Genomic DNA, 101,825 nt, shown 5'->3' with positions numbered 1-101,825 from the left:
GCAAGTTCATCTGCATTTTCATTGCCTATGAATCCCTCGTGCCCTGGCATCCATACCAGTTGCACTCTGTTTTGCCTTCCAAACTGGTTCAGAGCTTGGACACCATTGTATACCAGTCTAGAGTCCACTAGAGTCTATTACTAAACGACGTGATATAGGTATAGGTACCGGATGAAAACTCTTTACTTAAGTTATATTTAAGAAAATATCTTTGAAGAATCTGTTACGCTAACGACATCCTCTATTAAGTAAGAAATACGTTTCGCAAGTAAATACAGAATTTTGAGATTTTACTCTTGGGTTTATTAGTTGTCAAGCGGACCCCAGGCCCCTATGAGCCGTGGCAAAATGCCGGGATAACGCGAGGAAGAAGAAGACTCTTGGGTTTATGATAACATGTTTCTTCAGTTACAATATCATCACCACACTAGCTGATAAAGACTCTCTTGATTGTTCCAAAGCTGATAAGATAGTTGCATTTTATTCACATGTGAGACAAAATAATCAAATGCAAATTTTGAGTTGTTTTCTTATGTTTGCTGGTAAAATTGACTTTTAAATGATGATTTTGAATGATAAAGATTTTATAACATTCATTTTGAATCGAATCGCTTTGATTTTGTTTGATATTTTACAGTTAGTATTTTCCTCGTGTTGGTGTGGTGAAAACCTCGCTACGCTCAAGATTCCATTTTTCGAACCACGAGCGTAGGGAGTCTTTTTGTCTGTAATTTTATTAAAGACGTGATATTGGTGAAATGGACTCTATATTGGCAGTGATATTTCACAGTGTATACCTAACAATTCATCCGGTATATCACGTCGGTTAGTAATATCCTCAAAACTCCTTATTAATGCTGCATTAAATAACAATGCCCAAGATTGTCCGTCATTTAGGGCCTATCTCGCCACATATTTTACACATATCTAGTTCACTTTATTTATAGCCGAACACATTTTCACTGAAGACATTTCTATTTATACCGAATACCAGTTTTTACTTGGAACAAATCAAAACCAATATTACTATCATACTACTATTCAGGTTCCGTAGGCGGTATCAAAATACCTGTTAATATCGTTTTAAAACCTCATTATATCATTCATCATGGAACGCAAACTACAAAATTACTTCTGACTGGTAAGAAGGGGAACGGAATTTTATGGTTCGCGGGGAACGATATAACACCGGTTACGGTTACTGTCGGCTTTCGGAGACTCTCAGTTAACCTCGTTGTCATATTGTGAAAGAGATTTTCTACCTATCTTACTTCGACATTTTCAATTTAATCGGTTAATTTAGTTCCACAAAAACGAAAGGCGAACGCATATCAACGGTATCTCAATAGAACAGTTTTTTAACTGGTAACCGAAACGAAATCCTTTTCGTTCCCGGGTTTATGAACGAAACCGGTTTGAAAAATAAAACGGTTTCCGAGCCCTGCTACTATTATTATAAATTATTAAATTATACTAAAAATATCATTTTTGTACTCTACAACTTCATCTGACGCTTGTTGTTCTGTACGCAGTTATTTAGTCAACGGTGAATTTAAACAGAAGTAAAATTAAATTCATGTTTCCATGTGTTTCAGTCATCAGTCCCATACAAATTGTGCGTCAAATTAAAGTTAATTTAATACACTATTTTGCCTCATTTAAAACTTTTTTGTAATGTACAAGATATTTTGTAAAAACTCAATTTAAAAAAAAAAGTATCACAAAAAAATAAGAAAATTTACAATATTTCTTTAATTACTAATTAACGGTTGACTTTATCGATATAATATATGAACATGATTTTAAGCTCACATTTAGAGCTTTTGTTTAAAAAAAATTGCAATGAAATCGGACGAATACTTCTCGAGTTACGGTTGATTTTTTAAACTCAATATCCGCCATCTTGGATTGGCGGCCATTTTTGTTAGCTACCATTTTGAGATGGCAATCATGGTTTTTTAACATCATAATAAGCCTATCTAACTACTGTGAAAAGGAAACTTGGTACCCCCAATTTATACCATTTTCAAAAATTTGACCAGCTGGCCCATGGACTAAATATTGGGCCAGCGATGTATGGCGTCAGTAAAGCAGCTGCCACACTATTCTCTTTTGATGAGCTGAAATCGAAATTTAGTTGAAACCCTGTGTAATCCTTCCATTTACCTACAATAAAGTTTATTCAGAATCAATAAGGATAATATTAGGTATAAGTGGTTAGCATAAATGCATATTTTCAAACGGTGCAGAACTATTAAAGCTATTATAATTATCATTGAAATTAATTTACTTTTTCAGCAATTAAAACACAATGGGTATCTAAATAGCCTGCATAATTAATTAATTAAAACTCTGCCCTTGTATGATCACTATTTATGAAAGAGTTAATAATAGCTTTACAATATGTTATTGCGACAATGTTGTATCGAATGAACTGCGTCTAAATATTAACCGCACGCGGTCAGCGGCGCTGCCGTCTATTCGTTCGGTATTCCGTTTCCTAACCGATGCTCGTAACATGATCATGATCACAAACAGGCGGCGCGATTCGGGAAATGAATTAGAGATTAACTAGATACAATATAGTAAAGATATGTGACGTCCCACGTCACATATCTGCACTATTTCATATCTAGTGAATCTCTAAATCATTTCCCGAATCGCGGCGCCAGTCGCCATAAGGTACCTTTTGCAGTGGAACGTCACATATCTTTACTATTTCATATCTAGTGAGTCTCTAATTCGTTTCCCGAATCGAGCCGAGGGAGTTGATATCATACATTTAATTTAATACATTTAATTTGGTGTTGTAAGATCGTTGCATGTGTTTTAATCGCCCATAAGAATCATTGTTTATTAGTACATAACGATACAAGTGCGAAAAGTAGGAAATTCGTAACGAGCGCCGATAAATTGAAATACGACCGATGGGAGTGTTTTAAATCGACACGATTTGCGAATTACCGTTTCACACATCTATTGTACAACGATTAACAGTACATATGGTCCTTTATTTTTTACATAGGCACGTACCTATTGTCCTTAATACCGCCCTAAAGCGGTAAAGTAGCACCATATGTACTGTAAAATATAATTGATACTGAAAACGGTCGCTACTGGTAATAAAAATGCTAGTAGGTAGCGCCGTAAACTTTATAAGTATCAATTTCTTGCAAGTAGCCGTAATAAATTGATTAAGTCATAAATTAATCACCCGTTTACGGCATTCCTGCATATTATCAGCGTTCGAAAGGCCAGTATTAATGCTGCACGATCGTCGTGCATAACTTATTTAATTGTTTAAAATCAGATTCTATAATTATTGTACCTATTCTACCACCCACTCTACCGCAAAGGTCCGGCATAAAGGGTCTATCAACGGATTGCAATCATTTCATTAAGACTACCTACTTCACGGTTCACGGTTGTCTCTGTCTTAAACTCGTAGGTTCGAGAAGGATAGCTATACTAATCTCATGCCATTGTTTTTCTGTGGGTAGTCGAGCCGGGTTATGTGGTCGTGATCCATACCACAGCGGTCACGGAAGCGGGATAATATAAAGATAACTATTTTCATACACGGAAAGGTTTACTTTGTTATTTTCAAGGCGGCCGGTAACTTATTGAAATGCTTGATTTGAGTTCAGAGGTTAGTCACCCGCACATAATCGACCGTGACATCGAGACCAATTCATTTTCGCGTCGGTCTTTGTTGACTGGTCGTATTTTAGATAATCTCATTACGCACCAGGATTTGAATTCGATTTGTGTTCATGATTGATTGACTACATGCGTATGTCATTATAGTTACCACCCGTGGTAGGTACTTTTGTCAAATTCTAATAATTGTAATTCATGTCCGTGTTTTTGATCAGTATTTATGATTAGAATACATTTAAATATATAGTTTTTTTTGGAAACAGTGCCTACGGTAACAAAAATAAAATTGATAATTTTTAAGAAAAAAAAACCGACTTCTATGGGGCCCGGTGAAAGATTATGGTAGATGGTGCACTATGTAGAAAAGGAGGTAAAACCAGTACTTTCTAGTAGCATTTCGTTTCCGTAAGGGACGTAGTTCTAGCCTAACCTAACCCACTTCTCTGATAGCAGTTCGGTTCTGTGAGGATCGCAGTTCGAACCTAATCAAACCCACTTTTCTAGTAGCATTTCGTTTCTGTAAGACTCGCAGTTCTAACCAAACCTAACCCACTTTTGTTCGGTTCTGTGAGGATCGCAGTTCAAACCTAACCTAACCCACTTAACGGCGCATGCGGGTGCGGTGTACGGGAGTTTGAGCGGGAGGGGTTTGGCATCATCATACCCACATTTTATGGTAGGTAATCATAGTGGTTTATTTAGTTTAGGTATCATAGTGGTTTTCCGGGTCAAGGTCCGGGTCTCTGAGTCAGAGTCCGGGTCCGAGTCCCGGTCCGAGTCCGGGTCCGGGTCCGGGTCCGAGTCCGGATCCGAGTCCGGGTCCGAGTCCGAGTCCGGGTCCGAACCGGATCCGGATATGAGTCCGGGTCCCAGTCCAAGTCAAAATCGAAATTCGAAATCACCAAACATGTACTATGCGTCGTTGAAGAGTTCTGTTCTGATCATCATCAGCAGTTCCACTTCATTAAATGCGACAGTTTTTAATGTAAATGCTTGATTTTATGATGAAAATACAAAAAATTCTATACGTATGCCTTTAAGATTTGAGGAGTTCCCTCGATTCCTTATGGATCCCATCATCAGAACTCGAGCTTGACAGAAATGTGGCTTAAAAACTAAACTTGCTTAACAAACATAACGAAGAGGACAAATCGCCAAACGAGAACTATGCGTCGTTGAAGAGTTCCGTTCTGATCATCATCAGCAGTTCCACTTCATCAAATGCGACAGTTTTTAATGAAAATGCTTGATTTTCTGATGAAAATACAAAAATCTCTATACGCATGCCTTTAAAATTTGAGGAGTTCCCTCGATTTCTCATGGATCCCATCATCAGAACTCAAGCTTGACAAAATTGTGGCTTAAAAACTTAACTTGCTTAACAAACATAACGAAGAGGACAAATCGCCAAAGGTGAACTATGCGTCGTTGAAGAGTTCCGTTCTGATCATCATCAGCAGTTCCACTTCATCAAATGTCACGTTTTTGAATGTATATGCTTAATTTGTTGATAAAAACACAAAAATCACCATATGTATGCCTTTAAGATTTGAGGAGTTCCGTCGATTCCTCATGGATCTCATCATCAGAACTGGATTTTGACAAAAACGGGACCAATTTGTATGCATATACATACAATCAAAAAAATAATTTTCAAAATCGGTTTAGTAATGACGGAGATATGGAGTAACAAACATAAAAAATAAAAAAAATAAAAATAAAAAACATACAACCGAATTGATAACCTCCTCCTTTGGGATTTGGAAGTCGGTTAATAACTTACTAAGAGTGGCGAATGGCATTTGAATGAATAGGGTGAGTTGTGACAAGACTGTCTGTTTTGTTGATTATTAGTAGGCACTATTTATACGAAATCTATGGTCAAAGTTGATCGGTTTTTACAGGCCCGTCCTGTACACTTCAATATGTTTTTGACGACCGGTCTGGCCTAGCAATGTACAAATTGCAGAACATTCCCAAAAAGCGGAAACGTTCTCGAGAATGTTCTCAGAACATTCCTGCAACATGGAAATTATTGTTTAAACAAGAGAATATACTTGAAATAAAGTTTAAATAGGCATAACTTAAAACTAAATGTTATTATGCATATATTATTGTCTATTACAGTTAGCTATTTTGTTGATGTGATAAATTTACGAATAAGTTGCTTAAATTCTCACTGTATATCAGAGAACATTTCGACTTTCGACAATATTTTCCAAAATTTTTTTTTTGGTTCATTAGAATCTAGAGGCCTCTATCTCCCGCCATGCCAAATCTCAGCGCGCTCCGACCAACCTAAAAAAAAAATAAAAAAAAGTCGGCCATTTTGTTTTTTTTTTAATGCAGATTGTTTTGTCTCGGGGCCCTCTATGACATTTGGTCGAGCACCCCCTACCTATCACGCACCGTCTAAAAGTTGCCATACAAAATAAAAGTGGCCAGTTTTCCCGCAATTGTAGCGTTTTTCCAAAAAAAAATGTTTCATAAGTATCTAGGGGACCCCGAGATTCCGTGACCAAAATTTCAGCCCGCTAGGACAAAATTAAAAAAGTTTTAAAAAAAGTCGGCCATATTGAAAAAAAATGGCGGCGTCAAAAACTGCCAGGGTCCCTCTATGAAATTTGGTCGAGCACCCCCCACCTAAGTCTGACCGTTTGGCTGGGCCGTCATACATTTTTCTGACCGGAAGCGGACGACCAAAAGTCGGAATTTTATGGGGGTAAGGACTACACCTAAACTATCGTGAATACTCATGGTATAAACTACGATAAATAAATAAATTCTCGTTCTCGAGAACATTCTCAGAAGTTACCGAGAATTTCTCATGTGGAAAGTTTCGCAACTTTGGAAAGTTCTCGTGCGTGCATTGCTAGTCTGGCCTAGTGGGTAGTGACCCTGCCTGCGAAGCCGATGGTCCTGGGTTCGAATCCCAGTAAGGGCATTTATTTGTATGATGATACAGATATTTGTTCCTGAGTCATGGGTGTTTTCTATGTATTTAAGTATTTGTATATTATATATATATATTGTTGTCTGAGTACCCACAACACAAGCCTTCTTGAGCTTACTGTGGGACTTAGTCAATCTGTGTAAGAATGTCCTATAATATTTATTTATTTATTTATATGTTCTTTCTTACCTTCTTAAGTAGTTTAGAAGCGAGAGTAAAGTCAATAGTAGTATTTACTGCATAGATATAAACTATGGATGAGCGCATGCATATGAATTGCCCGTTGCGATCTTCATGTCAGCAAAAAAGCGCCATCTGTTACACACTGCGTACAACTACGTGAGCTCGACTCTCGCGATAACTTTGTACGGGCGTACAAGGCTTGTTAAGTTTATTCGCGGTTTATATCAGAAGAGCGTCGATTAAGTTTATGGTTAATCAAAATTATTTGTTGTATTTGTTGGCGTTGTTTGATATCCGTGTCGTCGACACTGACGCTCCTTCTTACCTCTCAAGACCCGTGACATCTGTACTAAAATCAGCTGAAGACGAAAAACAGAGAAAATATTCCACGGCCTGTGAAATGCGACATGCAACTTTCACACCACTTGTAACATCTGTTGACAGCGTCTATGCACCCCAAATGTCCTCCGTTATAAAACATATGGCAGAAACCATATCTCAACGTTGGAACCGATCTCTAAGTACTGTACTGGGCTGGCTGAGATGCAGGATCAGTAACGCCGTTATACGTGCCACCACCATGTGCATCCGAGGCACACGCCACCGGTTTAAGTCCCCCGCCTGGTGGCTTGGGTTCGACGACGGTGCCGCCCTTCCACACATCGACTGAAACCCCTTTTCTACCCTACCTACATATGTCTTAACCTAACCCTTTGCCTATGTATTACTTATGATTCTCGTAATAAATGCTTTAGTTAACATATTTATTGTATTAAAATGGGCGAACTTATCCTTATAAGTTTCCGTTCTTCTACGTTATTTCGTGATGTCATTATCGTCTCAGGTGGCAATGCAATATTTTAAACATTCGCGCAGTGCGGTGTGCCGCCCTGTGTAAGCCGGCTCTGTCAAGGTCGACAAGTTGGCCGAGCTACTAGCTACAGCAGTACAGTTCGATAAGTACCTCCCGAGCTTTCGCGAGTAAAATGCGGCGAACAACTATTTCTGTTAGTTTCTTGCTTGCAAAACAGGTAGAGTAAAAAAGAAGGAAACAGCAATACAAACTAACTATTTTGGCTCAGTGATCCAAAGAGAATCTTGGCCTCCGAAACGAGAGCGTGCCACCTGTCCACAAATATGATGCAAAAATATAAGTAGGTAATGGAAAGTATTAAATACAGCGATGTGAATTAATCGGTGTTTGAAAATGCGCGCTTTGTTTCTAGCGCTCACCTGTTAATTTTTTTTGAGTTTTACCTACAGTTAATTAAAAACTTTAACCTGACAAGAATTAATATACTAGGTACCTAAGTCAACGAATAAAACAATAACAAATACTTGATCTTGTTATTTCGAATGTTTTTAATAATTATGTAAAAAACGGGAACAAACTCTGTAAGACAGACAATAGGTACTTTAATTTCGGTAATTATATCCGGTAGGTAATCAACTAATCATATTTAAGTAAATTTACCTATACAAATCACGCAGTATGCATTTCTACTTCATAATAACTTCCAAAGAGAAATGACGTCCTTACAAGGTTAATGCATTAGCGCTATGACGTACGAGCGAACATTAGTTGCTCGTGAGAATGAAATAAAATTATCGTTTAAAATTGGTTTTAAGCAATAAATAAACCTAATTGGAAATTACTTACCGATGATATGAGATCCCATTTTTTTTCTTATACTTCCTATAATGGTTTTTGCACCCTTTTACAACGCAATAAGGCATTTTTGTGTTATGCTGCGTGACAACTTTCTACTGCGCAATTCGCCACACGACTGAGCGCCGGGGTGTGATAAATGCAAATATCACACCCATGTAGCGGCCCCCTTTTTAGTGCTCGTTAGCCGCGTCCTTACGAAGTAATATATATGTCCATGATTTACTGTATATTATTGTACTAAACCCTCCAAACGTACCTCGGAACGAGTTGTGCCTACCGAAGCCTAAAGTTTCAGATAAGCAAGTTCACAGTTACCTTATCATAAATCAAGTCGTGGGAAATATAATTGCTATCTATACACAGCTTTATAGCTACATAGCTATATGTGCAATCTGCAAAAGGTTATAACTGCTATAAGTATTATTTAATAAACCCGTATTAATCATGGGAGTGTATTTGCATCTGAATAAATATAGGATGCCAAGTATTGGACTATTGTTGGCACTAGTAAGTAGGTAATAAAGGTAGCAAAACAATTTTATAAAACCTAAATAGCTTATACGTAAATAAATACAAGTTGTACAGTATGGGGAAATATACAGTGTGGAAAGATAAGTCGGGCCCTGGAGGGAAACTACCTTAAATCCTTAAGCTGGCTCATTTTAGTTAAAGGAGACATTCCTTTATTTAAAAAAAGGAACAAAACTGTATTCAAAGATTTTCTAAAATTCGCTTGCCTAGCCCGGGACTCGAACCAACTAAAAATTTCAAAAAATTAAACTTGCAATTTTATTCTAATAGTCGATACAGTTAATGTTAATGATAACATTTCTCCAAGAAACATTAGATCTTACACTCGTCTGTCGTACAAAATATCCATAAAATCGGATATTTAGATACTCAAGATTTTTTTAGACAAGCCAATTTGAAGAAAAAAAAGAAAAATCTTTGAATGCAGTTTTGTTTCTTTTTAAAAATAAAGGAATGTCTCCTTTAAGTAAAATGAGCCAGCTTAAGGATTTAAGGTAGTTTCCCTCCAGGGCCCGACTTATCTTTCCACCCTGTATATGTTAATCTGTTTTAAGAGTCACGAGGCCGGCGTTTTAAAGCTTGAATGAAGAATCAACTCAACAATCTAACCAGGCCAATTTTGGCAATACCGAAGTTCTTTTTTAAAACCGTTCAGAAGTCACAACGTCGATTTAAAAAATGATAATATAAAGTATGTACATAATACATACTTTACTAGGGATTAGAATAGAATAGAATAGAATAGAATAGAATAGAATAGAAATACATTTATTTATGACAAACAAACACAGATGACAAAAACATGTTGACAAATATACAATGTATAACATTTAGTGAAAAATGCCATAAAAGGGTCACAACTCAGCATGTTGCTGGCAAAGCCAGTGCTGATTAAGATTTTGACTTTTTCATTCTTTACTTTTTTGTACTTATGTAGGTACTTATATTTACATTCCCCGTACTGACCTAAGTATTCATTGACATGGTTAATATATACAATTACGATATACGATAATTTAATTTTAATTACCTACACATAGAATTCGGGTTCTAGAAATACAATTATTTTTTAGAAGCTACTATGTATATCAATTTCCGTAATAAAACATATTGCTCTATAGTCGCACCAATAAAAGTCTGCAGCGGATTTGATAGCCCACGCAGCGTAAGTGTTATTTATACGTCATAATTTCATAGAAGTTTGACGTTTAAAATGACACTTGCACTGCGTGGGCTATCAAAATCGCTGCAGACTTTTTACGGTCTGACTCTATCTTAAAATACACATCCTGTATCTTGTGTTCAATATTGCTGCCGAGTAAATGGTAAATAAAGTGATATAATTTGGTAAAGTACCTATTTATGAATACAATCACATTATCGAAGTTTAAGTATCTGTTTTCCGTTAAATCATAATAAAACTTATACAGAATTTAATTTATATCAAACAACCTAAAACTGCTGTAATAATAATTAAAATTATGTAGATAACTAATAAACTTTAACTCGTGATTGGCATTTTAACTACTCTGTGATTTTAATGTTAAATTCACCTTGCTTAAAATACAATGTTTGTTTCATAAACTATAAATTTAATTAAGTTTCAAAATTGCTGGTTAAACTTAATGAAGTTGTTGTAAAAGGCTGTGCATATTAAGAAATGCTCTAGTCTAATTAGTTGCGTGTAGTCGCGAGTATCTATTAAAACAAGCCGAGATAGGGTATCTATCAAGCATGGGCGTAAAATCTGGACCAGGATTACTTAACGACCTAGAAATGTAAACTTTCGACACAAGGTAAACTTTCAAGACGTTTTGTAGCGATAAGCGTTTTGTAGATAAGCTGTGTGGGCCTTACAAACCGTAGGACATTGGCGTCGGTTTGAATCCAGGGCCCGTAGCCAAATTACATTCGCTCCGTATCGATTCGATCTCTACGTTCGCGAGCGACTGGTCGATAATGTTTATAATAACCTAGCCAAGAGGCAATCTTTTTAGTTATCGCATATTCGACGGGCCAAGTCGATAAAAATTAATTTTAGTCTGTGGTTCTCGTTCAAAACCGTCAAGAAACGTCATCTGTCAGCTGTCAAGAGTGTCAAGTGAACAGCGAATCTAATTTTGGAGAAAATAATTGTTTTATCGGTAAGCAAATGAAATATTTTGGCATTTGTTTAACTTAGTTAATTACAATTTCGTGATAAAATAACTCTATATAGTGTAATATTTGAAGAGTGCGTTGTTAATTGCATATAATTTTGACCTAAGTTTAACAATTTCAGACAGCCGTCGTCACCGCAGCCCCAATCAAGGCGGCGGCGCAGCCAGAGCGGGCAAGAGCGGGCTCCGCGGGCTCTTCTTCCACGCTGAGAAGTCCTCGCCAAGTTGGCACGAACAGTCAAAGCTGCCGCTGCAATGACGCCTTCATGGCAGTTACCAGTGCTAAGGACGTGCACTGCTGGCTTACTTGACCAGAAGAGACAATGTAAACAAGTAATGATTCAAACCGTGAAGTGAAATTGTGAACAGGTTTGCCCGAATCAGTGTAACCTCAGTGAACTCATTTACTTCATAGACTTCAAACATTTTCGAAATTAACAAAAGTCAAGCGAACATTGAATACATAGATGTTATGCATTAGATAAGATAAAAGCTGCCTGTGAAACCAAAACTAATAAATCATATTATTACTTAATATTATTTTTTAATTACCTACCATCTTTGCTTTGAATGGAAATTTGGGAAGGGAATCTCACCCGCTAAGCTACTGGCTATTCATATTTAACCTTTTGTATGCTCCTGTCAACAATTTGTAATTTATATATCAATCATAATTAAATAAAATAAAATAAATAAATAAATATTGGGGACATCTTACACAGATCAACCTAGCCCCAAACTAAGCAAAGCTTGTACTATGGGTGCTAGGCAACGACACATACTAATATAGATAAATACATACTTATATACATAGAAAACACCCATGACTCAGGAACAAATATTAGTGTTCACCACACAAATAAATGCCCTTACTGGGATTCGAACCCAGGACCATCGGCTTAGCAAGCAGGGTCACTACCCACTAGGTCAGACCGGTCGTCAAAATTAATGCATTTTTTAAAGTTGAATATAGGTAAGTACATGGGAGCAGATCTGCTCCTAAGCATACCAAAGGTTAAGGTGGTAACCACCATAAATAAATGAAACAATGATTGGGTTAAAAAGTTAATTTATTTTATTGGAAATCTATTAATGAAAGATACAGCAGGTATTTTTTGCCGGCAGCATGAAATCAGTAGCCAAGCATTCTTGTTTGTACATATATTATGTAGTGTTTTAAAATAGTAAAACAACACTCAATATATTTTTGTGGTTGTACATGTGTCATAGTTTCTTCCCTTGACCCTGGCTTTGGAGCACCATAAATATGTCAAGGCTGCAATGAATATCCAAGTCACCTGAAACAAAATGAATGCTTAGTTTTTCAAAAAACTCTGTAACATTTGGTTATAATATTTATCTATTCTCTACCAGTCATATGACAAAAAAAACTAAATGTTTTGTGTAAGTACATATATTTTTATATAGTGTGTAGGTACAGTCAGCTGCACAGAAAAGGTACCACCGCTACATAGAAGTTTGTATGCAGGAGTGGTACCATTTCTCTGCAGCTGACTGTACCTGCGCCTGCCAAAAGAAGTCATATACAATATGTTTCATAATATGAAAAAGTTTCATTAATATGGTTGATAATTTATATGCATAACAACAGCCGGTCTGGCCTAGTGGGTAGTGACTAGTGACCCTGCCGGTTAATCTGATATTAATCCTGAGTTTGAATCCCCGGTAAGGAAATTTGTTTGTGTAATGAGCACAGATATTTTGTACCTGAGTCATGGGTGTTGTCTATGTATTTAAGTATAGTTTGTCAAAGGACTGTCTCATTTCAAACAAAGACAGAGAGAATCATACTAGCTTTGTCATATACTAGTACTAGCACCCAAAAGTATGAGTATAGTTTTCCTGGTTCCTGGTCCTGGTGGAGTATAGTTTACACATTCAATTCACTTTCCTATTGAGAAACAAGTGCTTGCCTGTGTGCATATGGGTACCAAATTTAATCTACACCGTTCATCGGTTTATATTTGAAGACGTAACAGGAACACATAAGAAGTTATTTTAGCATCAATTAAATATTTTATATACTTATTAGGTATGTGGGGATAAGTTATTGGCTCACTCTTACCTTTGTAGGGACGTTGTTTCGTGTTGCATTTGTGGGTGCATAATCCATTTTTCCATGACACTGTCAATATAGATAGGTAGATATTCAGCGCCTCGGTCACATTGGATCCTTTGGGTGAAATGCTGCGTACGGCCCACTATCCTTTGATCTGACCCCGTAGCATAAAGCCACCAGCCACCAGCTAAGGGCAGTCCTTTCCTAAGCAGTTTCAATAGGCGATTTTTCAGACGGCGCCTGCGTCTAAGCGAGACTTCCGCGTTGTTCGCCGCCCACAATAATGTTAAAGTATGCTTTTTACTACAAATTCTAATTTACAAACACTATTATACGGCATTTTCTTGTGCTTCGATAAGTTATCTGCAAGGGGATAGCTCTCGCTACTTATCGACACCTAGGAGGCGATAACGATTCGATTTCGCATGTCAAAAGTGTCACTCGGCTAGGCAATGTATGACAGATATCGAATTCCAGTAACGAAAGTTTTGCGTTTCGTTACAACATTGCAACTTGGCTAACATTTTTGTATTCGTTAATATTTTTCGACAAACTCATCTACGGTACCTGTCATTCCCATACATTTTTTATCGATTCGTTAGCGATATCTTTTTTCGAAATGCGTTTTGGCTAGGCCCCCAGGGCCGCCTTATGGTAACATTCCATTTCTAACCGCAGCTGCACTACCAGTACTGAACGCGTCGCTGATGTCATTGTCAATTTCCTTAGTAAAATGAATAGTAGCTGCAGCAGCCGTCGTTGGAAATGGACTATCACCTTTATAATACATATTTAAATTCGTCGGTTTGAATCTAGGGCTATAACCGCAAAAATCGAAGTTCGTCAATTGCGGGCATTTTTCTTCGTCACTCTAATTACCTACGTCTTAATGAGAGTAAAAGAGAAAGTCCCCGCAATTTGCGCATTTCGGTTTTCGCGGTAGGCTTCCTAGCTCTTACAGTCAGCAGAGATTAAGAGCAAGAAGTGTAGATAATGCAGACTCACCCACTTATTTAGCTACTGATTGGTTTAACTCCTCCTCCTCAGTCGTTCACTCTTGACAGAGTGGTCGTGGTTGTATGATGAGACGTATCTATTGTGGATAACGCAGCCCTCGCAATGTGATTGGTTTAACTACCAAAGTGTTATTGGGAACTTACGTTGACAATCACAGATTTAATTACCTATAGAGGATATTCACAATTTTCACCCAGGTATTGCACTTGCATATAATAAGTACGTCAAGAAAAGATAATTTGTCTCAGTTTCGAATTACTGCGGACCATTTTAATGTGTTTAGCACAGTCGCATTAACTAATAGGGCCTTAGATAGGCGCCTAGAGGAAATATTTCGTTCGACATTGAGATCAAAGAGTTTAGAGAGCATTAAGGATGACTCACGCTAGACCGGGCCGTGCCGGGTAGAGGCGTCCGACATGTCACTTTCTATGAGGGCTGCTCGGTGATCACGTGGTGCTTTCCATAGAAAACGAACCACTGGAAGCTCCGGCCCCTCCCCGGCCCGGTCTAACGTGAGTCAATCTTTACGGTAAGTAGTTGATTATGAAAGTAAGGCAACAAAACTAGGTATTTTAATTAGATGCAACTGTCGGTTGGAGAATATCATTGAGTACCTACTTGTCGTAAATAGCTATTAGGGTCATGCATGTGTTAGATTAGTCTTTACGTTTAGGTTGCTATTTTTACTTTTGTATATCATGTTTTACTTTGTGCTCGTATATTATGTTCAATGAATTGCGTGGAATGTTTTATATCTAGTTATAAGTCTAGGATTCATGCTCCTTTCATACGTGCTTAATATTGTATCTATTTATAAGTCTAGGATTCGTGCTCCTTTCATACGTGCTTATAATTAACGAGATTGGCAGAAATAAATAAAACTCACTCTGCATATAATATCCACTAGTTCAGAGATACATATCGCCCGGCCATTCCTATATAAACCCGAGCCATTTGTAGGATATTGACTTCGCTCCGCGCCGCCGTCGTGACCGCACGCATACTTCGTACTGCGAAGCCGTGTGTGTCACGAATAACATCTTGGCGGCCCCCAACACCTGAGCACCTGGGCCCCCTACACCTGAGCACCATCGACGCAGCGGACTCACCTCCCAACCCGATGCCTGCCACCTTTACTGCGAGCACCATCGACGCAGCGGACTCACCTCCCAACCCGATGGCTCCTCCTTCAAATACAAGCACCATCGACGCAGCGGACTCACCTCCCGATCCCGATGGCGCCTACATCTACAGACACCACCGCCGTGGCGGGCCACCACACCCGCGCGGCCGTGAACTCTACTACTCTACAGCTTCAGACACCATCGCCGTTCGGACCAGATGCGCCGCTCGCCCTTGACCACACACCTCTAGCACCTCAGCCGGAGCGGGCCACACCACCCGCACGACTACAACTTCAGACACCATCGCCGTAGCGGACCTAACCGCCCGCACGACCTTGATCGACCACCACAGCTCCATCTCCTGCAGCACCAGCGCGTCTGCCAGCAACATGGACGCACAGAAACTCACCTCACAATAGAAGCACTGTCATCCATAAAATGATGACGTTTGACCTCCCCACGAGGTGGGGAGCGACCCGATACAGCCGTCACAGCCGGAAGGCGGATACGGCCACGCATACCTCCTGCGAGGTATCGCATGACATACTACGAGCCATTTGTAGCATATTCAGAGAACTCAGAGAGCTTAACTCTATCACTTGCCTGAACACTCTCCAGTAATTAAAATCAGACATATGTGTTTTTATTTCACACAACACATATACCGGTAAATGGAGGTATAGCGGACTTCGAGACAGCACAGCGGCCAGCGCGTTCCATCGGCGAGTTTCTACGCTTCACCCAACGAACCCCTTCACTAAAAGTTACAGTCTACACTCCACAGTTTGGTCCTTTTGAAGCCGGATGAAGATAGAAAAACGTACGCGCTGAGTTTCAAGCGACATAGCTTAACTCAGACATCAAGAAAGAAACACGTACGCGCTGAGTTTGAAGCGACATTGCTTAACTCAGACGGCAAGAAAGAAACAAGTACGCGCTGAGTTTTAAGCGAACGTTGCTTGACTCAGACGGCAAGACAGAATAAAGAACGCGCTGGGCCTAGAGGTTCGCTTCGGTTCAGACCCAACCCCAATACCTTTCCGTAACCCATTTACCGGCTTGCCGGTCGGACCGTGCAGCGTCGTAGGTCGTCCTCCGCTCACGTGTCCTGGCAACTTTCGTTGCATGTGTCACATGGTTGATACCCACACACTGCTTTCGAACGTTCTAGGCATAGCACTTTGCCATTGCGGGAGATTCAGTGCCACGAGGGATCCACGCTACGCTTAGGGCACTGACGTTGCGCTCAGTAACGGTCAGTCATAGATATAGGCAGGTCAAGTTAGGGACCCCCGCGTGTGTTAAGTGAAGTGAAGTGGTTCCAGCCAGAAAGATGTCCGAAAAGGAAGCAAGGAGCCTACGACCACGCACCAAGGGCCCGCCTGCGCCCGCAGCCAACATGGACACCCCTACCCCCTCGTCCGGTAAGACTACGTCCGGCGAGACAAATACGTGGAGCAAGGGCACCAGTGGCAACCCGAATACTACCGGTGGAAACGAGTCGGTACACTCGGAAACGTTAAATGCCACGGTAGTAAATCGTAGTAGATTCGGTACGCTAGTGAATAAAGACATCGATGCGCCGCCATCGCCGTCGCGGGCGCCGTCTAATCGCGATTCACATAGGAGTCGCAAATCGGTTAGGGAACGCGATAATCAATTGGCCGTGCTAATGGCCGAGCTCGAGGTTCGTAAAGCCCGTCTAGCCGTTGCTAAGACAGAGTCCGACACTGCAAATGTACGGCTGCAGATTGCGCAATTGAAGGCGCAGTCTGTCGGCAGCAGTGACGCGACCGTCGAAGCTACTAAGACAAAGTCCGACACTGCAAATTTACGGCTGCAGGTTGCGCAACTGAAGGCGCAGTCTGTCGGCAGCAGTGACGCGACCGTCGAAGAACGGACTAGAAGTTGGGTAGAACGACAAGCTAGGTTACAGCACGAGATCGCAAAGGAAAACGTTAAAATCCCGCCGCCGAAAGAGACCGCGCAAACGCAACCGCCGCCGCGTGCAGCCGTCGATCGGGCTAGCAGACCACCCCCGCGCATTGTAGAGGTACCGCACGGTACCTACGCGCCAATGTACCATAAACCGCCGGAATTACCTGCATTCGGCGGAGATATCACCGAGTGGATATCATTTAGGGCAGAGTTCGAAGATACGTCGCCCATGTTTAGTGCCGTCAATAACGTCAGTCGGATTAGGCGCGCACTTAAGGGCGAAGCTCGGACGGCCGTAAAATCAATAATGTACACGGTTCAGGATCCGTACGAGATAATGGAAGCGCTGGAACGGCAGTTCGGCGACCCTGAGGAGATTGTTCTTACGGAAATTCATAACGTTAAACGCATGCCGCGTTTATCCGAAGACAATTCGAATATAACCTCATTCGCCGCGCATGTAGCGAATGCCGTCGCCACCATTAAATCCTTGCGTCAAGAGAAATACTTGCACGCGCCTGAGCTCGTGAATAAAATCGTGGATAAATTGAATCTGATAGTGCGCTATGAATGGGCCAAATACAGGCAGTCTAACGTAGAATCACCCGGGTTAGTTGCGATTTCCGAGTTTCTTAACGAAATTAGCACTGCGGCCAAGCGCATAAACCGACATAAGCCGTCTAACAGGTCACGGAATGCAGTGAACGCGGTTTCCTCTGTGCGCGAACCGAGCAGATCGAGCCAAGCTCTCTCTGGGTCTCGCGCCCCCGCGTTCTACCGTGACACGTCTGATGAATCGCGGAGTTCAGGGAGTGCGGTTTCCTGTGTGCGCGAACCTAGAAGATCGAGCCAAGCTCTCTCTGGGTCTCGCGCCCCCGCATTCTACCGTGATACGTCTAGTGGATCGCGAAGTGAACGAAGCGCGGTTTCCTCTGTGCGCGGGCCCAGTCGATCGAGCAGCGCTCTCACTGGGTCCCGCGCCCCCGCGTCCTTTCGCGACTATAGTTCGGATTCGGAGTCAGATTCCCGCGAATCATACACACGTGATACGAGAAATAGATCGCGTTCTAATAAATCAACTATAGCTCAAGTAAAGCACCGCGATGGTAATTTAAAAAAAAAGCCAGCGTCAACCAGAGCTCAGCCTAGGCAGCAGACATCGTCTGTCTCTGTCTCGCGCGATGCGTGCGCCATATGTAAGAACGGCAAAGAACACAAAGTTAGTGAGTGTTTGAAATTTCTAGCCGCGACTATATCTAAGCGATGGGACTTGGCAAAGGGTGCTAAATTGTGCTGTAGATGTTTAGGCGCGAGTCACCCTAAGCCTTATGGGTGCCAATATGTCGCGTGTGGCATGAATCAGTGCGAAGCCGGACATAATAAACTATTACACGGTCGAAACGCGGCCGCGTCCGCGAGCGGTAATAGAGTCCCGGCAGCACCTGCAGTACTCGATGTTAGACTGCCGCAGACGTGTCACAAAGTCATGCCTGTAGAGGTGTCGGAACCGTTAGGTACCGTCCAAACCCTCGCGCCACTTGACGAAGGCGCGACAATGACTTTGACGCTACACGAAACTGCGGACAGAATCGCGCCCGCGGTACAATTGGTTGGGCACGCAAAGCCTAATACCGCGGACGACGAGGCCTTACAACTTGTGAAACGGCATTCTGAGGTAGAATCATTAGGCGTTTCGCAGAAGTTACCTAGGGCCGACCCCCACCAACGTGCGCTAGATTTACTAGAAGCCACCTGCGAAAAGATACCGGGGGAGCAAAGGTATCGCTCGGGCTTACTTTGGCGGTCAAATGACGAGAAACTCCCCAATAACCAAGCGCAAGCATTGCAACGGCCGTACAGTCTAGAACGAAAGCTAGACCACGATGCGAAACTTAAAGCCGAATATGCAAAGTGTATGTTGCTTGACAAAGGTTACGCGGAGAAAATAGACTCGCCACCGCCCCCCGAGGCACCCCGGACGTGGCCTCTGGCGCATTTCCCAACTTTTCACCCGCAACGCGGCAAAATGCGATTAGTTTGGGACACGGCCGCCACAGCTTGCGAACGTTCGCTTAACAGCGCGCTGTTGGCTGGCCCCGACCTGTTAAAGTCACTTTTTGGCGTATTAATGCGCTTCCGCGAAAGTAAAATCGCGGTGTTAGCCGACGTCAAACAGATGTTTTTACAGATCGAAATAATAGAGCAAGATCGCGATATGTTGCGTTTCGTTTGGCGGACAGGGATCGATTGGGACAGGCCTATATCCGTCTCACTCGCACCCGCGTGGCGATCGTTCATTAATAATGTACGGTTAGTTCGCGCCACCGCTGGTAGTCTGGTTGCCGCCGAGGTTTTCAAAGCCGTATTGCTCGCTAAGAAAACGTGAAGAGACTGCATGAGGGTGACGTAGTCATCATTGCGGACAGCTCCATGCCACGAGGAACGTGGCCCAGAGGCGTAATCGCCCAGCTATTTCCTGGCCCAGATGGTCATGTGAGAGTGGCCATTGTTCGCACACGCGCAGGTGACGTCCGCCGCCCAGTTTCTAGACTCATCCCCATTTACTCCGCGCATGAAGACGGTGTTAACACACGTGGGGGAGACTGTCGTAAATAGCTAAAATATAGTTTTAGTTTTAGTTTTAAGAGCTCAGTGCGCCTCTCGCGCACTTGACGCTCCAGTCAAATAAAGAGTCAAGGGTACCAGCTGCCCAACTCAAAATATCCAAGTAAAAAAAAAAAAAAACTTGCCTGAACACTCTCCAGTAATTAAAATCAGACATATGTGTTTTTATTTCACACAACACATATACCGGTAAATGGAGGTATAGCGGACTTCGAGACAGCACAGCGGCCAGCGCGTTCCATCGGCGAGTTTCTACGCTTCACCCAACGAACCCCTTCACTAAAAGTTACAGTCTACACTCCACACTACTTAAAATAAGTACGAGTAATTTAGACGTGATTAAATTGTTAGTCCGTGAAGTAGATCCCGATATTGAAAATAATATGCAGGCTGTGTATTTTAAGAAAGAGCAATGAGCAAAAATCTGCAATTATATAGGAGATACACCAAACATTATTACCCGACATTAGTGGGAAAAATCTTTTAATACTTACAGATATTGATATCTTAGCTTCTAAAAAATCTCTAAAGTGTCATTCTTTGGAACTTGCTAACTATGTAAACAAACCGCCATATTGAAATTGTCTCTGTATGATGGATTTACTAGTGTTTCCTTCGTAGGCCACGTCTACGCCTCGGCTAGTCTGTGGCCATGAGTAAGCCCATTCATAATAAAAAAAAAAAAAGAGTTTTGTTTACATAGTTAGCAAGTTCCATAGAATGACACTTTACGATTGTATCTCTCTCTACATATATAAAATAAGTACGAGTAAATTAGACGTGATGAAATTAATAGTCCGTCAAGTAAATCCCGATATTCCCGATATCAATCGAATCATTTACTCAACTGAGATTTTGTTTGTTGTTGAATAACATCGAGTCATGATTGATCGAGTCGATGCAACTATGTATCGATATGATAACTAGAGCAGTGAAGTACCTTAGACTCGATTAAAACGCTGTCATAGGCGTTGCATTTGTAAGAGCTGAATTTTAATAAACTTTCGCAACACTCCTTGAAGTACTATCTGCGAATCTAGGTGTTTCTTAATATGGAACTACATATTTACATTTTGACCGTTTATTATTTGCTCCTTCAATATATTTATACCACTTCTTACAAAAAAGTGTTTCTAACACTTACAAATAGGTTGATATACCTACAGTATTCTGACAAACTAATTCACAAAAGCTGGCTCTGTACAGCTGTTCAGAGCTCTGAAAATCTGAATGCCTGCGAAAAATAATGACCGTTCAAAGTTGTCGTAGGTAATAGATCTTTTGAATCAACCTGTAAATATTCTGACGTCACCAAATCGGACACTAAATATAGAACATATTTTAACTTTTTATCAGTATCTTTAATGACTTCATTGTACATTAAAATAATAATAAATAAACAAGGTACAAGTCTTAAACAAGACTAAAAGTAAAGCTTATTTATTAATGCGAGATCTAGTAATGGTGGTGCTGAGAAGAGTACACGTGGTGACTAGGTCCAGAGTTCTCCACGACTGCGTTGAATCTGCAAAAAAAGGCATATTTTTTTACCTGGATAGCACAAAGGTGCGGTCCGTCCGATAATAAGCACATACCGATATCCACGTACCTTACCTACGGAGTTTCGAAAACCTTACGATCGGGAACACATACTTAGTACAGAGTTTATTTATGTACCTTAAAACCCTAGACCTTAAAACTCAATTGTTCTCGTTATCAAACTCGTTCGGAACGGGTTTGTTATTAAACCACCTGATCTGGCAGCCGACGACGCAGGGGTCGCGTGAGGTCATTACTCATACGGTAGACACCGGAACGTGCGCGGTACCGGTTTGACCACCATATGATAACATGTAAACATGTGCTAAAGTTACGACCGTATTACGTACAAAGCTTCCTGGGAAAGCAATGTCAAATATAACCAGCAACTCGTTAAATGGTCATATTTACGCAATTTGGGGAAAGTTGCAATGTCATCAACTCGTGCTGGACATTACGTAGAATTTAATGACTAAGCAGAGGTTAAAGTGCGAGGCTCAAATGAACGCAGCCGTAACAAAACAATGCGTCTTATTGTTGAGATGCCCTTGCTGGTCAAGTAGTTAATGATAGTAATCGCAACATTTTCAATACCCATGTCTGAGGTTGGGAAAAGATTACTAATCATGAGGTCGAATTGTTCTAATTATACTACTGTACAAACTGACCGCATTCTTTAAAAGTACCCAAGGACGTAACCGGGAAAAACGCAAAGTGAGAAAAAGAGGAGGAGTGAGAGATTCTTACCCATTGTGGTCGTCAGCGGTGTAGGTAACCTTGCGGACGGAGCCATCAGGCTGCAGCAGGGAGTATCCGCCCTTCACGACGTCGCCGTCGCGGATCTCGTGCTGAGACTTGTGATCACCGGTGTGGGGATCCTCAACGGAGTAAGAGTACTGGTATTTGGGGTGAGCCTATAAAAAATGCGTCTCTTATATGAACAGTACGGGATAATAAACTTCAAGTAAATGTATTTTATTTCTGTTATTCGGAATTCTTACATATGTGTCATGTCCGTCGTGGTGGGAAGTATAACCGTGATGAGCAATGGGGGCGATATGAGCATGGGACAGAGGAGCCGCATGGGTCAAGGGGGCAATATGAGCGATGGTTGAATCATGTGAAAAGGGTGCAGCATGAGCAATGGGAGCGGCGTGGATCAGGGGAGTGGTATGGAGCAGGGGAGAGGCACCGTAGTGGGCACCCTGTGCGAGGGGAGTAGCGTAGTGACCACCATGGGAGTACTCCTCATGAGCAATAGGGGCGTAGTGTGCTTCAGGAGCGTAGTGGGTATGGTGGACTACGTTGTGCTGGGAAGATACTGAATATCCATGATCGTGGCCGAGCCCATGGCCTAGTCCCAGAAGACCAGCCTGAGCGGCCGCCACCACGGCACTCAGAGCTAAAATCTGAAATAGATAAACAGGTTAAACGGTGTCCAACTACAAATAAATTGCGCGAAACCTTTGAGTCCCTAGGCTGGTATTTACTTTAAAATTATTAACTTTAGCACTTTCAAAGACAAAATCTGGTTTGGGTAAAGTTAGTAATTCAGAGCAGCCTTATTGCTTTACTCTTATCTCAAATTAGGTATCATTAAATTCTATTTACTGAGCTATTTCAAGCAAAGCATGAGCTAAGCCTGTATTAACCGCAACGATTAACTTGTGACCGCTTAACCCTACTTAGGTAAGTAGCTTATGGATATAGGCGACTCACTTTGGTGAACATGTTTTTTTGGATAGAGATGCGTGACTGACATACATTTGATAAGCAGCAGTGGTTTTTATAAGATGTGGTGTTAAGCCGGTGGGGCGTGAGCTCTCAGTGCGTCCCCAGAGCGCAAGGTCGTCGCTTTGTTTTTCGCTCTCACATTACCTACATACTATCAACCGAATGATCATTACTTAACGAAAATACGCCCAACCAAGATAGTAGGCAACCTGAGGAAAACGTTGTAACTTTCGTGAGCTTTAGACGTAGTTACTTCGTTCTTATTTTCAACGTTGCCTTGTTATTGTAGGTCAATGAGGTCTCAGAAGCATGCGCGATCATTCGATGTTTGCTTCTGATATTCTTAGGTGGACGCCGCGTGGTGTGAATAGCCAATTGTTACATATATCTACAGATAAAGACATTGTTGTGTTATCATTTAAATTGTAGGTAAATATTAAATTTAAATATTTGTATGTGACAATAATATAATTAGGTACTAATGAGATAGATTTTCTTTCATGGAGGTTACTTAATCGTAACCAAGATAAGTGGTGTCAAGTACAAGAATTAAGAATTACTTTGTGCTTTTAAACTTTTGTAAATCAGTATGTGCGAGTGTATTGAGTCTGTTACACATAACCTCACCGCGTCTCGGCAGTTCTGTTAACTACATAGCAGTTTGTTTTGAAAAACTGTGTGTTTTGTCTAAAATATAATTTAACTAAATATTATAATATGTGCCTGTTCTTCCTTTCCATTGATATCTGTCGATCATCAAAAACGGCAATAAACAAGCATTGAATTTTACCATAGTATTAAAAAATAAACATTATTTCAAGGGGAATATTATTTAGAGCCTTCTGGATGTATAGGTACATATAAATGTAGAGTTAGGCCAACAAAAGTCTGCAATGATTTTTATATCATGCGCAGTGCAAGTGTTATTTAGTACTTATACGTCATAATTGTGTATGTACTTATATTTTAGAATTACCTATTATTATCATGTACAAAAAATCAGTCGGTTCCCTAACATCAATATCCACTTTTCTATACAACTTAGTATGGCAACTTGGGTACTTAAGGTACCTACGACTGTTAATACATGTATATTTTTTGACATAGTATAATTTATAACGTTTTGTGTAGTATTTGGCATAGATTTATGTCATATACTCTTTTTAAAGTCAGAATAAACTAGAATCTTTAAGTTTCTCAACAATCGTCGTTATCGACTGTCACAGTAGCTACGAGTAAAGCTATAAGTAAAACACAAATTACTGAGCACCCTGTTTTAAAAAAAAAATTAGTTTCTTTGCATTTCTTTACCTACTTTGCATACCTATCTATCATATATCTGCTCTAGTTATATTAAATGTGTTAACACTTGTGATATATTGTAAAATTTACGTCATGATAAAATTGCGCGATACTTAAAAATGCGTGGGGTCACAGCTCTGCCTAATTATAATGTATTTAATTACCTCGCTTAATCTCCATTACAGGCCAGGTAAAATGAAATTATATAGGTGCTTACCTTTCCTTATATATTACTTAGGTAAATTAAGGACCAGGTCCCTGTTTCACCACTGTGTCAATTGTCACTCTGACAATGACAGCTCTCAGTATACTTATTGCTTATTGACCCGGAAATATACAGAAAATTGAGAAGTGTTTGGTGTCAATTATTATCGTGGTGAAATAGGTGCCAGATCGTCGGTCCCCAGTGCTCTATCCGACTAGTTAATAGAGCGGCATTTGAGCTTAGACCCTGTCACAGGTCACAGACGGAGCGATAATATATATTAAATACCGTAAGATACCGAAACATATCTTATAGTATAGATAAGCACCACACACGATAACGTTACAAAAATATATATCGCTGTCTGTCTAGCACCCACATTGTGCTATATATGTGCACAAAATATATCGTAATATATCGAGCTATAATATAGCAAGGTACTAAGGTCTTAAGATGCCTTATTTATAAGATATTGTAATATACCAAAATATATACATATTAGATATATTAACTCACATTATAGACGGGTCTAACGCGAATTATATTCAATTACCTTGATTTGAACGGAGAGACATCCAGAGGTCAACAGACAACCAGCGTTTCTACCATATGTGAAAGGAATAATGGACAAAATTGGAGCAGTACTTAACAAATTCTCCATCAAGACTGTATACAAGCCGTTATTCAAAGTATCAGATCTGTTGCGAAGTCCAAAAGATGTCATTCCGTACCAAAATCCGGGCGTTTACAAAATAGACTGTAGCTGCGGAAGTGTGTACATTGGACAAACTAAACGGAGCGTGCAAGAGAGGGTGAAAGAGCACATAGCGGCAGTTAAAAATCGCCAATTACACAAATCCGCAATCGCCGAACATCTTCTTACATCTGGCACAAATCACTGGATTGAGTTGCATAGACCAAAAGTTGTCTCCACTGAACGCCATTATTATCCTCGAGTTGTGCGAGAAGCAATTGAAATCAAGAAACACCCCAGGAATTTTAATAGGGAGGATGGTTTCAACTTATCGCCAACTTGGGAACCAGTGATACAGAAGTTAAAGCCAAAGGATCTATCTTCGGACGGGTGCGTGGATATTGTGAGTGTTTCGTGTCGGACTATTGACAATAATTAACATTATGTGTGGTGGGTGGTTTGAAAATGTGATGTCTACCCCAAACTTTTCCATACACTTTTCGTCGGGTAGATGCACAAATCTCTGTTTTGACATTTTGCTGGGACATCAGTCAGCCGCGACCATCACGACCAGTGAAACCTGTGTCGAAACGTCGGTAAATCAAGGTAATTGAATATAATTCGCGTTAGACCCGTCTATAATGTGAGTTAATATGTATTCAAAACGCGAAAGTTTAAAATATTATATATTAGATATAGCTTCGTGTATGGACTGTGTCAAATATTTAGTACGTATTGGTATACTAGCTGTGCCCGCGGCTCCGCCCGCGTGGAATTCGGTTTGTGTCAGTAAGCTGCTAAATATATAAAAAAAACTGGTCAAGTGCAAGTAGGACTCGCGTTTCAAGGGTTCCGTACATCACACAATTTTCAACATTTTTTTTTGTACGTGAAACGTGACGTGAGTGAAACGTCTTGTAAAACCCGAATGGGTCAATCAAAAACCAGATCTAACATGAAGTTTTCTGGCGTGGTGGCTTACAATATCTCTATATCTCTGAAGATTGAATGCCGAACAATAGTACAAGTGTCCAAATGCGTAGAGCTGAAAACTCGAGCGTCCGACGGGTCGCGCTTCCTACAACTTCGAAGGCCGAAGAGAGATAATACGTAGGTATTCCAAATCCACCAATCGCAATGGTGGTAGGGTGGCCAAAAAATAAGTGTATTTCCGTAGCCAGGGAGATTTTGGGATTATACTGAGCAACTTTTAGTATGGGACCAACCCCGAAATCGCGAAAAAAGAAGTATCCACCCATAGAAACGGACCAGCCAAAATGTATGAAACAGCCAAATTATTCTTCGCGATTTCAGGGTTGCACGTTGGCTGCAGGTTGCACGTTGCAGGAATACACTTAGTTTATTTTTTAGCCACCCTGTATACCTAGTGCTTTTTAAAACACGTAACAATAGTAACCTAATCAATTAGTACAGTCAGCGGCAGAAGTTGCTAAGCGGGCGAGTGGTTTTAAATGATCTGGACGCGACTTTATAGTTAAGACAATAAGAGCATGTCAAGGTCATTTTGAACGCCTCGCCCGCTTAGCAACTTCTGCTGTTGACTGTACTACAAGTACCATTGCGGCTATGTGCCAGATACAGCCTAGTTGCATTTTTTGTCTTCAGTCCGACTCACGCTTGAAGCTAAAGGCACGCCTCTTAGGCATGCCTCTTTGGGACGCTTCGGGCCTTCGGCCTTATGTCGATATCGGCCTAGGGCCTTTGCAATAGCTGTCTACATCACGTTTCACTTAAACCATTGCGGCTGTGTGCTTAAAAAAACGTTAACCGCATTTTTGTTCTTAAATCCGACTCACGCTTGACTCTAGATTTCTAATAGGTTTTCCTGTCATCTTTAGGTAAAGGACTATTTTGTGTATTTTTTCCAGAATTTTAGACCCAGTAGTTTCGGAGATAGAGGGGGGGGAATGGTCATTTTTTGTCTATTTTCTTGAATAACTTCTAAACTTTTTATTGTAAATTTATAAGAAAAATATATTTGAGATTCTCAAAATGAGCTCTTTCGTTTGATATGTAACACGATATAGTTTTCAAAACTTTGTTTTTTAATTTTATTGTTTACCCCCCAAAAGTAGCCCCTATGTTTAAAATTCATTTGTTGACGTTACATATCCGTCTTTGGGTCACAGACTTACATATGTGTACCAAATTTCAACTTAATTGGTGCGGTAGTTTCGGAGCAAATTGGCTGTGACAGACGGACAGACGGAGAGACAGACGCACGAGTGATCCTATAAGGGTTCCGCTTTTTCCTTTTGAGGTACGGAACCCTAAAAATAGTAAATTACATTACGCTGTATTTTTTTATTCAAAAAATTATAACATTTATAATTTCCTGCATGATAATTTCTTAAAATAATTCTATCTTATTGTTTCATACTTTTTAGAGCGCGATTTGTAGTAGTCCGACTACGCCCGACTCTTTTAGTATAAGAAAGTCGAAGTCGCCTATAGCTTTGGACTGCGTGCAGTGCGCCACATACGTCGGGAAATTCCCGACTCTTTTAGTATGAGGGCGCCGAAGGAGCCCGGCTTTGGAACGCATTCAGCGCGCCACGTGCGTCGGGCGTAACCCGACGCTTTGAGTATGAGGGTGCCTTCGGCTCCCAACTTAGGCGAGCGTACAGCGTGTCACGTACGTTGGGTTACGCCCGACGCTTTGAGTATGAGGGCGCCGAAGGCGCCCGGCTTTGGAGCGCGTACAGCGCGCCACGTGCGTCGGGCGTAGCCCGACGCTTTGAGTATGAGGGTGCCTTCGGCGCCCAACTTTGGCAAGCGTCCAGCGTGTCACGTACGTCGGTCTACGCCCGACACTTTTAGTATGAGGGCGCAGAAGACGCCCAGCTGTGAAACGCGTACGTTACGCCCGACGCTCTGAGTATGAGGGCGCCGGAGGCGCCCGGCTTTGGAATGCGTACAGCGTGTCACGTACGTCGGTCTACGCCCGACCCTTTGAGTATGAAGGCGCCGAAGGCGCCCGGCTTTGGTAACCATACAGCGTGTCACGTAACACGTCTCTTTTAGTATGAGAAAGTCGAAGTCGCCTGGCTTTGAACCGCGTGCAGTGCGCCAAGTTGTCGGGCTACGCCAGATTCTTTTAGTATGAGGGCGCCGAAGGCGCCCGGCTTTGGAACGCGTACAGCGCGACACGTACGTCGGGTTAAGTCTGAAGCAGTGACGGATTAAGATATTTTGATGCCCTAAGCATTTCTAGACCCCCACCCCCCGTAGTGCCCCCTCTCCCTAGGGTCATTAAGATTACTTTTTTTTTTTGGTAAATTGAGTGAAGTTCATTGCCGCATTACAGCTGAGAATGGAAATCAGTCACATCATTTTATTACGAAAATTGACAGTGCCGCAGCAGTAATGTTGAAACAGAGTACCTAATGCTGCTGCAGTCGCCACCTGAATGTCACCTTTATCATATGTTAGGTTAGAATGATGAAATGATTGAAATGATAGAATGTAAATGAAAACGCGAGCGAAGCGAGCGCGAAAATTTTTCGATATAAAAACGCAATTTGATAGACAGTTGTACATTTTTACTTTTAGTATGGAAATCAGTCACATCATTTTATCACGAAAATTGACAGTGCTGCAGCAGTAACGTTGTAACAGAGTAATGCTGCTGCAGTCGCCACCCGAATGTCACATTTATAATATCCTAGAAAGTGATTGAAAACGCGAGCGAAGCGAGCGCGAAAATTTTTCGATATAAAAACGCAATATGATAGACAGCTGTACATTTTTGCTTATAGTATGGAAATCAGTCACATCATTTTATCACGAAAACTGACAGTGCCGTAGTAGTAATGTTGCAACAGAGTACCTAATGCTGCTGCAGTCGCCACCCGAATGTCACCTTTATCATATGTTAGGTTAGAATGTAATTGAAAACGCGAGCGAAGCGAGCGCGAAAATTTTTCGATATAAAAACGCAATATGATAGACAGTTGTACATTTTTACTTTTAGTATGGAAATTAGTCACATCATTTTATGACGAAAATTGACAGTGCTGCAGCAGTAACGTTGTAACAGAGTAATGCTGCTGCAGTCGCCACCCGAATATCACCTTTATCATATTTTAGAAAGGCATTTTTCGATATAAAAAACGCAATTTTACTTTTAGTCCCAACCAGGCGCGAATCCAGGATTTCATACAAAGAAGGGATGGGACAGTTCTCTATCAGCCTAGCTTCGCATAGGGCTCGATATTTAAGGGTATTTTCATGCATAAAAGATGCAAGAAAGCAGAGCTTGGAATTGACCAAGTGAATTGAATTGGCGAAGTGTGAGCAAGGCAGTAGGCCCAGCTGCGAAAGAGGAAAGCTTGGATTTGGATCCGCGCCCAAGTGTAATTAAGGCAGAAGATCAACTTTGCCGTAAGGCAGAAGGCCTCGCATAAGACCTAACGCCGAACCGCAAAAGAGTGGATTGAAATCGAATCTATGCATGTAATCACACTCTTCTACTGCTACCGATTATTTCCCAAAGAATTAAGAATTAATTCCATACAAAAATAACCGATTTGCATTCCCTAGTCGGGCTAAGGTTAAGGCATTCAGAAGTTAAGGTGTTATAAAGAAACTCAGAAATAAATATATACCTACATACAAACACGAACGCTGAAACACAATACACTCTCTCTCTCTCTTTTTTCTGGGTAGTCGTGAAAAAGATGGCACTGTGCAATGAGGGGTAATTAATTTACTGTCGTTTAATTTTGTTGTATATTATTAATTCGACATAATTATTCAATTAAATTTGTTGATGTCCGTACCCCCTCATCTAAACTTAGAGTTAATTTGGCAAAAACCTTCCTCGGTGGCTATTCATGTCAATACGTATTAAATTCAGCGCCATCTGTTAGTTTACCAGGATACTCAATAGTGGTAGCCCATATTTGAAAAAAGTTTGCCCCTCCTTCCTAAGTAGCGCCATAAGATTCAGGGGCAAACTTAAATCAAGCGAGGATTGTGGCTACCCCCCCTTTTAAGGGTTGAATTTTTATAGCCTATAACCTGGCCGGAGATGTCTTCGACCGATTAGTATAGTTTGCATCAAAATCCGTTCAGCCGTTTTCACGTGATGCGCGTTCAAATAAACCGACAAACAGATAAACAGATAAACAGACAAACAGACAAAAATTCTAAAAACTGTTGGAACGTGTTCTGTTATCGATTCTAAGTATCCCCAGCCAACTTTTTTTCAAATATCTTCCATGTACAGACTTTCGACCCTCTACAGCTTTATTATATGTATAGATAGATATAGATGTATAGATAGATAGATTATAGGTCCGTCTGTGACAGGTATAAAAAATCTGATTTTGCATTTAAAACTTTCGCGTTTCGAACACATTTTTTTATCCTAGCCTATTTGAGTGTCCCACTGCTGGGCAAAGGCCTCTCCCCTTAATTTCCATGACCCCCGATTTGGTGTTTCCTCAACACATATTTAACATTATTAATATTATCATGAAGCCGAGTAATTATAAACAATGAATAGTCAAATTCGTTATACAAAATATTTAATAAATTACTATTTACTAATTCATAATTTTGTTAAAGAAATCACAACAACGCTAAAACAGGAGAGATGTTCTTAGTAATGGTGGCCGTGGTAGGGCTCTGGGTGGATGGATGGGGCGGAGTTGTGCACGACCGCGTTGAATCTGAAAATATATAACAATAAGGTAAATAACGTATGATAAATAAAATAAATAAATAAATATTGGGGACATCTTACACAGATCAATCTAGCCCCAAACTAAGCAAAGCTTGGACTATGGGTGCTAGGCGACGACATACATACTTATATAGATAGATACATACTTATATACATAGAAAACACCGACTCAGGAACAAATATTAGTGTTCATCACACAAATAAATGCCCTTACTGGGATTCGAACCCAGGACCACCGGCTTCGCAGGCAGGGTCACTACCCACTAGGCTAGACCGGTCGTCGTATAAAGAGGTCACTAAAAGTTTACTTGGGTTTAGGCTTATGTTTTAACTCGCGACATAGCTATTGTAGCGAGTCCCAGCCTCTTCGATACATAATTTGTCTTTATAAACCTGATTAGCAAACAATGCAAAAGAGGATCAAATCAAAGTGTTGATGTTCCTAACCTACATGGCGTCATAAAGGGGTTAATATGTACTGGAAGTTTTGGAAGCGAATAACTACTATGGATCACTAGACTTACTAGATTAGGTCACTGCTTGAGGCGACAAAATCAATTAGAGAAGTAGTTTGCAATTTATTTCTAATCTAAAGTCTTCGGTCAAGCTAGTATGCAGTGTTTTTTGCATATTGTGCTAGAATATAATATCTACAAGTGTACAGCTTAGTGGAAAATATTCGTTCGCGGAAAAAACATAAATCGAACAACGAACACGAACAAAGTACGGACGGCAGCTATCTGGAATACGCACATTCGCCATCTTCAATCTTCTTTAAACTCAATTGTTTTTGTGATGGTGAATAGTGGTGAATAAAAAACTGTATCTTCAAACCAATTTTATGCAGGTAATTTGGTAAGAAAGCAGTTTTTATCCCGTCAAAAGATTTAAGATATTTTTATTGTTCACGAAAAGTAAAACGGAAGAGGAAGTAATGTACCGGCAGTTAAGCTACTTATTCATTTGTGCGAGAGCCAGATCAAGATTGCCAGACAAAACCGTGTGATAATTATTTCTTACCCATTGTGGTCATCGGCGGTGTACTCGACCTTGCGCACGGAGCCGTCGGGCTGCACCAGCTCGTAGTAGCCGTGCACGGCGTCGCCGTCGCGAGACTCGTGCTGCGACTTGTGGTCGCCGGTGTGAGGGTCCGACACCGAGTATGCGAAGTCGTATTTGGGGTGAGCCTGAAATAGCCAAGATAGAAATCAGTTTGAAAAATACAGTAAATTGGCTGAGTCATATACGGCGCGATTCGGGAAATGAATTAGAGATTCACTAGATATGAAATAGGTAGTAATGGTATGTGACGTTCCACGGCAGAAGGTACCTATGTCGGCTGGCGCTTACGCTATTATTAACGCCGCGCCGCTTCAATATTCAGCCGGGGTAATGGTACCTTTTCTCGTGGAACGTTACATATCTTTACTATTTCATATATAGTGAATCTCTAATTCATTTCTCGAATCGCGCCGATACACTCCGTAGGTATGGTTTTATTCTCGTCAAGTGAACACATTTGCGTGTCGAATGAGTTTTTCTTCTTCTTCTGTTACTGATATAGACTGAGTTTTTGCAGTCTTTTAATAATTTCGTTGTAAGCAGTATCTTACGAGTTTCTAAGAAGCGGATTGTTTCAAAAATGGATTTTATGCGTAATTACTTTCAGCTTTAGAGCAAGTAGGTATTCATACATTAGGTGATGGCTGCATTCTGGTGACTTACATATTCATCATGCCCCTCATGTCCCTCGTATCCATGACCGTAGGCGACGGGGGCGGCGTAGTGAGCCAGGGGCGCGGCGTGGGCCAGAGGCGCGGCGTAGTGGGCGGGTGTGGCAAGATGGCCATAGGCGTAGTCACCAAGGGCGTAGTCACCATGGGGTGCGTAGTCGCCGTGGTGCACGATGCTCTGGGAGGACACCGCGTGTCCGTACTCAGGGATCAGACCCGCGTAAGCGGCTGCGACCATGGCGCCGAAAGCTACAATCTGGCAAATCGAAATAGGTTATAGGTTATTTTATTATGATAATGAGGCAATGTTATATAATGTGTCTTTGTTAAGTAAGTATGAGACACTGAAATGAGAATGATGTATTAGAACAAGGTCAGGCTGAGTTAACTTAAGGAGTTTAAAGTTTGGTGTATTTGAGAGGAGAAGACGCTTTTCACTGCACTCATATAATTTATTGATTAAAGAATTTACCCTGACTATATTACATATGTAATTATTTAGAAGTTCAAAATTTTGAATTGTCTTGATTGAAAAATGCTTTGCTAAAGTTGTGTTACGAGTATGTTTTGAAAACTGCATGAATTAAAATATGACTCACTTTGCTGAACATTTTGCTCTAGTTAACCTCAACGTTGGTCGCTGATTGATGTCAATATCAGTGGCCGCTGGTTTTTATATTATTAACACTGATCGAGAACAAGTGGGGTGCAGGCCGCGGAGCGCGACAATACTTAGACAAAGGTCGAATCAAAACCATTATGGAATTGCAATATGTGTCATGGTATCGATATCAATTGCTTTTGGACATGCGAAGCTGCTGAAGCGTAGTGTAACATTGACGAAGCTCCCAAAAAAGTGTAATTTGATTATTCTTTTGTTTGGTTAATTCTACCCCAATGACAGCTTTAGGCAACAGAACGGATTAGTGTGTATATTTATAATTTGAGTATATTTGATTCGAGTCGTACCTATATTATATATACAGGCTCAATCATAAAATTTTATACATCGAAATGTTTTGACTTTCCGAAAAAAGTTTAGGTAATATTTACCTTGTCAGTTACGCTGCCGTATCCCCTGTTTCAAATGTTTTTTTTTTAACAACTACTCTATGACCATCATCAATAGGCTATACGGAGCATTAATTTTAATTCTTATAATTTAAACGCTTAGACGGATTACTTATCTTATTTAATAACATTATCTTGGTTTAATCAGCAGCGGAAAAGTTAATTTCCTTACACAGGATGCGGTCAGCTATGGCGCACACCGATCTGGATTAATAATAAACTATTGCATACTATATTCGCCATAAAAAAAGCACAACTGACAAGACCTTGTGATGTTGTGGTCGACAGAAAAAACAATTGAGATGTGACAGGAGGTCAAATTAATCCATTTATGGACAGATTATGACCTATTTCGGCCATCTTGGCGGGGGTTTCGCTCGCTTCGTTTTTGAGTCGGACCAAGAAAAGTCTGCAGCCGATTTGATAGCCCACGCAGTGCAAGTGTTATTTTAAACGTCAAACTTCTATGAAATTATGTATAAATAACACTTGCACTGCGTGAGCTGTCAAATCCGCTGCAGACTTTTCTTGGTCCGACTCTATTATACTTGCTTATTATCTAACCTGTTTAGTTTTGTATTAGTTAGTATTCTGACTAGGGTTTAGAATCTTTAATTTATCGTTTTGAATACAGGATGATTCAGGAGACGTGAGCACTGAGCAAGACCCATCCTACACAGTACACACTCAGTTAATGTTAAGGCATCGCTCATAATCGTATTTAAATGAAACAGCAAAGAAAACCTTAAAATTATTGTTTTCTTTTTTACTTTTCGTTAAGTAAAAGTTTATTCTTTACAATTATGGTCACCCTACTTCCCTACAACATCCAATTAATGAAAAAAAATCTTTCACCGTTATGGAAGGACATTAATTATGAAATAAAATAAAATGTCACACTCGAGTGAGATACAGATGTAGTGCATAATTTTATTATTTTCCTTCTCTTTTTCACGGAAACGTACGAACGTGTCGTGCAAATAACAAATACGAACGTTTCCGAGAAAATACGATGGAAAACAATTTAGCACTACCTACAGCTGTATGATGTTTTAATTTAATACAACGTGGCAATGCGGCCAGCCTTCTGGGCACACTGCCCATCGACAGTGACTTGGGGGACGTTTTTTATTTATAGGCTTTTTATTTTAAGTTTATTTAGTTTAGAGATAGTTTGTATTATTATTTGTAAGCTAATTTAATGTTTTATATTTACTTAGTAGTGAATAAAGAAATAATATTTAAATGTAAACATATGGATACCATTCAACTTGATACACACGAATAAAGTAAGTTTGGCCGTAACTACCAAAATATTTTACTTGTTGATATTCTTTCAAATACCTACTTCTCGCGAGAGTCAATGCCAAAATTGAGAATTGCATTGTATTTTTTCGATTATTTATTTATTTATTTTATTTTATTTTAGTACATGGAAAACCAACAGCGCTATATATATCCAGATATTACAATAGAATCACAGAGCCAATTATAGGTTCTCACTTATAGAATAAAATTCTTGCCAGAATGGGTTTACGGAAATCGAGTTATATAAATACTTATAATGTTTCCATTTTCGTCAGTGTTCGTGACAAAGTCAAGGTTATTTCTGGGCAAATTCATGTTTGGACTAAATCTTGATTTCGGTCCATTTTTGTGACATTTATAAACGTCTATTTTCATAGAAAGTTGACATTAATTTTGGCATTGCCACATTTTGACACTAATGCAGAGTTAGCTTGGTCCGACTCCAGTAAAAACAGGTGGGACAAAGTCCAAAACAGATTACTTATTTAAACCGACACATTTGTATGAAATACCTTATGTGCCCAGGTTTTGAATATAACGTATGTAATGGTAAACCTAAGGATAAATAAATTAATGAATATCAGGGGACATCTTACACAAAACAACCTAGCCCCAAACTTAGCAATTCTTGGGGCCCGATTCGGATTTTGAAATAGACATCAGATGATAGATTCTATTAGATATCTTTTAGACATCACCAAGATACGATAACGATATGTTTAAGATCTAACCTGACATTTAAGCGATTCTGGAGAAACTCTTGAACGATTTCCACAGGAGATGACTTAGAGATCCAATTCACATCTAATAGATATCTTACTCTATCTAAGGTAAAAGTGACATTGGTTGCCCGAATTGCGCTGCAAAAGAGAACTAGTGGATATCTAAACTATAACGTATCTAGAATGGATCTCGTACGTGTCGTCACTTGTGACCTTGAAGTTCGAATACGGCAGTTGTACTCGTACTATGGGTGCTAGGCGACGATATACATACTTATAAAGATAAATACATACTTATGTACATAGAAAACACCCATGACTCATGAACAAATATATTTGTTCATCATATAAATAAATGCCCTACCGGGATTCGAACCCAGGACCATCGGCTTCACAGGCAGGATCACTACCCACTAGGCCACACCGGTCGTCAAGGATATAGACATAAGAGGTTTTATCAAACGAGGTGCTTATAAGATTGGAGGTTCCAGGCAGTTTGACCAAATTGTTATTGAATATTGGTCTCACCAATATGGCTTTAGGATCTGGGAGTAGGTAATTAACAATCGAAGTTTTAAGAGATTGTGTAACTGGATGAAATGGAGTTAATAATTTGCATCAGCATTACGTAAATAGCCTTCAGTATTACTTTACTCACAAATATTTGGATACATAAGTACATATTTATGTACCTATTTTATGATGACAACGGAAAAATAACTGGTTAGTGGTATTGAGACACATTCGATGTATTACAATGATATATTATTGAGTTAAATAATTTAAATGATAGGTATCCGTTTATTTGGAATAAGTACGAGGTTTGTGGTGATGGAAAATAAAACTATCCTACGTTCTTTCTAAGGCCTGATACGGTACTATCTCCACACCAATTTCATATTAATTGGTTCAGCGGTTTAAAGCTCGAAGAGGTAATAGACAGAGAGACTAGTAGTAGACTAGAGATACATAATGTAATACGTTTAATTACATTTATTAAACACAATTATACAACAAACTTAATACAAGTACTTACCTCATAAAATAAATTAACTAAAACTAAACCTAACAAAAAAAATCCTACAACCTACTTTCTAAGCCTAGGCCCCTCGGTGCCCATCGCGCAGGCAGCATTCCCGCGCTGTATAGCGATGGCAAGTGATTTAAACAAAAATAGTAGCATATAATTTTAGTCACGCTTATTTTTATTTATATCTCGCGTGTATGGTGATTGACTGATTGAGTCTATTAATCTAAGATAATAAGGTATTGAGCCTAAGTATAGATAGGTGTATACTTAAAGTCGCGCTAGATGTATGCAGTCGAACGACACACGCTAGCATCTCTGAAACATGCGCACATTTCATTCCTAATGTAATCCCATGTGTATAGCATAAGCAAGTACGTAAACAGAAAAAAAAACCTTCTATATTGTTTTAATTTTGGACTTTACTAACCGATTGGCTTACTCTCTATGGACGAGTAGGTACTTAAGTAGTTCACAGATAAATTTCTACTCTACAGGACACAATTTGTAAGTTCCGTACGCGTATCCTGCTCTGTATCCTATCCTTAAGTCCCAAAGCACGCACTATCAGCAAAGTCAAGGCGCGTACGCATTTCTCCGCCCCCACCGCGCGCGCCGGCGCTGCATTATCGTGATCTACATAATATATAAAACCATACCACTGTGCCATTGACATCAATCAATTGCAGAAAGCAAAACAGCCAAAATGTTCAGCAAAGTAAGCGTACAGGCATGCTATAAGCATGACAAAATAAATTGCAAAAATAAAAATAAAACTGATACAATTATTAAATACAGAACTATCAATGTATTCCCAATGTATTTGTTACACAAGCAGTATAAATTATCATTAAGCTGATAAAACAATTAAGAATTATATTTTCCTTGAATTACCGCACAATACTAACTAGATTTAGATTTTAAAAGTATTTACATATAAGTTTTTTTTATAAAACACCTACACCTATGTCTAATTTATTTTTTCCTTCTTTTAAGATCGTAGCTTTCGGCGCCCTCTTGGCCGCGGCCAGCGCTGGCCACCTCGGTTACGGCCACGCTGTGTCTTCCCAGAGCATCGTCCGCCACGACGAGGGTCACTATGCCCCAGCCCACTATGCCGCCCCGGCTCACTACGCCCCGGTTCACTACGCTGCTCCCGTAGTCCACGCCGCCCCTATTGCTCACTACGCTGCCCCTATCGCCGCCTACGCCCCTGTTGCTCATTACGATGGGCATGATGAATACGTAAGTAAACTAATATAATCAATTAATCAAGCTTTTCCATCTCGTGCCTTACTAAGGCAACTCGGCAAGCTACGTGGCCTAAACACGGTACTTAACTGAAAAGTTCTCCATTTTATTTCGATTGCATAAAATACTATTTGGGCTCCGTTAAAAGTGCAGTAAATAGACATGACATATGGTACATTTAAATAAATTAATATTATAATTGAAACATATTCCAGGCCCACCCCAAATACGACTACGCATACTCCGTATCGGACCCGCACACCGGCGACCACAAGTCACAGCACGAGTCGCGCGACGGCGACGCCGTGCACGGCTACTACGAGCTGGTGCAGCCCGACGGCTCCGTGCGCAAGGTCGAGTACACCGCTGATGACCACAATGGGTATGTAAAATAAAAAATAAGTATTTTTTTTAAACTAATCTTTCATAAACATTTTATCAAATACTAGTCATCAGCCAGTAAGTAATATATTCCGTTTCGTTTTTCAGTTTCAACGCGGTGGTGCATAACTCTGCCCCCACCATCCACGCTGCCCCTGCCCACGACTATCATCATTATTAAAAGGAATAAGCATCGAGTTATTTATTAAAACAACTATTTATATTTTCGTAAATAAGGAAGTCAGTAAAAAAATAAATCTTGATTTAATAAAACAAATGAAAGTATATTTAAGTATTTTATTAAGTTTCATCCTCAAGGACCGGTGAATAGGAACCACCTAAAAATATTGGAAAACTTCAAGTTCCAATACAATCAATTTGAAGGAGATGCCATGAAATAAAAATCAAGATGTTTCATATTTTGCAAATCTGAATATGAATCCCTGAATAACTGCTTGAATAAGCACTCTCTAGGTATTAACAACTTTACCAATATAATAGTTAATACATATTATGATATAACATTAAACATTTTATTTACTTGCACATTGTTATGTATGTTGTAGTAGAAACTAATAACATACCGGGTGTGGCCTGTAATATGAGCAAAAAATTAAACTGTAGGCTGTACTCCTCATACTGACCAACATTTATTCAGCTAGTTTTAAAAATAACTTGTGGTTTGATTTTTAATACACTTTAAAGCTTATTCTAAGACGCAATGTATTGCGAATTGTGTTATGTTTAAGGCGTGACAAGCAACGTCAATCACAATGATATGGCGTGGCGATGGCGTCCATTGAAGATAATATTTATTTTGTATGAAAAATATCTAAATACTTCATAATTTTTAAAAGTTGTAGAATAAAAGTGTCACCGTTTGAGGAGTACAATCTATGTTTTAATTATTTGCTCATGTTACAGACCACACCCGGTATAAACTGAATTAAATTATTTTCAAATAATTCAAATGTATCTTATTTGTAGCCGCAAGTACCTATAATGAACTCGCGATATTTCTTTTAAAGAAAATAACAATTTATAGGCCACGCTGTTACGAAGATGTTTTTCAGACTGCTACCGTTAGATACATTCAAATTATTCTACGAGTATATTAATACGAGTATGATAGGGTTCTAAATCCAAATATAAAATAATATATAGAATAGAATAGAATAGATTTATTCGTAAGCACAAACAATCGGTACAATACATTATATAAAAGAAAATACGAAATGGCCCCATCTAAGCATGTTGCTGGTGGCTTCCAGCGCTGATCTTCCGACGAGACCATGAAGAGAATATGAAAATAAACCATAAATAAAACTTTTTTATAATGCGGAGCTGAATACCGGCGCGATTCAAAAAATGAATTAGACATTCACTAGATACGAAATAGTAAAGATATGTGACGTTCCACGCAAAAGGTCCCTTATGGCGACCGCAATAATATTGGAGCGGCGTTAATAACAGTGTTGGGCGTAGCCCGATGTACGTGACACGCTGTACGCATTCCAAAGCCGGGTGCCTTCGGCGCCCTCATACTCAAAGCGTCGGGCGTAACCCGACGTACGTGTCGCGCTGTACCAGGTCCGAAGCCGGGTGCCTGCGGCGCCCTCATACTAAGAGAGTCGGGCATAGCTCGATGTATGTGGCATGTGGCGCGCTGCACGCGGTCCAAAGCTAGGCGACTCCGACTTTCTCATACTAAAACATTCGGGCGTAGCCCGACGTACGTGGCTCGCTGTGCGCGTTCCAAAGCGCCAACCGTCATAAGGTACCTTTTGTCGTGGAAGGTCACATATCTTTACTATTTCATATCTAGTGAATCTCTAATTCATTTCCCGAATCACGCCGTACGTCACAGCAGGAGTAATGTCCTCGTCGCGCTCGTGTCATTGTTACGCACGTTGAAACGCAAATTGCTATTAATTTTATTTCTGAAAAAATCTTTATTCTTTTGTTTACGGTCTGATTTGACCTTTAATATACGGCAAATATCCGACCCTTATCGTATTAAATGTTTGATGTATATTAAAATTATAATCAGGCCATTATAGTTGCTCTAAACAATATCTTATAAAATAGATAAATTGAATACCTACCCAAAAACCTTATTTTTATTACAATCAGAGACGACATAGGGGTGTGATATCCAATCGCTCACTCGTTTCACTTTCAGCTTATAGCAGCCCACACAAGGGCTCTTCTAGGACCGCTCCCTAACCTACCTAAGCGCTCTTAGAAGAGCCCTTGTGTGGGTCCTGACTCTGTCTTTCCTTGGCCGAACGTCCAGAGTGAAGTAGCGAGAGCTGCGTTCTCGAGGATATAAATATGTGCAATCATGATTGACTTTCAATAGTGTAGACTAGTCCTTGGTAAGTGCTGCCTCTGCGTTCGTTCTACACATGGACAAGGGCAGCTTCTGGTCGGTTTATAATCTTACATTTAATTAATTTTTCCAAAGAGACTCTACGTGTTGGCTTTGGCTTCGGCTAGGATTAGGTAGAGAGAGCGTGTGGTTCCCACACATCAGATTTTATTTATTTATAATAACTACGTAAAGGCTAATTTCTCAATTTCTAACGTACGTTGAAAATTATGTTAATTGAGAACCAAACGTTAAGGAAAATAAACCCAGACAAAGAGACAAATAGGTATATATTTTTGAACTATGTTAATTAAAATGAATTAACACTCGATAACTTAAAAGCTCATCAACGTGCGCGCTAGCTCCACTGTTAAATAGGTAATCGTATTATTTAAATTTAACGATAGGTATTTAAAAAAAGGGGGCCGCTACGTACTGTATTTTGTATTTATGTACCTTTTGAATACATCGAACTACTTTTTATGTTGCTGGACTTACGTACGTATGTCACATTTGACACTGACATAATTATCTAATCCATATCGTTTCTAGATCCAATAATTGACGTATCTTAAAGTTCCGATCGGGCTGACAGTCAGCATTAATTGCCTCAACAAATACCTACCTAGGTTTTGCACATAATGTAATATAGAATTAGATAATCATGTAATGGGAAACGATTAACGTTTTTTTTTTCAAAAGCTTTTAAGTACATAATTATTTTCAAAACATATGTAATTGAATTCACTTTATTGACAAGTTTTTCACACACATACAAAAATATAAATAGCGTTCAAACAAATAACATTAGGCAGTCATTCTTCAATTGAATTAATTTAATAATGATGGTAATCGTGGGCAGGGGCAGCGTGGATGGAAGGGGCTGAGTTGTGAACAACAGCGTTGAAACTGAAAAAAAAAATAGCGAATTAAAATATGGTAAGTATATATAGTAGTGTGTCAGGTTAGTTCTAATAGTTGAATAAGCACTGAGACAATTTAGGTCAATGCGTTCCACTGCAAAAGGTACATTATGGCGGTTGGCGCTTACGCTATTATTAACGCCGCTCCAATATTCAGCCGGGGCAATGGTACCTTTTGTCGAGGAATATCACATATCTTTACTATTTCATATCTAGTGAATCTCTATTTCATTTCCCGAATCGCGCCGATAGTAGTGTGTCAGGTTAGTTCTAATAGTTGAACAAGCACTGGGCCACTAATTAAGGCCAATGCGGCCAAATCCGTCTACGGGAAATTCTCTACTCGAGCGCGTTTATAAAAAAAACACGAAGGTTTTACTATTTCAGCAGTAAAAAGCAACTGGTGCTCCGTAGATAACGATTTGATTGATAAAAATTACGCTCGTGAACGGAAGTTCCCGTACGACAAGCTCATTTGCTCGCATTGACCACCAGTTAGTTAGATATGTATCATATGTATATTAGTTTGTTGGATAGGTAAGTATATTGAGTGTTCTTTCTTTTTTCAGTTACTCCTCCCAGTTTTCTAAGACAGTACAATATTTAATAAATAGTGTCTTACCCATTGTGGTCATCGGCGGTGTACTCGACCTTGCGCACGGAGCCGTCGGGCTGCACCAGCTCGTAGTAGCCGTGCACGGCGTCGCCGTCGCGCGACTCGTGCTGCGACTTGTGGTCGCCGGTGTGAGGGTCAGCCACTGAGTATGCGTAGTCGTATTTGGGATGAGCCTGGAATAGATATATGGCAATTCTTAAACTTGTTGTGGCCTTTACAATAATTATATAGCATATTCTATGTAATATGTAAAAAAAACCTTTTCATTTTATTAGGGAAAAACTTACATATTCATCATGATGATCGTAGTGAGCAGCAGGGGCGTAGTGAGCGATAGGAGCGGCGTGGACGACAGGGGCGGCGTGGATTACGGGAGCGGCGTAGTGAGCTGATGCGTAGTGAGCCGGGGCGGCATAGTGCGCTGGGGCATAGTGGCCCTCGTCATGACGGATGATGCTTTGGGAAGATACGGCGTGGCCATGGCCGAGGAGGCCAGCGTTGGCCGCAGCCAGGAGTGCGCCGAAAGCTATGATCTAAAAAAATATTTTTATTTATATATTCTCAAGTATAGATTTCTTTATACTATAGAGATATATGATCAAGTGATAAAACGTGATGTATAAATTGAATAATAATTGCCGTATAATAAGTTTAAAATCGTTATGTTAATTACTGTTTTGGAACAATACCTATGAATTAATGTTATTATTACTTAATTTAACTGATAAGTACCCAAATGTAACAGGGATAGGTAAAATTAAGGAAAATTTATGTAAATTCTTTAACAAAGAAATAATTATGTTAATTATATTGATTGCTTCAAATTAATTATACACAGAAGTAATGCCAACACACTCACTTTGCTGAACATTTTGGGTGTATTGTTTAACAATCAGTTATTGATTGGTGTCGACTGTCCAGATGTATAGGTTTTATAGATCATGCGCGTGCGTTCGGTGGGGCGGCGAAATGCGTGTGCACCTTGACTCTGTAGCTTTGACATGACGCCAAGGTCACAGTTCCGATAGTAATGTGAAGCGGTTAATCATTGTGTCCGGTGTGGCTTTCAGCGTCTGCCGGGTTAATGTATCTAACTAATAACTAAGCAATGTTGTGCCTTATTGTTTTGTGATAATTAACGTGTATTGTGTAAATGGGTGAACAAGATTATCAATTTGATATAAGAAAGCCTAAAAGATGACTCACGCTTGACCGGGCCGTGCCTGGGCTAGGGATTGCAAATCCGAATCTATTTTACAAAATCCGGATTTTCGGATAATTTTCACGCCGAAATCCGAACTTCGGATAAAATCGGGGAATGTTTTCTTGGTACCAAGAATAAATAAAAAAAAAAACGACTTTCCAATAAGAAATTAGTCTTTTTATTTACTTTTATAGTGGCGTAGCTAGGTGGGGGCGGCGGGGGCGGCCCGCCCCGGGTGTCATCCATTTAGGGGTGACACCCGACCGTGAACATCAGTAGTGTCATCTATAAAAATTTCCTAAAACTGTGGCAGATTGCACAATCGCCATTAAGGAAATAATATACAACATGCCCACGAGGAACCCGAGAGATTTTGTCAGTGTGTTCCTGATCAATATTTAAAGACTAAAATGTCTGACTGAGCGAGCAGCCTCACAAGGCAGCCTCGTGAGGCAAATCCTCGGTCAGTCAGGACGTGCCTCGCCCGAGGCAAACGCATGTCCGGTCTCGGCCGAGCGCGCCTCGGCCCGAGGCGAGCGTTGTCGGTTTTTTGTCCATGTTCAAAGGCACCTCAGTAAGTTTGCCGCGCTCACTCAACGCCATGGATAAAGAACAGTGCCTTAAATTGATACAACTATATGGTGTGCGAAACGTTTATGGGATGCGAAATGTCCCGATTATACTAATAGAGGGCTTTTCCGCGCGCGGCAGCCTCGTGCAACAAATCCTACTGACCGAGGCTGCCTCGCGCGGCATTCGTCCAAGGCTGCCTCGCGGGGCTGCTCGCTCAGTCAGTACCCGGCTTTTGTTGCACGAGCCTGCCGCGCGCGGAAAAGCCAAGCCACGGTGACGCCTGAGCCAAACATCGAACACTCAGTTTAACGTGAAGTCACACAAACACCGCGCTTGTCATGAGGCTGTTCAAGGCCCAAGGCCAGTGAGTGAGCCAGGCAACCCTCCCTCTACCCGCTTGACGCGTATTTGCAGTAATCAGAACATTTTAACGGTGCAAAAGGCAATTGTATAATAGTTTAACAAAAAATCCGAAAATTCGGATTTGGGTTTAAAAATCCGGATTTAGAAAGGGATTGAAAAATTGGCGGATAATCCGGATTTTAGAAGTTCGAATAATCCGGATTGCAATCCCTAGCCTGGGCCGTCTCTTACACATCATTTGCTATGACGGATGATGGGTGATAATGATAATACTGATTGTGTGGTGCTTTCCACAGAAAACGAAGGTCCGGAAGCTACGGGCCGGCCCCGATCTAGCGTGCATCAGTTACTCATGGGGGCGATTCCAACTACCTAGTCTAAAGTCAGTTTATATGGCCTCCTTCTGTCTAGGTACATCACCAAGTCAGTTTAATTTTACCATAGCATTGCAGCATTGTATTGTTACCATTCTTATGGCAATGGTAAGCTATGAGCTATCGGCTATAAACACGAACAAAAGATAAGCACTCCCGTGTAAATAAAAGAGACACGGCGATATTTATAGTTACTCGCCCAGCGGTGAGCTATAAAATTTTACATAAGTATAGTACAGTTTTATAAGTATATTCTACGATGAACTACCGTTACAGAGTTTGCGTTTGTAACCGCGCCATCTTTTAGGAAATTTGGACATCAAACAATATCGGCTCGAAAAATTAACTATACATGTATTTACTATTTTTTCGCTAAGAAATATAAACCGACACGCCATGACGTGTGACGTTACTTATTCTTTAAACTGTAATAATTTTTTGTATTACCCGTACGCGACCTTGAAATATTTAGATCACTATATTTCGCGGTAAGAAATGGCGAAAGCACAAGTATAAAAATTTACATAATTAGACCTTGCCTTGTATTATTACAAAGACTATACCTACCAACATAACTACTGCAAATAATCTTGTTCTTTATTTCAACATGTACATTTCTAAAAAACGACCACAGTTTTAAAACGAATTAATTTACTGATTAAGATTAAGGCATATTGATTGATCAGATATTTAACCCAAAAAAAGTTGCCGACATTGAATTTAAAAGACATTAGAATCCACAGTGGATACGTGACATGACCACTGGTGCTTTTAATAAAATTTGGTTATCGCAGTTTTATCGCAATCAATCTGTTTTAAGTACATACATTAATAGGTATGTAAAGAGATTTGACAAGACATTGATCGATCTATAAAAGTGCAAGTGTATTGCTATAATATGCGATTACATTATGTGCACCGTTGTTAACCTACCTACCATGTGAATGTACTACCTACTAGAGAAAAAACAAAAACAACTACCTACGGATTAGTTGTCAAAGGTATTTTAATCATATTTTAAAATATAAATTTATTATATGACATAATTATTAGGCTATCAGAAGGCAGATTTGAAAATTTTAACCTATGTTAGTATCATTCATGATGCCTACAATACCTAATCAGGTATTTGTAATAACAATAACGAAGACATACAATTTTGATTACAGTATTTTAATTACAGCAACTCTTTTTTTCTCTGTTAAGTATTTTATTATACAAGTTCAAGTGAAAAACATTAGGAATTTGTTAACATAAAGTTTTTACTCGAAGACTAGACGGTAATAACAATATTGGAAAATAATAATGATTTAACAGTACCTTCAGCTACCACCAGTTTGGCGCTGATATAAAAAATAGCGTGAACATAACTTACTTTCTATGCATCTCACTCATACTGGCAGTGTACTGGCATATTAGTGCGAGCGAGATGTATAGAAAGTAAACTACGTAGACGTTAGCGTAAATGTCAGTGTTGACTCTGTCAGCGACTCGTGGTACGGGTACAGCAGTAATTAACAGGGCTTGTTCAATACAATGTAAGTAAGTGGAGAAGCTAGTGGTTGCGGCGTATTTGCTCGTTTAATGGCAGATTGTATGCACTTAATGACGTCATTGTAAGAAACAAGTGCATCGGTAACTATCGGTAGCACTTCAAAGCTCTGTGTTGTACTCGTCTCATCCTTTCCTTCACTCCCATGTTTCTCAGCAGTTTGGGACTCTCCATGGCTTTCTGGTTCTGTGTGCTCTTCTGGGGATTTCTGCTCTTTAGTTTCGCCGCGTTCTTCGTGTGTGGTCTCCTCGTGACCCTTCGGTTCTGCGGGCTTTCCACGATCCTCATATCCCTCATGCTTTTCATGACTTTCAGTTTTTTCACGACCTCCAAGATTCTCATTCTTTTCAGGTTCTGAATGTTTTACATGGCTTTCGTGTCCTTCAAGTTTAGGTTTTGCATGGGCCTTGTGTTCTTCAGGACTTTCACCTTCATGACTATGTTTTTCTTCTTTAACTTCTCCATGTGCTTCAGGCTCGAGATCGTGTGCTTCATCTGTTTTATTTTGTGCTTCTTTTAGCGGTTCGCTTTTTATTTCAGGACATGGTGGGATGGCTTTAGCTTCTCCTTCAGGTAAAAAGTTTTTAACGACTGCATTAAATCTGCAACAACGTATTATTTAGGATTTAGATGTTTTACTTTGCCGTAAGTATATCAAGCTAGTAAGTAAAATTTAGTTACCCTTTAATATCATCAGCAGTGTACTGCACCTCTCGGACATATCCATCGGGCTGGATTAATGAGTACTGGCCCCGCACCACGGAGCCGTCACTTGATTCTTTTTGAGCCTTTTGGTCACCGGTGTTCTCATCGTAAACCACATAGGAATACTCGTAGCTCGTAGCGTCCTAAGCAGAAAAAATACAATAATTATATTCTATTATAATTCATGATTCTATCACAGAACGGCTAACTTACAAAACCAAAGTTAAGTTAAATTACTTACATCATTACTCGGCGCTACAACAACTGGGACTCTTATCGGAGATTTGTACGTAACAAAATTGGCACTACTGGTTGCAACTGGAGTTAATGAAGCCACTTGTTGACTAGGAACGACACACGGTGATACACACGGCGGTAACAAACTTGACATTAGGGGTGCAGCAGACAGGGGAGCGAGTTGCGTGCTCCTTACAGCCGGAGGGCCGTAGAAACCCAGACTTGGACCGCTTTGCATGTACACATTTGAGTACGACGTGCTGCCAGCAACTGACTTTATCCAAGCAAAACTTAACACTATAACTGCCACGAAACTCTAAAACAACAAAAACCATTATTGAAAAAATAAATATCGTTTGTTATTAAAATAAAATCTGTACCTAATACTTACTTTTAAAATCATCTTTCCAGGTGATCGATGGAACACTACTGACATTTTTCAGAAAGTTACTCGTCTTATAAAAGGTGCTTTGTTTGTCTTAAAATATTCTGTTCGGTAATACCGAAACAAACCATCAATGTCATTACTGGATGAATAGAGGTGAACAATTAAAATGTTAATGAAGATTTTAACACTAGTACTTGTCTCATCTCCTGTATTCAGCGCACGAGGCCCACAATTAGTGGGTAATATAGCGTGGCATTTGCTTTTGTCTCAGATAGTCCGGCTTGTGATGAAATGTGACCGGGAACAACTATGTTATTTTTTTAACCCCGTGCTGATCTTTCAGCTGCCGTGGGCTTTATGACGAGGATCCCTTCAACCATACACTGTTTCAAAGTTACTTTTCTATATCGTATTAGTTAACGTCACATGAAACGTAGCGATTTCTTCCGGATAAAAAGTTTTTGCCTTTCATGTTTCATTTAGCGATTTTGTCCTCTTTTGCATTTAATTATTTAGACACATAATTAACCTTGCGATAGAAATCTGTTTACAAGAAATATGCTAAACTAATTTCGTGTCAAAACTACTTTTAATTATGCACAGCTTGCAACTCATTATGCTAATACATGTGAGTATGTGTAATTGGACTAGGTCTGATTGAATAACGTTAAACCTACTAATTCTCTGATCCAGTGTCTATTGCAATTAAAAAAGTTTAAACAAACGACCTTGCGCACTTTAGGTACCTAAGTATACTGTGCGATTTTTTATTGCGCCTGCATATTATGTATGAGCAAAGCGTCGACTTTATGCCGTAGTGGAAGAAGTCAGTCGTAATAATGTGCAATTGTGCACCTAAATGTAGTTTTAATAATATATAGTAAATTAAATAAACACAAAGTATAGAAGCTTTAAGAGGTACTTATTTATTTCAATTCATTTTGTGGAAATTATTTAGGCACATAAGATGGTGTCTTACTTGAATACAGATTAAAACAAAACAATACTGGTGCTTATTGGTTTTATCCCAGATAGATATTATAAGTACCTAATCATATTTATCAGGATGTATGTTAAAATATGTATTTCAAAGCCCACTTTTTATAGACATAATAGGCACACACAAAGGAACCAATCAAATGAAGATTAGATACCATAGAGTTTCTGGATTATATTTATGCTCTATTAATTCAGACCATAGAGCTTTTGAAATATAGTTGGGAGGATTTAAGTTAGTATTTTTATGTTGATAATAAACCTTAATTGTGATCTACGATAATGTTAGTAACCAATTTAGGCCAAATTGTTAGCTTTTGGCTTTCCTAAGTATTGGTGCTTTCGTTTTGATTCAGGCGCTGACTTTAAGTAGGTATAGGCACCAATACGTATCGTGATTTGGAACGGAAGAATTTACTATTGTGAGTTGACATTGACCTACAAGTAGGTTGCTAATTTCAGATATTGAATGAAAATACTATTTATGTATAACAAACGAGTAGTTTTTACGTTTCAGCAGTTTAATAGGAAATAAACGGAACCTCTAGGTATTATTGACAGGGGTCTCCTTGAATTTTATTAATAGATTTCCTGTCAATTCTATGTTTATATATTCTAATTCTGTCGCACCACACATAAGAACCGTAGATAAGTTTGAATTTGGAATTTATTGTTCGAGAATACGGTGAACAATTTAACCCTTTAACCATTTGACATTCCTTTCTAGTCATTGGATTTAGAACCGTCATTCTTATGGTAACATTCCATTTCTAACCGCAGCTGCACTACCGGTACTGAACGCGTCGCTGTCATTGTCAATTTCCATAGTAAAATTGACAGTAATGCAGCTGCGGTTAGAAATGGAATGTTACCCTTATAGTAGAGATGCGTTTTTGTGTTAAACTAGTATGTTGTCGCTACGGACTAAAGGGTTAAGGAGATTGCCAATGTCACTTTGTGACACTTGTCACGGTTGTTACGCGTGGTGGCACAGTATGATAGGTACTCAGAGATTTCTCACTTACCACAACTCGTTAACCGGAGCATTACGGGCCAATTCGAACAATGCTTATAAGATGTCACAGCGATACGATATCGAACTGTCAGTGTTAAAAGTGACGTTTATGGCTGAAGACATGTCACTTTTGATTAGAGATGCAACGGATTGTTGTTTGGCCGGATACCGGATACCGAATATTCGGCCTGACCATCAGCCGAATATCCGGTATCCGGCCGCCAGATATTCGGCCGCGGAACTATACCTACATTTCGGGTTTTCGGGTGCGCATTCTGCAGGTTTGACCTGTTTCCTAGTGAATGTTCGCGCGGACTCATTTCTAGGTTCTAAATCAGTGCGCGTGCAAGTCGATGAAATTATTAAATTGTTTTAAAATAATAAACAGTGTTACTATCCGGTATCCGGCTGGATAGTAGGTCACAATCCGGTATCCAGCCGGATAGTGAAATAATGGCGGATAGGCCAGATACCGGAAAGTAACCGGATATCCGGTGCAATGGTGCATCTCTTATTTTGACACTGACAGATCGGTATCGTATCGCTCGTATCGGTATCGTTGGGCCGTATGTGCTATCCAGCTTATGCTAAACCACCATAACAGTAGGTAGTTTTTAATATGGGTCGGGAAAGCGAAGTCCTATCCAAGTATGATACAAACGAGCGAGGAAAGTATAAGTACTTAGAGTAATTTCGGTCAAGGTTTGTATAGTGTTTTTTGCGTACCTAATGATATACATATTATACTTACCAAACTCCAGATGTCAACACTCGGTGCGCCCAAAATTCGATGCTTCGATCACATTCTTTATTTATTAACAAGAAGAACATTTTGACATCCTTATCTATCATTTCTAAAATTGATTCAATTTACAATAGTTTTACAATAGTTTGACGACCGGTCTGGCCTAGTGAGTAGTGACCCTGCCTGCGAAGCCGATGGTCCTGGGTTCGAATCTCAGTAAGGGCATTTATTTGTGTGATGAACACTAATATTTGTTCCTGAGTCATGGGTGTTTTCTATGTATATAAGTATGTATTTATCTATATAAGTATGTATATCGTCGCCTAGCACCCATAGTACAAGCTTTACTTAGTTTGGGGCTAGGTTGATCTGTGTATAAGATGTCCACCAATAATAAAAAAAAAGTATTTTTATAGTGTTATTTTAACTACGTACATACTTATTTTATATTTAACTATTGGGTATTTATTACATGATCTGACGGCTGATATTTACGCTTTCTAAACAATATCCAACTCTTCCTTGGTCACGGCTTTTACTAATTAACGCATCGATAATAATACGTTCCATATGCATGATTGGGTTTTGGTTAATTAGGTTAAATATATAATACTCTTATTTACCTGATAAAATAAATCTTTCAGCAATGACTTCCCAGTTGGATGTTATCTTTGACAGACCCTGAATCGTGGATTTTGATATCACATCAAAGAATCTCCAACCGACGAAGGTGAAAAAAAATTGTGTCTGAATGAAAAGCTTTAATTCTCTTCTAACTTTGGAACGATGGGTCCAAAAATATAAAAAAAATTGTTAAAGTAAATCTTAGTAAAGACTTTTTAGGAAAACTATAGCGACCATGATCGGTTGAACCGTTTTTGAGTTTTTGCAAAAAGTCTATTTTTGACGGACGGGGAACGTAACCCTATACTGAGCATGGCCCAACATGCTCTTTGCCGGTGTTTTTTTCTAAATTGCGTTTATCTACGAAATTTCAAGTGCTCACTAAAGACACCTCGTTCCCGGTAGGTACAAGTTTTTAACCCCTTTTTTACCTCCTTATAATACTTCCCGTATTTTCTAAAACGTCTGAAATATTTTATTATTTTTTGTAATATAATAAAATATTTCAGGTGTGATGTTCTTTATAAATAATTTCAGGCTCCAGTTTCACCACGGCTACAATTGTCAGTGACATATGTCAAGCGACAATTGTCAAGCGACAGGTGATATATTACAATTTTATAAAATATTTTCTATAGAAATACTTACAAACATGACAGGCATTTTGCTACAATTGTATATTACAATTATGTTGTGAAACAAGAATAATTTTTTCTAGTGACATATTTGTAGATTTGTCGGTGTATCTTGACAGGAAATGAGTTATATGTCGGAATTTCGTTACAATTGTAGTGTTTCTTGTGACAATTGTCATAAACTTAGCAAGAGAAATATCTGTTTTTTTCCGATATAAGTAACTTTTTTTTAATAATTCAATGATGATGGCAAACAGGAATACGGCCCGCCCGATGGTAAGCGATAACCGTAGCCCATGGATACCTGTGACGTCAGCAACAGTGATGTTTTACAATTGTCGCACCTGTCACCCTGGTGAAATTGGGGCCTGGTAACTCACTAAAAAAAATGATTTCCTATTTTACGAATGCCTGAATTGATGCAGGTAAATATTTATTTAATTAAACTTTATTTTTAAAAGAAAAACTTATCGTACAAAAGGCGGACTTAATGCCAAAAGCATTCTCTACCAGCCAACCTTAAATATAAACTTTTTGATGCGGTCCCTCGGTTCGGTGGGATCGTTGAAGTTGGTATATTACCATAATTCCAGAGTTCTAGAAATTTACAAGCATTTTTATGTAGCTCCATTAGCTCCAAGCTTTAGACTAAACTACAAAAACTTTATAAACTATAGCTACATAGTAGTTATATCACTATATGAACCAGGCTGGCTTATCTTATGGCTCCTCTACACGATGGGCCAACGCCGGCCACTCCAAGGGACGTATTTATGCGTTAGAGGGAGCAAGTGATATTGCTATCTCATTCTACCGCATGGCTGCGTCCCTTGGAGTGGCCGGCGATGGCCCATCGTGTAGAGGAGCCATTAAGATATTCATCGTCTTTATAAGTTGTCTTCCCGTTCGTTTATCTTTTCATTTCAAGCAAGGAATAATGCATAGAAACAGTTTTTCAAATAGTTTATTTTCGCCGCAGTCTTATAACAATAAAGGTCGTCGACTAAAGACTATCTAATTAAGTATTAAAGGTATAATATCACATATCACTTGAGAGCACTGGCTAGAGGGCACCGACGCTTAGTGGTACTCGTGGTGCGCAGGCGCAGTGTTGTGTACTACCGCGTTGAAACTGGAAAAATAAAAAATTAAACATTATTAAAACCCTTACAAAATTTATGATAGGTGCAGGTCAATTGATATAAAAATATTACGTTTTAAAAGACTGAGGAGGACTTGATGTGGTTGGATTTATTATCAACCAAAGATATGTATCTCCGTATTATGTAACACTCTATTCTATTTGGTATCAACGTTATGAAAAATTGTCCGAAAACATCACTTGTTCTTTAACGGACTATTCTAATAAGATATCACTAAAAATCAGAGCTTTTACACGGTACGAATACGATTTACTTTTATATTTCAATTTTAGTCCAGTTTCTGCTACATTTATTAAACAGTAAAATGATTTTTTTTATCCTGGGATGACACACGCGCAAAGTTGTTTTATGCCATGATGTATGTTGTATGTTGTGTTTGACGACCGGTCTGGCCTAGTGGGTAGTGACCCTGCCTGCGAAGCCGATGGTCCTGGGTTCGAATTCCAGTAAGGGCATTTATTTGTATGATGATACAGATATTTGTTCCTGAGTCATGGGTGTTTTCTATGTATTTAAGTATTTGTATATTATATATATCGTTGTCTGAGTACCCACAACACAAGCCTTCTTGAGCTTACTGTGGGACTTAGTCAATCTGTGTAAGAATGTCCTAGAGTATTTATTTATTTATTTATGTACAGGTAGTCCACGTCAGACATACAGACAGACACACGGCAGTGGAAAAACTATAAGTGTTTCTATTTACTTGACTACGGAACCAAAAAAATACCCATTTGTTTTTAATTACAATTGTTAAGCATACACTAGATGCTTAGTGGTTGAACTGCGTATAAATATCGTGACTGTCTTACCCATTGTGGTCATCAGCGGTGTAGGTGACCTTGCGGAAGGAGCCATCAGGCTGCAGCAGGGAGTACTCGCCCTTCACTACATCTCCGTCGCGAGCCTCGTGCTGGGTCTTGTGGTCACCAGTGTGGGGGTCGGATACTGAGTAGGAATAGTCATATTTGGGATGGGCCTGTTGAAAAAGAAAATCTTAGTAAACGTGATTTTATTTTGTATTTCGTTCATTTACAGTGGTACCTATTACTAAAATAAATTAATAACTAGCGTAAATCTAAAATAGGCCCTTGAGGCATTGTACCAAGGATGCTGGCGGCATTTCCTAGCTGTATAGCAATGCTGATACGTTGTGCGAGGCAGCCGCCAGCTCTTCGGTCACCGCAGTTACGTCAACCAGACGCTTCGTGATTTCTGCGAACTACTTATGCGCCCCCATCGTTCTGTTCTGGGACCCCATGGACTCCAAACGGTACAAAATGGTACTCTCTACCGAGGCTCTTATATTTGTTACGTTTTAAAATTTCGGCACTTTCCGCCGCGCCGCTCGCTTTTACATTAGTCCGTTGGAGGTAGGACGGTACCAGTGTGTCTACACAGGTAGCATCCCACAAACGTGAAATTAACACAACGGCTTGACAGTGTATGTGACAAATTCTAAGTTTAGTAGAGCAAAGTTGGAATGTCGATGCCGTTTCAATAGGTCAATCGTTAATGCTAACGCTCTTAACATTTCGTGTCGTGATATTCTGTTCATTAAATCACCGAACAGTGAACTTTGCAATGACCTATATATTGAAGTATATTAGTATATCCTCTACATATGTACCTATGTACATTCCATACCAATAATACCCCGAGAACAATGAAAACAAACTCGATTGGTAAATTCAAGCAAAAACAGAATAGCATCTGAATTTTATTGTTAATGTTGACGGGTCATTTATCATGTTGTTGAATTACTTTTATTTCACAAGTGCGCTCACATGTGATGTGATTACCGACCAGCAGGTGCATTAGTGTCTGACATTGTCTATAAGCGGAGTGTCTATTTGTTGTATAATCAGCACCACGATTACATTGACTTTAACACGACTGGAAATTGTAACGTTTGCCATTGTTTCAGATCAGATAAGCTCGATACGTTCACGGACTGCGCAAGCAAACGAGTTAAATGAAAACTTCGCTTAATCCAGATTACTGACAAAGTAAAACTGTCAAATCGTGAGAGCTTTTACGAAACCGCGAGTATATTTAGGTCAGCATCGGCCAGCAATGATTCCACATCTGCCATTAAAACAAGCGTGAGAGCACGCGCCGGTTTATGCAAACAACGGTCCATTTTCCCTTGTATCATGACAGTCATTACGTCCCGGAGGTCTCGTGATTTGTGGGCGCTAATGTCGCAAGCGCCCTGGGAACCGCTCTGTTATCGGCCTTGCAGTCACGACCGGGATATACTCGTACTAAGTTATATGCAAAAGTGTTATGTAACCCACTTTATATCATATCATTACCTGCGGTGCTCGACTTATGACTGGACCGTAAAGACTAGCGACAACGGACTGAACCATGAATTATCTTTGAGATACATAGTCTGTTAATTCCTCCGTCGTGGGACATTATGGTGTTGCTTAATAGTGCTCAAATGTGTCGAAATAAATGTATACTCTTACTTAGATGCTGTAAACGTAGTTTTCTACAGAAACTGCAGGTAAAACTTAGGTAATTAACGGATTTCCGATATTCAAGTTATTTAACAGAAAAAAATAGTCCTTTGTTATTCAGTCAGATGCTGTAAGACGCGGCTGCTTTCAAGTAATTTATGAGATTTTCCGACAGTTGTTTTCACACGTGCATTGAATAGCATAGGAAACAAATTCATACGCTAGGGTTGTCTGCGTGCGTTGAATTATTCAAAGATAGTGGTTCGTTTAAGGAAGCTGAATAATTTTGCGTTGTTAGATGCATTGATCCATTTCATGCAAAAAGAGTATGTGACGCAAGTTGGACGGGAGGGCCGCAGGCGCCGCCGTCTCCCGGAAACGCAGTCGATTGTGTTGAATCGGGCCACAACACGCGCAGTTTATGCAAGCCATCAATTAGCTCGTTACTTCGTATTACGCCATCGTCGGGTAACATAGGCCCAGGGAAACGAAACCAGCTTTATTGCTCCACTTGCCACGAGATATTAGCGTTTGTTTATTCGCGGCGTAACAGCTTTAATTAAGAGAAAATTGGATCTGTTATGTTAGATTTTCATGCGTGTTGAACACTGTCGTTGGGAACGGTTATCTAATTTTATTGTAGCTGGCGTTTTGAATTAGTAACGTATAATAATGTAAGAAATTGTTGGTAGTGTTGTAATTGTAACGAGCTTTGCGACGATTACGCGGCGCTCGCGCATGCTTGGAACGGCCGCGATGTTCATTTGCTGAAGGTTAATGTGCGCAATGTAATGAAACGACAAGACATTAAGCTTTACGGGATGGGGAAATCTGCCCGCCTTACAGATACATACCTATCTTAGTTTAGGTGTTGCAGAAAACAATTGTAGCAAGGACATATATTTAGTGCTTTATTTGCTCTTAAAAATAATAGTTCTTGAAATTTTAAAAATGGCAGTGGTACGGAGTACGGATGCAAACATAATAGTGTCGATGCTATTTTTTAAATTAGCTTGAATCCCCTGGTCATTAACGTTAACGACGTTTTCAATTGAGTTGATTGTTTTTTTTAATATGAGAATTGCACCATGGGAAAGCGTTTGCCAGAAATAGGTAAGTGGTACTATTTTTGGTCGGTTTTACGCCTCGGGTCAAATTTGCCCATTGTGGGTGACGTACAAAAAAACAAAAATCGTCTCTTCTATAGTTGACTTTGACCCACCAATAGTCTCAAGTTATGGGAATAGAAAGAGGAAAAAAGGAAAAAAAATTGTATGACCAACGTAAATATACTTTGATTTTGAACGTAAATATACGTTTATTTATTATACGTGTGGTATTATTTACAGGATTCTTGGTCTGTAACGGGCACGTTCACCCTTTGAGTTACAAGCGTTCACATGCTACGGAAATCTGTTACCATCCAAGGCGCTAATTTGCCAAGTGGGATTATACGAATCATTTAGAATTATATGAAGCATTTCTTTTACCACGCCTGGGACTTCGAACGTGTACCTAATATTGAGCGTATTGAGGGTGTTATATTTCGGGGGTCCCGGGGGAATCTGCTGAATCCTGAGGGGCTACCGCGAAAACCGAAATTCGCAAATTGCGGGGATCTTTCTCTTCTACTACTAATTAGAGTGACAGGGAAAAATGCCCGCAATTTGTGAACTTCGATGTTTGCGGTTATAGGCCTGCTCCAGAACAGGTGATGCAGCAGATAACTGGTATGGCGCCAGGATGATATTTAATTGTTACGACTTATATTATATGTACCTATATGTTACAGGCCAATTCGAACGTACACTGACATCAAAATGACATCCAAATTATGTTATTTAGTTATCGTGCATTTCACTCATACTTGTCCGTACATGTATTGGTGCGAGGGAGGCGCACGATAACTAAATGATATTATTCAGAGATCATTCTAAAGTCAGTGTACATATGTTCGAATTGACGTCTTAGTCTGTAAGGGCGGTTTCAAAGTAGCGTTTTATACGAGTGTACGTATACGTCCGTATACATATATGAAAGGTAGGGTAGTATAATGCACTTGTAAGCGCGTAAAATCGAAATGTAGGGAAATGTAACGCGCGTGTAAGCGTGTAACGCCGAAACGACTGTATAGGCAGAAAAATACGCTAGTCTGAAACCGACCTAAGGTATGAATAATATGTATGCGCTTTAGTTGCCAAAAAAATATATTTGATTTGATCGGAGGAATCTTACATGATAGTCGACGTGGTGGTCTTCGTGTCCGCCGTAGTGCGCTACGGGCGCCGCGTACGCAACGGCCTCGTGGCCGTACTCCTCGCCACCGTAGTGGCCCAGCTGGACGACGCCAGCCGCTGCCAACGCGACTACGGACAGGACAACTGCGGCCTGCAAGCAAACAACGGGTATTAACTTTATATGTGAACCGTCTATCTGACGGTCAGAAAAGCTGGGGCAAAACTTGCCGTAACTAGTTATTGTAAAGTCGTTGTTCGTGATATAATTGGCATATGACTATATGTCTTGGTATATACCATTATAATATGTATACCCACTCGGTATATGTCATAGTACCGAATTTTAACTCATATTCTGGAAAACCCTGATAGGAAAACTAGTTGTAACCAGCTAAAATAACTGAATGGTTGGGAATAACCCAATAAAGCTCTAAATGTTTCGATTTGTATGAAACAGGACTAATTGGAACTTATAACTTCATAAGTATGAGGGTGGATCCTCGCAAAAACCGCCATCAACCTGCTGCATGGAAAGCAACAACTGCAGTTGCCAAAGGTATCGCAAGGTAGTCTAAAAGGTTGTCTTCTATCCAGAGCACTAAGGGCTTTCGCGGCGCCAACAATCCTTTCACTTGGTGAATCACGGGCACTTACTTTGGCGATCATTTTGCGTTTGAATAAGGTTTGCTTCGTCTGAACGACCACACACGACTGGTGGTGAAGAGCGTAGACGCCGACTTTTATATTGGTTTAACTGCCGAGATGCGACGCGGTGTGCGTTGTCTACGCAAGACTACGGTAGTTGATAATGATAAATTAATTACGTATTAATTACGTAGCCTGGTTCAAGGTGATAGAACATGTTGTGTTAGACAATAGTCGTAAAAATTAGAGCATTTTACCGCCGTTTACTTTCTACAAGAACGTTGGATAGGGTTGCGTTCAGCGCATTGCACAATGGCAGCGATCACATAGCGATGTGACAACGATTACATTTTATGACCCTTTCTGTTTTCTACTCGGGATATCTGATTAGATTCTACGTGACCAGTGCCGTTTGCCAAACTGCCACGGAAGTCAAGGAACCACTATAATAAGTATGTAGTATTTAGTTAGGTACAGTCAACAACAGAGCTATGAATACAGGCAAAGTGCCAAAAATATGTATACACGACCTTAATGTACAGGCAATAAAGTACTGTATACATATTTTTGACACTTTGCCTGTATTCATAGCTCTGTTGTTGACTGTACCTATTTTGTCATTTTAACCTGCAGTCGGCAAATGTTTTCTAGTACAGTACCCATTTCGAAATTGCATCTCAATAGTAGAAACCTAATGAAACACAAGATCAAATTAACAAGTCGAAGTGTGAGCTATAAAACGCAACACTTTCATTAACTCTTAGCACTACTCTTGAAGAATGAACCTGTCTTGTTAACGTGTAATTAGATACCTGCGTAAAAAAATAAGTAGAGCGTTGCCAGTAAAAACATATGCAAGAGTGGCCTAAAGACAAAATAATGACCGTAATAATGACGACCTTGCCCGAGACAGTTTAAATATGAAACTATATCACATTCTTTGCTGGTATTTCATTAGGTAATATAAAATAAAACAAAATATGACTGAATTGTTCACATGTATGACCATGAACTACATATGCATGTGGTTATTTAATCTTTACATTGATTTGAGAAATGAGGACTTTATCGAGTTAGCGTAAGTATATGTAGGCAAACGTATTGATACCAATAGACACAACATATAAAAAAATATTACGAGTCTACAAACACAGTAAAAGCTTTTTTTTTATCATAAATTCCATGAGCTTTTAGAGCTTGCTTAGGCGACGGGTTGCTGAGTGTGAATATTTACTGATGGTGTGAAATAGCTTCTTACGGTATTTTAGTATGTACAATAAGAGAAAAGTAAAAAGCAAAATAAGCACAATATACCGTGCAGAAATCATGTGATATTTTTTACGCTACCACCCCAACCCCCTGTCTTTTCATGCAGAAGCAAAGTTATGCACTTTTGGAGGGGAACATGAAAAATGGTTACATAGAGGTTAAATATGTTAATAACATGTAGGTATTAAAAAGAATTATGTCTTATAACCTAATGAAATGTAAAAAAATGTTAGTCATTATCCTCTAATAAGTGAAGTAAGTTGCGGATTTATGTCATTTTTGAGCGGAACTTCCGTCATCTGATAAAAGTTGACGCAAGATCTCTGAATCCACTTGGTGAAAATATTCCACATTTAAAGTAAATTGGACGAGTTAAAATTACGAAATACGTTTCAAAATCCCGAGCACATTTATGCTTTATGAAACTATCGAGAAAAATGTACAGTCTGTATCATTAGTAGTGGATAAAACAAACGCGCCAAAAGTATCTGCCACTTTAGAATACTCTTCCAAATAAAAATAAGTACAGTCAACCGGGGTGAATAGGGATGGCTGGGGTGAGTACGGACAAAAGTTAAAAGCTGATTTACCTGACAATTTCTTTAAAAAAATATCCACACATACTGTACTGCCTTTCTGGTAATATCAATTTATGAAATAAATATAATTATGAATTTGAATATTGTATACCTATTTTCTGTAAATATCTGGGCACAGATGAAAACTAAAATGAAGGACTGTCCCGAAACAGCTTTTTCATACAAACGTAGTCCTCAATTTTGTTTCTGGTTATTGAAAACATTTTATGTCATAAGTACATTATGTATGTACACTGGCGTTCAAAAATGCATCGGACATGTTTCAACCGTAATATTAAGGCATTATGGTCGACATCTATCCATGCACTTTTGAACGCCAATGTACATAGCTCATCACCTCGAGGTTCATATAAGACAACTATGAATCTCTATATACATATTAAAATCCATACAAGCGGTGGGAAAAACAACCTGTACAATAAACCGAATGACATTACTACCCAGTGTTACGAAGCACCTTAGTAATTTCAATTTGTAGTAAATCATCAAAGTGTGGTTTGACTGCAAGACATTATTTTCAGTTAGAATAATCCTATTTCAAAATATACTTGTAACACAATGTCTTTGGGCTATTTATTCATGTTAACTGTTAAGGTAAACGTACTGGTGCTCGACGCAGTCCCAGTAAATGGCATCTCGAAATTTAAGTTATTGTTAATAGGGGTGACAGCAAGGTATCATCTATTGGGAATTACCTTATATAATTATTTTGGTTAGGCAGGCTTATCAAAATTGTTGCACTGGTGTCAGGTATTATGATGAGGACATGTAATCAATAACAGGAAATAGAAAAACAGTGTTTTTTCAGTAATTAACTACTTTATTATTATAGGTTACCTGGGTGAGGCTGAGGTTGAATACCTATACATATTCGGCTCGATTCGGGAAATGAATTAGAGATCCACTAGATATGAAATAGTAAAGATATGTGGCGCTTCACGACAAAAGGTACCTTATGGCGGCTGGCGCTGTGATTCGGGAAATGAACTAGAAATTCACTAGATATGAAATAGTAAAGATATGTGACGTTCCACGGCAAAAAGTACCTTATGGCGGCTGGCGCTTACGTCGCATAGCGCCGCAATAATATGGAGCGGCGTTAATAATAGCGTAAGCTGCAACTGCTATAAGGTACCTTTACCCGCGGGACGTCACATATCTTTACTATATCGTATGTAGTTAATCTCTAATTCATTTCCCGAATCGCGCCGTTTCTCTCGTTTTTTCGATGGTTAGGCGTAGGTTATTTATCGGTTCTGTTTAATGAGCACTTATTGTTGTTACTCAACTTGTTCATCGAGCGTTCCCGCGTGAGATACGTAACATTGTAAAAACGATCTTCAATAGCAGTCAATTTTGCAGAAAATTATGCTTCAACGCGTAATTTCAGATACTTTTAGTTTACCAATTAGAATTGTTTTAGATTACAGTTGTACAGGGACCTAAAGAAGCTGGTCAAGGACCGCGAAAATTGGCGCATACTCCACCAACAAGAGCCATGCTCTTAAATTATGATGATGATGATGATTAGTTTACGAATATTTAGTTATAACAATTCACTTATCTACTCGGAGCTCACTATAGGTATATAAGGACTGTATCGTTTATTATAAATACAGATAAAACCTGGTCTAACTGTTGACGTGTGTATTATTTTGTATTACTATGTTCTTAAGGTATAATCTGATGTATTTTTAAGCCATATCTTATATAAGAAGGTTTTACATTTATTTTATTTTAGGGACTTTATGATGATTTTAATACCGTCTAGCAAATGTAATTTGGACAAGCCTATCGAGCTTAATTTGAGACTATTTCACCGATTCCTTGGTACGATTTAAAGAAACAAAAGGTTAATATGCTGCCAAAATATGCCATCTAAGTGTCCTTTTCATGATTGCTCAATTGAACATCCAGGACAGAATAAATGTGGTGAATTTTTATCTTTACATGAAAACGACTTTTTATGCAACATTTTGGATTCCCGTCAATTTCTGACGCCAGCGAAATGAGGAAAACAGCTAAAAGAATCTACCGAAACCCAAAGCCTAACGGACATTCATGGCGTTGAACCATGGCTAGAACAGGTCGATAGAAACGCTCCATGATGCTTATATTGTATACCAAAGTCGGGGTTCGGGGTTGTCGTAAGTAACATGCCATATTCTCTAAAAGGCCACCAAGCACAGATCCAAAACTTTTTTTCCAACTAAAAGAAATGATTAGACTATGCCCAGATGTTTCGCTTTACGAATCATATGTATATAATTGCTGTTTACATAGTACGTTTTTTTTTGTGTAATATCTCGTATTGTTCGCAAACCGTAAATTTTCTTGTAGTATTTGTCCAAAATCGTTGTAGTTACTCGGGAGGATTGGGTAAATATTGTCCAAACCATATGCTTTACGTGATCTCCCAGGACGAAATGTTACTTATTATTAAAGCACTAATTAAACTATATGTGTAATTTTTTAATACAAATATAATACCAGAAAACACGGCTAAGTAAAATTGTATTCATAATAAACGATACAGTCCTTAATTATTTTCTCGTATAGACATGTTAACGTAATACGTTTTTAAATAGGTACCTGTGAATGAAATATAAGCCGGTTGTCAACATAATTCTAAGGATCGATTAAATTTTGCTATCGACCCTTAAAACTAGTTCGATATCTGGGCATCAAACTAATGTTACGGTTAGTTGCGATTACTCAATCCATACCTAATTGCAGAACTTAAGATCTTAATGATATTTTGCATAAGGACTAGTACGTTCCGATATACTAGCAGTGGACATATCTTGATCACTGAAAAGAATATATTTTAGTGAAAATCTCCAGGCAGTTAGGACCTTGTTCGAGCTGAAGTCAGTGTGACATAATAATGGAATCGATACTAGAGTTCTATAAGTGGGCCTAACGCGAAAGTAAGCTATGACTGGAAGCTTAATAGTCTAAGAGGTTTGCTGCGGTAATATTACATTATAAGATTGCATAAAACAATAATCGGCGTCATAAATTTGCCAAGTTACTGTTTTCAAAGTATAAAATTGGCTTAAATATGTACTTAAGGCACTTACGTACGTAGATAATTAGTAATGGTCGGAAATTTAATAGCAATTTAATGGCAGAGTTTAAACGCATTGGTATAGCCAATTTCAGTTGAAATTAATGATTAAAAAGAATAAAGACACCTTTAATTAAATTAAATCTCCACCAAAATACTTCGAGATACCGATCATTAGTCATTGTAGGTTAGTTATTTTGCTTATAACAACATTGTATAAACTCACTATAAAATGCATCCGTTGTACTTGGTATCTACAGTGCATGTATACAACATTTCTTATTGTACCTACATTTACTAAAAAAAACACCTTTAAAAACTAATCATCGTTTGAGCTTCAATCTTTGCAATAAAGCTTACAGAGTGGACGATGGTACCCGTATTTTTTTTTAAACAATAACCTTTAGGAGTCTTGTGTCGCGGACCACGGTTGGCAATACACATAACAAAAGAAAGTTAGGAACATAAAAATGATAGCCATAAATGTGTATAAATAATAACAATATTTATTAAATATGTTAATAGTGCGTTAATGTGCAGGTTCAGTGGTGGTAGTTGAGGGCCAGTCCATCTCGGTGGGCGGGTGCGTGCTCGTGCACTGTTGGCGCTGAGTTGTGCACGATGGCGTTAAATCTGGAACAAGTCAAATAAAAGCTTAAAAACAGTAACCTGACAGCAATTTGTTTTCGTATACTTACCTACTTATACCTACGAGTATTGAATATCCTTTTTGGAAGTTGATTGAAAAATGGCCAGGTGCATGTCAGGCTACCTACGCATAAAAGTACGAGACGTAGGTAGGTACCTACTTAGTCCTAATATATCTAGCAGTAGCAGTCAGTATAAAAATAACTTAGGCGTTATATCATGTTAGAACAAACGATACGACCTTATAAGTAGATTAATCAATTTAAATCAATACGTACGTACGCGTACGTGATGCTTCAGAAAAAATTTGTCGATTGACCCATAAAATATTACCATTTGAGAAATGGGTTTAACTAGGTTTGCAATGACAAAATAATGGCCGAAGGGCATGTATTTTTCTCGGCGACCATTATCTGAGTGGAGTGTGTCATAACTAATAATTGGGGACTTGTATCCAACATCGTTCGAGGCTGATGTGCAATTGATCATTGTATGAGAAGCTCGAGTGCAATTTAATTTAACACAGGGTCGAAAACGTCAAATTGCAGTATTTCTGCACAGTTTGAGATACTATCAAAGTTATGGACCAAGACAACATTCGTAATTAGATAAAGATATGTAATAGATTGCCCTGTCTATACAAAAAGCAATTAGTCTCGCCAGACTCGTCTTGGCCTTAACACAGTGGTGATTTCTTTTATATAACGCGGCAGATGCGTACGTGCATCGTGCTCGATATGAATGGGATATATCTTATCTCCGCTTGAATAACATTAAGATGAATGATTCTCTCTGAGCCTGTCATTATTAGCTCATCTACTACCGCGTAGTAAACTTTTAAGCTTTTATTTGCTTAGAACATGCGGGGAGTGTTTAGAATGCTGGTTAATTTACGTATTTAGTTGTTTACCCATTGTGGTGGTCGGCGGTGTAGGTGACCTTGCGGACGGAGCCATCCGGCTGCAGCAGGGAGTACTCGCCCTTCACAACGTCGCCGTCGCGGGTCTCGTGCTGGGACTTGTGGTCGCCGGTGTGGGGGTCCTCCACTGAGTAGGCATATTCGTACTTAGCCGGACCCTGAAAGCAACAACTTTTATAAATATCATGAAAATTTAACTAAAATATTAACTTCATCTGCTGAGACTGATTGTCGGAGGCACGCAAATTGCGTTAATCTTATGAAAGCTTTTATTCTCCGTCGATCATCTCAACAGTGATTCATTAATACTGATTCCGACCAATTGGATTTACGCAAATAGTGAGTAATATTATATTATTACTATGTAATGAAGTGTTTGATAAATAGATATTAATCCGAATCGCAGCATGATAGATTGTCGATGCAGCGTTACAAAACTTTCTATAGTCTTAGAATGACAAGGAGCTTACACAATAAACATTTAATTGGGTTGTACTAACTGATCTCATTTTTAATCATATTATTAGCTGACTGTGCCTTTCACTTTCTTTATGATAAGTTTAGGTGCGTGTTTAGGCAATATTCTGCGTAAATGATCTGTATGTGTGACGAGAGCGGAAATGATTAAAACTTATATTTTAATTAAGAGCTCGAACTTACATGCTCTTCGATGAGTTCATGGTGGTCTTGTCCTACGGCGACATGTTGTAGGATAGGGGCGTGATGAATCTGGGCTGTTTGGACGACGGGGGCGGCGTGGACAATAGGGGCAGCGTGGACCACGGGGGTAGCATGGACGGCATGGAACAAAGGAGTGCTGTGCTCATAGGAATGTCCTAGGTGGGAGCTTTGTTCAATAATAGCGGGGGAAGAGTGGATAAGAGGAGCAGATTGTTGGTAGATGGTGTGGACGGGAGTCGCGTAGTGGCTGTCGTGGCTCTGTACGTGGTGGGATGGCTGGTCGTGGCGGATGATGCTCTGGGAGGAGACTGCGTGTCCGTGCACTTGGTTATGGCCATCTTCTAGGATCAGGCCCGCGGAGCAAATCGCGACCAGGGCGCTGAAAACTGCTATCTGTGGAAAATGTTAGTGATTAATATTAATAGGAATCGCATCCCTCAGTTATTTATCACATTATCATGACAAGTATTTGATCTGCCTTTGAAATTAATTATAAATAAATTTTGTGTCGACTTTATGTGTTGGGATGCTTATATTGGCATCTTTTTTAAATTCGTATCATAAGGCTGGATAGGAAAATAGAAGAGAAAATAATTCCATTTTTACAATTTAATTTATAATTCTCACTTTAGAGTACATGTTGGTGGTCTACCGAATTGGAGTCGATTGTTAAGGTTCCTACGGGGTGGTAGTTTTTATACTTCGGGCGCAGGTCACCCGATACTCGAAACCGGCCCGACATACGATTCCGCCGTATTCGATTACCTTTAGGTGTGTTACGTCATTGCATTGACATTTTTTAAGATTCTTTCAAGGTTACAGTAAAGCTCTGTCTTCAGGCCCTTTTACGAAACTTGTGAACACCAAAATAATGATAATGAAAATATTTTATATATTTTTATATATTTTTTTATAAAAACCAAATTAGATACTACGCAAAATCATATCCAGACTTAGAGAGAAATAACAAGTAGTAGGCAGGTAATGTGATCAAATATTTCTAATCGATTTACGCCTATAATATAATGTATAAAACACGAGTAAAAAGCATGTATAGCACGTAGTGGATTATTAAAATGGTATTTAAATTAAGGAACACTATTAAATCGAACTATTTAATTAAAAAAATTTATCAAGGTACGTAACCAACTGTGCCCGTAGGTACCTACGGAAATTAGAACTTAATCTAAGATTGTTATATTAATTAGCCTCCTTAACCACATCTAGCTTTACCGCTAGCCTTGCGGTCAGGAAGGTGCTAGAAAATCTATGATTAAGGTAACCACTGGTGTCCGTTTTCAGTTTTTGTTACTAATGACTTCGATCGTTACTTAGACGTAAAAACAATGTGTTAAAGTAGGGTTAAACAGCGGAAAGAATTTTGACGAGGTAATAGGCATCTAGAAATTATAGGTATGCATCGAATTACTGGCAAATTATTTTAGGTACAGCTTGCGGTAATTTTATTCATATTTCTCCATTTATATTTGTTATATTGAGTTAAGTAGTATAAATAACCTATTGATTGCCAAACAAGTATGTTCTTAATGCGAAAAATGTTCTATATATACTAATATACTACCATACATTCAATTTGTTCATCATTATAGTCGCAGTAGTAATATAAATTGTAATATTTATGTCAATAAAAATTATTCGACATCTAAACAATTTATTTTTTGTTTTAAACAGAACCAAAATACATGACATTATTAGGTATACTTTAAAAAATATTATGTAGCCTAAAAATAAGGGCTGGTTGTTAAACGTGTACCTACAGTGTAAACTCAGCCGAAGAATATCGGCCAGTAAGAAAGTAGCGCTTTGGGTTGCACCGAGTGCTCCGGTAAACTGTTGCACAACCAGGGCCTTGCTACACTTAGCTCATTATTTCATTAAATAAGATGACGGCTCACTCCGATTTTTTTTGACTTGCTTCGACAGTTTTATGATTTACGCCAGGTCGGACACAATTTTTGCAAAGTACACACGAGTGTTATACGAATTTAATGTTATGTTAGCTATCACGATAAATCTATAACTACATTGTTTAAAAATACGAGTCCTGTCAAGTGTCAATCCCTTATCATAACAACAGATCAAGTTGAAAAATTACAATTAGAATCGGCTTCCTATTGAAAATCTTTTACGTACCGATAAAAGAAATCCTTTCAGAAAAATATGGTTGTCTGTAAAGTCGGTTTACGGACGATAATTTTACGTGATAACCTCATAAGAAAACATTACCATTACATTACGTAACGTTACCATGGAGATCTGTCCACAACGTGACACTTTTTTGTGCATGCTACCGGTGTTCATCGATTTATAAGACGTTATCACGTCAAAAACAAAAGAAAGGTGGATACTAAGTTTGTCAAATTAGTGTATGAATGCAATTGAAAACCACTTCAGCTGTAAACTGAAATAGTTACATATCATACACTAAAGAAAAAGTGACCAAGTCCACCGGCGGTGTAGGTAACTAATTAAAAAAAACCATAAATAATTTGATTGGTAATTTCAATTGTAGTTTTTAATTATTAAAAAAACTATGCTCTAAATTAATTTGCCCAATTTTCATGGATTTCATTCCCCATTGTTCTTCCACCTAGATATGTAACATAAGGCGTTCATCTTCTCCAGTTCTCACTACTATTGCGATAGTAAAAAAAAATCCGTGCATTTGATAAATTTGGTCGTTGAAACGTCCGTGATATTGATATCCCACGAAATTTCAGCGCCTTGATTTCACGTGTTTGACGCGATTGTGGTAGGTAAACATGGAATTCATATATAAATACTGGCGACCCACGGGTTAACAAATTATACACCTAAAGCTTCCTCAAGAATCACTCTATTGACAGGTGAAAACCACATGAAAATCCGTTCAGAAGCTTTTGAGTTTATCGCGAACAAAAACTCACGGAAGACCAGCGTCAAGATACCTGGAAGGTAACTTGTCATCCAGCTGAGGGAGACCTATTCAGGGACGTTTATGTTTTATACTTTTAAAAGTGTTGTATTCGTTTTAAGCAATACTGTAAGCGTCCTGAATAAATTTATTTTCTTTTTTCTTCTTCAAACAGACAGACGCGGCGGGGGACTTTGTTTTATAAGGTGTAGTGATTGCTCCAGTACCCGGTGTGCCACCGGCCTGCGCCGCTCTGCATGCTTCCCCGCGACGTAACCGCCCGTACGCGTGAACAGCTGCCTGTCCGCGAAGGTCACACTACTTTGCACCCATGCACTCATTACTCACACGAGTCACACGGTTATAACACAATCGAAAATTGTCTCAAAACTTGGGTTGTATTTATGGCGAAAAATATAATAACATTTTTTAGGATTTACGACACTTTGGTTCTGCAGTATGTTGTGCGGTTTAATGAAACCTTGTTGCTGCGTTTTTGACTTATTTAAAACGGAAGGGATATAAAATATTTAGGCATCCGATAGCTCCTGTAATAACTGTGTATGTTAGCGGAAAATTTGAAGCTACTCGCTGAAACCCGTCTTAGGTGGTATGGACACGTAATGAGGAGGCCCGAGGATCACATGACCAGAAAAGTCCTCAATATAAACACCGGTTCGAGGAAGCGTGGAAGACCCCTACAAACTTGGATGTACGTCATCAACAATGACCTAAAGAAAGCCCAAATTAATGACACGACGACCCAGAACCGAAGATTATGGCAAAGATTGACGAGGAGAGCCGACCCCAAATGAAATGGGATGTGGCTAAGTAAAGAGAGAGAGAGTTTAAAATCTATAGGTTCCCCAGCTTCATGTCTTGATAGGTACCAACCCTAACGCCACAATGTAACTATAAAATATGCAGTTTCTGCGATACTTGACACGCAACACGCAAGGTGCTAGCGGAGGATGTTGCGAAAATGTGCTCCGCTTGTCACCCTCCTTAGAGGTCGTACCTTAATAGGTGACTATCGTTACTTACGTCTTTCTTACACAAATGGCTGTAGCTACTCCAATAAACCGCGTAGGTTAGGAATGAAATACGATCTAGGTGTCCAGGGTGCACGATACAGATTTCGCATATTGCATTTGTTGATAAAAAGGAGTTTACAACCGGAATTGCCTGTGATTAATGACGCAAATACAAAATACACTGTAAGGATTTTAGGTCTTACGACCTGCTTACGCACATCAAAAAATGGCGGTTGTGTAAAAATGCATTTTTTGCGCCCCTGGTAGGGTGCCCATCACAGTGCCATTAGAGTATATTATGCTATGCATTTCGTTCTCATATATGTCTGGAACATACATATAGGTACATAATATATACCTACCAACCTAAATTCACAAAATACGTCTGTATTATGACAATTATTTATTATGCTTTTTACTTCTTCATAGTTAGCTGATCTTCCTAATAACGTTTCTTCGCATGACACGTAACGGTAACTTTTATGTGCGTTACGACTACGAGTATATCGCGATGCGTCTAACCTTGCCTCCGTGACTGATTCGAATCAAAGCTCATGCCAGCCGCCGCTCACTCAATATCAAATGCATTCAAACGAATTCCAATGTCATTGTTGTATTACTTAATTGCTTAATTGAGACCCTTGGTCTTTCTGCCAAGGAGATATGTAAGCATTTAGTAAATGGTTTTTCACCACACCAGCTCGGAAAGGCTTACTTTGCACTTCAAAAACTGATAGCAAAGTTGCATTTTGACAAATGCAAATTTTGAGTTGTTTTCTTATGTTTGCTGGTAGAATTGACTTTTAAGTTATGATTTTGAATGATTAATATTTTATAACATTCATTTGAATTTTATTTTATTTGATTTTGTTTGCTATTTTACATTTAATATTTGCTTCAGGTTGGTGTGGTGAAAAATTTTGTGTTTCACTCGGGGACAAATTTTGTTTAACTCTCGTGCTTTGAAACCCTCGCAGCGCTCAAGATTCCATTTTTCGAACCACTCGGTACGCTCGTGGTTCAATTTTGGAATCTTTCGCTTGCTCGGGTATCAATATCGCACGAGCGGTTAAACAACAACTTTGCCCCCTTGTAAAACAAATAACTATTTATAAGTCTTCAATATTTACAAGTTAAAACATTGGCTGAGCACATGTTGTAATGCATGTTAATAAAGGATGTCGACAGAAAAATAAAATATGTATAAGGGCCTGAATCACAAGATTGATAATGTTCCAATTATAGTATGCAGATATAGGTTATTGCATTCGATATTATACGAGTAGGTACTGATGAATAAGCAATGCGAGAGATAAATGGATAATTTCGTAAATCAAATTAAAATACCCGTTGAATTTAATTCACAGTTTAGTAACTATGAGATAACAGTAGGTAATAACGGTTAAAATGATTACCTACTGTAAGCGAAACAACAAGACATGAGTTCAATTTCAAACTGCTTCTACTTATAAGTAGAATACTATACTGAGAAACTTTTACTATGGGACCAACTCCGAAATCACGAAAAAAATTTTGCCTGTTTCATACATTTTTGCTGGTTCATTTTCTATGGGAGAGTAAATTATTTTTTTCGCGGTTTCAGGGTTGGTAAAAGCTGCATGCTCAGTATAATCTCAAAATCTCCCTGGTAACGGGAATGCACTTATCTTTTGACCGCCGTGTATAATGTGCCTAACTCCACACATCCTTAGGTATCCTTTTAAAGGAAGCAGCTATAATCTTTAAGTTTATGTCTCATGTAGGTAAGTACTCATTGGCCGCTTAGAATAAAACCTCTAAATTTGAAGAAGTACGTGTTCAATATAACCCTAAAGTTTTTCCCATGTCGACTATATATAGTTATTAGGTACTTACCACATTTAACGTTAATTAGTTCCTAGTGTATCCGAGTGATCTCGATTGCGGAATGTCGAAATATTGTAATCTAGTAAAGTTAGTTAGTTAATGCATAGTTTCACTACAGTAGAGTCGGCGCAGGTTCGCGGCTTTCACTCCTTATTTTGGCTCGCACATTGTATGCTAATGCGCTGCTGATATGCATTTTGGATGCGATCTGATAGTTCCCACGCTCCGGTGCACTGTAATTTCAATTAGCTGCATTGTTAAAGTGCGGGATTTGTCCTTACTCTTATGAAATAGACACGTAACAGCTTTATGTCGAAAGAAAAATAAAATAATGTTATTGTATCAACATGATTTTTATTTGCTACATTGTGACTATATACAACAAGTATCTATTTACAGAAGCATCAAAGAACTAAATAGATATTACAAAGTGATAACCGTAACTAAAATATGTTGTATTCTAACCGTTCAGTACTACGAAGTATAAAACTAAGAGTAATAAGGGCATGTCTACAATAGATATGCGGTTACTCTTTGTACCACTTGCTACAAGGTAACATAATACGAAATTTCGTAACAAAATATGATACGCACTAATGAAAATGAGAACACATGGAAGACTTAGGGACTGGACTTAGCGACAAAACTAGAACACATTAACTCTAATATCACAGATTGGGTAAACGTGCCTTCTTAATGATGATGGATGACCGGCGGGGTGTTGTGTACCACAGCGTTGAATCTGCCGAGAAACAAAGCACGGTTTAACAAAGTAACTATACAAACTGAGTTCACATACACACGTTTTCATACAAAATGCGACAATGTTAACAATAACAAATTGCACCGTCTGGATAAAATAAATGCACGGGATATTCTCACAGCTGTCTGCACTTGAACTACTTTTACTATAATTATTATACTTAGCAAAATTACATTTGCAAATATTGAAATAATATAACGTTTATTTACCCGTTGTGATGGTCAGCGGTGTAGGTGACCTTGCGGAAGGAGCCATCAGGCTGCAGCAGGGAGTACTCGCCCTTCACGACATCACCATCACGGGTCTCGTGCTGGGATTTGTGGTCGCCGGTGTGGGGATCCTCAACGGAATACGAGTATCCGTATTTAGGATGAGCCTGCAATAATTCACGACTTCATTTGACTGCAAGTGCTATTTTAGAGTTAGACAGAACACACATTTGTGTAAGTATCTATCTAAATGAAAATCGCCAAGCATATCTAGAGGAAGGTTCTCGTACTTAGGCCCACTTGCACCATCCCACTAACCCAGGGTAACCATGGTAACTCCAGGTTTAACCGGTTAACCCCGGGTTAGTAGAATGATGCAAGTAGGCCTTAGTAAATGAGATAAGAATAACTTACGTATTCATCAACATAGTGGTCCTCCTCGTGGTGAGCAGGAGCGGCGTGGACGGCATGAATGGGGGCGGCATGGATGGCGGGAGCGGCGTGGTAAGCGGGAGCGGCATGGACGGCGGGAGCGGCGTGGTAAGCGGGCGCGGCATGGACGGCGGGAGCGGCGTGGTAAGCGGGAGCGGCATGGACGGCGGGAGCGGCGTGGTAAGCGGGCGCGGCGTGGACGTAGTGCACCGGGGTCTCGTGGTGTTGTTCGTGGTGCACGATATTCTGGTGCGACACCGCCGGGGCATGGTGCAGGAGACCAGCCTGGCACGCCGCCACCAAACCGCACAAGGCTACGATCTGATACAAAAACAATCGGTTTTACAATGATGCTACACCATTGGACATTCAGGTAAATTAAAATAATTTAATTAGAATTTAAAAAATGCTAAGATAAATATAAATGTGGTTTATTGACTTCTTGTATCTCAGATATCCCATGTAGCGAATTTTATGTAAGTAAAGGAATTAATTTGAATCCTCAACAAAAAATATTAAAAATATATTATTCCTCTAAGCGAATGTCCTATGCGTAAGTTACGCAATTTATGAACGCGAGCTTACTTTGGAGAACATTTTGCTCTGAATACAAACGCCTGTACCTGACTGGTATAGCTCAGATAGAACACTCTTTTTATATAACAAACAAAACATAAAAGCGGTGGAGGGGCTCTATTCCCTGAGATATCGGATCGGATCACAGCAATAGCCGCGTTGCCAATCTGCTCACTTTATAGGATGTCGCAACGTGATATGGCTATAGTATGAACAGAAAAATGAACAGTGAGAGGCTGATCAAACTGATAACAATACCTTTTTTTAATTTTACGCAGTAGTTTTATCTGTGATATATTATTAAAATATTAAAGGTACCTACGCATAATTACGTACAGCAAATAATTTATTGTTTCAGATTTCGAATTATTGGTTTAAATTGTTTTTTAATAAAATCTAGAAAAATGAAATAGAAGAACTTGTGTAAAACTTAAAAACACACAACATACTAAAATGATTCTTAGTACCTATTTATTTCACTAAAAACGATTTTTTACAGTAACATAGGTAGGTTCCATTTCATAACTTGACCGATAAATACAAAATCCCTCCTCACCCCGTAGTATACTACCTATAGGTACTTTGTGCTTTTAGTTGGGGTGAGATGAGATTTCATACAAAGGTGATTTTGGATCGATTATTTTTCTTATGAATTATCACTATAGGTCCATTTGTAATACGAATACATTATTTAGGTAGCAGTAGCCTTTAAAAACCATCTCAGCCCCCTGGCATCCCATCTCTCCACGCAATCCCTACTTAGGTACCCCATTTTACGGTACATACAATTTAAGACCAAGACTGAACTACAGAACGATACAGATACTCTGGGCATCTGCATGGTTTCGTTTGCATTACGAAATATACCTGTAGCAACATTATGTCAAAACAGAATAAGGTTACAATTGATAATTTCTCGTAAGTACATAAATGACAGGAATCGATGTTGATCCCGGACGTGTTACGATATTTAGTCTCCTTTACCAATTTACATAACTACTTGAGTACTGGAACTTATATAAGCAATTTGAAGATCTTTATAAATAACAGATAACATCTAAAGTTGAGTTTCGATTTCGATATTATAGCGTTAGGCTTAGTATAAAATATTTCATTCGATTCTACCAAATTTTTTTTAAATTTTACTCGTTCTCTTTGTGTGTTTGTATTTGTGGAATCTTTAATTCATCATCATCAGTCGTTCCCTCAATGCTGAGGATCGTGACATCATGTCCTAATGTTGTTGACCAGTCACTTCCATAGGCTTCTGTCACCCGCCATATGCACGGCTTCCTGCAGATGTAGATGCAATGGTGTAAGTAGTAAGTAATTTGTGCGCTCCATCTAGCGGGTGGTCTGCCGCGAGTCCTCTGGCCCTCAACTTTGCCCGTCATGGTCGGCATTTCTGGAATCTTTAATTATCGAAGCGAAATTAAATTGGCGTAAAAATTTTATACGTTTTTTTATGTCTAGGTAATCTTCGTTGAAACCTTGACCTTGTAAATGATTGTAGCACTTACGTATTCAATTGTGTTAGTAGTAGTACTAGCAGGTAGCAATTTTTTGATAATGGGAGAATTTAAATATTTGAAAGGTTAATATTTTGCACTTAAGTAAGTAAAATTACCAATATACCTACATTAAATGTCAACCGATTAAATTAGGTAAGTAAGTACATAGATTATAACCTTATAATAAGAATAACTCGATTTGATCAATTAAGTATCTTGATAAAAGCAGTAAAATTAGCATGCGACTAACGGCGTTAAGTTCACTGTTGAGTGCTATTTACTGTGTCATATCATATCATATCATATCAGCCGAAAGACGTCTTCTGCTGGACAAAGGCTATCAAGGATCTTTACAACGGCCGGTTGTTTGCTCTCTTATAGTTTATACCACTACCTGCGATATCATGATAAGATCATCAAGGGACATCGCCAAGATGCCAATTTGTACCTCGATAAACGCCAAAGGAATAAAAAAGACACGTGAGTAGAGTTAGACCAAGAAAAGTCTGCAGAGATTTTGACAGCACTCGCAGTGCTAGCGTTATTTATACGTCATAATTTAATAGAAGATTGACGTTTAAAATAACATCTGCGCTGCGTGTGCTGTCAAAATTTCTGCAGGCTTTTATTGGTCTAACTCTATTTCCATGCATTGTTTCAGGACTTCCGTAGCTGCCGGTGGTACAAGTATGTAAATACCCACCCGGTTAGTAACAAAATGTCTAACGAGAAAAAAATGCATAGGTACCTACTTACAAAGTGGCCCTGTCCTTATCCAACCATGCATAACCATTAACCAACTCTCTTCATATATGTATTTGTTTTAGTTTAGATAAACTTGTTTTTGTTTTAAAAAAATGGGTACTAACTACTTATCCTTCTTTCACCATGAACTTACGTTCATGGATACGTATATGATTTAATTTGACTACATAGTAGCATTCGATCAATTTCTGTTCATCAAAACAATGAAAAGAATAAAAATGTTTTAATCAATACATCGCTTGTATGTAAAATGGCCCAATAATTATAAAAACAATGGACACAATTCGGCCAAGAAAACAGAAGTCCGAACAATACTGCCGTCCTAAGCTAAAAGCCAGTTTTTCGACAAAAGCTAGTTTCGAGATAATCGCAAAAAACCAACCCAAACATCTTTCTTGAATTTCTACGAAACGGTAAAACTTTTTCCATTTTTTCTTTTTGTATGTGGTAGGTATATATATGTACTTATTTTATGTATTTATAGTATGTTTCTAAACAGCTCAGTTTTTTTTTATTTTATGAAAAACACTTTAAATTAGTATTAAGCTTAAAAATGAGTAGGTCGTACTAGTCAAGAAGGCGGTAAACATGCGTTATGCGGCGTTCTAACTTAGTTCCGAAGTAGAAACTAGGTAAAAACGCCGTATATGTCACATGCTGCCTTTTTGCTTAGTACCAATGAATAATTCGCACTTGAGATCCTAAGTTAAAAGACCCTATAGCAGCTATTCGGCCGTTTTGGTTAGTATCCTAGGAAAAATTATGAATTTGACCAGATTTTAGACTAGCGTGCTAGTGTAAAAAAACGTATACCAACAAAAACACCGAATATACGGTTTTATAGATTAGTATTTATGGAAGAAATGGGAATAAAAAACAGTCACGTAGTTTAAATGTTTATTTATATATGAACAAAAAACGCCATACTAGTAGGCTATTATTAAAAAAACGAGATCCAGCAATTACTTTTTGGATTATAATCTCAATTACCATACAAAATTAACATATAAATTGGGTTATTCCCACTAGTTACGATCAAGTTGTTACCAGTGGTAACTAATGGGAGTAGTTACCACTACAATCTTGTTAGGGTTCAATAAAGCCTCTATATTTATAGTATTCTACTTATACTGTTTTTATTACTATTGAACTAATAAAATGTTGGTGGTAACTACTAGGAATAAAATCCAACCTTTTACCAGTGGTAACTACTGGGAAACAAATCTCATTAGTTACCACTGGTAACAACTTGATGGTAATTAGTGGGAAAAACCCGATCTATGTGTTAATTTTGTATGGTAATTAAGATTATAATCCAAAAAGTAATCGCTGGATCTTGTTTTTTTAATAATAGCCTGGTAGTATTTTAGTTAGTAGTAGCCTTTTGTGTTCATATAATAAACAAACATTTAAACTGTACTGTAAAAAAATGTTGGTGGTAACTACTAGGAAAAAATCCCACCTTTTACCAGTGGTAACTACTGGAAAAAGAAGTTCCCAGTAGTTACCACAAAACTGAGTTGGTGGTAGCTACTGGGAAGAAAAGTGGGATATAAATTCCCAGTAGTTACCACTGGTAACAACTTGGCGGTAGATACCTAACTAGTGGGAATAACCCCATAATATGTAACAAATTTTTAGTGTACGGCCTTTCTGATTTTATTTGTATAATAGACTAGATTCACTCGACTCTACTAATGACATTACATATACTTCTAATGAGCATGAGCAACGAAACTTAACAGAGTCCGCAGTAAGCTCAGCCGAATTTTTACTTCCCATAAAAACGGAGATTCGTACTCATTTTAAAACAACGTGTTGGATTGTACTAAATTGCACAAACAATGATATGAGGTATATCTATGCCAGTACCTAATTAGTTTATATTCCAACAAAACTAATGAAATAGAGGAAAAATAAGTTTTGTATGAAAAACTTATTTTCGCTGTATTTTTTTCCATGGTATCTGAAGCTACACATTAATTACAGGCATAGATATACCTTATCCTTTACTGAGTACAAAGTTTTAGAGCAATCTAGCTAATCGTTTTAAAATGAGAGCGTAACTACAGTCGTATGGAGAACCCAGCTTGCTGCTGACTTAAATCTTAGCAAACATTTATCTTTGTAGGTGACCAGTTTTTGTATACACGTAACTCAAAAAATACATAATGTTTTACCGAATTCGTGGCATCTCTAATATTTATTTTAGTTTGTTATCAATAGGCATGGAATTTCATCGCACGGTAATACGTTAGCGAATTATGTAGTCTACATTAGCAATAAAATTAATACGAGTGTATTAATTCCTGCACATACTCTGTCATTTATTTAATTCTAAAACGCCTTTTAGCGGTTGTAATTAAAAATTAGATTCACAATAAAATTATTTTTCTATTAGATTACAAACTCATAGGTTTGACTATTTTAACATACAACTATTATCTAATACACAAACATACCAACCTATTTTAAGATACATATTGTTTTTTTATAAAACGTAATAGATAGTACTGTAATATATAAATACTATGATAAATAAAACGTAATATAATTTGCAGTAATTAATTTACGATATTTCTTAGCGAAATCTATTGGTGCGATATGAACTAGATAAAACCTACTTAAGTATTTCATTTAAGTAAAATATTATATATATATATATGTGTATATAATATTATCTTTAATTCTCAGTTGGTTTTCGGATGGACCCAGGTTCCATACAAAGATGCCCATGGTCCTTTGTCCTGGTTATCTAAATACTGGCGGAAGGCGGAAAATGTTATACTGCCCGTAAGAATTCTCATTAAATTTCCCTTTAAAACATTTTTCAATAAGATTTAAACTCTTCATAATGTCAAATACCTACTTGGCTTATAAGGAATTAAACCCGATACGATTAGCTGTAATATCAATTTGATTTTATTTAAATAAAAGCAGTCAAACCGTCCAATGAATAAATAAAACTTAAACAACGTTTGCTGTAGAAAAGTACGTATGAACAATTTTACCATCACAAACTACGCTAGAAAGACGTATTTGCTGTCGAGCAGAAGTATTTGCTAGGCATTTTTAAAGTGTATACCTTGATAAAAATGATAATACTCGAAGGTACTAATTGTAAACACTACATATTATTAATAACATATGATGGTAATGCAATAACAAAGCATTTTTTTAACCTTGGCGTTCGGTCAATATTTCGCGCGCAAAAAGCCACCTCCGCTCTCATTCCGGCAGCCACAAGCCTGCGCTTGCGGCTGACGGCTTTTACTTAGCGTAAAGGTGTCTTTCGGCGCGCGGGGAGCATGACGAAGGTTGGAGCATATACTGCGTTATAGACTAGTTAGACGCACTTTCAACCATTTTAAAAGTTTGTTTGCGTTTAATACGACGTCCATACAAAATAAGAAGAACGTATAATAGTTATACGTTTCTAAAGACTATTATGTTGACGTAAAAAAGTTAAGTGATACTAGGCTAAAATGGCGTATGAGACATTTAAACAAAAAAAAATATTATACGATTTTTTAGACTAGCATCAGATCTAAAATTTTGCTAAAGATCCTAATCTTAAAGTGCGTATAGCGTCTTTTACGTATTTTTAGCCTAGTTTTTGGCTTATACGTTATTTTAGGCTAGATATGGTGGATAAGATTTTACGCAAACCAGAGCGTAAAAAAACGTATAGCTGCATATACATTGTTTTAGCCTGGCTTTGTCAAATAGTCGCTTTTTAGACTAGGAACGAACGAAAATTAGTGCAAATACGGTCTTTTTACGATATTTTTCTCGAAAACTAGGCCACTTATCGGAAAACGGGCCAAAGTGGTCGATGCGTCTCGATCTCTACATTACGAATATCACAAAAAGTCCATTTTGGCAAAATGTCGAAAAACTGCCTTTTAGCTTAGGGCGGCAGAATAGTATATGATAAACCGTTGGCGTTTGTCATTGTCTAAAACACAAATATTCACGCACTAATATTTGCAATAATCTAGTCGCTAATTGCGACTTGCGAAACCGTATTATTATAATACATGGTAACACAACAGATATAAATTTAAATAGTATTCGAATTCATCACGCTTTGTTTTTGTTCTGGGAAAATGCATTGCCTTGTAAATCCGACACTAAACAGTATATTACGAGCCCCAATACGAAACAACTATTACATACACACAAATATTTATTTCAATGTTTAATAAACGTCATATACGATAGACCGATTAATAATACAAATTATTATTTGTTTCATTAATTCTATATAGGATTTTTTTGGAAATTACGCATTTTAATACTTTATAATCCAAATCATACTGTCCTCTTTCATTGCAGTTTGGTACTCATGGGCCCAAAGCAAAATAGCCTGATCACTTACGGCCGTGTCGCTAACATGTTAATTTTTATCCCTTTTGAATTCTTATTATAAATATTAATTATTTCTTGCAAATTTAACAGTTAAAGTACTGTTAATAATTTAGAAATCAGCAAAGTGCAAATATGTACCTACCCAATAATAATAGGTCCGTTGCCATGTCATAAAGGTTTTTTTGCGTGATCTGTTTGGATATATGTCTGCAAGCTAAACATACTGTAAGTTTATATAAGTAAGTATAATGCGTACGCAAATGCTGCAAGTGCAACGTATTGCTCAAAACACACGTTGCAAATAAGTTTTCGGACTCATTACTCATCAAAATTAAATAATTAACTTTTCTGTTAAATGTAATTAGATGGTTAAGTAACGTTTTAACGTTGTAATTGTGTCACCATACTGATTACGGGTAAAATATTGTAAGTAAGTGGGTGCTTATTTAGGGAATAAGTAAGTCGTTCAAAATGGGATCAAATCAAATCATGGGGTTGCCAGGCATGCAATATTCGATATTGTTTGTCGATTTGCTAGTTTGGGAAAGGTGTTAGGTATTATTCACAAGTTAATATACCTATACATATATATGAATATTACTCATTCACTATAAATACAGTTGGTACGTTTGTATCTGTACGGACATTAACGTGTACAAAAACGAACATATTTAATTCAGTTTTTATTTTCTTTTAACAGTTCTTTTTAACAATAACATAACCACCTGGAAATTCTTATCATTTACTTCAACAACATTTTACACCTAGGCCGGTAACTTTACATGACTCTTATCTTACAATCCAACTACAAATAAATAAAAACAAATACGTTTTTTTATTAATATCTTACAAAGTAAATTCTTGAGTGGTAATATGAGGAAGCCTGTTCAGAGTCTGACATGGAATTCTCTTTCTTGCTTGCTGGTTCTTCGGTTACCGAAACAGGTTCTTTTGAGATGGTATCAATAGATTCTGCGGATACTGGTATTAAGACCATACCTTCAGCAGCTGGCATTTCACCGGACGGAGCGTTTTGCATCATCATTGATACAACGGCGGGCATTTCTTTGACTGGAGTTTCTTCAGTTTCTACCTTAACAGCTGGTTGCATTTCCTTTTCTTCTTTTTTTTCAACTACTGGAACCTTATCTTCGCCTTCATTTTTAGTAACATCAGATTTTGCAGACTTAACCTCATTGCTTGCAGGCTTGTTATTTTCCTCAACGATTTCATTAACCGCGTTTGGTGTTTCATGGTATTTGTAATCCTTTCCAGGGAAATAGTGGTTAATTTTAATGCCATGACCAACAGGATAAAAATGTCTAGCGTGACCACTGTAGGACACCGCGTGATCTCCGTGCATATTGATGCTTTTACTGACAACTGCGTTAAACCTGAAGATAAAACAAACATATTAATAAATGAATAACTTCATAATTGTATAACAACTCAGCTGATATACAGGGTCGGTGCACAATATTCAACATTAAATAGAGAATTAACAATGTAAGTTCATAATGTTATGTTAGTTTGTTAATATACACAATTGGGTATTACTTATATTAAGAAACCATGTGTGACACCAAAGCTATTTAATGAGCTATTTAATTTAGAACATAAGAAATATCTTTAGTTCTCAAAAAGGAAACTGCAAATTAAACTGTATTTTCTGTATACGAGTTATGAATGACTCACGTTAGACCGGGCCTTCCGGCGGGAGCTTCCGGCGCTTACTTTTCTACGACATTACAGGCGATCACGTGAACGCCATAGAAAACGATGCGCCGGAAGCTCCGGCTCGGACACGCCCCGGTCTAACGTGAGCCATCCTTTAGTCCAATAAAATCATTCGATCCTCATAAAAATACAAAGAAAAGAAAGCATAATTATTTAGATGTTGATGACAGAATATCGTGTTTTTCATCTTCACACACACAGTAGTTTTTAAGCAATAATAAATAACACTCACCCGTTATAGTCATCGGCGTCATACTCCACTTTGCGCAGGGACCCGTCCGCTTCAACCAGACTGTACTCCCCTCGCACGCGGTCACCGTCTCTGGACTCCCTGTGATGCTTGTGGTCACCCGTCTTCTTGTCAGACACCGAATACTCGAAGTTATATTTAGGATACGTCTGAAATAGAAGCTTCATTTTATCAAACCGGCCAGAAATTAACGAACGGGAAATTATGAAGATACATAATGTTAGATGTACCATCTTTATAGGTTTTCATAATCTATGAATAAAACTATTCAACCGATAACTACGCGATTATTCAACAGATACTTGATCATATAAAATCTACTAGTGCACAAAAGTAATGTATTTAATTAGGATATCGTGTGGACGTCTTTGGGATATCTGTACTTACTCCATGTAAGTAACAGTGTCTCAGTAGTAAATAACTATGAGTTTAATGGAAAACCATTCATAAAGCGGCCAGGCACTTTGCATTTGGTGTACAATATAAAGTACTTACATATGTTTTAGTACTTACAAAATAAGAGTCATATTTGTAGTAGTCGTGAGAGCTCGGCGGATGATACGTCCTCACCATTTGCCAACCTTTAGGACTGTTGATGTCAATGTCCGATCCCTTGTTCCCACTTGGTCTGATTAAAACCGCGGCCACGGTGCTCGCGAAGCAAACGAATATTAAGACCTAAATTATACAAAAATAAGTAAAGTAAATAAAAATTGCTAAGTATATTAAAGAGAAATAAAAAAAAATAGAGGATTAACTTAATTTATTACCTTTCCAGACATTTTGTTTCACTTGGTTTAGTACCGTCCTAAACGGAATAGAAGAAAGAACTGTTGACTGTCCGTAGATTTTTTAACCAATTTATACTTTTCCAATTCCTATTATAAAAATTGTAAAGTCTTTGTCATCGAGCGTTGATCAAGATGCGGATAGAATAGAGCGGATGTGCCGTTACATTCGTTAATGTTCCGGAAAAAAAATAATGCAATCAATAGGTAAAGAATGATTTAGATAGCACCTGACGTCAAAAATTATACATAATTAGCATTAATTTGTTCCCCTACATGATACTGCTTGTATGTATAGTCAGTAATAGTCTCGAAGGCCTTTGTTTGATAGCATTGTACAAGAACTAATCCTAGTACTTAACTATATATAGGTATATTTATTTCAGATTATCTAAAACAGTATCTGAAGATGTAATAAAAATACATCGTAGGTAGGTAATACTTACGAACATCGTTTGTCTGCGTAGAACACTTAAAGGCGTAATTAAATACTTAGCATTTTCCGTACCTAAATTATTCTGAGGGTTTGGGTAAGTAAGTACTCTAAAAGACTCCACATTTAAATGAAGATACGGTATCAAGGGGAAAGCTAAAAATTCTCACATTTTTAAAATACCTTATCCATGTTATTTCTATCCGGAACATTTGTAATCGTATCGTATCATCACATTACATTTCACAATCAAAAAGCAAAGGAACCATTGACACAGCTTTTGGGGACACTTAACCAAAAATGAAATTTAACGAAACGTTTCACTTAAAAAGTAGTTTTAGTTTGAAGTAGGTACTCGGGTATACTTTGGTTTTAATTCTTTTAGATGCCCAGATCTTGCCTTATCTATTCAGTTAATTTGTTTATAATTGTCTTGATATTTTGCGTTAGTAAAATATAAACCTAAGTATACACGGTATTAGGTACCTAATATTAACATATTTTTCAATTTTCATATATTATTTTGATTCATTCTTTACCTGTCATTACATTAAGTAGAAACTAAGCCAACTAAATCATTTCGATTATATTTTATTTGTAATTTCGCTAAAGTGATAAACTTCCTCACAGATCACTATTTTTTAAGTGTTGGTTTTGGCCTAACTTCCTCTTTCCGTTTCTAATAATAATTATTATTTCACGAAAGAGAGCGGAATCTTGCAAATGTTATCAGAATATCGCATCACCACAATTCAATAGATGCTGCTAATGCATTGTCCCACTTTGTTGGTACCTACCTACCATTACAAATCGATATTTGCGCGGTTTTATCTACCTATGTATATAAAAATCGGACAACTGTGAGTCGGACTCGCCCACCGAGGGTGTACTTTTTAGTATTTGTTGTTATAGCGGCAACATAAATACCTACATCTTCTGTGAAAATTTCAAGTGTATATTTAGATATCACGGTTCATGAGATATAGCCTGGTGACAGACAAACGGACAGACAGGCAGACTGACAGTGGATTAGTAATAGGGTCCCGTTTGTACCCTTTGGATACAGAACCCTATAAACTAGTACTTAAAGTAAGACCTGCTTTCAGTACTGTGCTTAGTAAAAGCTGGGTGTGGAATAAAAAAAAAACTATCGATTAATACATGTTTGGCCATGGGAAGGCAGCTACGAGTAGGCCTATTTATAGGAATATGGATCATGAAATTCTTAAAAAGGGCTTAAAGAAATTATCACAGTGAAATTTAGTGTCAATCGCAACATTAGAGGATGACAAAGGCCCTGCTTGAAAAGGGGTAGAGTCAGAAAGTGGACATCAAGTACCGCGGTATCAGATATTTCCAGGATAACATACAATACAATAAGTTAGGCACTCGTAGTACAATGTTGTAACTATACTTTATACACAAAAAATTACCAATTTTAAGTTGGAATTTCACGAATATATTACTGTTTTTTTTATTGTTGTCAGTTAAATTAAATTAGTAAGATTCTTCGGAATAAGAAGCTTAATAAAACGTTGTAATTGCTAAATGTATAGTTTAATAAATATATTTTATTTTAAATATTGTACATATTTCTTGACTTAATGGTGGTAGTAAGTAGGGGCAGAGTAGACGACGGGAGCGGCCTTGACGACCACGGGAGCGTGGGAGGGGGCGGTGTTGTGCACCACGGCGTTGAAACCGTTGTGGGGGTCAGCGGTGTACTCCACGGTGCGGATGGAGCCGTCAGCCTCCTTGAGGGAGTAAGAGCCCTTCACGACATCACCGTCACGGGTCTCGTGCTGGGACTTGTTGTCGCCGGAGTGACCGTCAGCAACAGAGTAGGAGTACTCGTACTTGGCTGGCTGAGACTGGAAGTGAAAAATAGGTAATTGAAATTTTGTGTTTTTAATAACAGTAATTAAAAAAAATATTCTCACATCACAAAAAAAATGATGTATTACGAAAACAAAGTTAAATACAAAATAATAATTAAAAACTTACGATTTCCTCGTGGGCGATGGGAGCGGAGTAGTGGACGGCAGCGGGAGCAGCGTGGTAGGCGATGGGAGCGGGGGCAGCGTGGTAGGTCACGGGGGCAGGGGCGGAGTGGTAGGCAACTTGAGCGGGAGCAGCGTGGTAGGCGACATGAGCGGGAGCGGCCTGGTAGGCGACATGAGCGGGAGCGGCCTGGTAGGCGACGGGGGCAGCCACCAGCTTGTGGGCCAGCTGAGGCTGGTCGTGGCGGACGATGCTCTGCGAGGAGACCGCGGCGGCCGAGGAGTAGTGCGGCTCAACCAGGAGACCGGCCTGGGCTACAGCCGCGAAGGCGCAAAGGGCTACAATCTGTAAATTACATAGGTAATTAATTAGTATTCTTGAAAACTATGCTTAATTTTGCAATTCATAAAATCAATTAATGATTTTAAAAGTTGTAATCTTAATAATCCTTTTCGACTTACTTTGGAGAACATTTTGTTCTTTGCTCAGATACGTTACAAATGTAAATGATAATTTTCGAGAGTCAAGCCCTAGTTTTTATACATGTGAATTGCAAATGGGTAAGGTCATGTTCGAGTATGAGGCAGCGGCTAAAGTGGTCGAGCGAGCTTTTGGCACAACCTTGCCCGGGTTACGCGTGTGCAAGCGCGCATTCTTCCTAGAAAGCACTTATGTTAAGAATAGGCTGGGCGTGGTGCAAATTAGCACCTATTATCTTACTTAAATAACCCTTAAATAATAGAAAACTTATTATTTGTGAAGCTTGCAAATTAATTAATAAATCAGGCGAATACATTCGATTTGTTGATAGAAAAGTACCTATACAAGTAAATTCTGAATAGTGGTTCGTCGCGATGCGTGTTTTCGTAACTTTTTATCAAACTTTGTCCGGATCGATCGGTTTGTAGAAACTTATTCAGATTGTAATACTATTAAAACCAATATCGTGCAATTCAGTGCAGGGTGCACATGATCTTGCGCAAATTAAAAATATGCGAAGGTGACACGTTGAAATCTGTGCGATATTAAAATTGATGTTGATGATAAAAACCATCCTATGTCCTTCCTTGGGCCTTAAACTTTCTCCATTTTACCATATTGCATCTAAATCAGTTCAGCGGTTTAAGCGTGAAGAGCTAACAGACAGAGTTACCTGCCTATACTATCTCATTTATAATATTAGTTAGGGATGTCTGGTGGCAGGCATTACATTCTTCTTCCTCGCGTTATCCCGGCATTTTGCCACGGCTCATGGGAGCCTGGGGTCCGCTTTACAACTAATCCCAAGAATTGACGTAGGCACTAGTTTTTACGAAAGCGACTGCCATCCAACCCAGAGGGGAAACTAAGGCCTTATTGGGATAAGTCCGATTTCCTTACGATATTTTCCTTCACCGAAAAGCGACTGGTGAATATCAAATGATATTTCGTACATAAGCTCCGAAAAACTCATTGGTACGAGCCGGGGTTTGAACCCGCGGCCTCCGGATTGCAAGTCGCACGCTCTTACCGCTAGGCCACCCGCGCTTCAGCAGCGTCTGGTAGGCAGTACATTATTTTACATAATTTTGTAGATTAAACACTTAACTCTCAAATGAATTAAAAAGTAGGATTGCTAAACCTAATAGGTATTTATTTATCGTATGGCAATTATTTACTCCTAACTACATTTATTAACTAGTCTACAATCTAAATCTAGAGTCTAAGGTTACTTATTTCTATATGTCATTACTAACTACTTTGACTGGATTACTTTTTTACATGTATTGGGAAACTTTATATAATCATTATTAATTATATGGACGGTTCAATTTCACCTTGTGCTGACTTGGTTCCTCCTGAGTCCCCCAGGTCATTATTGCAGTTTTGAATTTGGAACCTTCTTGTATTCTATTTTATTTCAAATTCGATTGGATTAAATCCTTTGTAAAGGCCTCAGTGACCCAAGAGGAAAATATAATTCTCTCAATTCTCTAATATCGTGTACGCCAACATTACCCCTGTTGGTAGTTCAGAGCAAATCTTTCTGTTGTCACTTTTGTAAGCGTGTTTTCTATAGGATTACACAATTTCTCAATTTAAAACGACAGCCTGACAGAGTCAGACCAATAAAAGTATGCAGCGGATTTGATAGCCCACGCAGTCAATGTATTATTTTAAACGTCAAACTTCTATGAAATTATGACGTGTAAATAACACTTACGCTGCGTGGCCTATCAAATCCGATGCAGACTTTTATTGGTGCGACTATACCATGAAATTTGACATGAGACATGAACCTATGTTATGACATATTGTGGTGCAAATCACCAAAAGGAGTGCGGATTTGAGGAGGTTTAAATAATTTAAAAAAGATGTCAACAATCTTTCGGGAATCGGGATGTAGTATTGTAATACTTTATTTTTAAACTAAGGGTCCTGAAGGGGATAAAACAAACAACCCGATAGTGGACAGGTACAATTTAATTGCCGACCTGGTTAAGTTTACACTTTTGAGCTTAAACACTACTTAACGACTTATTGATAGTAAACTAAATTTATATTTATCTAACCGGGTTTTAATTATTGTTGGTGATACTTGGTCGATTGCGCTATTGGATAGTTAATACTAAAAGGTGAATAGTCCAAAATCGCAGTTTAGGAAAAAGTTGTGAAAGGCTTAGCTGCACTGTAGCGACAGTCGACGGCTCTCTCTCTCGACCAGATGGCCGGAGGTTCCAATAGCTCCGACTCTGGCGGGGCCAGCTGCACAGGTCGACTGGCACAGAATCTGGCCTACCAAAGGCCGCGCCCCTAGTAGACACCTCCTGGAAAATTCCGGGTACGGGATTAGTTCCACTGGCTCAGGTCACGCCAAGAATCTGTGGTCCGTGCCACGTGAGAGTCCGTTTCACATAGGAACAAGGGTTTCCATGCGTAACCCTTTGGGGTTATATTACAGTATAGAATTCAGCGCTACGCGGGATACTTTTATGTGGCCGCATGGCACGCCATACAATTTCTGACAAAAGTATATGAACGACGCCTTACCTGTCGGAGGAAAATCGTCTTGCCGGGGTTTATGAGTGATCGAATATCAACTCCGAAGTGCCCAGGACGCTCCTGGTTCGCCCTTTCGGGAAACGGGTTAACCTCAAGGTACACCTGAGGGCAGGCTGAAATAAACGGTTCACGTCAATAATCGCATAATCCAACAACAGATTCCGAATTCCACGGTCTTCACAAACGAATGTAAGATTACTTACCAAAGATGAGAACGTTGTCCCCATTATTTAATATAAAGCCGAGCCCGGCTAGGTCGGGGAAGAAAATCCAAGTCCCCAAAATGGCCGAATCATTCTCCCTCGGTGCCTCCTCTTCGATGTTGCCAGGGTTACAATCCCAAGGCATTTAACAAAACTGACGTGAAATTCTAAATACGGAAATTAGAACAGAGCGTGGTAAACGCTGCTGGACAAGCACGGTATGATATTTTTAAGAAAGGGAAAGGAAGACTCGACAATCTATACATTCCTACCCGTTCATGGAGAATGATAATAATTATTTTGGTAAGAACTAGTTGGCGATCGAACTGGTTTCGAAGGGATTCAGACCTATCTCCCTGGCAACACGGAATCGCTGCCAACTTGACAGTCCATCGACACTATTCGAGACACAGATTTAATCGCCCGTCCGGCTTCATAGAAGTATTTTGTTATCTAAATATTTTTCCATTACACACCCCCCTAACCAGGAGAATTTTACGACAGAGGCAAAAGACGAAGGAGTAAAATTCCAGCTCGCCCTCGAGCTGTGTCACCAGCCGAACGGTGTAAGGAGAAGGGAATCTAAGGACTTCCCTAGGACGTGGATTACGGCCCACAATCGCACGTCGATTTGTCCCTTGGCATCAATTGAGTCCGCGGGGCCGTCGCTGGAAACAATCGCATCTAGGCCTACGGGACAAAACAAAGAGAAAACAAAAAAAAATTGAAGCCAACGTCGCTTCAATGGACAAACAAAATAAAAAAAATAAATAAATAAAGCGCTTTCCCAAAAGATAATAGACTACCCGGATTGTGGAGTATTGGTACGTCTCGTTACAGGAGTCAAGTGGTGTGGACAGAACTTGGCTTGCAGTCTTTTATGTGCCATTTACCCAGACGCTTCCCATTCTCATCTTCCAACTCGTAGACTAAACGGGATATTTTCCGAATGACGCGACATTTGTCATATTTGGGTGCTAGCTTCGCCGAGAAGTATTTACCGGCGTTGCTCTGCTTGAAGGTGCGTTTCCACACTTCGTCTCCGACGTTGAATTCTATATCACGACGTTTATCATTGTAATACTTGATGTTGCGGTCATGAGCTTTCTGTAATAATTCCTTCACGGTCGGGTAAATGGCCCTAAGGGTCTTAATCTTGTCGAGGTACTCTCCCCGGGGGGAAAAAACGATTTCGTCGACCTCCTCGGGGTCGTCGTAAATTGTGCCATCCGGTACTGCTTGGCGTCCATGCACGAGCAGGAACGGAGTATATGATGTTGTTTCATTGACTGAGGTATTTAAAGCGAACTGTATACGAGAAATATTCACGTCCCACGAGCGATGATCCGATTCAACGAACGTTGATATTGCTGTTACTAGGGTCTTGTTGTAACGCTCTACGGTGTTGACCTGGGGACAGTAAACGGGGGTGTAGTGTAGTTGTGGGATATTGTAGTTGGCGAACAGCTTCTGAACGTCCCCGCCGGTGAAGTAGGATGCATTATCCGCAATAATTGTTTGGGGGATACCATGGATCATGAATACATGATCTTCTAATCTCTGGGAAATTACAGCCCCGGTTGCACGTCTCAAGGGAAACAACATACAGTATTTAGTAAAACAACATACTACTACCAATATATAAGTGTTTAGTTTCCTTGAGGGTGGTAGCGGTCCAACCAGGTCTATACTGAGGCACTGAAAGGGCCGACTGCAAACTTTCGCACTTCCCATGAAGCCTGGAGTCGGTTGTTGGCTGTGTTTATAAGCGGCACACACCGAGCAATTGGCGACGTATCGGACTACATCTTCATACATCCGTGGCCAGGAGTAACGAAGTTTTAACCTGTTATACGTTTTAGCGGTACCTAAATGTGCAGCAGTGGGGACTGCATGGTTAGCATGCATGATTTCTTCACGAAATTCCACTGGTATCACCTCTTTCCACTCGAAATCGGTAGTTAAGGCATTCTTTGATTTGGTGTAGCGATAAAGGCGACCATTTAACAATTGATAATTAGGTACCGATCCTGGGTTGGATTCACATTTGTTATAGATCTGCGAATACCAAGGGTCATTATTAGTGGTGTTTGTATCAATTAAACAGATGGGAACTGCCCTTGATAAGGCGTCCGGTACGATATGTTCTGAGCCTCTCCGGTGCTCGATTGTGAAGTTATAAGGTGAGAGACGACAACCCCATCTTTCGAGGCGCCCCGTGGGGTTTTTGAGATTAAGGAACCACTTCAAACTGGCGTGGTCTGTAACAATCCTAAATTGACGACTTCCTTCCAGGTATGGTCTGAAGTGTTCTACAACATTGACCACCGCCAAAGCTTCTCTCTCAGTGGCGGAATAATTTCTTTCTTGAGGCGTGAGGGATCGACTGTAATACGCCAGTGGGTGTTCCTCTCCTTCAAATATTTGTGTCAGAGTTCCCCCGATGCCGAAATCTGAAGCGTCACAGTGAACCGAGAATGATTTGGAGAAGTCTGGGCAGGCTAGAACTGGGGCCGTGGTCATTGCTACTTTTAACTCATTAAAAGCTTGATCCGCTTCTGGGGACCAACGAAAAGGTGGAGCGCCTTTTCGCGTGGACGTTAACTGATTGAGAGGTCCAGCAATGTTGCTGAAATTTTTAATAAATCGGCGGTAATACGACGCCGTACCTAGGAAGCGTTTAACATCTTTCCGACTCTTCGGTATGGGGAAGTCCACCACCGCTTTGACTTTGTCGGGGTCCGTGCGTAAGCCGTACTCGTCTACAAGAAAACCTAGGTACCTTAGTTGCCTACGAAAGAATTTACATTTAGATAGGTTTATTGTAAGGTTAGCATATCGAAGTCGTTCTAGTACGTGGCGAAGTAGGGTTAGATGTTGTGTAAACGTTTCAGAGACAATTATTATGTCGTCTAAGTATATAAAAATACGGCCGTTGTATTCTGGACCAAACAAAATGTCCATCAAGCGTTGCTGAGTTGCTGGGGCTGAGGTAAGGCCGAAACACATTACTTTAAAATGGAACAAACCGCGGCCAGGGACCGTAAAGGCGGTCTTTTCCATGGATTCCTTGGAATCTAAGCCTATTTGCCAAAAGGCTGATTTAAGGTCCAAGGATGACAAATACTTCGCGTTCCCTAGTTGATTAAGAATTTGATTAATTAGTGGTAGGGGGTAAGCGTCGTGTTTGGAAACTTCATTTAGTTTTCGGCTGTCCAGGCAGAATCGAAAGGAGCCATCTGATTTCGGGGCCATGGTCACCGGGTTATTCCATGGACTGCTGCTTGGCTCGACGACATCCAGCTGGAGCATCTCATCTAGCTGTTTATTGAGCTCTGCAAGTTTGTACGGAGATAACATGTAATACCGCTGTTTGATCGGCTTCGCATCTCCTGTATCAATCGAATGCGTTAGCAGATGCGTTCTTCCCAACCCCTTCTCCTCGGCGGATATTGATGCAAATTCTTTAATAATAGTATCTGCCTCACGTTGTTCCTCCGTCGAAAGAGACTCCAAGCCGTGTATGTACCTGACCTCAGAGACGATGTTGTTATGTTCTTCGTTTGATAAGGAACAGGTTCCATTCTTTAGTAGCGCGAGGATATCCCGTCCGAAGCCGAAGGCTATCCAAAAGTTAAGACCGAAAATAAGTTTAGTGTGGACCTCCGGTATCACATGAAACTTTACGACTTGCGTGTTGTCACCTACAAATACGGGCAAGAATACATGGCCCTTGATGGGCGAACGGACTTTGTTCGCCGAGATTATATGAGTTAAACCGTGCGGCGGATGCAGAGTAACTCGACCCTCAAAGTACTTGTCAAAGGTGTCACCACCCAAAATTGTCAACTCCGAGCCAGAATCCATTAGGCCAGAATAGGACATGCCATAAATTTTTACTTTAAGGTATGGTCGCAAGCCTTGTTCATCAGCTTCGTTTATCGAATCTAGTAACTTCAAACTATGGCAAGACTCAAAAACAAAAGTAACAAATGACAACCAAGAGTGCCATTCCTCTCGATCGAACTTAGATGCTTGGTCGTCGGCATGAGAGATCTGTGATTCGCGTACATTGCTGCACGGACCGATTGTATCCTGTAAGGCTCCATTATAAGAATTAGCGGGGAATGTTTCCAAATAAGGATTTGTATCCTGGTAAGTTTCGTTCTGTGGATAAACTACGTTATTTTGTGATAAAGGTGTTATGGGGAATGTAGACGATTTCTCCATACTGTTAGTTGCCTCAGGGTAAATTTCGTTATGCGTGTAAGTTACATTATTTTGCCAAATAGGGGTTGGAGAGGGTACAGAAGGTCCTTCCACACTAGAATCTGCCTTAGGGTAAATTTCATTATGTGGGTAAGTTTCGTTATTTTGACAAATATGGGTCGTGGAGGGTGCAGACGGTGCTTCTGTATAATAATTTGCATTGGGGTAAATTTGGTTATGTGGGTAAGTTTCGTTATTTTGATAAATACGTGTCGTGGAGGATTGAGTCGGTTCCTCTACACAATAATTAGCATTTGGGTAAATTTCATAATTTGGGTAAGTTACGTTATTTTGCCAAATATGGGCTGTGGGGGCTTTAGGTAGTGCTTCTACACAGTAATTTACATTATGGTAAATTTTGTTAAGTGGGTAAGTCAAGTTATTTTGCGAAATAGGGATTGTGGGGGGTAAAACGGGTAAGGTTATGTAGTTAGTGGGGACAAAAGCGTTAGTAAGGAGGTTTAAGGGGTTAGTTAGGTTAGTAAAGGTAGGATAGGGAAGTGAAGTAGGTGGGGTTATGTTAGTGGGGGTAAAAGCGTTAGTAAGCGGGTTAAGGGTGTTAGTGTGGTTAGTAAGGGTAGGATAGGGAAGTGAAGCGGATGGAGTTATGTTAGTGGGGGTAAAAGCATTAGTAAGCGGGTTAAGGGTGTTAGCTTTATTAATTGGCATCGATATGGTATGTAATGGGCGGCATTGGCCTTTTGTTGTCAATGAAGTTGATACAGCATTAGGTGCAAGTAAGTGATGGTTAAGTAGGGTAATGGGTGCTGAAGAGCTAGGGGATTAGTTATTAAAATAACTATTGAGTTGTGTATGGTTTTCTAGAGTGGGCTTTCTGGGATTACTAAATATAGGCGTGCGAATAAATATTCTACTTTTATATTTTTTAGTATTTTTTGTGGAAACCGGATCAGCCATACCCTGACTCGGCGTTATTAGTTTTTTGAGGTACTAGGTGTGGACGCACATTTAGGGCAAGTACGGGCTGTTACGTCGTTCTCGCCGCAGCGATAACAAACGAGTTTAGGAGCTGCTTTACAAGTTTTCAAGGTGTGACCGTCCACGCGGCACCGCACACAAAAGTCAGCCGATGCTTGCACTGCCGAGACAGTTTTTGTTGTGAGTGGCTTGTAAACCAAATCATGGGCCAGTGACTTACTTAAATCTCTGTCAGGCTCGGCAAAACGTTTGGCGCTTTGAGTGGCGGCCTCTAGCTGCCGACAACGATCTTTAAGTTCACCTATAGATTCTATTTTAAATAATGCCAATTGTTTAGAATAGAATGGTCTGACGTTTTGTACCAATATACTCAATTTCTCGGCCTCTGGTAAGGGTGTCTCTAAACGGGAAAAATAATTAAGCATTACGCTGACATAGTTAACTATTGACTCATCAAAACCCTGCGTCCTAGCACGTATTTCCCTCATAAGTCGGACATTATAATCTAATGGGAGGTAATCACGGATCATCACAGCCTTCAGGTCCGTCCAGCAGTGTACTTGATCACAGATTCCGTTAAACCACGAGGATGCCTCGTCCGTGAATAGTTCGCAGGCGGAGCGAAATAAGGTTGAATCCGGTATGTCACGTGACACACGCACTTGCTCTAACTTACGTAAGAAAGCTTTGACACAGGTCTTGCCATCATATTTTAAATTTAATTTTTGCACCAAATTATGGTGTTTTGTGCATGCTGGTAAGGCCGTAGGATTCGGTTTGTCAACCTCGAGTGCGACATCCCTTGACAATGCACTTCTAAAATTAATCAACACATTGTCAAGGCGAGATAGTAGTTTATCCAACTGATCACTTAATTCACAATGCCTTGAGGCCTCTGATTCAGCTGGTGTTAGGCGGGTTAGACGGTGGTAAAGATGGTGTGCAACCGCCTGTACGCGGTTAAGAAGCTTCAAGGAAGTACGACGCTGCGTTGGTGACTGTAGTTGGTCACGAAGGTCGTCCATTTTTGCAGATATTATGTCCAGTTCTTCCTTGACGTCACCATTGTAGTCCGCGACCTCGTCAGTGGGAATCTCCTGATTCAACTTCCGGAGCTGGCTCCGGAGCTCCATCACTGTAGTCAGTGGTACCCCGAGGCGCACCGTCACTTCATACTCGAGTTCATCTTTTTTTAAGAGATTAAAAGCTATTGGACGCTCCTCCAAAGCGGTCTCATTCGCCATTGTTACAGTAGTAAAGGTTATCACTATTAAATATTAAATGTATTTTCCTTATAATTTCCCCGAAAAGAAATAATTACCTAGTTTATAAGTTTAAGAATGTTATAGCGTTATCGACCAACAACAAGTTTAAGTTCACCAGTTTAGGTATAGCACACTCTTAAAGAGTCAACAAGTAATATGAAATAACATTAAACACAGTGGAAATAATGTTTTCATAAAAATAAAAGAGGATGTACAGAGTCCTTAAAATAAATACAACTAAAAAAAAATAAATGTAAACAGTGGATTTTCTTCCCTAAATCAACCTAGTACCGTAAAATGACATGGAAGTGAAATACAACAGTAGGTACTGACTGTGCCAGACAAAACATGTGGTTAGACACTCTTGCTAACCAAAACTCAATTAAATTTAAATATTTTTAAAGTAAGTTACATTGAAATACAATAGCACAAAACAACCAAGCTCAAACCTTCGCTGAATGTTGGAGGGAAAGAAGCCAAATATCACCAAACCTATTCGGGCGCCGCTGTAATACTTTATTTTTAAACTAAGGGTCCTGAAGGGGATAAAACAAACAACCCGATAGTGGACAGGTACAATTTAATTGCCGACCTGGTTAAGTTTACACTTTTGAGCTTAAACACTACTTAACGACTTATTGATAGTAAACTAAATTTATATTTATCTAACCGGGTTTTAATTATTGTTGGTGATACTTGGTCGATTGCGCTATTGGATAGTTAATACTAAAAGGTGAATAGTCCAAAATCGCAGTTTAGGAAAAAGTTGTGAAAGGCTTAGCTGCACTGTAGCGACAGTCGACGGCTCTCTCTCTCGACCAGATGGCCGGAGGTTCCAATAGCTCCGACTCTGGCGGGGCCAGCTGCACAGGTCGACTGGCACAGAATCTGGCCTACCAAAGGCCGCGCCCCTAGTAGACACCTCCTGGAAAATTCCGGGTACGGGATTAGTTCCACTGGCTCAGGTCACGCCAAGAATCTGTGGTCCGTGCCACGTGAGAGTCCGTTTCACATAGGAACAAGGGTTTCCATGCGTAACCCTTTGGGGTTATATTACAGTATAGAATTCAGCGCTACGCGGGATACTTTTATGTGGCCGCATGGCACGCCATACAATTTCTGACAAAAGTATATGAACGACGCCTTACCTGTCGGAGGAAAATCGTCTTGCCGGGGTTTATGAGTGATCGAATATCAACTCCGAAGTGCCCAGGACGCTCCTGGTTCGCCCTTTCGGGAAACGGGTTAACCTCAAGGTACACCTGAGGGCAGGCTGAAATAAACGGTTCACGTCAATAATCGCATAATCCAACAACAGATTCCGAATTCCACGGTCTTCACAAACGAATGTAAGATTACTTACCAAAGATGAGAACGTTGTCCCCATTATTTAATATAAAGCCGAGCCCGGCTAGGTCGGGGAAGAAAATCCAAGTCCCCAAAATGGCCGAATCATTCTCCCTCGGTGCCTCCTCTTCGATGTTGCCAGGGTTACAATCCCAAGGCATTTAACAAAACTGACGTGAAATTCTAAATACGGAAATTAGAACAGAGCGTGGTAAACGCTGCTGGACAAGCACGGTATGATATTTTTAAGAAAGGGAAAGGAAGACTCGACAATCTATACATTCCTACCCGTTCATGGAGAATGATAATAATTATTTTGGTAAGAACTAGTTGGCGATCGAACTGGTTTCGAAGGGATTCAGACCTATCTCCCTGGCAACACGGAATCGCTGCCAACTTGACAGTCCATCGACACTATTCGAGACACAGATTTAATCGCCCGTCCGGCTTCATAGAAGTATTTTGTTATCTAAATATTTTTCCATTACAGTATGACATTTTTTTTTCATTTAGATTTGTATTTTGTATACAATTCTGTTTGTAAAATCATGTGATATAAAACCATGTAGGTACCTAAATATGTAAAGTAAAATTAAAATAGTAATTATGATACAAGTGCCAAAAGAAGGAAATTCGCAACGAGTGGCGATAAATTGGAACACGACCGAAGGTAGTGTTTTAAATCGACACGAGTTGCGAATTACCTTTTCGCACGTGTATTGTACAACGTTTTACAATACTTTATATGGCCCATTAAATTTTTGACATAGGCACATATTGACATTAATTCCGCGGCCGCCCCAGGCCGGTAAAGTAGCACCATATGTATTGTAAATTAATTTGCTATCCTATCATTAAATGATGCGGTAGATATAATACGTTTTTATATTTAAGTCTGTCGTCAACTTGCAATTCTCGCTATAGGTACACACTCTCATAAGCACAACGCTGCTCAAATATCTATATACGAGTATATCCTCACACTAACACACAATTTTAAGTTATAGTTTACCCCATTTCAATTGTTACATATGTACTATTATTAGTGAGAGTGAGTTCCAAGGTACAGGCGCAGCCTAGTTTGGGGCTCCCCTGACAGCTGTGTATCTTTAATCTTGCTACTGTAGGTATACTTACTTTTCTCGTAGTTATTATTCATATATTTAATCCCATTATTTTTTTTTATTCTATAATGGTAATATACAGTAAGTACCTGTTCGCCGTATTAGTAGCAACACTAGCAACGCGTTCGCAACGCAACAACACTAACAACGCTAGCGTTCGTATTGTATGTCTAACATTTTCAGAGGGCCTAGTGAATTGATACTCATTTACAGGAAACGCCAACCCAAAAAATATAGGTATCCGTTATCTCTAGGTACCTACACATTTTAACTTTCGATTATTAGATATTTTCAAAGAAAACTGTGAAGTTAATTGCGCTATATGTAAAACATAATTATGCCGCAAACTTTTATCCTGGATAGTGATTAAATTGATTGGGTGAAATAATTAAGTACAGGAAAATGTCTTATATGTACATGTATTAGCAATAAATTAACTAATCATCATTAAACCGTTTCTTTGGTAGAATCGTTTAGTGATGGTAGTAAGTGGGAGCGGAGTAGACGACGGGAGCGGCCTTGACCACAACGGGGGCGGCCTTGACCACGACGGGGGCGTGCGTGGGGGCGGTGTTGTGTACCACCGCGTTGAAGCCGTGGTGGTCGTCAGCGGTGTACTCCACGGTGCGGATGGAGCCGTCAGCCTCGTGGAAAGAGTAAGAGCCCTTCACGACATCTCCGTCGCGGGTCTCCTGCTGGGACTTGTTGTCGCCGGTGTGGCCGTCAGCCACGGAGTAAGTGTACTCGTATTTGGGGTGAGCCTGAAGAAAATAATAGTTATTAATTTATGATTAAAGGTAAAGTTAGTCCATAGGTAAATAGACAACCAGAATAATTATCTTACAATTTCTTCGTGAGCGATGGGAGCGGTGTAGTGGACAGCAGCAGGAGCGGCGTGGTACGCAACAGGAGCGGGAGCGGCGTGGTAGGCGACGGCAGCAGGGGCGGCGTGGTAGGTCACGGGGGCGGGGGCAGCGTGGTAGGCGACGTGAGCGGGAGCGGCGTGGTATTCAACGTGAGCGGGGGCGGCGTGGTAGGCGACGGGAGCAGCCACCAGCTTGTGGGCCACGGCTTGGGGCTGGTCGTGGCGCACGATGCTCTGCGAGGAGACGGCGGCCGCCGAGGAGTAGTGCGGCTCAACCAGGAGACCGGCCTGGGCTACTGCCGCGAAGGCGCATAGGGCTACGATCTGTAAGATCACAAGAGTTTTAAAACATGGCTTCAAGTGCTAAACAACGAGGACACTAATGAAACGTAGATTAAAGAAAAATAAATATGTAAATTTCTTTGCACTCACTTTGGAGAACATGTTTGTAAGTTTCACAAATGTGAATGATAAATGTGACACCCCGTGATCTAGTTTATATACTCACAATTTGCAATAAGGAAGGTCAAATTTTAGCGAATCAACTCGGTTCAGTGGGCGTGGTCGGGCGGGCTTTCAATGCTGCCTCACCCTAGGTTAAGGCACGCGGCGTGCGTTTGTGATGTATTATTTGATTACAGCGTCTAATTAGTATCTTATTTCCGAAGTAGGCTTAGGCGAACTTTTTTTTATAGTTACCTACCTATAATTATAGTATATTAAAGCGTATAGCGTATTATTAGAGCGTGTGACTTGCAATCTGGAGGTCGCGGGTTCAAACCCCGTACCAATGAGTTTTTCGGAACTTATGTACGAAATATCATTTTCAGTAGCTTTTCGGTGAAGGAAAACATCGTGAGGAAACCGGACTAATCCCATAATACCTAGTTTCCTCTCTGGGTTGGAAGGTCCGATGGCAGTCGCTTTCGTAAAAACTAGTGCCTATGCCAATTCTTGGAATTAGTTGTCAAGCGGACCCCAGGCTCCCATGAGCCGTGGCAAAATGCCGGGATAACGCGAGGTAGAAGAAGAGTTACCTACCTACGTATTAACTTAGTGATGAACTATTATTTAATATAGGTACTAATATCAGATAGGTACGTGGCTCCGTTTTTGTGGATTTTAATAGTTTACTTGCTAGTCTATGACAATATTGACAATCCATAGGCTTTCATTTTCTAAATATCGAATATTGTCACTACATATTTTAGTCATGAAGAGATAATTTAAATGGCAGACAAGCAGCGAACTGTTATAGCAGACAAGTTACTTATTTAATAAATGCTTCAGACGGCGGGGCGGGGTATTTATTATAATGCAAAACGGATAAAAAATAATAATTAAATAAATAATATTTGATGTAAGAATTTGGATATTAGGCTAAATTTTTTGGAATTTTGATTAGAATTAAACGATAGTTTTTGTAAGTGTTTGGATTCTAAATTGTCTGAAACTATTATTATGCTATAGGTACTAATATCAGATCCGTGGCTCCGTTTTTGTGCATTTTAATAGTTGAATTGCTAATTTGCTAGTCTATAACAATATTGACAATCCATAGGCTTTCAATTTCTAAATATTGTTACTACATATTTTAGTCATGAAGAGATAATTTAAATGGCAGACAAATGATTTAATAAATGCTTCAGACGTGCGGGGTATTTATTATAATGCAAAATGGATAAAAATAATAATGAAATAAATAATTTTGGACACGGTGCGTATAGTACGTCGATTCCTCACTCTGCAGCCCTGACCACCGGCAGCTTGGACCCTGCCCCGCTGCCGGCGGCACCCTAGGTTAGGTTTTTTATAATGTGTTTATATGTATTTTTTATTGTTTTGTTATAATGTGTTTATATGTATTTTTTATTGTATTGTTCTGGGCGAGCTCGCTCCATCGTAGGCCACGTCTAAGCCTCGGCTAGTCTGTGCCCATGACTAAGCCCATTCATAATAAAAAAAAGTGTTTTTATATTTTACTTTTATATTCATGTTATAAAAACTCTAGCCTAAGAAGAATGATGAATAAAGAAAATAAATAATATTTGATGTAAGAATTTGGGTATTAGGCTCCATTTTTGGGAATTTTGATAAGAATTAAACGATAGTTTTTGTAATTGTTTGGATTCTAAATTGTTTGAAACTATTTTTGTATTTAAGGCCCCATGGGTTTAGGTTCTTCTCTCCCTTTAACTGAGCGTAGTAAGCGAGACGGCTGTGCGGTCCTTGGAACGCAGACATCATGTTTTTAAATTCTATTATCTTTAGTAAGTTTTTAAAAAAAAGGATTCAATGATTTCTGTAAAAAAAAATTGCGTATTTTAGAAGAATTTATAATGTGCATTTTTGAACCTATGTTCTGGTTTTTTTTATATCAAGCGTAAGTCAAGAAATCTGGTTTAGAATCGATAATATTACTAAAGAAAGGCCTCAAAATTATTGTACCTATCAGAAAACTGGCCGAGTGCGAGCGGAGTGCGTTTCAAGGGTTCCGTACATTACGAAAGTCACGGCCACCAGATATGATGGCCATTTGGTCAGGGTCACGCTAATCACAGAAACGATTGTTAAACGAAGCATGTTTAAAAAGAAAATTACAATAATAGGTATCAGCATGATGAAGAGGAGTTTTTCAGAATGCTATGGTAACGTATTGAACTAATTACAATTTTACATTGACAAGGTTATAAAAGAAAATATAAATAATATTAAAATATTAAACCTAAATAAACCTCTTTACAATAGAATAGTATACGTCACACACCTTTTTTAAAATGTATTTTTTTTATGTGAAACGAGAGTGAAATGTCTTTGAAAACTGAGTAATTAAGTCCGATTCAGGCTTGACTGATGTACATTCCTAATAGATTTTCCTGTCATCTATAGGTAAAGACCTATATTGTATTTATTTTTCAAAATTTTAAATCCAGTAGTTTCGGAGATAAAGGGGGGATGGTAATTTTTTGACTATTTTCTTAAATAATTTCTAAACTACTTAATTAAAATTTGAAAAAAAAATACATTTGAGATTTTCTAAATAAATTCTTTCATTTGATATATAGGTAACTCGATATAGTTTGAAATACTTTATATTTTAATTTTCTCATTTACCCCCCAAAAGTGGCCTCCGTGTTTAATATTACACGTCAGTCTTTGGGTCACAAACTTATATATGTGTACCAAATTTTAACTTAATTGGTACAGTAGTTTTGGAGAAAATGGGCTGTGAGAGACGGCCAGACAGACAGACAGACGCACGAGTGATCCTATAAGGGTTCCGTTTTTTCCTTTTGAGATACGGTACCCTAAAAATGCTACGAGTTTTCAAAAATTCTGCTGGCTGAACCTTAAACAGCAGTATCGATAATATCTTTATCATCATCATATATTTAAGGATAAGACTCTTGTCGGATAATATCTTATTATTGTAAAAAAAATCGGACGGGACTTAATTACTTAAGTAACCTTCGAGCAAC

At 39.1% G+C, this 101,825-nt stretch overlaps 9 protein-coding genes and 2 long non-coding RNA genes across 11 annotated transcripts; 2 read left to right on the top strand and 9 right to left on the bottom strand.

Annotated features, from left to right (window-relative positions):
• The first annotated feature begins 10,937 nt into the window (after positions 1 to 10,937).
• LOC134665957 (uncharacterized) lies at positions 10,938 to 11,693 on the top strand. The gene is made up of 2 exons (XR_010098436.1): positions 10,938 to 11,143; positions 11,281 to 11,693. It is a non-coding gene; the product is annotated as an uncharacterized LOC134665957 (long non-coding RNA).
• A 9,681-nt stretch (positions 11,694 to 21,374) lies between these two features.
• Positions 21,375 to 23,230, bottom strand: LOC134665939 (cuticle protein 8-like). Its single transcript, XM_063522997.1, has 4 exons — positions 23,204 to 23,230; positions 22,486 to 22,893; positions 22,232 to 22,398; positions 21,375 to 21,470 (listed from the first exon to the last, which is right to left on the bottom strand). Exons 1-4 carry the CDS (start codon positions 23,213 to 23,215, stop codon positions 21,401 to 21,403), a joined length of 657 nt encoding a protein of 218 aa, XP_063379067.1. The 5' UTR covers positions 23,216 to 23,230; the 3' UTR covers positions 21,375 to 21,400.
• A 7,724-nt stretch (positions 23,231 to 30,954) lies between these two features.
• On the bottom strand, positions 30,955 to 43,615 carry LOC134665955 (cuticle protein 8-like). Its single transcript, XM_063523014.1, has 7 exons — positions 43,392 to 43,615; positions 42,820 to 43,065; positions 42,539 to 42,705; positions 41,841 to 41,902; positions 32,855 to 32,961; positions 32,150 to 32,316; positions 30,955 to 31,115 (listed from the first exon to the last, which is right to left on the bottom strand). The coding sequence occupies exons 1-7, from the start codon at positions 43,401 to 43,403 to the stop codon at positions 31,046 to 31,048; spliced, it is 831 nt and encodes a 276-aa protein (XP_063379084.1). The 5' UTR covers positions 43,404 to 43,615; the 3' UTR covers positions 30,955 to 31,045.
• LOC134665947 (cuticle protein 8-like) lies at positions 37,529 to 38,829 on the top strand. Its single transcript, XM_063523005.1, has 4 exons — positions 37,529 to 37,708; positions 37,987 to 38,235; positions 38,457 to 38,623; positions 38,731 to 38,829. Exons 1-4 carry the CDS (start codon positions 37,697 to 37,699, stop codon positions 38,801 to 38,803), a joined length of 501 nt encoding a protein of 166 aa, XP_063379075.1. The 5' UTR covers positions 37,529 to 37,696; the 3' UTR covers positions 38,804 to 38,829.
• Positions 43,616 to 46,556: 2,941 nt separating the features above from the next.
• On the bottom strand, positions 46,557 to 48,131 carry LOC134666223 (high mobility group nucleosome-binding domain-containing protein 5-like). Its single transcript, XM_063523374.1, has 4 exons — positions 47,932 to 48,131; positions 47,545 to 47,856; positions 47,280 to 47,446; positions 46,557 to 47,200 (listed from the first exon to the last, which is right to left on the bottom strand). Exons 1-4 carry the CDS (start codon positions 47,974 to 47,976, stop codon positions 46,561 to 46,563), a joined length of 1,164 nt encoding a protein of 387 aa, XP_063379444.1. The 5' UTR covers positions 47,977 to 48,131; the 3' UTR covers positions 46,557 to 46,560.
• Positions 48,132 to 52,889: 4,758 nt separating this feature from the next.
• On the bottom strand, positions 52,890 to 58,572 carry LOC134665951 (cuticle protein 19-like). Its single transcript, XM_063523009.1, has 4 exons — positions 58,466 to 58,572; positions 57,810 to 57,962; positions 53,919 to 54,085; positions 52,890 to 53,075 (listed from the first exon to the last, which is right to left on the bottom strand). The coding sequence occupies exons 1-4, from the start codon at positions 58,475 to 58,477 to the stop codon at positions 53,024 to 53,026; spliced, it is 384 nt and encodes a 127-aa protein (XP_063379079.1). The 5' UTR covers positions 58,478 to 58,572; the 3' UTR covers positions 52,890 to 53,023.
• A 5,306-nt stretch (positions 58,573 to 63,878) lies between these two features.
• LOC134665938 (cuticle protein 21-like) lies at positions 63,879 to 66,376 on the bottom strand. Its single transcript, XM_063522996.1, has 4 exons — positions 66,270 to 66,376; positions 65,622 to 66,035; positions 64,953 to 65,119; positions 63,879 to 64,027 (listed from the first exon to the last, which is right to left on the bottom strand). Exons 1-4 carry the CDS (start codon positions 66,279 to 66,281, stop codon positions 63,937 to 63,939), a joined length of 684 nt encoding a protein of 227 aa, XP_063379066.1. The 5' UTR covers positions 66,282 to 66,376; the 3' UTR covers positions 63,879 to 63,936.
• A 5,416-nt stretch (positions 66,377 to 71,792) lies between these two features.
• Positions 71,793 to 73,486, bottom strand: LOC134665942 (cuticle protein 19-like). Its single transcript, XM_063523000.1, has 4 exons — positions 73,446 to 73,486; positions 72,843 to 73,181; positions 72,429 to 72,595; positions 71,793 to 72,198 (listed from the first exon to the last, which is right to left on the bottom strand). Exons 1-4 carry the CDS (start codon positions 73,455 to 73,457, stop codon positions 72,150 to 72,152), a joined length of 567 nt encoding a protein of 188 aa, XP_063379070.1. The 5' UTR covers positions 73,458 to 73,486; the 3' UTR covers positions 71,793 to 72,149.
• A 7,435-nt stretch (positions 73,487 to 80,921) lies between these two features.
• LOC134666222 (uncharacterized) lies at positions 80,922 to 82,884 on the bottom strand. Its single transcript, XM_063523373.1, has 4 exons — positions 82,841 to 82,884; positions 82,584 to 82,748; positions 82,053 to 82,219; positions 80,922 to 81,477 (listed from the first exon to the last, which is right to left on the bottom strand). Exons 1-4 carry the CDS (start codon positions 82,850 to 82,852, stop codon positions 80,922 to 80,924), a joined length of 900 nt encoding a protein of 299 aa, XP_063379443.1. The 5' UTR covers positions 82,853 to 82,884.
• A 1,994-nt stretch (positions 82,885 to 84,878) lies between these two features.
• Positions 84,879 to 98,888, bottom strand: LOC134665953 (uncharacterized). The gene is made up of 4 exons (XM_063523011.1): positions 98,779 to 98,888; positions 98,326 to 98,670; positions 85,296 to 85,583; positions 84,879 to 85,162 (listed from the first exon to the last, which is right to left on the bottom strand). Exons 1-4 carry the CDS (start codon positions 98,788 to 98,790, stop codon positions 84,893 to 84,895), a joined length of 915 nt encoding a protein of 304 aa, XP_063379081.1. The 5' UTR covers positions 98,791 to 98,888; the 3' UTR covers positions 84,879 to 84,892.
• On the bottom strand, positions 95,574 to 96,841 carry LOC134665958 (uncharacterized). The gene is made up of 2 exons (XR_010098437.1): positions 96,159 to 96,841; positions 95,574 to 95,935 (listed from the first exon to the last, which is right to left on the bottom strand). It is a non-coding gene; the product is annotated as an uncharacterized LOC134665958 (long non-coding RNA).
• Positions 98,889 to 101,825: the final 2,937 nt, after the last annotated feature.

Source organism: Cydia fagiglandana, chromosome 7 (assembly GCF_963556715.1).
Source record: "Cydia fagiglandana chromosome 7, ilCydFagi1.1, whole genome shotgun sequence".
NCBI classification, from domain to species: domain Eukaryota; kingdom Metazoa; phylum Arthropoda; class Insecta; order Lepidoptera; family Tortricidae; genus Cydia; species Cydia fagiglandana.
Note: the sequence above shows the minus strand (reverse complement) of the source record. Positions and strands in the feature narration are given on the sequence as shown.

Bases quoted from the DNA above. Each gene is read 5' to 3' on its own strand.
- LOC134665953 (XM_063523011.1), bottom strand. The intron at 85,584-98,325 runs GTAAGATAATTA...CTCCTGGTTGAG, and splicing joins CCATCGCTCACGAAGAAATT to CCGCACTACTCCTCGGCCGC. The intron at 85,163-85,295 runs GTAAGTTTTTAA...TTTCACTTCCAG, and splicing joins CCATCGCCCACGAGGAAATC to TCTCAGCCAGCCAAGTACGA.
- LOC134665939 (XM_063522997.1), bottom strand. The intron at 22,399-22,485 runs GTAAGAATTCCG...CATTTTTTATAG, and splicing joins ACGACGGACATGACACATAT to GCTCACCCCAAATACCAGTA. The intron at 21,471-22,231 runs GTAAGAATCTCT...CTTTTTTTGCAG, and splicing joins ACCGCTGACGACCACAATGG to ATTCAACGCAGTCGTGGAGA.
- LOC134665955 (XM_063523014.1), bottom strand. The intron at 42,706-42,819 runs GTAAGTTTTTCC...TATCTATTCCAG, and splicing joins ACGATCATCATGATGAATAT to GCTCATCCCAAATACGACTA. The intron at 32,962-41,840 runs ATCATTATTAAA...ATCTTGCCACAC, and splicing joins TGCCCCTGCCCACGATTACC to CCGCCCACTACGCCGCGCCT.
- LOC134665938 (XM_063522996.1), bottom strand. The intron at 65,120-65,621 runs GTAAGTTCGAGC...TGTTGCTTTCAG, and splicing joins ATGAACTCATCGAAGAGCAT to GGTCCGGCTAAGTACGAATA. The intron at 64,028-64,952 runs GTAAACAACTAA...GACTTGTTCCAG, and splicing joins ACCGCCGACCACCACAATGG to ATTTAACGCCATCGTGCACA.
- LOC134665951 (XM_063523009.1), bottom strand. The intron at 54,086-57,809 runs GTAAGATTCCTC...CTTTTTCAACAG, and splicing joins ACCACCACGTCGACTATCAT to GCCCATCCCAAATATGACTA. The intron at 53,076-53,918 runs GTAAGACAGTCA...TTATTTTTCCAG, and splicing joins ACCGCTGATGACCACAATGG to TTTCAACGCGGTAGTACACA.
- LOC134666223 (XM_063523374.1), bottom strand. From the start codon at position 47,976: ATGTCAGTAGTGTTCCATCGATCACCTGGAAAGATGATTTTAAAA. The intron at 47,857-47,931 runs GTAAGTATTAGG...TTGTTGTTTTAG, and splicing joins CTGGAAAGATGATTTTAAAA to AGTTTCGTGGCAGTTATAGT. The intron at 47,201-47,279 runs GTAACTAAATTT...ACGTTGTTGCAG, and splicing joins ACTGCTGATGATATTAAAGG to ATTTAATGCAGTCGTTAAAA.
- LOC134666222 (XM_063523373.1), bottom strand. The intron at 82,220-82,583 runs GTAAGTACTAAA...CTTCTATTTCAG, and splicing joins ACAAATATGACTCTTATTTT to ACGTATCCTAAATATAACTT. The intron at 81,478-82,052 runs GTGAGTGTTATT...TTTTATCTTCAG, and splicing joins GACGCCGATGACTATAACGG to GTTTAACGCAGTTGTCAGTA.
- LOC134665947 (XM_063523005.1), top strand. The intron at 38,236-38,456 runs GTAAGTAAACTA...AACATATTCCAG, and splicing joins ACGATGGGCATGATGAATAC to GCCCACCCCAAATACGACTA. The intron at 38,624-38,730 runs GTATGTAAAATA...TTCGTTTTTCAG, and splicing joins ACCGCTGATGACCACAATGG to TTTCAACGCGGTGGTGCATA.
- LOC134665942 (XM_063523000.1), bottom strand. The intron at 72,596-72,842 runs GTAAGTTATTCT...GAATTATTGCAG, and splicing joins ACCACTATGTTGATGAATAC to GCTCATCCTAAATACGGATA. The intron at 72,199-72,428 runs GTAAATAAACGT...GTTTCTCGGCAG, and splicing joins ACCGCTGACCATCACAACGG to ATTCAACGCTGTGGTACACA.